This window comes from Acipenser ruthenus, chromosome 26 (genome assembly GCF_902713425.1).
Source record: "Acipenser ruthenus chromosome 26, fAciRut3.2 maternal haplotype, whole genome shotgun sequence".
Taxonomy (NCBI): domain Eukaryota; kingdom Metazoa; phylum Chordata; class Actinopteri; order Acipenseriformes; family Acipenseridae; genus Acipenser; species Acipenser ruthenus.
This window is the reverse complement of record NC_081214.1, coordinates 21,126,103-21,270,281: the sequence shown is the minus strand read 5'-3', so window position 1 is coordinate 21,270,281 and position 144,179 is coordinate 21,126,103. Positions and strand designations below refer to the sequence as shown.

At 37.7% G+C, this 144,179-nt stretch overlaps 1 protein-coding gene across 4 annotated transcripts; it reads right to left on the bottom strand.

Moving 5' to 3' along the window:
• Positions 1-39,753: 39,753 nt before the first annotated feature.
• Positions 39,754-87,399, bottom strand: LOC117963535 (protocadherin-19-like). 4 transcript variants are annotated; one of them, XM_059001052.1, is made up of 5 exons: positions 84,040-87,399; positions 80,156-80,288; positions 59,831-59,889; positions 58,098-58,270; positions 39,754-43,814 (listed from the first exon to the last, which is right to left on the bottom strand). In XM_059001052.1, exons 1-5 carry the CDS (start codon positions 86,169-86,171, stop codon positions 43,246-43,248), a joined length of 3,066 nt encoding a protein of 1,021 aa, XP_058857035.1. In that variant the 5' UTR covers positions 86,172-87,399; the 3' UTR covers positions 39,754-43,245. The 4 variants fall into 4 exon arrangements, with proteins under 4 accessions (XP_058857035.1, XP_058857036.1, XP_058857033.1 ...); XM_059001053.1 differs by having other exon boundaries at positions 80,156-80,270; positions 84,040-87,398; XM_059001050.1 differs by having other exon boundaries at positions 79,940-80,288; positions 84,040-87,396.
• Positions 87,400-144,179: the final 56,780 nt, after the last annotated feature.

Sequence of the window (144,179 nt, the reverse complement as noted above, 5' to 3'; positions counted from 1 at the left end):
TACATAAAAAAATAACATTGTGTGCAAGCCTAAAGCCCAAAGAAGTATGAGGGACCTGCTACTGGCAGGGAAGGAAGAGGGCACAGCAGGGAGCTGCATGTGAATTACTGGGTACATTTATAGCAGAGGTATACAGTCTAGTGGTGGCTGAATACCAATGAAGGATTTGATAAGTATTTAAGAGTCAAGTGTCTGTTTGCAGGTGGTCATCTAGAGCAGCCCTTTGGCCACTCATTATCATTTTCAAAGTTATACTGTCCACATGCCTGAGCCTACCTACTCCTATTCCAGTGGTTCTCAAACTTTCTGGACCGCTGTGGTACTTGGACAAAAGTTGTGATAAGGTGTCTTTTTTGAGTTTGGTTCCTTTACCAGGCAACAAAAAGTTCAGATAGCTATGCTATCTGTTTTAGTTTCTTCATTAATTTGATTGGTTGATTTATTTAGCTGTTGATCTTATTAAAATCCTCTGTCGTTCAAGCCTTTTGCAGAATGGTGGAATCGTTTGATAGAAGTTATATGATTAGAAAAATAGGGCATGGTAGCAGTGACAAACCTAATCATTACAAAATGCTGATCAAAAGCAATGGAATATATAAATACCAAAGATTACCCATTAGATTAATGATTAGCTGTACAAATATATATTTTGAACTCAAATACAAAATGTTAAAATGTATTATAGCAATGATTTTTGTAAATGCATAGTATAAGCATAGTCAACTGCATGGAAAACACAAATGCATTAGTTTTTTTTTATATTGTTGCTTATTTAAGCTTAATCTGTCATTCACACACAGACGCAAAACTGTTCTGGGATTTATTTTATGGTAGGAGAAGTTAACTTTTTTCTTTTTTAGCGATCTCTGAAAGCAGAAAGATTTTGAATTTACAATCAGCATTTACTTTTATTTTTTTTGCATAATGGCATATCAAGTGTGCCATTTTAATTTCAATAAGGTCTGCTGGAATATTCTGATTTTGCAATGCTAATATTCCATACAGCGAGAGAACGAAGGAGAATGATAAATATTTAGATTATATATTCAATATATTTCATGTACATTAGCTGTGCTGAATATTGCAGCGGATTATCTGTAGATATTTGGCTTACATATGTGGGATCATTTATATCATAATATTGAGCTCTTTCATCGAGCTCTAAGGAATTGTATGTGTATATAATATAATTGTTGGATTGGGAAAACTTGGATCAGACAGACACATCTGGACCGACAAATGATGACATACAAGCGCTACGGTACATGCAGACAATATTAATGTCAGCTGCAATTCAAGGCAAACACACACTAAAAAAAACAATCAAAATGGTTGTTGAAACAGGGAAACGATTAAAAATATAAAAGCGATGAATTTGGCAGAGGACCTAATTAAAGTTGGCGACCACATTCTAGAAATCTGGATCCTGAATTTAATTGGCAACCTGTCTGTGATAAAGCATGTCCTAGGGGCTGACGATAATGTGGGTTTAGAGACCTGAGAGAATACTTTATTTTTGCCCTCTAGAAAAATAAAATGGAATAGAAACACATGGCCTGTGAATAACCATGAGCGTTCGCAAATGCTGGTGAGTGTTTTTATAAAGTGAAATTGACCAATGGCAATTGTGCCTGTTGTGTGGAGATAACCACTGCAATTTTTTTATACTTGGCATGTTGAATAATAATGTCTAAGGTGCTGCAACTTATATGATATCCACATAGAAAAATCGGATACCTGTTTTGGAACATTTTTACGCTCATATTAAAAATGAATTACTTAGATCAAGCTCTGCAACTGCTTAGCAACGGGTGTCATTTTAAACACGGCAATCCACTCTCATTGGATTTGATTGAATACATACAGGATTCTAAAAACGAGAGCTGGTAAAAACAAATATATTTAAAGTTATATATATTTATCCAGCTTTGATATTTGTTTTAATACAAAAAAGTTTATCAACATTTTCTATTAAACTCTTGTTGGATATACATTCGGCATTTGTGGGTTAAAAATATTAACGGTTGTGTCTATGGTCATAAGAACTTTTTCTGTTTTTAATTCAATCTATCTGTGCACATTCTTGTTGATGAATATTCGCTTTTTGTTGTGAAAGTAATGCGAGTTCATTGGTTTTAGCTCCACAATATTGCTGGGCACGGTTTAATATTTTGACACGTGACATTTTAGCAATATGCTGCTCATTTATCTGGAGATGGCTTGTACTTGCATTGAAATCTTCATTTGTTTTTAACTTTACTAAATGACAAGAATATATGTTTAATAATGTTTTTTTTGCACACCAAGCTAACATAATTTAATTTCCCATGTTTCTTTCATATTTGATTCAGGGGAGCACTAAAACTTGATTTGATTAAGAAAGTAAATCTACTAAACACTGAATAAGCCAATATTGAACCCTCTGGTTGCAACTCCCCTGCTTTCTTCTCAGTGGATTTCTAACTCCCATTGCCAAAATACATTTTCAGCAGTAAAATTGCTTATTTTTAAGGGTAACAAATCTTGACAACAGTTTGCAGACAATAACATAAAACAATATTATAAAGGGATCATTTCCCCTGATTGATGCTTAACCACTTTAATCACAACTATTTCAGCTTTGTTTATACAGAATAAACACTGGGGTAAATATTTATTATTATTTATTTCTTAGCCGACGCCCTTATCCAGGGCGACTTACAATTTTTACAAGATATCACATTATTTTTACATACAATTACCCATTTATACAGCTGGGTTTTTACTGGAGCAATCTAGGTAAAGTACCTTGCTCAAGGGTACAGCAGCAGTGTCCCCCACCTGGGATTGAACCCATGACCCTCCAGTCAAGAGTCCAGAGCCCTGACTACTACGCCACACCGCTCCCCATTTACAGCGGAGTGGGCCAACGAGCAGACATGTACAAGGACCACAACGAGAAACAATATCAGGAATGTATAGTACACTAAGTTTCTTGCATTGAAAACAAACAACACATGCATGTATAACAACGTGTGTACTGTCTTACTGTCTTGACTGCTTTCTTGTGTTCACTGTTTTAAGATATTGTAATGGGCAGTGTTGTTTTATTAAACAAGGCAGAAAGGGTAGTTATCATTTTTCAGAGCACTCTAATTTAATGCACAGCTGTTGTAAGAATTAAATGGCGCAACAAAATAATAAAATGGCTAAAATGACCTTTATATCAAAGACTGTTGAACCTGTAAAAATACTGGAGAAATAAATAGGGGCTTCCCAAGCCATCAGAAATTATCCAAGATATTAATAACAGCCTTCCTTTCCAACACAGGAAACCTGGGGGTAGGAGAAGTAATACATAAAGCAATACAGCTTTCTAATAAAAGATGCATGAGTCTCTCAGCAGTATTGAGAAATTAAATTATTAAAAGCAAATATTGTACCAAATAGGTTCCAATCTGTCTCAATAAAACTTACAATTTCCTATCACTGTCACATTATCACCTCTTGGCTGTAAGTATTAGATAACCGAGAAAATGTGTGGAAGGCTGTACTATAACAAATCAAACCCAGCACACACACACAGACACAGACACACACACACGCTTCAACACACTGACATACAATCACAAACAAGCACTGTAGTTTACTTTGTGAATAATTTCAAATTGTTTTGGACTGATAGGTATTGCGAGTTAATATATTGTTGGATTGCGAGATTCTTTAGATACAGTAAATGTATGGGCCCCCTTGTGGGAGATAAATGCCTGCCATATTTCATATTGTCATTTTTTTTGCCACCAGTAAGAGTGTATTTGTGAACATGCCCACAGACAGAATACTAAAATAGTGCCTATGTTAGCTGTCACTTCAAGAACGAGACCACTGAAGTTAAATAACCCTCCCTGCCAATCAAAACGGGTAAGGTGCATTTTCTAGGTTGCTGGATAGGACCTAATGGTTGCTTAGCAACACAACTTAAGTATGAGGCCTTGTCATTTATTTAATTGTGAATCTCCTTTAGAGGCATGATTGTTTGAGTGGCCGTGGGTATATGTGTTTCATTATATCCACCTATCTATCTACAGGTACCTATATTATACTTGCATGAATCTGAATAAGTCAATTTAATTAAATTATTTTCATATTGAATTGCTCAATTCAAAATAATATCTACTCCCTCATCAATTCACCACCACCAGATACCAGTTTAAATGACTTTAAATTAAGTGTTTCTAACAACACTGTAATTACTTTGTAGTAAGACATGTATGACATGTATGATTGTGTAGTTTAAATGCAATGTGTTAAAGGAATGAAAAATGTGAATTTATAATTACACAATATTTTTAGAGCAACTTAAAGCAAGGTCCTGCCTTATATTATGCTGTCTCTGTGTCATTTAGCTTGGAGAAAGAACACGTTAATTATGAACCACATTATAGGTAAGTTGTTGTGTCTTCATACATTTTAGCAAGTTCAGTTTCTCAAAACACAACAATGAATTAAGACTTGTTAACTTGCAGGGCCAAGATAATAAAACCAAGCTGCAACAGAGGGAAAAAAATGACAGAGATATTTGTTTAATCACGTCACACCAATTAGTTCCTAAAGTGCAGTGCTCCTTCTCATGAAGGTATTTTTTTCTGTATATTCTGATTCATATATTAAATATGATATCAGTCCTATAGCCCACAGCTGCCTGGTTCAAAGGGAGTTTCTCATCACAACTGAAGCCCATGGCTGGCACAGTCAAAGCTGTGCCAATTCTGCCAGGGGCTGACCATTCTCAGGAAGGAATCTGATGCAGCTTCAGTTCAAGTGTGCCAAGCAGATGGGCATGTTTGTCATATGAAAGTGATTCATAGCATTACAATCTGTACTAATCACATTATTTACTACCTTTAAACCTGAGATTTGTCCTAGTCTCCATTTAGTTTACAGCATGTTTTTTTGTTTGTTTTTTTAAACTGCCAATTGTGCCAATCTGTGGTCCATATATGTAAATGGCTTTAGATTGCAAATGAGAGATTGCAAAGCTCAACCAGCAAGCTGTTTTGTTTTGAGAACTGTGTTTTGTAAGTCTGAAAAGTCAGCTCTGAACAATGAGTCATCTTCAATACCTCATGGCTGGCATTTCCAAGCAAATCTCACAAGAGGAGTCTCCAATAGAATGTAGGAATGTGCTGCCACTCAGCAGTTGGGGTGGGTTTAAAGTATTCAGAGCAGAACGATGATAGATACAAGTCAGGAAGGAGGGACATTGCCCAGCTGCACTTGAAAAGGCCGTTATTTATTTATTTATTTTTTGTAGTAGTTTTTTTTTTATGGGAAAGGTGTGGTCAATGTGAATTGAGTAACCATTTCCACTGTTTTTCTGGTGTTTTCCAGTGTTTATTGGCTGTACACCGATTTAATTTTTTTTCCCCAAAGCCCTAGTTTTAATGCTCACACTGAATTAGGTAGTACTGCATGAGGGGCATTGAGGAGCTAATTATGTGGCTGTGTAATCAAATAAGACTGGGGAACCATTGGTGCCTTAAGCAAGCACGTGATGGACAACTAAGTAAAAGCCTTATAATAACTTAATTAGATGTTCAGTAACTGGACCTGAGGACATCCCATCTTTCAGTAGCTTCTGACAGGGTTGGGACATAATTCCAAGAGAATCTGCCTTTGGACTGGATTGATTATCATTCTCGTTTTGTATTATAACACTTTTTTCATTCCAATAATGGGTGTTGCACCTGTTACAAAGCATTGTCTGTCTAAGAGCCATATTTAAAAACCCCTCCAACAACTGCAACCCTAAATAATGCAGATACAACAGTACAAAGATCGTTTTTTTTTTTATTTTGTCTTGACCATGACCTTTAAATACCATGAGAGAGAGAGAGAGCGCCATTGGCAATCTGAGAATTAAGAGTTAGTAAGTGTGTGTGTTTGTGTGTGTGTGTGTGTGTGTGTGTGTGTTTCTGTGTCTGTGTGTGTACACAATGAAGCGTTGAAGCCCTATATTAATGATTGAAATTCTCAAAGCAAATTCCACCTGATCACACACACACACAAGCGCGCGCACACACACACACACACACACACGCACACACACACACACAAGCACACAAGCACACACACACACACACACAAGCACACACACACACACACACACACACACACACACACACACACACACACACATGCACACACACACACACACACACACACAGTTTGACCTATCCTGCTACTACTTACAGAAGAGTAGCCCAAGTTAATTTTCACAAGTGGACGTGATTTGCAGCTGGAACGGCAGTTTTGTGCTTGGCTGTCGGCATTTATGGAAAGGGGATAAATATTCTATTGTATTTTACCTATTGTACCTTTTACCTTTAACATATTGTATTTTTGCTACAGCTTCTTGCTCTCTGGCTTACCTCTCATATCAAAATTGCACTTTAATTAGAATTTAGACAACACAAAGACAAAGGCTATTAAACGGGACACAGTAACCATTCTCTGTTCTAATACCTGTATATAGTGTACCTGGGGAAAAAAAGTTCCAGACAATGATAAACCACCTTCAGTATTGCCTTTATGATGTCTCTCTCTTTCTCTCATAATGGACTCCTACAGTCAGTGCAGTACATGGCCTGCATTGTATTGTGCAACATGTTTAAGGATGCAGTACTTCATTGTATTGTATACCCTGCATGTCTTAGTTTTGTACCTCTTTGTGTTACAGGTAGCTGATCTCTGACTATCTGCTTTTCCCAGAAACATACTACATTGGCTTGGAGGTCAGAGGCAGGTGAAATATTTATCTCATACATCATCTTTCTGACAGGTAGTGAAACAAATCATGACAAATGAAAAATAGCAGTATCCACCAGTTCAGGGGCAATGTTGATAATTTGCTGCCCATGCTCAGTCACTTGGGTCCGGCAGCTCAGTGGCTGTCAAGCCTTCAGTACACAAGTGTTCAGCTAGAGTTCCCCTTGGTACACTCACCACTAGCCTCAAAAATAAATAAATAAAAATGTGTGTTGAGAGAGACAATGGGAAGCCAATCAGCAATAACCAGCAATCAGCAATAACCTACTCTGGTGTGCCTTATTGCTAAAGTGGATTCTACATGTTCAAAAAACATAGTATTGTGATCAATATGTGTAAGTATATCCAGCTATAATACAATGATGTAATCCAAGCATGTGGAATGTCTTTGAATCCCTACTTAAGGTCAGTACTGACAGAAAGCCCCCTGATGGAGGGTTGATCTGATCTATTGTCAGTAGGATATCAGCTGTTATTGTGGAGCTACAATATTATTTATAAAACAAAAACAAAAATGCTGTAGAAATGCAAAATAACCGCTTACATGAATGTGGGCGGGAGATCCACAAAGAGAAACTGAACTCCTACAATATTAAACATCAAACATAAAGTGGTGGTGTTGTATTGTAAAATAATGCTATGTACACAGTACTCTTCAGGACTGATAATATCAATGTTTGTAATGTTTTAACTGAAGTGTTATTGTATTTGAGCCATCCCTGGAAATGTAAAATTAATCCAGTTTGTGTATCTAGATTCAATATACATTAGTGGATTTACTAATACATTTACAATCACAAAGAGGCCCCTTTTTTAAAATGACTGTTGGTTACTGTTGCCTGAAAAGAGGTCTGATTTGAAGAGCCTTTGGATACAGTCATATGGATGACTGCTATCATTACATTGTGTTACTAAGCATTAAAACTTAAATCGGGTCTCATATTGAGTTTGAAATGCTAATTGATGTTGTGTGCAACTATTCTGCAACAATCACAGGAAAGCAACAGGAAGTCAGTGACTTAACAATGGGGCATGATAGTGTCTGCAACTGTCTCATCCCAAAGTCTCCATTAAGATAATTTCTCATGTATTTCTGGAATTGCAGTGTTTGAACTCCAGTTGCAGATGGATCTTGACAGATTGGATTGTGATGGATTGTGACTAGAAACAGATTTGCTACAGTGGCCCAAATCACCTGCTGAGTTGTTGTTTTGGGGAGCATAATAAAGAAGTGAATACTGTACTATATAGCGTAAATTAAAATCCTTTCACTTTTATCTGATATCATGTGACATTTAACCATTTTACAACTGAAGTTACTTGTTGCCTAAAGACATTTAACAATAGTTTTTACTAGTTTCTTGGTACTTATTAAAACTGTAGTTAGAAACCTTTTTCCCCCCTTAGATTTAATTACAGTTTTATAAGTTATTTAGAACTAGTCATTTAATGCCCACTAGCTTAATGTATACTCAAATTAACATGTAATTAAAAAAGGACAGACAGGCACTCTCAGTTGCAGTTTAATTAAGTACCAGTAGTGGTCATAAATTAAAAGGGTTTTTTATTGCTTATAAGGCAGTCGATATGTAATAAAACATTAATGAAACACTTATATGTGACACTTCATTTGTGGTACCTAACTGTTTCTTGAGAAATAGGCAATATTCAAACAAGGTGTAACATTTTAAAGGATTGTTAAAAAATGCATAGTTATTTTTGTCAGTAAACTAATTCAGACTTTTGTTGTAATAAGATACTGGTTAACGGAGCTCTGTGGACCCAAAGCATTGTTCTACTGTAATTCATACATTAAACTATTGATGTGTTATCCTTTCTATTAGTTTATAAATGGCTACTGTATATTAACAACACATAATATGTTAGTAAGCTCTTTGCGAACAAAAAGGGGTTCTTTTAAGATACATAGTGAATACAGAAGATATGTCATTGGGTTTTCTCTTTGTAAAAATTATAATGCAGAAAGTGCTTGCAAGAGGTATGCAGGTTTTGCTGTGATGTAAGTTGTAAGCAATGTATTTTCTGTGAGGAACCAGTTTATTCTAATCACATTATCTCTGACAAGAGGTGTGAACATAACCTCTGCTCTCTCTCCTGAACTCTCACAAGGCCCATGGGGTATCATTGCACCCCATAGCCAAAATTAGATCCTATGGCCTTCTGATGTCCATTTATATTATTAGCAATAATAAATACTGTGGTTGCTATGTTGTTTCAAAGGCTACAAGGTACAAATTGGTAGTTACCTGCATTCATTTCTACAAAGCTTATCTTTTCTTTAGTTAGGTTTTATTTTTTGTCAGTAGTCATTCTGTTTGTTTGTATTTCGAGCACTTCAAGGTTGTAGAAATGTTAATCCTCATCTCATTGATATGACTTATAATTTTGTGTTGTTGTTTTAAGGTTGTTGTATTATGACATGGACGTTGGAACAGCACATTCTATGTCGCTTTGTTTTCCAAGGACAAAAGGCACTTAATTATCGAAAGCCAATCGAAAGGACATGACAGTGTAGAGAGAAGTTGAAAAACACTAAGTCTGGGGATCTCCTTAAAGCTAGCCTTGTTAGAAAGCTATGGAATAACTGAACTTGTTAATGTTCCATTGCTAGAATCTGTATATGACAACTAGATGCGCCCAAACTCGAAACCCCAAACCCACACCGGACTGGGATTATGAGAAAGAGACCTGCTTCTGCCCGGCAGGCGTACTAAATAATAATCCAAGAGAATCAACTTTTCCTTTTACCCTTAAAATTCCATAAAACCCCATGAAAAGGTTTTTTTTGTTATTATTCATGCAAACAGCAGCTCTCTGTATAGAGGAAAGGTGTGATAACATGTGTTCTGATAAACTGTGTTTGTACTTGTACTTGCAATTCTATGTATCCTGTTAATAAATGCTTCCTATTCTGTTTGAATTATTAAATCCCTCTTTAGTATTGTACTCATTTGTATCATATTGCTTGCATTGTTTTCATGTGCCTTGCCTACTACCAATTGGGACCCTATTAAAACGAGAAAGCTTTATATCAAGAGACTGTATGCTGAATACATAAAAACAATCTATGCAGTGCTTTCTGAATGTATCAATGAAAATTAATTGATAGCAACAAATCCACGTTTTCTCCAGCAGATTTTGTTGGGGATTTGTTTCTGTTTGTTATGCATTGCTATACATCTAACCTGTGGTAAATTCTTATTGTTGGTAGTATTTCCTGTAACTTGATGACTCTTACCCTGGGAACTTACTAGTAATACATTTTCCTCGTTATAAAGAAACAATTCCTCAATCTTGGAAAACGTATTTATAAAAGATGTTTACTTCACTCTTTCAAAATGAGGCTACTTGAAAGAAAAAAAGACATCAGTGTTAAAATGAAATGTTCTGTTACTTATTATTATTATTTGTTTATTTAGCAGACGCCTTTATCCAAGGCAACTTACAGAGACTAGGGTGTGTGAACTATGCATCAGCTGCAGAGTCACTTACAATTACGTCTCACCCGAAAGACGGAGCACAAGGAGGTTAAGTGACTTGCTCAGTGTCACACAGTGAGTCAGTGGTTGAGGTGGGATTTAAACCAGGGACCTCCTGGTTACAAGCCCTTTTCTTTAACCACGGGACCACACAGCCTCCTATACTGTCACCCTGTGACCTAAAGAATTACAATAACAGTATAAGCTGGTCCATTACCGACTGGGTACAAAGCAAGTGCTTTAGTTAGCATAAGCAGTGTCTTCTGTGACAGTGTTTTTCAACAATGAAATTCATAGTTTTTTCCTGCAGTGTTGTTCAGTTAGATTAAATAGGTGAAATTAAATTCAAAGTAATGTTTAGGAAACAGGTGTTATTTTTATATCACAGTTTGATTTAAAAAAAACAAAACAAAAAAACAAAGAAAAGAAATACGTTTCAGCTTTTTTATTGATTTTGGAGATTATATCTTCAAAGCAGCTGGAAGAACAGCTGAATAAGCAGCTGTCCCAATTAAACTAGAGGCATTTGAGAGGACTTTCAGTCACACTTATATTCATAATTTACGACAAGAGATAAGTATGTTTTTTTGTATTTCTAAATGAAAAGGAAAATAATACAATTACAGTTAGTACAGTGCAAGTAGTAAAATCTCTTTCTTTTAAATGTCACTAACTGACTTTGAACTTGCTTGGAGAATCCTTGTTGTTTTGGCAATTCTTCTGGGCTTTCTGATTCTAGAAAAAGTAATGGTTGGATTTCTCATTAGACTATGAATGTGCTTGGACAAGAATATAGCAGCATCTACAATATACAATATAGGTTCTGTATGTGGATAGGTGTTTCTTACTTCAAGCATGAAAACTGTCATTCGTAAGTAATCTTGCTGTATTTTATTTCAAAGGTAATTTGATGTTAATTAGTTCACATTTGCAGATCTACAGTTGGACTCTTGGAGGACAGAATAGGAATGTTGCACCTGGAAGCTGACTGTGCAACACCTGTGCAGCATTTAGATAGGCACCTTCTCCAGTTCATTGCTATTACAGATAGACTCTCCATGCAGATTGCAGGTGGTTTGCAGTTCAAATAGAGGCCTTCATAAATGGTAAGTTCCAGTTCTATTTCTCCTACACTCTCTCACTGTTCTTTTAGTTTACCAAGAGAATGAGGGGATAGCACGCAGTTTTGTGCTGTCCCTCAAATGACATGTCATGTAATGTGACTAACAGAGCCTGTAGAGAAGGCTGACAGTTGGCATTTAGTTTGCATATTCAAATGTGAAATATTCCACAAAGAGCTGTCTCAAAAATTGATTCTGTTCTGATGAACTTACTGCAGATTTCAACCCCCAACATTCCCACTTGTCACATATAACCATATCTGGTTATGGTTATATGGTTACCTGGGTGACAGACCCTATTGATAATGTTATGACAGCTGTTTCACTGTTTCATTGTGGTCATTGTAACACTATAGAGTTAACGCACACACACACACACACCCCTTCCACTGCACAAGCAGTCCCTGGTATGTTCAAAGGGGGCTGTAAGTAAGAACGACTCAAACTCTTGTTGATGAGTCAAGTGTAGGGGGCATAATAATAATAATAATAATAATAATAATAATAATAATAATAATAATAATAATAATAATAATAGGAAAGGAAAGACACTGTCTTAATCCTATGTATGAACCTCCCCAATCCACAAACCAAAAACAAAGAGGTGGATCTCAGTGTGGGGTGTCCCGTAGGAGAATCAGCATAAACAATAAACAACATTAACAATGCTTTCCGACGCTGAGATAAAAACTGAGGCAAGCTTTCCTCTCTAAGAGGAGAAAGTGTGATTAGCGTATTAAGTATGTATCAGAGCCCATCCAAGCTGCCCATACGAGCTTGCCTCAGATAAGATAAAGAGCTTTAATATCACACATTGTGATAGCATGGCAACAGTTGCTTTCCCCTCTGGGATGCTAAGACTGTTCCCAAATGCGCTCTGCGGGGCTGAGCAGACGGTGACGCCACTCTTTGGAAATTGTCTCTCTTCCCCTCCACTGACCCCCCGAGACCTCACAGACAATGGAGAGTGAGCCCAGCAAGAGGGCTTAGGGGATGCCTGTGAATAAAAGCAGGATAATGCTGCGTGTTTTTCCCTTCTGAATCTCCATGGGGTACCCCTGACCCCTGGGTCATATTTGAATATGATGAAGATGCTATTGACCAGCTTGGAGAAAATGCTGCCCTCAATGACCTCCCAGCCTCCCTTCGTTGTTTACACTAGTATAGGTTTTAGCCAAGATTTTTCTTCCAACAAAAATACACAAAAATTAGCATGTGTGAAGCTATCTGTATCTATTTTCTTTTTTAATCCTCCAACCTTCTGGACATGCAGTAATAAACATGCCACCTGCGGTTTTGTGGTGTCAGCCAGATTCCAAAGAAAACTGTTTGTTTTACCTCAATCTGTAATGCACTTTTATTGTGTGTGGGGTTTTGTGTGTGTGTGTGTGTGTGTGTTAATATTACAAAAAAAAGAAAATGTTTTTCGTAACAGTATAAAGTACTTTTTTCTCCAGACTGAAATTAGCTTTTTAAATTTAAATCTATCCTGAAATTGAACATTTTAAAAAGGCAAAGACAGATATTTCTGGTTGTGCTGATTCCTTTTAAAATCTTCAGGTATATCAGAGGTCTATTATCTGTCTACGTTTGAGTTGCATGATTTATATTAGTCTCCTATTTTTCTCGTTTGGTAATAATTAATAATAAGCAAACAAACAAAATTGCCTACACACCTATTCAGGGAAACCAGATATTAAACTAAATACTAAGACACAGTTAAAACACCGTTTGTAATGTGAGTGTATTCATGATAATGCTATCTTACTAAATACTAAATTCTGTCTCCATGCAGTTTGGCTCTGGATGATCAAATAAAGCGTGGTAACCTTAGGTATAATTTACAAGGGGGTGGGGGGAGTGGTCATGGTCCCCTCACTTTTTCTTTAAGGTGGGATTCTCATCACCCCCACTTACACACACACTTCTGAAATGAATTTTATGTCGATTATAGAGACCCAAGTCCCTTGCAGCCATCTCATTTGAAATCTGCTGGCATACTGCCCTCTCCTTTCTGTGTGCTCTACTGAAAATCCCAGGAACAACAGATGTGTTTGGTTTCTTCAACAGTTACCCAGTTAGTCTAAAAACCCAGCACCTGGACTTATATAAGAAATGATCAATTATTTTACTGTAAATGAAGCTCAGTTGTACTGTTTTTTTTTTCTTCTGACCAGCTCTTTGAAACATCATATTAAGCTGAACACTAACACAGTCTGCTCTGACTCTCTTAAAGCCAGTACTGACCATAGCTAGTGCATCTATCAGACTAGTAAGATGTGCTCAACCTTGTACCCGTTGTTTCTTTCAGCTTCAAAGATGAATGACTTTCAGATGTCCTCCTCTGTTGATATACTGTCACCAGTCTGGTACGTATTTTTATCCACAAGAAATTACACTTGGTTCCTGTAAAGTGAACAACCATTGGTCTCTGATTGCCACCATCTGAGACCATATCTGTGCCTCTGTTGAAATCATTTACACTAAGCCATGTCTTCTACAGCAGATAGGAATTTTATTTTCAAATCAATTTCACTCAATACATTGTAAGTGGAGCTGTAACATTAAAAAACAAGACACCACTATAACCCAGCATTCTGTGTTAAAAGCACAACCTGATGGGGGATCTAATTTAGGGCCTATACTGGCAGATTCAGAATCACTGAAGAGTGACAAAATCAATAGCATTGTAAAAAAGACATGCTATTTAACAGATTGTGTAACATATAGCAACTGTCACGTGGGTACTGTACAGTATATAAGACAATGGAGATTGCTGATACTTGCATGGCCAGCAATATTACTTATTTTAGTGTGTGTGGGTCATGTGTGACCTAGCACAGCCATTGCTTCTGTTTAAAGTGTTTTTTATTTGTTCAAATAAAAAAAAACATTTTAACCATAAAGCTCTACCCCCAATGCTGAAGTGTATTGTTTCACTCTCTGTACAAATTAAATACATTAAACTTAAAGTACAAAATACTAGCCAGCACCAAGTTGTTGTTTGTTTTGTTTCTAAAAACGCTTCTTAAAGGTCACTGCAAAGAAGCCCTGTTGCTCAAACTCAGGCACCATCAGAAGGAACATTTAACAGAAGCAATGATCAACATTTAAATTGCTGCTGGCAGAAGTAAGAACTAAAATTCAAACTAATGAGCTCTTTCTGGTGGGTAAAAAAAGTGAGAACATCAGTATATGTCAAGCCTGACCAAGCTCTGGTTGGTTAGTTACCACACTTAATGGAGTGCAGTTTGACACCATCGTCTTTAACAGGCAATAAAAAAAATAAAAGAACTATAATGCCAAAGGTCATCTGCAAATGGAATAAAAATCAAAGTTTTTATGTTATTAGTTTGATGCAAATGCTTCATTTTGGAAAATGGTATGCTTCGCTTCCTCTGCTCTCAATGACCAGGTAACACTTTATATTAAGGTGTTGCTTATTAATGTTTTATAAATATATCATGTATGTGTAATAACTATGTTATAGGGTGTTAGTAAAGCATTATAGATGGTTTATAACCATGCAATAGCCATAGATAGAATTACACTATTATAGAGGGGGCAATTTTTAGCCACCTATTGTACTTTAGGATGTTTAAACGTAATTCTTACAAAAGTTATAGCTCAGACCAGGTACTACAGGACATCATGTTGTTTCTGCTATTAAATTAGCCTGTGCCAAATTGCTGTAATTCCTATATTAATAATTTGTAGATACACCCTTACTCCTGCTAGCCAAGCTTGAAATTTGCTGATGCCCCCTTGCCAGGCAGACTCCCCCTGGCACACCCCTAGCAATGCCAATGGTTATAACAGATTTCATTTCAGTGCTTTGTTTTGATCATTGCTTTTAATGATTTGACATTTTGCATTGATCTACAGCAGATGATCTCCTTTGTAAATTAGCTTTAAGCTGAATTGGAGTTCTTTGTTGAGTTTAATTTATGTAGTTAGACATTTACAGTAGTTGACAGCTTAGATCAATAATTTCAGTTTCTGTACTGCTACTTTAAAATGTTAAATCTTATAAACGTATTGTACCACTGATCTTGAGCCCATAAAGTCTCACTGGGATCATATTCACAAAGCTTTAACTTACAAGTTTTTTCCTCAGTCTGTTTCGACTGGTTAATAAAGTTTTGCATTTGAGACAGTTCTGTTGTTAGTTTATTTAACAAAATACAAGTTTCATGCAGTAACAGCTTAAAGATATGTCATAAATAATCAATAAGGCATATTTGAATGTGTTATTACACATGTGTTTTAAAAAGTATTAGTTAATAACAGGATATAAGTGCAGTGTACGTAAATTATATATATATATATATATATATATATATATATATATATATATATATATATATAGATAGATAGATAGATAGATAGATAGATAGATAGACAGACAGATAGACAGACAGATAGATGAACTATAGTGTTATCAAAATATCAAAATAGCCTCTTTCTTTTTCATCTTTCTCTGAGACTCCTAGTTGGTTTACACATTCCATCACAAAACATTGAGTTTAAACTCCTTGTCCACTGCCTCTTCTAGGTGTATACCCAGAGGATTTTAAGACATGTCTTACTGTTTGAGGCCATTTTTGCAAAATAAGGCCCCTAACATCCTCAGGAATTAATTACGTAATTTGAAACAGCTGCAGAAGGCTAGTAATTAGAGGAAATTATCTTTAATAAAACCAGAATTCACACAGTGTCTAGTGTTGGCCTTACATAGCATTTTATTTACCATCTAACACATGTACAATACTGACACTTGGGCTCTTTTTTTGCACAATTGTCACAAAATCACTTTCTTTTAATGCCTCCTTAATTAGCCATTCCATAGCAACTGCAGTGTACCCTCATTTTACAAATTGTAGTCACAAAGCAATTACTAAGTAGCAACTATGGAATTACAGCTCAGCACATGCTCTTTGTACAATGGGAACGATAGTGATTAAACTGCACTGTGACCCCTGCTAATGGATGTGTCGATGTGTCTGATGCTGCACTCAGAAAGATTGTTGTCATTCATGTTGCTTTTTACCATATTTATTTCCAACCTGAGCCTGTGGTTATATTTACTTTAGTCTGAGAAAAGGCTTGCGCTAACAAAAGGTAACATGAAGATTAAGCTAATTAGTGACTTTAATGGCGACCTCAGAACAACACTGCAGCACCAGGGCATGGGTGCTGGCACATTAGTGTGGACCAGGAGGCTGTGTGTGTGGTTAAACATCCTTTATCTGGTATGTCTATATGATAAACTCTGAGCTTCAGTCTCCAGTGCGTTCTGTTATCTTTCATGGGCAATGAATTAATATAACATAATCAGATGCAGGGATTAAGTACTGATAATTGCAGTCTGGTCCATGCAGAAAAAGTCATAATACACTATTCTAAAAAGACAATCTCATAAGTCACTGTTGTCACAACAGTGATTTATCACTGTCAATCTTGTTTTCAACTTGGACAGATGAAAGTTTTATTGTTAGGGTTGCATAAATTGTTAACTTGTGAGTTTTAGATAGAGAAGCCCACGAGAGAATACACTGACACCGAGTGATGTGATGTTAATAAAATATATTTATTAGTGTAATGCAAATAGAATGCAAATGGAATGGAGTCACTCCATATCATCTCCTATAATGTTCCACAGAGTTCTGGGCTACTTCCCCTTTTATTCCCCAAAGTTCTTCACATTCTTCAGCAAGCAGTCTGAGAGCATCCACTATATGCAGTGTCCAATAACCAAATAACCTGGTTGGCCATTAGTCTTTAATTCGTGTATGTACAGTTATTTGGATGTAAGCACTTGTCCACTGAACTGAGACCCACTACAGTAAGCATTTTATGTAGGTACAAATTAATTATAATGAATTTCAATCACTACTGGGCAGGAGTTTATTATCAGGTCTGGAATAGCTGTATGAGAGTCTCTATCTGTATTAATGGATAAGAAGGGAAGCTTATCACAGACATGCTCCGAGACTGAGAATCGACTAATACGGTTGTCAAACATCCCAAACCCTGTCTTGGGTCCAGCAGGGAAAGCTCATTACTGGAGAGATTTCATCTCCAAGTGCTCAGTTAACACCTCGTCTCTCCAGTACTACAGCAGAGCTGTAGACTTTGCTACTGAGAATCATTTGTCTCCTTCAAGGCAATAGACTTTTACTCGCAAACTCTATCTCTTTGTAATATTTGAAATATACTCAAACTGTTTGGTTAACTCCTACTGGAGTACCTGGTTGTAGTTTCAGAACAAGTATTTACTGTACGTATTTCTAGGACAGCATCTTAATAATGCAACACTAGAATTAGATAAAAATAATTATTACAATTCCAACTGTTTATATTGATTAGGGTTAGGGATCCAAATTGAGGCTTGTGCTATTAAAATTTAAATCTTGTGCTGCCCATTTGCAAGCATTTCCTAACCAAATATCAATGAATGGATCAAATATGTTGTTAAAAAAGTCTGTTGGCTCCGTATTAAAAATAACATAATATATCACGTTCTCTCTTCTTTGTGCCTCTGGGGTTATACATTGGATTTAGGCCAAAACTGGGTTTGGGTAAAGTAATTATGAAATCAAATGAGGTCAAAGTTGGGGATGGACTGTGACAAGAGAAGTAGCTTTGATATGTGAATCGGGTTTCCTATAGCATGCTTCTATTGCATACCTACTAGATATAATTATGTAGTTTTGTTTTTTTTGTATTTGTTTTTTTTTGTGTGTACGGCTCCGGCAGGAAAGCCCTTTAGTTCTGTGAATGTATAATAATTTCAATAGGACTTCAACCCTGAGAGCTAAGAAAAAAGACTTTACCAGTTTTCAAACAAACAGTATGGTTCAATCAGGCCTTGGGTTTGTCACTTTGTTACTCTTGACCTCAGTCAAGAGTAACAAAGTAACGAAGTGCATTCATAAAATCTGTCAATAGCATTCTGAGTATAGTATTGCTGTTTATATCATTCTTTGCCCACAATAGCTTTTTGTATCATGTGAAATTATTTATGACATGGAATTGTGCTTCAGAAGGCAGTTAAGAACAAAGATCACTATGTTGAAATTGCTGTTGTTCAACGAAATGTTAGAAAATAGTTTTTCCTTTTTTTTTCTTGGTTGGTAATGTGCATCTGGTAAAGTACAGTCCAGTAGCCCATCCAATTGTTTTAAAATAAAAGGTACTCTGGACTTTGTAGTAGTTAAATAGTTGACTAGCGCACAATGTGTTCGAGGGACTGAACTCAGGATCATTGGGCTCCTGCTGTAGTCCTCAACTGTAAACAGTGGAACTTGAAAGACAAACAGACTGACAGACAAACTGGAAGATTAATGGATGGTTTGATAGATCAATAAAATGTTGATGAATAGATGGCCGATAAGAAGAACTACTGATGTTATTTGAGAAAAGTAACGATTAGTCAGCATGCAATTCTGGAGAACAGATTTTGCTGCAGATTGTTATCCCATCCTTCCGTGTGGGAAAACACTGAGTCAGTAATCACTTTGTTTATAGGGAATGGAAGCCAAGCTGGTGGGCGTGTCCCGGGCGGAGTGTCTCGCCATATATGGGAGACACTGACACACCCTGAGGCTGGTAAGCTAATGACAGACCGTCTATGCTACCTTGACAACCAGTCTTTCTTCTGCGAACAACAAAAGAAAACTAAACCTCTGACCTCCGTGTGCAGAACCGTGGTCAGGTTTTCATTCCAATGAGAAAACTAAAGGAAACCAAAACCTCATACCACCCTGTGTGGAACCGGGATTGGGGTTTGATTATTATTTGTAGAAAACAGGGATTAGTTTAGGGATTTTAAATCCCGCAGTGTCTGTGTCAGCATGACCTTCCTGGGTAGCTGGAGTAACGCTTTTGTTACTAGCTTGTTTTCAGAGTGTTTTGATTTGCTGTTTGTGTATATTCTGTTCTGTTTATGTTGTGTGTAAATAAGTCCTGGGTGCCTATGAGGCGTTTTAACATCAATTTCCTGTGTCTCTCCCCCTCTGTCAGTGGATTATCTTTTTACACTTTTTACATTAACAAATGCAATTACTCATTTCCTATGTCTGACTATTGAACAAATATGATTTTTTTTTTTATAACTTTTCAAATTAGACAAATGTTTTTAATGGGGTCTCACAACTCCCATAGTTCATGCTTCTTAATTACTCCCATACTTTGAGAATGTGATTCCACTTTGGTCAAAATGGAGCCCATAGCTGCTGCCTGGGCCCTGCCTCCATCCCTGATTTCATATTCAGTCTGCAGCTGCCTGACAATGGCACTCTGGCCTGCACTGAGAGAGATGAATGAAGTCCATGCACTGAGGGCTGCCTAATTCAGCCCTAGTTACTGGGCTCTTGAATAAAGTGCTGGCTTTGATGCAAGGCAGGTAGCCTTTCTTTCCACCCATTGTGAGGGCTAATTATATACGAAACTCATTAGGATATTGTCCTCATTATAGCGTGCACAATGAAAATGGACTGTCTTCTGAGCATGGAGTTATTACTAAGTATCCTGTTTGAACTCAGAGATGAGGGGTTTAAATGTCCAACTACGAATGCATGCCCCGGATCGGAAGTTTAACATCATGACCCGTGTGCCTACTCCCCCCAGAAACAAAGGGCTTGAGCTCTGCATGGGATTTCAAAGAGCAGAGTAGACCAGAGCTTTAGACACATTATTTATTTAGTTAGTTAGTTATTTAATAAGAAACACCAGGATTCTCTCAGGATTCTGGTTTGCAGTTTAATTTCCACCATCCAATTTGTTTAATTTTTTTCTAAACATTATTAAATGACCTCTATTTATCAAAGTGGTTTACTTCAGGGTACAATTTGTACATTTTCAGTGAAAGGAAAACACATCACTAATGTTACAATACCAATAATAACAACTGCGATGACTAGGAACCCATGCACTTTTTAATGCTATTCTACACATCCCTGTTAGCTGCTCAAAGCTTGAATTGGTGACTATAGTAAGAATGCATACAAGCTTTCTATACTGTATAGCCAGTCCCTTCAATTGTTCTTAATTGACAATGTGTTCTCTATTCAAGAAGCCACCATTTCTGGAACATAACACACAACCTTGTTCCATATATAGGTTTTGCTGCTAAATATGAGGCGGGTAGTGTACTCAGGTTAATGTATTCTATAAATCATAGTATGGTGTATTTACACAAGAACATTATACAAGAGATGTAACTTAAGACAGCTTAGTCATGCACATTATACGCAGCATGCAGTATATTCCTATCTAAAAGCAACAAGGCAATACAAAAGTTACACACCCTGTCACCATAGCTTTACAATCATGTTCTGGAGAATATATTTTAACGTGATAATAATTGTCACACGTTTTAATACTAATGATGAAAATTTGATGAAAAAGCATTTATCTCTTCCCTATTCTGCAACGATTCATAGTCATTCAGGGCATAAAGGTTAATACATTAATTAGTGTCTTCATTATAACATAAGTTTAAGGTTTTTTTCTGAACCTTTTCCAGGAACCAGTTTACATCTGTATGAATTTGATGGTGGTTTCAGGATCTAACCTAAAGTACTGCCCTTTGAGAGCTAAGTTGAGTCAACCAAACTCTTATTCAAGGCCTCCAATAGTGACAAACAAACCCAGTAAGCAACACCACATAGCTCTCCAAAGAACCTTATTTATCAAAGATATGTGGTCAGCAGTTACCAAATGGCATTGCCTTATATTTATTTGTGACTCAGGGTTAAATACTGTGCAATTGCAAAAGGGAGAGAGCCGAGCGAAGGAGAAGTAATAGAAATAGAAATAAATTGCTGTAGTCAAGGTAGAAATAATAAGGCTTCACTATACATGCATTCGAAAACAATCTGAATAAACGAGGCTTTGAAATGCTAGAAATAAATATTGCGGTTTGAAATGATATAAATATGTGGATGTTGTATGGATAATTCCAGGGCTTGTCACAGGCTGAAGGCATCTGTCCAGGAGTGGCTCTAAATTGGCTGCAGTGCTGTACAGCCTCATTAATTCAGGGCCCTAGGGAAGGAGACAATCAGTATCCCTTCTTGGATTTGGTTGCGACTCGATTGATGTTAAACGTTAAGCACTCCAGCCGCCCAGAGTCTGTTGCCTGTTTTGCAAAATAAAAAGTATCATATGGACGAAAGCTGTTTTGAAAAAGAGATGGGGATTTTATAACTGTTTTATTTATTATTCATGTTTACAGGATTGTCCTTGTCAACGGTTTGGCTGGAACAAGGAGCATTTCAGCTTAGTTTTTATTCATTATAATTGGTCCCTAAAAACGCATCAGATATCAGAAGGGATTTTTATAGTACCCTGCAGTTCTATTGAATTATCCTTTTAAACTGCAAAAAAAGCCTGAAGAATAAATAAGGATAATTGTATACCCTGGGGAGATCTGCATTGAAGAGCTGACATACTGTGCAGTAAGGGCAAGACTTCTGAGCAAAATATCAACTTTAATCAGGGTAGATTCAGCAAATTAGCTAAATTGTGTTGAAAGTGTCAATCAACATAGCATACAGATTTAGAGATGAATAAGCATGTTAACTGACATTTTCAGCTCAGCAGAGTCAAGTTTTCTATTTCTTTTCAAACACATTCATCTCTTTGGAAAAAGGATTATGCTATGAATGTATGAACAAGAAAGAGAATCTGGGAAACTTCCAGTGAAACTAAATAACCGGGTTGAATTTATTTTTTAAATAACTGGCATATCATGCAAAACCTCTATACATACAGGTGATTTATTGAATAGTATTGCTATCCAGATAAAGCGATTTTTAAAAAATCCATACTAAAGTAGCTGAAATGAGGAAGATTTAAATAAAAATTCACATAAAGTGAACAGTTGCATGCAAAATTAAGTAATGATATGAAATAAATGAACAGGAAGGTACTGGTACTGAAATCAAGGAAAATGATTCAAAGACGCAAGAAAATTGACCATAAATCAGTCAGTTCAGGTCATCCTGCATTGAATTAAGCAAACATATTCACACAGGCACCCACAGCCACCTACATTAACATCTTACATTTAGATTTTCCTTTTAACTTAATTATTTTAAAAAGATTGTGCTGCAGGTTTTCTTATTAAGCCTCCAAACAATTTAAGACTTGATGAAAATAGTTTTAGAATAACCTTTTAATATTAATAAGGCGTGCCTGATAATTAAGACTCATTAAGCAATAATTAAACAACCCAAACTTTTAATGAGGGTGTTTAGGGAGAAAGCTCAATAAAAGGGTGTCATTATCAATCCCATATTTACTGGAAGATCTTTATCAGTTATTAATTATTATGAATTATTAATTAAACATATTTAAGTGTACTCTGAGTTTGAATCACTGGAGGAATATGAAGGTCAAATAAAATGGGTTTCCACATGAAGTATATAATGATAAAAGAAAATGAAAATTAGCTATAATTGGTTTAAAATGTCTAAAAGTAAAGGGCCTTATGCCCTGCAGTTGAATTCACATTTATTTCAGTGTCTTTGAGTTGTTAAGTGAACAACTTCAAAATTAAACACCAGGGTTCCGCATTTTGTCGTATTTTTGTTATTAAGCACAGGTGTTTCCAACTCTTATCCAAGGTTTTTTTTTTTTTTTTTTCTATTAGCTTGACAAAAAATAATCAAGCTAGTGCTCCTGCCTGTTAAGTGCTGAAGCACAAACACATACATCCACTCTCCAAGAAAGCACACCAGGTGATGTGGAGGGTTTGGGAACAAGAATGCACATCAGGTGAACAAGAATGTTTAGAAAAGAAATGTTGGGGAAAATACCAGGGCTTTCTGCCCTTCAAGAACTGTCTTTTACTGGAGCACAATTTGCCCCAGGGCGATATCGGCCTTTTTCTTGAATGACATTTTCACTGCTAAAACCTCACTGTGTAAAAAACACACACACACACACACACACACACACACACACATGAGTTACTTTAGGAAGTTATGTTGAGGGAAATTAACCTATTTAGCCTAGAACAAAGAAGGATCAGGGGGACTTGATTGAAGTCTTAAAATCCTAAAAGATGTTGACAAAAGTAATCTTAACTAATTCTTTAAAATGGATATTAGGTGGAGATGGACTTTGGTGACACAGATTGGTGAGGGTATATAATGATGCTGAATCATGATAATAATCTTTATGTAGCACCTTTCATAGTGGACCACTATCACAAAGGGTGTGTGAACTATGCATCAGCTGCAGAGTCACTTACAACAACATTTCACCCAAAAGACAGAGCACAAAAAGGTTAAGTGACTTGTTCAGGGTCACACAATGAGTGAGCTGGGATTTGAACCTGGGACCTCCTGGTTACAAACCCATTTCTTTAACCACTGGACCACATTTTTAATCAACTGGGTGAGGATAATGTTATTGTGTTTTTTATGTACAGCATTACAGTATTCCCAGGTTTGGTGCAGTAACATTCACCAGATACCTCAAGTTACCCCACAAAATGTTTTTATAATCAAGATGTCAAAGTGCATTTCCATTGTAGTGTGGAGTGCCTACAGTAACTATAGTCTCATCACACCCTGCTGTTTACTACAGCTGTTATTCATAAAGGTTAAACCCTTCTCCTCGTTCTAATGGTGCTGCCCTAAAAGATGTTCTGGCTGAACGAGCACAAGGGCTGAATAGAATGCTAAAAGCATGGTGAAGTTTGTAAATTCACAGCATTTGTTGCAGGAAACTTTCAGAAGATGTGAAGATCTGGTCTAAATCATCAATCCACTTCATTGTATTTTTAGAAACACAACATTATTTATTAAAACAGAAATGTGCTTAACTCTCCATTATTATTAAATGCATTGCACACCACCCTCACCAACAAACTACAGTCCAATAAACCCATTTGAGGGAGGGGGCAGAACAATACAGTGCAGAATATTTCCAAAAGATTGGAACACCTACCACACAGCATGTTTTCCTGATTGGGTGTTTTCTTTTAATAGCATGCACTGTGTACAATACTGAGAGCACAGCAGTGCAAGGTAGCTTCAGCCACTATAGACAAGACAGCTGGCACCCACCAGCATATTATACATTCAAACTAAATACTAGAAAACTATCAGATGTTTCAACAGCAAGCTTTCTACTGTTCAACTCAGAAGAACTGATTAAGGAATGTTCTGAGGACTATTTTTTTAAGTCAATTTTGTTTAATAAAATACATTTTACAGTTCATGAAACACTGAGACTGTATTAGTTTATTCTCAAATTGCGAGAATGTTTTAAATAAAAAAAATATTTAAAAAAACATTCCTTAAAACAGTTCCTATCTTTCTTTCTTTCTTTCTTTCTTTCTTTCTTTCTTTCTTTCTTTCCTCTAAGTTGTCACAATTGTCTAGCACTGTATTCACCGGTGCTAGCTCAGTACCTATAGCTGATAGCCTGGTTGTTTTCAAATGAAATCTGAACCAATGTTTCTAACAAAAAGAACAACAAAAGGAATACTAAAGCGAGACAGTGTCCAGAGATACATTGTTCTCATGAAATAGTAATAAAACACATCTTTTAGTTTTCTATAGTTCCACAGAGGTGAGAAAATAAACCTGAGCTGGAATTATTTAAGGAACAGGGCATATGTTCTATCCAGATGTTTAAAGGAATCGAATATCTTACACAATTTTTATAGTGTGAAAAAAATCAATGACCTGTTGAAGTCAAAACCTACTGTCAGTGGAGGGTTTGAAGTGAAAGGATAAGGCAACTTATAGACAAAGGTGCATTGGGACATCTGGAGCCTAGAACAGTGCAAAGCTACCCCTCCTGTTACCTGTTAGCAAACCTCACAACTCCACCTCCACTTTAACTTTACCAGTGACAGACATTATGTTGTATTCATAACATAACCTTCATCAAGGCTACATAAAACTATAGAAGATAAACATATGAAATGAAACCAACAATTGAAGTAAATTAAGCTATCACTGCTACTGCCTTACACGGTTTACTCCATAAACATTGTCTCCTTCTTTTTCTCATTCATTTTAATAAAATATTTATTTCAGACTTTAATTATGAGAAGGTCTGTGAATGAATTATAACCCTAAGTGCAAGCACATGATAAGTCCTACTTTTTTTCTGAAACCAAGTACAACCAGACCTTTCTGACAGGCTGTGATGTTTATTTACATTCTTGCACTGCTCTTGTAAACTGTTATGCCTGCTGTCTTATCTGGGCCTCATTGCAGAGAATGTTATTTACAAATATGTTTGCGGTTCTTTTTTTTCCAGTTATTGTGAATTGTATTTACACATGTCAAGAAATGACATGAAAAACAATCCCTGCACTCCCGGGAATAGATTTTCACAGAAGCACCATGATTGGTTACCTGCCAGTGGAATATTAATTGAATTTCTGAGAATGGCTTTGATAGCATTTCATCACGGTGCATGAGATGGGTCACCTAGAGTGGACAGAATATTAAATAGCATCTTTTAGAAAAAAAAAATAAAACATTTAAACAATGGTTAAGATATGTATATTTCTAAGGTTCAATTCTGGATAAATGTAAGGCCAGTGTTTATTATAATTCATTATTCCTCATGTCTCTTAACTGACATTTAGTTTTTGATTTTACAGCTCACAAGAAAACAGCCTGATACCATAAGAGACAGGGTCAACTGTGCATATTAACCTTAATGACAACTAGCTGTGTCGGAACCAGGGCATTTCTAATAAACTGTGGAGCAACTGAGCAGGCCCTCAGTCTGATGATACCGCCACCTGGTTACCATGGTTACCGAGTCAGAGCTTAATCAGAGTGGACTAATGCAGGGGCTGCTGGAGAAGATGAGATTGATAAAAGTATTCCTTCACAATCAGGTCATTTTACTGTCCTAAAAAGTCTTGCTCTTTGCTGTTTCTTTCCTACATGTGCTCATGCTTGCTGATTTTAAAAGGATTACTGTATGGTGGTGCAGTCTATATCTCATGGAGAATTGACAAAAGTACTGTAGCATGTGTCCCAAGAAAAAAGCTAGCGTAAGACACATGCAAAATGAATGTGTAGGATATTCTTAAACCCTCTTCAGCTACTGTGTCTCTTTTACTACCATATAGGTATCAGTGGTATCTCTCACACACACACACACACAAATTAAACATGCAAAATTTACCCAGGACTTCCAGCAAGTATTGTGGTTGTGATGAGACTGGTGTGTGTGCTGTATGTGCGCCAGTGTAAATTCACAACTTGCCTCATTACTTGCTTGAGTTTTCCCCATAATTAGTCTTTTATTTCAATAGTAGAACTCACTATTATTTATAATTATTTATTTCTTAGCAGACGCCCTTACCCAGAGCGACTTACAGTTGTATACAAAAAATACATATCAAGAATTACAGTACAATTAAGAGCAAGATACAAAATACAATGACTTCAGTCCTAACAAGAGCAAATACAAAACACAGTATGATTTGATATCAGGGCAGTTCAAGAGCAGATAACAGTGCTGATAGTTACATCAGGGTTAGATACGAGTGCAGGTGAAATACAAAATACTCCAGATTGAGTTAAGTGCAGGATTAAATACAGTAAAATAGTTAGCAGATAAGTTAAAGTGCATTAAAGGCAGAGTGCTATATAGTCCAGAAGGGAAGAGTTGAGTTTTACAGGTGTTGTCTGAAGAGGTGTGTCTTGAGGTGGCGCCGGAAGGTGGTCAGGGACTGGGCATGCATGAGAGCATGCCCCTATTTTACTGCATTTAATCCTGTACTTCAGAATACTGTAATCTGCCAAGTTTTTAACCTGTAGTACTTTGTATTTAATCACATCCTGATGTAACTATCACTATTTAATCATATCCTGATGTAACTATCACTATTACCTGCTGTATTATTGAATTGTGGTTTGTCAAACTTGTACTTTACTTGAACAAAAGTTATTGTATTTCTTGCTCTTATTGTATTACTTGTATTGTAACGCTTGAAATGTTTTTGCCTACGATTGTAAGTCGCCCTGGATAAGGGCGTCTGCTAAGAAATAAATAATAATAATAATAATAATTTAACCCAACTCTTTTAGAAAAGGTTATAGAAAAATATAACTGTGGTACCATATGGCTCAGTGACACTGTTGAACTGCAATTAATTACCATTGTTTAATAATGTATACCATTGGTAGTGGAATGTCAAAATTTGCTACTAGTGCTTTTAGTGCAGTACGGGACCATTGATTTGCTATTGTAGTGCCATGGAAGATCATTTGGTAAGGGATAGTCTTTAATGTGAAATGGCATTCTTCAGTAAATTCTTCACTAAAATTTGGATAACTGTTTTTTATTTAAATATGGTATACTGCGTAAATATTTAAACTTAGGCTAACAGTAATTTTGTTTTTTGTGGAAATGGCTATACATTTACTGTTGGGTTGCTTGTTGTCTGATAACTCATCTCTTTACTGAAGGTCATTAGATATTCCACTTATACCAAAGAACAATAGGGGAGCCTAAATATCAGTTGAATTTTTAAACATTCTCTGTGTGTATTTGTTTTTCTCTCACGAAAGAGTGCTGCTCCCTTATCTTAGAGAAATAAAACTGGAAGTTATTGTAGTGTTGTCATTAATAAATAAAACATACAAGCCTTGAACAAAAGTATTGGCACCAGCAAAACAACAACAACAACAACAACAAAACCAATCAGGGAAATGTCAGAGCGGCACAGCTGCTTCCTATAGTGTTCAGGGCTTGTTTTACTATCCTCTACTGGTAATACTTTTCAAAGCTTGCAATACATTTCATTAGATCGTGAATCTGGGGACATATCCATAGCCTCGAACAAGGTTTCTTTCGATTAAGAAATGACAATTTAGTATCACTTACAAATCCCTCCACAGACTGTTAAGGTAAAGCTGTGAGTAGGCAGCGTGGCCCAGTGGTTAAATATAAGGAAGAGGAGCTGGGATATGTGGATTCTGGATGCAATCACATGCATGGATGTTTGATCTTTAGCACATTGAGTCTATTTCATTTTAAAAATAAGAAGAAAGACACCTAGCCATCTTATCATTTTTTTTTTTAATTACATGGTTGTCAGGTGTAGGATTTTGTTTAACATTGCATGTGATTGCTTTTGCCAAGTTCTAATGAAACATTAAAATGAACACGATACAGGTCTGGCATTTGATTTAACATGGTTGTTCGACACTGAAGCTTTTCGTGGTGGGTAGAGACAATGTCATGAATAAGCCCATGATTCAACTCCTTTTCCTCAAGGAATTCACTCAGACACGGAAACATTTTACAGTTTCCGTTCTCAAACTGGTCTTTCCACAGCACACGTTTTTTACGAAATGCAAACGCTTTGTCACTCAGCAGCAGAATATTGCTATTCCGTCCTTGAAGTGAGATTGTTGAGTTTGTCAAAGATGTCAGCCAGGTAGCACAGTACGAGAAGCCATTCTTCATTCAGAGAGTGTGCTGCAAGTGTGGGGTCCAACAGAAAAAAGCGAAGTTCATCTACAGCTGCACAATGCGCTTCATTATTCTAATTATATGCAAGTACACGTGTATTTACTAAGTGACTTCTATGTAAATACACAGTAATTGTTACCAATGAAATATGAAATTGTCTTCTGAAATGTATTGAAAATGCAACAGTGCAAAAGTATAAACTTCTGTACAGTTGTGGAAATTAAAGACGTGTTAGAATTATTTTTTTTGGTATAAATTCCATTTTTAATAATTTCTGGCAATGAATTATTCATCAACGTTTCATTTGTAATACACAGTCTCCATCAAATGGGACAATGCATGCAAGAACAATTTGAAAATATGAAACTTACACTTCAAAAATAACCTTTAGTTTTATCCTATTAATCGTTCATTTGCACAGCAGTATTAATGTTTTTGGAGACACAGCAGTCTAATATACGTATGACTGCCCTTATAAAAATGTACCATGTTGAAAGCATATGTAGTAAATCATAGTGAAAGAATAGTAAAGCAGATGCAAGCATTCTATTGCTTATAATGGTGATAAACCATTGTAAGCAATATAATGCAAAATTGCTGGTACCATACAAATTCACCTTGGTAAAAATTTTATACAGATGTATATGATTTGTGTTAACATGTAAAGAAAACTATTTAGTTTGGTTATCTTCCTAATAAGGGTATAATATTTATCAGATGTATTAAAACTAAATAAAAAAAACTGTAATGAAAAAAATCACTGCTACTAAATACCCCTTTTCTGCTAAACATAAAATGATTACTCCATTGTCCCTCTTCCTCCTCCGTTCTGTGAAAGATGTTATCGGATCAATCAGTTTGTGTTCTTTTTTAAGACCTACTTTCATTAAGGTTCATTTGGGATGCAAATGCGTCACCTGCTTCCAGTGTTAAAAACCATTTACTGCAGGTTTCACAGGCCTTGATTAGCACTAATTTTGGGCTGCCTTTCATACAGTGACATTAGATAGTCCTAGATTAGAGCTAATTGGAGTCTGTAAATTAAGCCGATAAATGAACAAGTAAACAAAGCCAACCTTAATGTTCGGCCTACAAAGACACTGAGTGTAAGCCAACATTTTTCAAAAAGTACGCCTGAGCCACAATATGAAATTCAGTTCAAAACACAATTTTTTTTCCCAAATTTTTCTATCTACAGTATATTGTGTTATTTTTTATTAAATATCAAGATTATGAAATATGAAGAATTGTTACGCATGAAAGAATGACACCCTCTGACCAGCTTGTAAAATGACATTGTTCACAGCACAACTAGCGCACGTGCTACAGTAAAAAGAAAAAGGAAAACGGTTGTCATGACAACCGAGATAATTGCGACCCACCCTCTTGCTTTATTCTTTGGTGGCAGATGAAAGACGGGGAACTGATTCCCCACACAGTCAGGCTAATAAATATGGGCATCACTTGAGTTAAATTGGGAGCTTTTTTTCTTTTTTTTTTGATGACTGAAATCATTGGAGAGTTGATTGTGGATTTTCTTACTTTGTGGGCAAAGCTGCAATTAGTAATCCTGGGTCCTGCATGTGAGCATGTCAGGTTCTAGTAGATAAAATTAGGCTGTCATGTTCATAATCACTACACAACCAAGTGGTTAAAAGGTTCTTTGAAAATGAAAAAGAATAATAATTTGATAAAAGAAAAACACCAGACCTCCGCCTCTCCAAGGAGAAGTAGCAGGGAGGTCTCTATGACTTTGAGTTTAAATTAATGCAGTGAGGGTGGGCTGAGTTTAACTTAGCATTGTGTTGGGCTGGGCAGCATGTGACTTAAAAGAGACATACCTTTTCATTTTTCTTATTCAAATTGATTTGTTTTTATACACTGTAGTAAATGTTGTTATGAAACTGTTCTTGCTGGTTGGTTACGTTTAAACCCGTGTTGTGAGTATAAAAAATAGAGCATTTTATTCATAAAACTTTAAATAAAAACATTCTTTAAATATTTAAATATATAGGGCCTACTGACTGACTCATCAATTCAAATAAACAAAAGCTTTTTTTAACCAAAAAATATATAGTGTACAACGAACACATACAAACAGCACATTACAATAAATACAATAAGATTAATAAATTACTTCATATAAACCAAAATCCCATACATTTTTTTTACTGTGTTATTATTATAAATATAGCAGATACCAAATACCAACACTATTGTTACCATAATAAATAGAACTAAAATTAATTCACTTAATAAATACCCACCACCCCTTATAATATATTAAAATCGTTATCTTATGGATATTAAAACTAATAATTTTCATTACAATGCATAATGTATTACAAAGCTATAAACATTACCATTGTATTAACAATAAAAATTACATAGCTGCAGTTCATGACTCAGACTTGTCTTTGTTTTAACCAAATTTTTAATTTAGTTGTCAATCTGTTATAGTCATAAGAACCTTTTATATCATCTGATATTAAATTACAAAACATGGTACCCTTAATTGAGAGGACTGTCTCGGCAAACTTAGTATGTCGTCTTGGAACTATGCAATCACCTCTTATAGTTGCTCTAGTAATTCTAGCGTTATTACCTGAGCAGAGTTTTATAAACTCTTTTAATGGTGGGGGAGCTAAATCCTTCAAAGACTTAAGAAAGCATCTCATTCAATGGGCCGCAGTTTCAAAGCCCCAGCCTTTAAATAACTACTGTTTTTTTAATTTTTTTTTAACAAATACATTATTGTGTTATGTTACAAGTAACAAGTAACAAATCAAACAGAAACTGTTTAGAGACCTTGGCTTATATAACATAGTTGGTTCTAGTTTTGTAAAATGAACCGGCGTTAAGGCTGGAGTAAACATTTCGAGGATGTGCCTTCATATGTCACTGCTTGGTTTACATTTCGAGGATGTGCCTTCATATGTCACTGCTTGGTTTACATTTCGAGGATGTGCCTTCATATATCACTGCTTGGTTTACATTTCGAGGATGTGCCTTCATATGTCACTGCTTGGTTTACATTTCGAGGATGTGCCTTCATATGTCACTGCTTGGTTTACATTTCGAGGATGTGCCTTCATATGTCACTGCTTGGTTTACATTTCGAGGATGTGCCTTCATATGTCACTGCTTGGTTTACATTTCGAGGATGTGCCTTCATATGTCACTGCTTGGTTTACATTTCGAGGATGTGCCTTCATATATCACTGCTTGGTTTACATTTCGAGGATGTGCCTTCATATGTCACTGCTTGGTTTACATTTCGAGGATGTGCCTTCATATGTCACTGCTTGGTTTACATTTCGAGGATGTGCCTTCATATGTCACTGCTTGGTTTACATTTCGAGGATGTGCCTTCATATGTCACTGCTTGGTTTACATTTCGAGGATGTGCCTTCATATGTCACTGCTTGGTTTACATTTCGAGGATGTGCCTTCATATATCACTGCTTGGTTTACATTTCGAGGATGTGCCTTCATATATCACTGCTTGGTTTACATTTCGAGGATGTGCCTTCATATGTCACTGCTTGGTTTACATTTCGAGGATGTGCCTTCATATGTCACTGCTTGGTTTACATTTCGAGGATGTGCCTTCATATGTCACTGCTTGGTTTACATTTCGAGGATGTGCCTTCATATATCACTGCTTGGTTTACATTTCGAGGATGTGCCTTCATATATCACTGCTTGGTTTACATTTCGAGGATGTGCCTTCATATGTCACTGCTTGGTTTACATTTCGAGGATGTGCCTTCATATGTCACTGCTTGGTTTACATTTCGAGGATGTGCCTTCATATGTCACTGCTTGGTTTACATTTCGAGGATGTGCCTTCATATGTCACTGCTTGGTTTACATTGCGGTTGTATGCAGTTGTTCGAGTGTCTGTTGCTGTGGTTTATTGGGTTACCAGGACATGCATTCAAAAAATATGTGAGCCCCCACACCCCCACTCTCTGGTTTGATCATTTAAATATGAATAACTATATATATATATATATATATATATATATATATATATATATATATATATATATGTATCAAGCTATCAAATGCATGTCTTGAGGTTTCTTTGGTCTGTGAAAGTATGTTAATCACCAGCCTGGGATCAACCTAGTAAAACCATTTAAACCGCAGAAGCAGTTTGATGGCCTGCTGTTTAGGTAAATTAAAAATAACCCCCATCATGTAACAGGTAACAATATCTAAAAATATCTTTGTGCCTGTGTCCTGTCTCCATTATTTTGAACTGCCATTCAGGACTGCAACTATATGCATGTTCACAAAAGGCAAAGTTCGAGAAAAGTACCAAAGTACAGTGTGAAGGGGGACGGGGGGAGCGAGGGTTGCATCTTCTTCCCTATTGCTTCGCACTGTCCCATTGTTATCTGCATTTCTGGTGTTCTGTTCACAGAGTGAATTTGCAGCATTATTTTATGAAATCCCTCAAGGACAGCTCTCCTAATAACAGCATACCGTTCCATTAAAAAGCAGGTTGGCTTTTGAATTGATATTGAGATTCATTAGCGGTATTCTTGTTGAATTCAGATTTCTGTTTCCCGAGGGGACAGGCTCGCCGTTCCTGGCTCCAGTCTCGTCACGTTCATTCTGGAAATGAAAAAGCAGTACCTTCCTCTGTGTCACGGTCTGCCTCAGAGGGATATTTTATCAGCATTTTCTATTAACCTTTTGTAGTGTTTGTGTTCTGGGAATGTCTTCTCAAGTGGAAAACCAATGTAGCATGTATGTCCTGTATGTTGTCTTTTATTAACTATAGGAAACTGTCCCCTTTTTTATAAAGGTTGGACAAAATCACCTGTTATAAATAACATATATGTTTTTGTGTACATGAGCTGTATACTCTAAAATAATGCAAATAACACTGACATATATTCCACTTACTAAAAAGAAACATAATGTTAAATTAGACCAGCGTTTCAACGTGGAGTCTTAGAATGATATTGATAAATCTTATATTGATTTTGGATGTTAGCCCAACACCATATTGACAGTGTTTCTATATATACTTTGTGTCACTAAATGGAAAACAAAAGGTTCATGGAAACATTCATCTTCAACTTCAATTGACCATATTCCATAAAAGGCAAAACAAAAAGAAAAACAATATCTATTATCCATAACGTTTTAAAAAAAATAAATTGACAGATGTTACAAGTTTAAAACAAATCAACGCAGATAATTTTAGTTCACTATCAATTTGATTAATCCTAAAAATGATTAACTGTTATTGTTATTTATTTATTTTTTACCTTCTAGAAAGCCCCTGAGATGTGAATTACACAGCCATTACTTTTTAAATACATAATTAATCCTTTTAAAAAAAGCAGCTTTTCTCGATTGGACAGATGTTTAGAGCACAATAAGTGGGTCAGGATGAAAACATCAGCTTTTAATCTCGTAAACTGTTAATGCCAAGGGCAAATGGTGCTATAATTTAAAATGTTCCGTCAACAAAAAGACCTGAAGGAGCAATCAGAGTCTGACAAATTTAGAAGCAGGGTGTTGCCGACCACTTCAAAGCAAGAGGAGACAGGTGACTGATGAATAGCTTATTCAACCTTTTACATTCCAGCCATATTCTCACATAGCTGAGAATTTTGCCAAACCGGGATTTAAACCATTCAAATCCTACCAACAATCGCCATCTCACATGCATTGGCACACACAATACAATATGTACATAATATGCAGGGATGTATTTTTTTTAATTTATTTTTGGTTTGTTTTAGTAAAGTTAACTGTTTAGGGCATGCTTATCTTGGTAAAGGGAGTTTTGAGAAAATCTGCTTTGGTTTTAGATTAAACTTCAGTTTTATGCTCTTTAAATATTGTTAAGTTCTTGTCGGTTAAGATATGTCATTTAAGTAGACATGCACAAATGTCTTGGTCTTTCTTTAGTTTCAGCGCTTTATCAGCAGAGATGTACTCAGCAATTGGTAATTGATTGATTGGGACATTTTTTAAAGAATACCCATTCTGTATCAGTACACAAACCAGACAGACAATAATAACCCAGGGTATCCTCCATCCATTTCTTCCAGTGCAGCGAATGCCTGGCCCTTCACCCTGCAAGGAATTGAACTGCAGCCCACTTTCCACACCTTTGTGTTATTTGTAGAATCCCAAGTAAATAAATCTCTCAGCGTCACAAAATCAGAATTTCGTGTAAATAACAAGTTACATCTGATGAAGGATAGTGTGATTTCATTAGCATAGCTGCTTGGAAGCGTTGTCTTCAGCAATCATTCACAAAATGGGCTGAAGAAAAATCCAATTTACTACACCTGCTTCATAAAAAATCGGAAAGCACTCAGCCTCAAATCTCATGGTAAAGACGATTGTTCAAAAATGTAATCAACATCTGAAAAACTTTGCTAAAAACTGTTATTTACTAAAAAAGCACCAAAGTGGAGTTAGGATGCTAAACATCATTGTAGAAAGTCTTTCAAAAGTGCTTGTCTTGGTTATTAAACACATGTTAATTTACACACTTCTACATTACAACAGTGTAGTATATAAAACAGCTGTTTGACTGCAGTAAAAAAGCATACATTTATTCAAAGTTTAGTTCGATTGTAATTTCATTTCCTGTTACACTGTAATCTATTACTGTGCTAGTTACAGTGCAACAATGTTAACTATGCTACACAGTTTTAAAACTATATCAGCTATGGAAAAAAGAGACCTGAAGGAAACGTCATTCACAATGGTTGTGATCAACAGGACCACTCTGCAGAATCTTTGGTAGAGCTTGTCTTTGTTATATGTCTACGGTGGGTGACTCGCCATGGGAATTGTTCTGCTGGGAAATCAGCATATACAGCAATTAAACAGAATTTGCCATCAATAGAAGACTTGCAAAAATGGTTATCCATTCAAATGCATTTTTCCCTAGAGACAGTTTAAATGCCAAGTTCCCAAGCCAATCTGTGAGCATGATGCTACAGACCAGAGATAAGCACTGAAGGATTTTTAAGCTCGTCTGGTTGCATTCCATGGATTTGGGGCTTTTCAGGAATTGCTCTTCCCGAAGAGTGGATGAGCCAGCTGTCAGTTTCCATTTAAACGTATTTTCCTAGAAATTTCAAATTCAGTTCCCAAAGGTAACATTTCTCTGTACACCGGTAGGAGAAGCAATGTGCATAATAGGCCACTTTCTCAAGACACCACTCCTGAGTCGAGGTTTTCAATGCAAACTAACACATTCTGTCTCCAACATGCAATTCATGACAGTGAGTAGAAATAGCTGTGTAGTTTGTACATTGCATGCCTTTTGTCATGCTTTGAACTGATTGGATGTTGTGATTGTCTGAATGTGTGCCAGGTATAGTGTTGGATTGGGCTTTGATTAGGGAGCAGATCTACCTATCCTCAGTGCTACAAATAATGTGTTTGCGAGAGGAGTTATGGGGGGGGGAATCCTCAGCTTTTCAAACTGCATTGTACATCTTAATTAAATATAACAATATATGCCTAAACATACAATCCTCAGGCGAATATACAGGAATACAGGTTTAGGAATAATCTTTTTTATTTTACTGAAGAGCAGACTGTAGGTCAGTAGATAGATTTTTTTGTTTGTTTTAAGAACCCATCTTTATTTGATCAAGCACTGATGATCAAATCATTTTTACATTTTTAGTTTTATACATTTACACACACACACACACACACACACATATATTTGTTTTGTTTCTCTTTCTGTGCTGCAGCTGCAGCAATTATGTATGTTTCCTTGTGTCAGACTAACATGTTCCCATTAGTAATTAGGCTGTTTTTGCTGTTATTTTTTCATCCTATTAATCAGCAGCTGTACAAACACTTTATTTCTATTTTGAAGCAATTTGCTACTATACAAGAAACAAAAGACTTGCTGTAGCTGGTTAAAAGCTAAGCTGCTGCAATAGAGGACATCAACGGCAAATTAATTAGGACAGTGTATTAAACCTTTATTCAAGGGCTACTGTGTTTCATGTTTACACTTTTTGCAGCTGTTGTACTGTCTGACAGTGAGTGACAGTAGTTCATATTAGTCAATGCACCCTTGCTGATAGTGAGTTGCAGCCGGGATACATGAAAAGTGTACTTTACCTGGCACAAATACCAAAATATGACTTCAGGTAATAAATAGGTGACCCCACTACACCCCTGGTCCTATGGCTTTCCCCATGTTTGGTGGCAAACAATGTATTGCTCTTTTGCATATTTTAAGCAACAGCAGTAAATAAGTGGTGCTTTATATATAAAAAAAGATATATGTAACAATTATGAGGTAGTTCACGTTTACTGCTGTGAATCTATCTTTGGGATCTGATGGTAATACCAAACAAAAGTGCTTCACTGTTATTTTTTTTCTCCATCAGATCTCCTTGAAATTATAAAATTATATTCCACCACCGGTCATCTATTACTCTGTATGTAGAAGGATTCATTGGTCCAGCAAGGATGTTTCACGTCTCAAAACTAAACAGGAATATTAGAAGCATGAATACTGGAAATGAGGTTTAACACACCAGCAGATAATGGACTTGTAAAGTATTCATTGCAAGAATAAGCACATCTCCAATAGCATCTCCTCACATGCACGGACTCACATAAGATGTACATATTCTGCTAGCAGCTATATAAACTGAAATTTGAAGTGACATGCTCCTGTAATTTTAGCTATTCTTTGCACCTTTTTTTTTTTTGTATCACAGAGCGGACCAGAATCTATCTCTTTGAATTACAGAAATTCAACAACAAGTGCTGCTGAGCATTCTTCTAGACATCAGCCTAAGATATGTGAAAAAGAAAAAAAAAGTTATGTGGATATCCATAAGGCAACAACAAAACACACATGCCACATCTCCAGACATTTTCTTAAAATAATCTCAACTAAATTACATATTAAGAATAGCGTTTATTTTTTAGTACTTTTGTTTTTTATTTTTTAGTACTTCAGTGCTGAGGTATGGGACACGTGCAGCGCAAACGCACAAAGTTCTCTCGGCTTATTGTTCAGAAACTCGGTATGGTTTTGCAACAAGAAGCAACCCTCCCAGTACTTGGGGAATGTGAAAGAAATGCTAGCTGGATACTGAGTTTAGGTCAACCAATCAACCTTCAATAATGTACGTCTGTCGGTTGAGCAAGAAAGATTCATTGCTTGTGTGTGCAGATAATAATAGAGGCACAGAAGGGCACACTTCAATTTCTTGAGCTGGTATCATTGGTTCTATTCCGAGTAGAGCGGGGCCGGTGGTGGCTGTTGTTTTCCAGTTCCAAATGGGAGGCACTAAGCAATTAGGACCCTGAAAGCTTTCAGAGAGCAAACTAGTAGAAATCCTCCATCGCAACACTGCAGTGGATGGATACCAAAGTTGACCTAAATAACCATTCATTCCGATTTATGTTTTTCTCCAGGGGTTATTTACTATATTTGCAAAATATAATAAAAATATAGAGTTACCATATTCGGAATCTTGATTCCAGTGGATTACCCTGAAGAAACCCTCGCAGAACCATCAACGGAGCACAGCGCTACAGCGCAAGGATTTTGGAACAAATATTTTACAGCGACCATGGTACAGTTGTACACTGAAACTAATATGTGTATCTGGTACATCAGAAACAAAAATGTTACCTTTGTGGTATCATTCTACCAATGGGCCCTAAAACTGTAGCTTTCCTCTTTATATAGAACCATTGTCATTGTAATGCCACTGGTTTGATATTGATACACTAGAACCAAGATTCAAACCTGAGCCATGCATAGTGAGTTACTGTCAGCGTGTTCATTCCACTGTTCCTCCAGTCTCTGTTTGACTCTTGGTTTGTCTTGTTCTGAATATAAAATGTATGCAGATCTGTGTGAACTGCCTTCAAGTAACACACCTTCAGTTCATGTGTTTTGCAATTAGCTGGAAAAATGAAAACAAACCAAAACTAATACATATGTCTGTGTAGGTGTGTACATAAAACACAGAGCAGTGTTTGTGTGGCTATCTGACTAATGCAAGTTCCAGGTTTTATTTATTATTTTTCTATTGAAGGTACATTTTCATTAACTTTTCTTTTCAATTCACAGGCCTTCAGAGTGTAATGAGAAAAGCAGTGGTGTGAAATGTCCAGCATAATCTAAAGCATTGTTTCATACTATTGTATGTCAGTAAGTGGAACCTGTGGAATTATAATAGCCATGCACCAATCTCACTATTGGCTTCCCCTAGGGCTTTGTCAGTCAATCTGAGTAATTTCAGTTAACCTTACTTGCTAACCAAATCTCATGGCCATCTCATCTTTTGATATTCATGAAACTGCTCTTAACTGCTGCTGGCTTCTTTAACAGCAGTGTATGTGTGCATGTACTGTATATACTGTATATACATTGTAGGCGAGTGTGCAAATATTTGAACTCATTTTTCATCTTTTCACTACCTGAGGGCAGGCACTGTTGTAGTAAATTAATATAAAAAGCTTGGCTTTCTCTTTTATCAGTTTCTGCTTTTATTGTAGTGATTGGTATGTACCCTCTGGGATCCCTGTAATGCGAATGCTGATTTTTGGCTTTGATTTCTTCAATTGTATGTATGTATTCTGAAGGGATGAGTTACTTTGCAATTTTCTAGAATCAGAAGCTTGACTGCTGTGTCTTTTCCGAAGGGATGCTAGCTCTCTTTCTGAGGGGCCAGGTATTTGGGATGTTACAAAAAAAATAAAATGAGCCAATGAGCTTCAAATTATTTGTCCATTCATGTGTAACTTAGAAAAAAATAACACCCACCCATGCCCTGCATTTAGAATGCATGACAAATAAAGAAGAATGAAACAACTACTGGTTTATTATTTTATTATGTTATACCAAGCCTTTTAAATAAACAAAATAGACTTTTTAACAAAAAATCAATACTAACAAATTGAACTGCATCAAAGTGCTGACATGAATGATCAGGGTAACCTGTCTACTGTGTTAGCTCCTCTCCCATTGTGCTTGACAGTAGCAATGTATGGTATAAATTGAAGTGTTTACATAAGAGATTGCCTCTCAATCATTTTAGATAGTCATTTATAAATGCAGCCGGGAATATCAGAAAGTTCTTATATTCTAATCGCAGTCACTTCATGATAAATGACTAACGGCATTCATGTTCCTTTTTCACCCACAATGCATTGCAAACTTATCTAAGGCAGAGCTGTAATGAGTGAATTTCCATGTGGTTTTCGCTAACTCTGTATTTAAAGTGCCATTACTTATTATAACTGAACTTCAGCTGCAAGTGTGCTCTATATTGTTAAGGTATCTACAGTCTAGCTATACTACCACATGTGAAGTTACATTGTAACTTCAATATAAATATTTTTAATAAATACAGGTTAATCTATGTTACCTAGCATACAGTACATAACCCATTTATAAAATTATATTTGAATATATGTTCCATAACACCAGATACACCACCACAGGTTGGCTGTGGAAATTGAACAGGTACCGCTGTACAATAACATTTTTAATACAAGGACATGTCTTATACTGTACAATAAGAGACACCCTACACAGAAAATATTGGGGTCTATTTTAATTATATAAAACACTGGTAGATTGTTATACTTATTTTCACAAACCTAGTCATGTTAACCCCAGCTGGATTAGTATAAAGTTCAAGGTATCCGATCCTCCACTGTTTAGATCATTAAACTGGACATTATTGACTTGTAATGAGTCACACAATTGAAGATGGCATTCCTTTATTCAACATATAGATTTGTTAAACTTAAGAATTGTGCTGAAGTATCCTTTACACAGGATGACACCTATACACAGTACTGGGATTTTGACAAATGCAAGCCTTTCTCAGATGTAATGCTATATAATGCTCCATGTCTACTTGGGAGGTGGAAAGGAACTTGTGAAGAGTAATAATTAGTTAAGGGGATATGCAGAAACATACAGAGCATATACAAATCACAGCATGTTCCTCTGAAAACCAGCAGAACCACCTCCGAGCAACTTAAAGCCTGTGCCCCTCAATGCAGAAATTTTCATTTATTTCGTTGTTTGTTTTGTTTTCTTATTGTTTTTGTTTTGTTTTTCCATGAATTTGTGGATTGTCCTCATTGTCGTGTTGAATGGTGTATTGTTGAAAATTAAAATTAAAATTCATCACAAAAAAAAAAGTTGCATACTTACATATGCACTAATTCCCATCACACACACACACACACACACACACACACACACACAACCACCCTAAAGCAAAAACTGGTGTAGGTGACATACAAAATGAGCAACCCACACTTAAAAAAAGGAAAAGACAAGGATACAATATGGAGAACATTTAATAGTTTAATAATAAGCGGCTGTATACATTCAGTGATTATTTTATTCTGATGTTCCTGTTGCCACAAGCTGTTGGTGAGACCTGTAAACAGTCAGGTTTGAGCACTGTTTCATTTCAATTCTAATGTTGCTGCGTTTATTTCAATGTGTTTTAAATTGCAAAGCAACTGAAAACCCACTGATTGGTACCATTTTTTTTTTTAAATCAGTTTCCTAATTCAAATAATCCAGTACATATAGCCTCAATATTTGTGTATGTTTTTTTTCTCTCTTTGCTTCAGCATTTTTGTTTTTCATAGTCCACAGAAACAACACCTTTGTCTGGTAAACCACATTAGAGATGGGAAGAGAGCAGCTGCTGGTATACAGCTCACTCTTCAGTTCAGCTACATCTACAGTACTAGCTGTGGGATATTTCATTTCCAATTTGGTTTCCCACAGCCTCCCAACCTCTCCTTGCAAGACAACAAACTCACCATACTAGATCAAAAAGACTATGCATTCTCAACACAGATATAAGCATTGGCTTACATACACAGAGTAGCAGAAATGTATAGACTGTCTTCCCAGCTCACAAAGCTAGTTTTCAACTTTTTAAATTTTTTTTACTTAAATATTAAGATTAATTACTCTCCCCTCATTTTTCCATTTTTGGTTTGTCTTCCATCTTTATTCAAGCTAATTTAATTGACGTACCAGGCATTGAACTTTGTACTGTATTTACCCACACAGCTCACAAACTTGATGGACCAGTAAGAAACTTTTTTTTACAACAAGGTAGACTGCAAATCAACAGTTGCCAGGGGTAGCATTTCAAACTCGAGTCCATGTTCTTTTTGCAAATAAAAAAAACAACAACAAACAAAATAAAAAGCCTGTTAATTCAAGTATAACTTACTAATAAAATAACTATACAGCATTACATTTCTCATAATAGATTTTTTAAATTATTTATAAAATATATTTTGGCATATACTTTTTACTTTTCTTTTTTTTTTTCTCTGTGTGTTTGTGTAACAAAACGCTAATTTTGCTTCAGTTGAACACCCCTGCTGTTTATTTTTTAAACTTGAAAACATTAAAGGGATTGTCACAAAACAACTGGTTATTTTAAAAAAAAATCTATACAGAGCTTTACATACAGCAAGACGTGTGAGTGATGATCATTTCTATACCAAGTCCCATAGGCAGTTTAAATGAAATTAGGTCCCAAGTATTAACAAACTGTGCCCCAATACATCTCCCTTTCCCACCCCAAGCCCCTAACAGAGACAGGAGACTCCAAGAATTGAGTCATTTCTTTTTCTTCAAGGTGGTAAACAGATAAATTTCCTAGGCTACAGATGTCCACAACTGACTGTTAAGTTCAGCTCCATCAGTGTGAAAAATAAAGACCATCCACCACAGCTTCTTGACTGTGAGGAAGGAGGGAGTATCATCTTGAGGGAAACATCAAGGGAGAAGTTCTGTTATCATACAAAGGGAAACTTCGGGTAAAATGAGAACACACTGAGGATAGGTTTATTTTTTTTGATAATATAAAAGCACTGTACCCACCGTTGACTCCTTAAAAAAAACACACAAATATTTATTTCCTCACAGCACAGGACTGCAGATAATGAAAGTACAATGTTATGGTGCCAGCAGTAAAAAAAAAAAGAAAAAAGGCATGATTCTATTTGTGTCCATTTTTAAAGGAGTAAACTCTTTAGGTGGTTTGCTCCCTCTCCGGTGAATCAAAGGGGAAGGATTTGGCAAGTTACACGGTAAACAGCAACCCTACACTTCCCTCTGCTAGGACGGTGAACGAAAAAACAGCTAGAACACAAATCCACAACGGACCTCAGTCCAAGACACCCCTGCTTTCCAGCCAAGCTTATCTCCTATCGAGTAAGCGACTCAATCCTTTCAGGAAATAAGCATATACCCTTATGTGCGCTGTAAATTATGTTTAATTTGTTTTGAACCTTTTTACTTCCTCCACTTCTTAGAGAACAATATCTTTGAGCCGTTTCCCGCCTGGTGAGTCTTTGTCTCTGCCGTCGTGAAGGAGTTGGTTGATTTCCCTGACCGATGGCTCGCTATCCTTCCCCTCGGGCTGTCGCAGCAGGCTGTGGTTGGCGATCCTCTCAGCGTCGCGGCGGTGCAGGGTGCTGTAAGAGGCTGGGGGCTTGGAGCAGAGGGGGCTCTTTAAGTGCACAGGGGATGTGAGGGGGCTCACGTCCTCTCGCCCGTTCCCTGCCTCACGGATCGCCCCGTTGGCCTTGGGGCTGCAGATGGGTACGTCAACTGTCCTTTTCATTTTCACCTCGCCCCTTTCCAGATCCTGGCCATGCTCAGAGCCGTCCTTGCCGAAGGTGGCAAAAGTCCTTTTGGTGCCACAGTCCTCATAGGGCTGGACGTCCACCGTGGTGGCCTCTATGGACAGGGCAATGATGTTGCGTCCATGCTCCGGAGATTTGGCTCGGGCTGGTACTCCGACTCGTGGCATCCAGCAGCGGTCTGAGTGCCCGAGAATCCGGCATTCCTCCCGGCAGTGAAAGGTCTCATTTGGATCTGCGTAGGAAGGAAAAAAGGAAACATATTTGAAGTAAAATAAACATTATCATAATTTTTGTTTTGTTTTGTTTTGTTTTGTGGAGGCTGCCGTGGTTATAAATATATAATTAAGGTGTATAACAGGAACAAAATGCACTGTATACAGTCAGTCTTTTGTTGTATCACAAAGACGTGGCGGATTTCGCTTCATTATACAGTATGAAGCAACAATCTACATTCAAGATGAAGAGCTGTCTACTTTTTCTTTCCCATTATTTAACAAAACTGCTTTTAATAATTTACTCACGTTAACATAGTACCAGCTCTGCTGTTTCAAACGCTTTGGTTCATTCCATAAATATTTCATATCAGGCCATCTGGACAGATAACCTTCCCTTCACAGGGACATCTAAGTTGATAATACTTACCTACACACACACACACACACACACACACATACTATACATACATACTGAGAGAACAGGCGCACACATACAGACACACACACAAACAAAGATTAGGCCTCCAACTGTGCAAATACGTGCATATATGCTGGCAGAGTTACAAATCTATAGCATTCTTGGTACTGTTACTGCCAAAAATGTAACAGCCCCCCTAATTAAACATATGAAAATATGATTATCTTTACAAGCAGTGATACATTCAGCTTCCAGAATGCAACAGGTAACATATGAATCGGCTGCTCAGACACTCACTCACGCACACTTAGACAGCATACATACATACATGCATGCATAACAACTTATCATTTTATTTTAGTTTTATCTGTTTTAGAACAATGAAAACTGGAGAAAAAAAAACTACAAACTGAGAAACAGTCAGTTTCCTGCTCAGAATCTGGGTCCCTCTCTATATTGCAGGAAATGTATAGTTTTGGAACCCAGATACTGTTCAGATACACAAGCAAGCTCGGCATACTCACACGAGCATAAAGTATGCATGCATGCACACTAACACGAATAACCACATACTGTACAGAAAGATACTAATCTACACTAGCAGACACTATTACATTCTGTCTCAGTGCACAACTGCTAATGTCTGCTTTGTGACAAAGTCCAATAGGAAACAAACTTAAGAATAACATTCACCAAGATGTCTTGGGGTCAAGCTCCACAGCTTGTGAAGTTCCTCTCAGGGATCTGAGAGGCAAAGACAGATAGCAAGGACGTGTGGGAAAGTGTCATTGAACCAAGTGTGCGCTTCTATCTTGTGCTTCTGACAAGACATATGTCCCAATTAAAGTCACCAATTATGCTGATTTCTCTTTTTCGGCTCTTGGGCCTGGATCAATCTTTAAAGGTTGAATGCCAGGCTATGCTCCATGGCATTAAAGGGGGCAAAAACTGCCAGTGCAATTTGAGCAGGTTGATAAACAGACTTCTGGTTCAGGAAACAAGGCCATTCTTACACTCAGGTGTCACATATCATTAAAGGAGGTGGCTAGGCAAGGAAAAGGAAGGAAAATTCCAGGAAACAGCAGAACTGCTTAGACCAGGGTTCTTACATCCACGGATCATCATTAATGTTTTATGAAAGGCTGTGCTGTGGATTTCTCTCACTAGCCTTTGGGGTAAACATTTCACCTTAAATATCAGTCAGGGTTTAACCTTCTAGGGACCAGTATAGTGGCCATCACAACAGACGCATCCATACTCGAACCATATATGAGTGTTAAATGGCTTTACAACTTTCCACTTGCAGAAAAAGTTAGTGTGTGGTCTATACAAAAGAAAAAGAACACTATTCCACCACAATAAGTGGCTCAACCTACTCTGTAATTACCAGACTCACACACACAGGCCCACATTTTGAAAGGCCTTTTCATCACCAGTTGTCAATTGCGTTGCCACGGCAACAACGGCCAGTCTCAAAGACACACACACACACACACACACGCACCTGTCAATAGAAATCTTAATACAGACCTATTCAGGTATTCCTATAAGAGTAAAGTTCTCACTGCAAGGGGTTTATCTACACACAGGCATTCCCCAGCTCTTCAATAATAACAGCCTGGCTTTTAAAGGATTCCTATTGAACTTAGATCTCGATCTCAGTGGAAGCGCTTAACCAATGCAAAAGCACATTTTCACACAAAATTATGCATGCAGGTCTTCTTAATAATAAATAACTTCATTATAACTAAAATCTGGACCATTTAAGAGCAGCTGGGAGTCCGCTGAAGGGCAATTTAACATACTACCATGTTGTTTCGAAGTGAAAAACAACGCTCAGAGAGTATATTATGATTAAACTAGCTATCACCCTGGGTTTCAGTGAGTCACACAAAAGTCAGGCATTTCAAAAAATAATTCATATCTGAACATATCTCTATACAATATGCATCTAATAAACTAAGCAATTAAACACTTAGCAATATGAATTGGGCAAGCAAGATAAAAAAAACAGGCCCCACCAGCTGCAACTTCCTTTTGAGAATCCATTGGCTAAAGGTTGCCAAGCATTACAAATAGCAGAGAAACAGGAAATACATAGAATTTCATGTTTATCAGTTATAATATAACATTTAAAATCTTATGAGAGATTTAAATTGGGATACAGATGTTGTGTAGATAAAGCAAAAGGAATATATTAGCAAAAGACTAGAGGGTTGAAATCCTTAAACGTGACAGGGATAACTGCTTATTTGAAGAAAAAATGTCCCAAAACTTGATCTCTGTCAAACATTCATTCTGGTTAGCAGCAGTTGGGTTTGTCAGGTTGGGAAACTAAAAGTGATGAATACAAATGGCACTGTAATTGTAAAGAAGAAAACTTGACTACGGTTTCAAACCCTAATGCTTAGACAGATACTTATTCGGAAACGTTACAGTCACGGTCAATACTGAACTGAGGAACGAGAATGGATAATAAGGACTGTCTCAAGTTTCTATTGTAGGAGCTTTGTGGTACTGTTGTGTTTCTATTGTTGGTTCAACAATTTTATGATGATTGTTATTCACAAATAGGAGGGTGCTGAGAAATGAGCAATAACCAAAAAAAAATGAAATAATAAAATAAAAAAAATACACTGCTGTTTTCCTGTTGAAATCATTGAAACAGAGGACGCTGGAACAATATAAAGTAATCAAATAACAGGTTAATCCTTAAAGTCAAATGATTGCCATAAAACAAGAAGCACTAGTCTCTCATATCTGAAAGTCATCCTGGGTCCAGCTATTCTCATTGCATACAGACGGCATCTTGTGTTATGCAGTATAATAGCGAACAAGATACCTCCTCCTCCCACACGCTCTTGGGCTGGCAGCCACAACACAAATAGCCAAGCCATCTTCTCTTATATTGTCACATAGAGAGGAGTACAGAGACACCTCTGGCAGCTTGTATTTTGTCTGCTTGTTTGTCACTAACAAAGGGTATCTGTCTGCATCTGACCAGCTCTGCACTTTTAAACAACGCCCAAAACTGCTTACATTGAGCAAAAATCTGGAGTTAATAGGATCCCTAGACCACCAGCCAGCTATCCAACAGGACAAAGTATCTGTGCTCCTGTGATGAGCCAAAATATTTAAAATGCTGATGGTCTTATTTTTGTATGAAGCAAGGACTTCAAAACTACAGTAATAGATCTATATTTTTATGGAAAAAAGAAGAGTCAGGGACTCTGCAAGGTTAACAGAAAACCACTATAAATCTGCAGTACTTATGAAATTATGCATATTCCCTCTGCTGCTTATTGAATTTAGAGCTCCTGACTGGTGATGGATTGACAGCAAAGGTGGCGGAGGATCTGGATTTATCCGCAAATATGGTACAGCTCATCTGGTAATAATGTCACACGATGTTTACTCCAGGCATCTGATTTAAAACGTCCTGCTTTTTTAAATGGATGTACGATGAGAAGATAGGCTGTTAATTTTCATGAGGAATTTTACTGCACTTCAAAAACAGACGGATTGATGGCACTGGTGCAGAAGCCAAGAGATTTCACTTTTCGGGCCACTTTTTTTTTTTGCTTCCCACATCACTCACTATTGCGTGGAGTGATTAAAAAGGAATGCATTGGAAGAATGAGTGGAGTTGTGTATCGTCAATGGCATCCTGTATGAAATATCCTGGTTAAAGAACTTCATACCAGGTCAATAATCCAAACTAGGTTAATAGTAATCAAAATGTGTTCTTTCTTGCTAGGCACTTATGAGAAATTAATTAGTTTGGTCCCAGCCCATTGTTATGCACCAAACTCCTATGGCAGAAATGGACACTTGTGTATGTAGCCTTATCCATGGGCTGCCCTTAAGAATTGCCCTTACTTCCTCCCCCAGTGTACACAAAGGCTGCTCTTGATTTAGTGGGTCACAGGTTGAAATCCAACACGGGTATAACACAAAACAAACACCCCTCTGCTTGCAGGTTCAAGGTGTATTGAACTCTGTGACCTAACCAATGTTCCCCTCCTCGACATAGGGACAGAACAGCAGCCCTTTCGTTCATCTTATAAGCACTACCAGAAACAATAAAGGGCTCTAATAAGACAAGACCAGTAGGTTCCTCCCCAGTACAAGGGTCAGGCTCTGTGCCCTCTCCCTGTTGTTAAATTGGAGTGCAGTGACATTAGGAAAATGTTCTGCTGTACAGCTCCTGTTAAAACTCACCTGGGACAATCCCAAATGGCTGCTGTCATCCTGAGTTTGCAATCCAGTTTTCCTCCTATAAATCACCCAGGAGAAGACTCCTTGGGGACTGTAAGATGGAGTGTTATGATCTTGTTTTAACAAATAGTGGAAGGGTACCCTTACAGAACTGGGTAACTAATCAATCTCCAGTACAAGGTAGTTACAGAGTCTCACTTTCCAGTTATTTCCATCTCCCTATCCTTCAGTTCCTATTCAGAGTGTATTTCTGTGGTTCCCCAGCCAGCTAGTCAGCCTGCCTTTCACAAGATATTAAGTATTAATGAAATTACAGCAATCCAGCGGTTCTGTGAAGGATGTCTTACAGATGGTAAATCAAGTGTTTTTTGACTACTTACATTTCATAGCATTAGTACCAGTCAATTTATCAGGAACTAATTCTGCGGTAGTAATGAGTACATCTGACAGCGAGTTTCTGCAATGAAATTGCACTGCTATCATTTTGCAAACAATACAAACAGACAGGGTTAGTTATATCTTCAGTGACCAATATAAAATCACACAAAAATAATCATGTAAATATATATGATGTGTTAATCAGATATAATTTAAAAGCAGATAATAAGGAATGGATAAGATGTAATGCACATTACATACATGGGTTTCTGTTTTACCGTATCCACCATAAGATGTCATATCTTAATTAAGCTTTCCCTGGTGAAATACACTGTATAACCAAACAACTTAATGAATAAATAAGCAATTAGCTTCACAACTTGAAATAATGAGAGCAAGCCTTCCTCAGATTGGACCTCTCAACAAGTAGAAGAATTGCAATACATCAACGGCATGCAAGCAACATAAAGTCATGCAGGAAAGAAAGGGTCCCTGGGGGAGAAGATGGGAGGGATAATGGTGACTGATGCTGCACTTAAAGGCAGAGACCATATTGAAAGGCTGCCTAATTTACAATGGGATACAAACCAATGTTTTGGGGGTCACACAAGGCTTGTGGGCCATGTAATGAAGGCCAAGGCCACATGATTTATTTGCAAAGTACTGTTATTTGAAGTCCCTGATGTTTCTTATTAAATCTGAAACAACACAGAGGTTTTACACATTGCGTCCTAAGGGAGCTCTCAGAAATGCCCTAATTTAGTGTACAGGTGAGTGCATTTTAGGAATATACATTTTAACAAACGTGTGTCTTGTGTTTGAGCTTGACTGAACTATCTGGCTAATTTACAGCCAGGTCCTGTAGTGCGTGAAGTGCAACAGTGATGAAGCAGAGACTGCAAATCATTTCTTAGTAGGAAACCACTTGCATTGGGGGGTGGGGGGGGGCATTTTCATTCGCAGTTCAGCTTTCTAAAAGAGTAAATTAATCTCTGTGAACCACATTGTTCAAATCATTAAACGTGCTACTAATCCCTGCCTTTGTCTAAAACACACTGCTTCATTCCCTTTACATGTTCGCTTTTTTAATGTCTAAATGTAGTAAATACACATACACACACACACACACACATATGAAAACATATGAAAATAATAAAAGGTGATTTATTTTTCACATCAGTAGTCATTGCAATCTTCTGGCTGACTCAAGGGGCAATCTCAGGAATCAAGGGTAGTCTCAGGAGAAGTATAGGGACCCTTGATAACAAACAGAGGCTAAGCTTTCTCTTCTCTGCTTTCTCCTTCAATTCCGATCTCGCCTCCTGCATGTGCATTGCAGGATTCAGCAGGATTAAGGAGAGGTAGAGAGGTCACGCTGCCTAATATTTAAACCTACAGGCTGGCCTCAAGATTAAATGCCACCTACCAAATGATACTGAGGGTAATCTTAATGGAATTAAATGTGGATGTCATAAAGGAGGACAGAATTAAACATGGATGTCTAAAAGAAGGGTTTTTGTCATGCTATTCTGAAGGGTCGAAGGGGTGACTTAATAAACACCTTGGCTCTGACGTGACAGAAAGCAGCTAATATTATTACTGTCCTGGGTGTCCTAATCCAGAGATACGGCAATCAGTTTAACTACAGCATGTGACAAAGGACCCCATTCATTAATGCAAATCAAGCGGAAAAAAATGCAACCACAGACCCATTTGTTTTAAATGCGCCAACATTCACCTCTAATTCAGAGCCAATCACCCTGCAGAGTGGCCTGCTCAAAAGCAGAAGATTGTGAGGTGATGTGCTCTAGTGGTTAGAGCTATGGGTTGAGGGGCAGTGTAGCTCAGTGGTTTGACCTGAAGACTGTGAGCTGAAAATTTTAGTCATTAAATACTCTACACCCTGTTTTAAAGGGTTCAAGCAGAATGTACCTGCTTACAAATAAGACAGTGATATCCCAGGGGATTAAATTCCATTACCCCCATTCTGCCCATGACAGATATAAACCCACATGGACATCTCAGCCAAGCGCTGCTCAACAAATCAATTCAGCCTTGCTTACGACAGCTGGGAACTCTGCACATGGCTGTACGCTCAGCTGGAATACAGAGATCTCTAAGACTTGATTTCCCAACAAGATGTTGCCTGCTTGAAAATAACTGTTACATAATTAATGTAATGTGAATTGTCATTCAGGCATGTGCATTTGGATCTTTGTGGACTATATAGTTTTATATTCTATTTTATCCTTGTGGTGTCTGGGCAGAAGAATGAGTTCCTTCTTTTTTTCTTTCTTTCATGACTTAAAAGAGCCTATGGACGTAGGACAATATAAGATTGTACAATGAAGCCAGCTACCCATGCATACAAAGGTGTTTTTCAGATGTATCCCCCTCGAGATAGAAAGACTGAAGTGCCCAATGTCAATTCTAGGACTCTGTTTGATCTCTGTCAGTTCTCAGCTTCAAATATTTTGCCAGTTTCTGAAACAATTATATAATTGACACCATGAAACATGAAATGTTTTTGACTGCTGGAGGAATTAAAGTCTGCGAGAGGAAAACAAAGTGACAATGTGGCGAGATCTGGAATACCCCCTAAACAGCTCAGCTGCAATAGTGCTTGACTGGGAGTCACTCTGAATAGGGCAGATAAGGGTCTTCCCAAGGGCTACCTCCTTCGATTGAGGCAGGGAATATTCAAGAGGGCAAGGGGCAAAAGAGACTGGAGGCTGTAATAGTGGAGTTTCACCCTTTGAGGAGAGAAGCCACTGAGCGTTTTAGCTGGAATCTGAAGCTACCGTCGCTGCTTGTCTTTAGTAGTTATATGGCTGGTGCCCCTCCTAGGTACTGTGAGCTGTCAGCACTGTCATTAAAAAACTCATTTCAGAGCATTCCTATAAGCTGTACAATTTTATAGCTACTTGATTCTTTTTTTTTTTTAGGAAGAGGTGTGTGTGGGGGGGGGGGGGGGTAGGCTAAGCAGTCTGTCGAATTATAAAGGTTAATTGATTGCCTTAAGGGCGAATGATTTGAATTCTACCTGATTCATCTGGATGGCCACATTTCTACCTTAAAAAAGATTGGGTGGTGTTAAGGGGTTTGTAAATACATCCAAACAAAAACGATAGCATGTCCCCCAAAACCTTCTGGCTTCATCTGCTGGAGTTTAAAAACAATCCGTTAAGCTCTCCCGTTTACTTATACAATCTCCTGCTGATAATGCATAATCCAGCCAAGATACAGCTTGCTCTAATGCTGTGAGTTTTAATCCTATCATGGGGAGCTCATGGCAATAATTTATATTATACCAGAATCCTATGTGATCGGTTTGTGTGTGTGTAAAGGGCAAAACATTAAAGTGAAAAGTAAGAAGCTGGCTGAGCTGGAAAAAAGGACATCAGCTCACAGACCTTAATGTTTATCTAATATCTGTTTATAAGTAAATACATACATTTAATAAAATCCCCTCTCTATCAAATTAACTATGATGGGATACGGACCAAAGGTCCAGGGTAATAACCTTTTTTTCCTCTGCTACTGAACTCCTGTAATTATACCACAGCAGAGAGACCTATTAATAGAGAGTGGCTTCATTATATTGAATTTCAATAACATGTTAATATAATGGAATTAAAACTGACAGAGATAAACTGAAAAGCCCTATTGGATTGCCAGAATGAAAAAGAAAACAACAAGTGGAGTCCCTCTTTTCTTTGGAAGCATAATTACAAACATAGACTCTTAGAAAACAGGTCTATAGAATCTGATAAGAAACAACCACTTCAGCATTTTCATTTTTACCTGGAAAAATTGTAAGTATGAACACGAGCGATCTGCAGAAAAAGGAGGGTGTGGGAAAAGCGTATTCTGTTTTTTTCTTCAAGTCGAACTGTTGAGAAAGATGGATTATGTATTCTGGACAGAAACTCGACAGCTTCCTTTTTATTCTGTCAGGAGATAGTTGGCTATCAAACAATAGATATTGTTTTCCCACTGCAAACGACAAGGCTTTCATCTTGCCACTAGACCATTATTTTCCAGGAAAGAAAACATCTTATTTAAACTACAGACTCCATCTTTTTTTTAGATAGAAAAAAGAAAAACATAATGATCATATCCCTCCACCCCCGTAAGGCTTTAAGTGATCATTTGCTCTAAAATGAGTGAGTCTGCTGTAGTTAATGGAATGCTGTTGAAGATTCCTATGGGACGGATGCCAGAGTCTGTAGCAGACAACCTCGGCCCCAGAAGGACTAGACTCTCTGGTGTCAGTTGTGCTGAGCTCTGAGTAAAAAGAACTCACCAGGCAGGACTCTGTTTGGCTAAAGAGAGTCATGGCAAAGAACCAGATAGCCACAGGTTGTCATCAGCACTGTGTCAGAACTAAAGTCAGATTCAGACCTCTCATTCTTGGAACCACATTGGTTTAAAGCTCTGGTTTGTAAAAATTCAAAAGGAAGGTTAGGAAAGGGTAAGAATAATAACCGAATTTCAATTTTGAAACCACAAACTGCAGTTACTTGGTCTCACAGTTAATGGATCTAGCCAGTCTGCCCTCAGTCCATCCCTCTAAAAACTAAGCAGCACAGTATCTTTAACAGACCGCTAGTCCAAACTGCCTCCCTGTTCTCAACTCCAACCGCTAGATTGATCTACCAGCCAGTCGTCAGATCAGTTCATAAAACCATCTGTTATCACCCTGCCTCAGTCCTAGCCTGCAATATCTAGACCTATCGGTTTAACCTGCCATTGTTTTTCTATATGGAGGTCCTGTGTTTTTCCCTACCCCTGATGGCCCCAAGGGGTCAGACCACCCCTGTTTGGGACCAGCAGTACGGAAGGGCATGTCGGTGCACAGCACAGCCTTCTGCTGGCCCAGCAATAGAACAGCTCCTGATGTCAGACTCAGATCAATGTGCATAGCTAATGAGCCCGATGTGCATAGCTAATGAGCCTGATAACTCATCACCTGGGACCACCACCAGGAAGCTCAGATTACGGGCAGCATGGCCGTCTGTCTCATTAACTTTTAAACAAGTTCCGCTTATTAACTCAGCAAACTCAGATTCCTCACATGCAGCTGAAGGGTAGAGATCCAGGTGAGGAACTTGCCCCAAAAAACCCATGTGATCATCGGCTGGGCAGGGGGAGTTCAAGGTAGAAGGTGAGGGCAAAAAGACAGGCTGACCTGCTTTTAGAATGAAAGACTTCATGGGGTCTTCTAGGGTCTCAGTTTTTACCCCAACCCAGTCACTTTTAATTTTTCACATATTTGTTTTTCATATTCAATTTGTCACTCTGTTCTTTCAGTACTCTGGCCCTTTAAAATAATAAAATATGTATTAGTCTTCCAAAAAGGGTTATGCTAACCCGAACATCCAGTTTTAATGATATAAAATAATAAACCAGGAAAAAAAAAGTAAAGGACCGAACAGACAATAACTCTTTCCCTGACAGCAGATGTCAATATCAGTAATATAAATTTGGTCTTACAAAGGTTTTTAAATAAAAATGAAGTCTGTCATTCTCACTCTGATCTCAGCTCTAAGCTGTGCAATCAAACCCATAAACTCAGTGCTTTAAGGAAGAAAAAACAGGGCAATTCTCCAGCACAACAAAATGAAACCCACAGAACTCAGGCACAGCATCAGCAACAAATCCATCCAGTGGCTGTATTAGTAACAATGACAACAACAATAATGTATTAACTTATGCATTTCTTTGCACACATCTTACCTATCAAAATATATATCTCACCATCTAACCTAACCAACCACTAGTATTTTTTATACAGTTGTCATTTGTCAATGCCCAAACATTGAAAGCATGTTCTCCTTTCTTTTTTTTCTCTTTTACTATTAACACAATGAAAAAACCTTTAGACTCAATATTAAGTGCCAGTGTTATTGCTATTTGCAAGCTCCGGGCCGTCAGCACAGCTATTACAAACCTCCTGGTCCACCGATCAGACAGGGGAAAAACTTCCAGAAAATGGAAGGATGATTATTACAAAGCCCACAGTACAGAGAATAAAAGGCCTTGATGAACTGCAAATGAGGAGCGCCAGCACGCGCTTGATTCTAATGCAGCTCTTGAGTTTGTCTTGCCAGCCTCATAGTTTTAGCAAAAGAGAAAACATTTGAGTTGCAAAATGGAATACTCACTGACGCCTCCAACACCCCTCAGAGCTGTATTTCAATCTCCTTCCAAAACATTACAAATATAAATATTCACTTCTGTTAGACCGTTAACCTGTTAATTTTTAAGTTCTGGGTGTGAGGCTAGTGGGCACCACCAACCAGTCACGATGGCTCTCAGTCGGTTTTACATTGTGTTTAATGCTATAGCTGTTAAGAGACAATAACTCAAAATCAGATATACTTGGTTTGCACTTCAAATCTCCACCTAATCCCAGCTGCTACTAGTAAAAGCACTGTAGCAATTCCAAGTAAATTATAATAGTAATTATTAATAGTATATTACTATCACAGGTTTTGCTTAGGAAACAGCAGCGCTATGGGAAATAACCATGACATTGTTTACAAATGTAAAAAAATCTATATTATTTAGTCGGAAGATGTGTGTATATTTGAGGGTTATGTCACGGTACTGTGGATTAATGAACTTCCTGTTACTGTTGTTGCAATAAATATTTTTAAAGAACAGCTGTTTACTGATAACGTGGGTAAGCAGTCTATGGGTTTGTATGGCTTGCCTAGAGGTTCATAAAATGAATGGCTTGAAGGCATAAGACACTCTTTACTTGAAATAAGTGACCCAAGGACCCACCCTACCCCTTTGGGTATGCGGTAGCCCCTTTTAGCTTGCTAAAGCACTCACCTGATTGATTACATTGGGGAAGAGTGCTGCACCGCAACCCTCGGCACCCTCCAGGCAGAAGCATCACAAAAGAGATATAAACAGTATCTCTCTTTGAGGCTCCAAGACGTCACGATTACAATAGTACTAAATAGGGTGTAGGCGGTCTCAGGGTCACAAGATCATAGATTAAAACACTGCCTTGGGACTCAGAGCATGTATCTTCAAGCAACATCCCAGCATGATGTGTGGGAAGCTGAGCTGTAAGAAGCAGGGTCTGTCAAAATGAGGGTTTAGTCTGCTTTTTTGGATGTGAAAAACTCCACAGCAGTTATAAAAGAGTTCTGAACAAAATTCTGTCTAAAGGAACTATAAAGTCTCTTGAACATTCCAATCATGTAGGTATCAGGAAGGCTAAAAGGGACTGCCCTATAAATACTATATCTTCTCATCCCACATATTAATATGAGGACGGGGTTTCTGAAAACAAGGAAGACAAGCCTCCCCTGTGCAAATATCAGCAGCAACTGTGAGAATAATAAACATTTACACTGCAAAGTGAACCAGAGAAAAGGGAATGGGTTTTATAACACCCTCCTTCCTTCCCCTGCTTGTATTTGTTTGAAAGAAAAAAGGAAGACTTTGTAAAGAAACCCCCCTTTTTCCTTTGGCAATTACTCTGTTTGAAATCTGCCGTAATCCCCACAGATACTCCAGCTCTGAAGAATTCCCATTACAGATCTTTAAAGGTTGCATGTGTGTCTTGTTTTATACTTGTTTTTCATGTATTTTTACATTAATGAGTGCCTCTAATGACTAATGTCGATTGACTTAATATTAATTAACATTGATTAATGTTTTCCTTCCATTTTCTTTTAACAAAACCAACTGCAATAACTACATACAAAAAAAATAAATAAATAAACAAAGACAGACAGGGGTTTCAGATGAAAGCAAATAAAGCAAATACATATTGACGACTGTTCATAAATTGTTACCATGTCCCTGTTGCCCTAAATGGCCAATGTGACTATTGTCAGCCTGAGAATCTCCATAACTTGATGTTCCTTTACAGTCAGCTCCACTGGAATCCCTAACCCTTCTTCTCTGTCATCCGTGTTGCTCTAACTCACACCCAGTCTTTTCTTGCATGGCCTCTTTCATCTTTTCTTCACTCCTGCTTGTGAGCTACTGAGCAAACACTTACCCAGCACCTTCAGTTTCTCCCCATGCTGCAAACGCTACAATTACACATACAAACTCATGAATTCTGCTGTGAAATGGAAATCCACCTTCCTTCGAAAGAATTCCTTCACTGCACCAGTCTCCATTTACACCTCCCAATAAATCAACCGTATCAGTTATTTGTAGGACGAGGGAGAGTTCCCATGTTAATATATCTAATCTGCTATTAGAAATGCAATAGGTTCAGTGCTAGGAGGTGTCCTTGTCTCTTGGGGTCTTCTTTCTCAATTTAATGATTTCAGATATGCATTGTAGGGCTGTTATGTTTAGTTTCACATCTTACTAAATTCCCTTAAGAATGTGTTAAGGTGTATAAATGAGTTTTGCAGACAGTTCTGAGAACATTCATTGATTCAATCGGAATGCCTATCAATTCTTCTGTGATAATACCTTTTATTTTAACTCTATTACTGTAGAGGTTTCCAATAGAGTGTTTGAAAACAGATCACAAGATTTTTTTTTGTCTATTTGAGCTGTAATCTAGAAAGATAGCCTTGCCATGTCTAAATCACAGTCTGAACACAGAACATCACACCCCTAAGGGTCTGAAAATACAAGCTTTTGTATCTCTCTCACAGGTGGTATGCACTTCCCTTCGAAAGCTCCCCTAACATATCAGTGTGACTGACAGTGGCGAATGCCCATATGACCTCCTACGCTCAACAGCATCTGATGTCTTTACAGTAAAAAAAAACAACATTAATTTCCACTAAGGGATGTAGCTGAATAATGCATGAGTTTAAGAGAGAAAACAGAATGCATATTTTAACCTTCCACCTTCATTAGACTAATTGCTGCCATTCATATTGATCTGTTTTGGGATATTCATAACAAAAACAAAAAAAATCAGAGTTATCAAACTTCATGAATGTCATTAAAAAACATATCTGTTTATCAGTATGGCTCTCTTCTGTCTGTCTGCCTGCCAGCCTGTCTTCCAAGCTAAATCTTTTTTGATAGCCCCAAAACAACAGGCTCAATAACCTTGCATTTTCACTGAAGAACAGTCAAAGTATGTGAGGTGTCAGGTAACTGGTTATCGTTATGGAGCCGACTGTTAAACAGCAGAGCTCCTGAAAGACAAAAAAAGGTTTCGACCATCAGAAACCAGTTCATGTGTCCTGTTGAAAGCTATCAGAACAGCAGGTCAAGTCTCCAGATAGTTAACAAGCCAGTTAGTTTTCCCTATGGCGCACACGCTCAGAAAAGGTGAGCTTACCTTGGTCGGGGAGCTGAGAGCCAGCGGAGGGCACACTCATATTTAGTACATCATTGACGGCCGTGTCAGCGTACAGCCCTCTCTGGACATCATGTTCACTGTCAGTTTGGTCACTCTCTTCGTGACCACTGTCCTTGAGACTGTTCCCTTCCAAGTCCTTGAACGTTGAAGTGCTGGAATGTAGAGCAAAAAAAAAAAAAAAACAACAGCGTTGATTTACTGTCACGTCAAGTCCGATCAGATAACGTGTCTCTCCCTCTCTCTCTCTAACTCTTGCCCGAAGCACGTCTGCTCTCTGCAGCCGAGGTGTCCAGATGGATCAGATTAATAACCGGACAACAAGCAATCTCAAGCTCATCTTTGCAGGCCTGACTAAATATAGCCCGTCATTCCTGGCAGTGTGGTAGGCAGCTGAACTTGTAGGGTGTTGGTGGCTCAGAAACCTAACCTCTCTACAGGTTGTTGGTTCAGTTGGAGATGTGCTGTTTGGGTGTAGGGATAAGCCTGTATATAGTCCATATACCAGCATAGTGCATTGGGGAGGTGTGGGGGTGTTTCTATTGAAGGATAACCTGGATCTACAGTTATCTTCTATCATTGTCTGGTAACTGGGTCTGCATTTTGGCAGGTTATGAATAACCAGGATTTCTTCCAGTAACTGAGCTGGGGATAACGTGTTCTGTCTGTCTACCCTCAGGTAACAAAAAGGCTATTTTATCTTTATCTCTGACCACAAGAATACCCTATTTCCCAGTCCACTAAACCATTTTCATGTTGGAGAGCCCACTTGTAAATTGAACAGCCAACAGTTTTCCTAATGTATTTCATAAACTGGTTTCGGGGTTGCAGTAACAGCAGTATAGGCAGCTGATGCTATCAGTGTAATTTCACCTATCCCCCGGTACAGTCTAGACCTCGAAGGGGAATTCCTTTGTATCAAGTGGCAGCGGCTTCACTTAAATGCTGTTTGTTTACTTAAATACAAGGCAGTTTTTAGAGACTGGGCTTAATGGATTAAAAACCTCAAGCCCCCCCACACACATAGACAAAGAAAGAATGCTCTATTCATGCAGGTGAAGTAAGAATCATAACAGTAATCACCCTGGACCCTCCACAAAGTCTCTGTGTTCTATGTCTTCATAGTCCTTTGTCGCCAGACTCCAGGTGCATGTTATAATTATATCATGTTTACACTTATAATATATATTATGGGGACATTTTCTAAACAGTTTCTGGTCTCTACAAACCTCTATTTCAAACTGTTTTTTTTTTCATTTTTTTAACAGCTGGATCAAAAATGGACCACGTTTTAATTTCAGAAATATATTTGTAAAAAAAACAAATCAATAAATAAAACAAGAACAAATTATATTAATATCAAATAGTATTCACATTTTTAAAACAGCCTTATGCATTTTGTTGAGGCAGTGAGATGGAATGGAGACACCAATATCTAAATGACTGACATCCAGACCCACTGTATGCATGAAAATGGTGTGCTGATAAACAGATACACGCCTGCTATAAAAATAATATTTCTGGTACACGTCATTTAGTATCACTATAAATATTGCTTGGATTACTTTGGGCATAGTGAATATTAGCACACAAACAAGCACTTTGCGTATTCTTTGCAGCCATTGCCTGAAATGCTATTATTTTTACATAACACAGTACATGGGTGTATCTGTTGTTAAAAAAGAAACATGCATAATATGTCAAAGAAGATATACCTTTTAATGAGGTGAGCCCTGCTGTTCACATAACTGGAATCAATGGAATAGTTTTCAGTCTGAAAGGCAAAAGAAGAGAGACAAATGTAATTACATGGGCACTAAAACAAAGAACATTTCCTTCCAATGTTATATGAGAAAAAGGTTAGCTGTTTCATCTTCCAATTCACTTTTTTTATTCAGTGAAATATTTTAACAAATATACAAAACAAAACACAGTATGGTAGCTGACCTCCAACAGACTCACAATAGATAAGATACATAGTTAGATTCAAATACTGGCAAGGACAGTTTAATTTTTACTGATTACAATAAAAGATACACCTCTCGTTAATGTGTTATGAAACAAAACACATGAATACACACTTAAAATACCTTGCAAATATTTTTTTTCTTCTTGATTTTTTTAAAAATGTAAAGCTACATATTTTTAAACCAGTTACATCTGCAAAAAGTTCTGACGTATCAGTTTCTTCCAGCAACTTTTTGAAATAGTAATTCGGATCCAAGAGAACACACAGAACATCAAAACAACCCTGTACTCATGGGGGAAAGTCTATATCCCAAATAACTGGTAGCAATAACAGGTTAATGCATGCGGCAAAGAAAAGTAACTGGTTTTCAGAAGAATCCCCTGTAACCTTCAGGCATGCAAGAGGGCTGCTCTGAACCCTGTTTGAAAGCACGTAATCCAGCTGCCTAGGGCTCAGTGTTAATTTCCAGTGACTTAACAATTTTCACATCCTGAGTCACTGCTGATCTCTTTTCATACCAGGATACCAAAGTGTATTAGTCACCATGGAAACTCGGCCTGTCTTTCAGTGCAGCCTGACCTAAAACAGTACTGTTCATTCTGAATTTAAAATCATATAGCTCCCGACAAAATGTGTTCACCATGGGGATTTTTGACAGAACATTCCATAATTGTAATTTAAAACCCAGTGTGTGAGCCAGCATCTCAAGAACCACCCATGTTTAACCGAATACTACTTTTCTTGACAACTTAAAACGAATGCTTCCCATTGCTATAACTTCCTCGGGTAATTGTTCAGTTTGTGTCATGTATATATTTCTACATCTTCTTAAGACTTCAAGTGGTTCAGTTACACCAGAGCATTTAGTTAAAAAAGGGAAAGCACTCTAAAAAATCTTAGCAAAGTACTCCAGGTGGCTGAACACTGTAGGTGTGCTTAAAATGAAATAAACAAGTAAGGTCATGTGTATTGTTTAGGTGCGTCAGTCTTTAATCACGACACAGGCAAGATAATCTTTTAATTACTTAGCCATAACAGGATGGTGATTGAGATTTGTGGCGGTGATGCGATTTGGAGGCAGTGAAGGTGAACATGAAGCTCTGCTACTGACTAATTAAACCTTAACTCATTGTTATCGGCAAGGTAATTTTTAAAAGTGCTTTAATTAACATTTTATTAGTAGCACTTAATTGGGCAGGCTACTGTTTACTCTCACAGTTGCTGGCAATGGTGATGGAGGTTGTGGTGTCTGCCTCTACAGTGGAGCATCCAATGTGACACCATTAACACTGAGGTAATTGGTGTTGCCAATTATGTACACACTTGCGGGGTGTATATTTTTCTGAAGTGCCACCTGTGTTCCAATTTGGTCCCGGTGAGGCCTCATTATAGTTCTGCACAGGTACCCAGGGTTAATTAATGAATGAAAGTGACAGAAAGAAACCAGGGTAAACTTAATTAAAGAGACAGTGTACAAATTTACAATGAAACCCAACCCAGATTCAGGTTCTAATTGGTTCAGATGGAAAAAACAGTTTGCTAATACTGTCTCTTGAGAGACTAAGTTCAGTCAAACTGTGGATCGCCCTACATTTGTAGCGAAACATACCTCCTTTACAATCCCATGCCCTTGGGTAGTGTTAATAATCCATTTGTATCCCTTGTCTATCAATGAGATCTCAACTGTGAGTCTGGTTGCACTGGTTATTCACCATGCTATCTTTTTTTCCCTAGTGTTGTGATTTGTTCCATAGTTTTGACTCTAGTTTACTTCTCGCACATGTAATAACCATCTCAGCAGGACGAGCGTGAGATTTGAGAATATACTTCAACAAGTGGTTCAAAATAAACGCATTGTATATGTTTGCTTTTGTATTTCTGTATTTATTTTTTTGCTTTCACTTGCCCCTGTACCTTCCTCTAAATGAGATGTGTAGCCTCTGGGAGTAACTATCCTGGAACTTAATTGAATAAAGAATGAAAAGAAAAAGTGCAATGTTTTATACAAGTAAAGATTTTGTTTTACTTAAATGAGCAGCAATTAAGTGCTATTAACCTCACATTAACCCATATTTGTATAAATTAATTTATAGGCAGGTGATTAGTATTCTTGTTTATGACATTCTAATAGCATGTAATTAATAGGCAATCATCAGAACAAATATATATATATATATATATATATATATATATATATATATATATATATATATATATATATATATATATTTGTTATAGGTATATATATATATATGTCTATAATAAATGTGCCTAATTTGTTTTTCAATTAATCAGGTAGGTGTAGTTTTCCATAAGGTGTAATTACCCTGGAAACATACAGTACATTACATACAGGTGTAATTACCTTATGCAAGATACCTTGCCTTGTGGAAGTAACTAAGGCGATGAGCCAGCTTGCCTCTATACATCACAGATTTCTACCATATTTCCAAAGAGAATTAAGCATCAACAGATTGTTGCTTCAAAGCAACATTGTGCAATAAGGGATTAACAGCAAACACAGAAATTGGAAATGGATGGTTTTGACATGCATGCTAACTCTTTGTGGATATGGAGTCTTTTGCTCAACAAATAGGAATGGAGGTGTAGGAGTGGTGTTGGAGTGGAGGTGTACAAGTGGGGGAGTAGGAGTAATGTATGAGTGGAGGTGTAGGAGTGGTGTTGGAGTAGAGGTGTACAAGTGGGGGAGTAGGAGTAATGTATGAGTGGAGGTGTAGGAGTGGGGGAGTAGGAGTGGAGGTGTAGAAGTAGAGGTGTAGGAGTGGGGGTGTAGGAGTGGTGTAGGAGTGGGGGTGTAGCAAACAATTCATTAATACCTGATTGAGCTGGTTGTTGGTGAAACATGTTAAAAATAACAAAAGGACAGATGTTCAGAAAAACATATAAATAAACCAGTAAGTGCCATCAAGCTGTGTGACAGCTTTAATGTGTCTATGTTTTCATACAGCAATAATAAATTGGAACATTGTGTGCCTAAAGTGGCCTCTTCCAAAAAAATAAAAAATCCAATTTAGCAGGGAGCAGCCTCGCACAGCCAAGCACGTTATCCACTACTGCAGGGGGAGTCGATCATAAGTGAGCTTGTTTATACCTTGTCTCACACAGTAATTACTATTGGGGAACCACACTGTAGATTTGCTGCAAAAATGTTGTGGCCCCCTGAATTGTATTCTCTCTCTATCTCCCTCCCTCGCTCTTTCTCTCGCCATTGTGTGAGGTTAACCCGTTCCATGCTAGCCTGCTATCCCAACCAGAGAAGAAACACAGATCCTTGTACCACATTGTCTTTGAGCTACACTGTATTGTCCCACAACCAGGTACACTACCTCCCATGGTGTATGTTTACTACCCCTTCAGTAGTCTTCTGTGTTCCCTGATTTCCTGTTTTTAATGCACATGAAACTTGGGCGCCACTATATTGCTCTGTGAGACAAATAATGCAGCACCAGGATGTTATATAGATAACAAACATATGGACATACATTGCAAACATATTGGGTGCTATAGCTTTAAATGTTTAGACTTGAACTATAATGCCCTAAACTGGCTAATACAGTCCCTTTGTCTCTCCAATAATTCTCCACAAGATTGCATTTTCTATTTCTTCCCATAAGGTAAAGCATGATGAATAAAATGTCTTGTAAACCTTTCTATAAAGCCCAGGTTCTAACGCAATTTATGAGTAATCAATCACTGCAGCAATAAAAGTGTAATGTCATACCATATTCTCTGTATTATGATGCTATATCACCTGTCAATTCATACCACACTCAATGTAGACAATTGAGAATCAATCTTGTGGATACAATACAATTTAACAAAGAACAATGCCTTATGAGGGCTGCAATTCAATAAAGCAGACATTTATTTGACATGTCAAATATATAAATTTGTCATCAACTATTATTGCTACCCTTTTTTATTGTTCTACTTAATACTGGAGCAATTAAAATACATAGATGTTCCTGTCACAAATAGAGACAGTCAAAACTCTCGTTGCATGCTTGTGGTGTTGAACTAATAGCATGACATCAAATAGTTATACTTATGGGTGGTTACCTTTGAAAGACAGTCAGTAATAAAAAATAGAGTTTGTCTGACATGCTACTTCCCCATAACTAGAACATACATAGTTGTATAGATTTTCTATGTAAGCCAGCCTCTTGTAAAAATGTGATAAATTATGCATACATTAATAGAGGTTGCATTAATAAGTCATCCAGTCAGTGCCTGACAGACAACCCCATCACTTCCAGACAAAGATAAAAAAAAATATTCTCATTTTGAATTTTTCAGCTGGGGTCATCTGTTTTTAATCTAGTGGATTCATGGTCAAAGCTTTGCAATGTTATGTAACTGTGTTTGATTAAAATGTTCACGCTAACTAACTGTGAATTTGCAATTATTTATGTGCGCTTATTAATAAATGTGCCCACTGTCTGCATTCATTAGACATTCATCCACGTAGTCTGACATTGCTAGGCGAAGTGGAATGCATTTTACTTTAGCAATAGAAGTAAACAGACTAGCCTGGCATAGTCATGCTGGACGGATGAACTCTCCTGCTTCTTTAAAAGAGCCCTCAGAACCCAATCAAATCTAAACCCACTCACATGCAATCCTGAGGGACTCCAGTTTAAATCTGGTGTCAAGAGGAATATTCTCCCTCCTTCAACCAAAATCCAAAAATTTCAGTTTCAGTTTCAAATCACCTGAGAGATGTGGATTTCAATCCCCATGATGTACCTGAAATCTATCCTCCACACAAAAGTGTGGAATTTTATCTGCTTAGACAGATTGCTTTTAGGCCTGCTGATTCTTACAAAAATAAGCATGACAGCAGTTTAAAAGTGTGAATCTAAGTATTTTATGGGTGTAGGGAAGCCAAAAGGGAACAATGTCAAAATCAACCTTCAGTGCAAGTACCGATTCAAATCAGAACGGTCCTGAGTCTAAGCACTGATTTTCTGTGTAAGAAATTTTGGATAAGCTATGAATTCAAGCAATGGCACCAGTCCCAACTGTGCATGAGCTTCTGACTATACCTCCCCAGACATCTTGAGAACCAGGTCCTGGAACTGAAGTATTGTGAGCCTGTAGTTGGCTCTGGAAACAGTGTGAACTTCACAGTTCTTAAGAAAACCCATCTGCCTATCACAGCCTAATGAAATATCTTTTCAAATGATTTTACTTTAATGAAAATTTGCTACATTTTATTACAGACTCCACTGAGAATAGAGACAGATGCACACGGACCGGAGACTGAATGAGGATAATCTCATTTGGAGTTGGATTGAAAAAATGTCATTATTGACATTCCTTAATCTGACATTATACATAAAATGAGTCGTTGTTTTATGACCCATTAAAGCCACACTGGCAAAAAGAGATCTACAGAAGGGATAGAGAAAGAGGCACTTCATCATTGCTTATTAATACCAGCATCCTGGTGATTTGTTCAAACAAATTATGTTTACACAGTATGCTGCTGGAAAGGGCAGACTAGGTCAGATTAAGCATGGGCCAAAATATTCTCTTGCTGTGCTGGGATCGAGATAAGTACGGGTGTCTCAGCACCACTCATTCAACAAATTATGAACCAAATTATTCCACCAACACCTACTGCACCAACACTCCCCAATCTGCAAACTGCCCAAGGATTAATATTCCAATGCTAGCCCACTGAACCCAAACCACCCTCCCACTGGCAAAAACTGCAAGTGCAGGTTTAATAAGATAACCATTCTGGTGGTGCTAGGAGTCCCCTTTAGCCCTACCCCAGTAGGGGATCCTGGGAGCTGCATAGCTACCTTCTGCTCAACGCTACTTAGCAAAGGAGAGGCAGCTTGAGCACATAAGTGGACTGCTGGGGCCAGATGCACTGGGCTTGACCTCAAGAGTTCAGCAGGGATTCCACCAGCTCAACAATACACAGGGATTAGCCGCAATGTGTTCAATTAATTTAATTTGCATTAGGCTTTTTTGCCAATTGGGTTTGAAAACAGAAAGCAGAGATCATCCATTCAGACAAAGGCAGAAATAGGGCAAGCCTGGGCAAGACCAAGGCTGGAGCCAAATTAAGCAGTTTGGTAAACCCAGTGAACGTTGCTTCCTGTGTTTGTTCTAAACAGTTTTTTTTTTCTTATTGAATCAATGTTGTTGTCACCAGGTTAAGTTTAAGATATATCTAATTTCCCTAGTACAACAAACCCCTCCCTTCTTTAGGCAACACTGCAGACCAATAATGGTTCTCCTAGCTCCTAAAACAGATCATACCCCAATGGCCTTTTAATGGCTTTGCAAAGCTACTGTCCTCGTCCTTTTTCAAGCAGCTTCACATCCCATGGTTTATCAAATAGTGCTTTAAGTTTTTAAGTGAAACTGCTATGATATCTCACAAATCCCAGAATGCACTATAGGGTCATTACACAGGTCCCTATCTGTATCTCAGATTCATCCCACACCTGTTACAGAGTCAATCTTGCCATGCTTGCATGCATTGCATAAATATTTAAACTAAACGATAATGTGCTTGTATCAGCTACTAAACCCTGTTTTTCAATGCAAGTTATGACAGAGGAATAAACAGTCACCTGGTTTTAACAGCCCCAGACTAAAAGACTAAATACAAGACTAAATAAAATACAAGCCTATGTGTCTGGCAGCTACGGTGTTAACCTGCTTTTTTTCACTCCCACCAGACAACGCAAAGCTAGAATCTATGTGGAGGCTAATGTACCATGCACCCAGGAAAGTAGTCTTATTATAAGTAGATAAAAATAAAAATGTTCTGAAAGCTGTAATTGCCTTGTCCTGTTTCAGTTTTGTAAGGAACACCAAAGCAGTTCAAGTCCATTAAGCTCTGCAGTTTATAGCCAGTATCAAGACATCTTCATTGAACAACAACAACAAAAAAAAAGAAGTTAAAAGCACTTTAAAAAAAAATAATAATAATAATTAGATTTCCCCTAAAATATAATAATCTATGGGATTCCCTAGTAATTTATTCTAAATCCCCTGGCAAAGATGGATAAGCATGAATTTGCTTCATTTCTCTTACTAGTGAGAGCATACAGGGGTTGTACAAAAAATTATAAACACCTGCCATAAGACTGTTGCATAATGAATGAATAAGTCAGTGGGAGTATAGACTTGGACTTGACTTCCATTGTTCATCCTTGGCCTGTATGAAAATATAATTGTGCAGTAATGTTTAAGATGAATAGTTTTAATTGCATCAGTGATTTTCATCAACATACACTGTAAATTACCAATCAGTGAAGATTCTATACCATATACTTTCTGCTATTTATAAAACAGAGCTCAAAACCTAATAAATGGGTGTAAGCGTGCAGAATGTGAGTTTCAAGTGCCACTTTGCCCTTAATCACCCAATCAGTGCAGGAACAGAGAGGGGTCAAATTGATGCCACTGTCTGAATAATGGAAGGCTGACGATCGATGCTGCAGCTGTGCTTAAAGACATTGCTTTCAGCTTGCAGGGGTTCAGACCAGCACCCCTGCACATCACTTTCCTGCAGAAATGCATTAATTACTCTAATTAACCTGCCCCAGAGTTGCAAATTCAGATAGCAGCACCGATGGCTGCTTTGATCAACCTGCCTGGAATAGCATAACTGTCCCTTCCAATAAATCTGAGATAATTACCAGTCTAGTTTACAGAGCTTGTGTGATGGTAATAATTAGTCCTACTGTACGAAAGGTTACGTTAAACAATTTGGTGAGGATGCTGCCTGCATGCCGATTGAGGTAGGGGGCAGGGTTGGAAGCGTCAACATGTTTTCTATTCAGAGCAGCGAATCAGACTTTAACAAACATTTTTCTTGTTTTCTTTTTTTTATTTATTTATTTATTTATTTATTCATTCCTTTGCACAAGGCTCCAGAACAAAGAAAATGATCATAAATATAGAATGAGCTACAAAGTGGACCCAATTAAATTTGAATTACTGACAAGTATGTGGGAACTGAAAAGGGAATGTCAGGCTCACAGAGTAATACAATCCATACCCTGTTACACTTTTGTATTTTATGTATCTGTCTAACAGTATATAATAGGTTGATCCACCTACCTTAACTAATTTTTTCCACCTGTAAAATTGGCATTTTTTCTTTTAACTTGAATGCTATGGGAAATCAGCAGTGAACCTTATTGAACTAGTTAACAAATAAGTAGACAACCAGACAGATAGATATGATTACACCCCTGTAAAAAGGTGTACTGCTTTGATCCCTGCAGTATGCAGGAGTGATTATTAACAAGGATGGCGTTCATTAGCACTATATAACATAAACATGCGCCAATATATCTATTTCTGTCTGCTCCCCCTGGTACTCCAGGCCAGAGATTTTGCTCAGGCTGAACACTTTTAATCTATTCCCACAAGAGGGACCAGTGGTTTCTCCCCTCCCTACCAATGAAACCAAACACTGTCTCCTGGTTCACACTATTTCAAACAACAAACCAAAATTAGAAATCCAGAGATAATCCATGTAGTCTCACAATGGGCTGATAACAAAATCAGATAAAAAATAATGACAGAAACCAGCAAATTCCACTGTAGAAATGTACGTTCACGAATCAGTGTCATCAAACTCCTGAACCATCGCCTCTAAAATCCTTCATACCATCTTAAAACCAATGCTGCTTAAAGCTGGATTTTGAACCCAGATTCCAGTTAGCATTCATGGCTCAACAGTTTGTTGGGGGGCCTGCTTTAACTCCAGACAAAGAATAAATCACTTTAGCTCTCTAACCAGATAATCAAAAAGAAATACGTTTTGTTTGAAGATTTTACACATTTGATGCTCGCAACCTATCTTCTTCCATTTTTGGAGTCACTAAGAAGTGTTGAGGGAAGGCACTGATAAGCACCCCTGAGCCTTTTAAAGATGCACCCATAATCCCACAGAAGGGAAGCTGCAGCTTTAAGAGACTTAGCCTGGATTAGTCCTCCAAATTAAACCAAAAGTCATCTTTTCGCAGTTGCTCATGCAAGCTGCAGCTTGGCTGGGCTACAAACTAAACCCACCGCTGCTCAAGGGCTATAATTAGAATTGCTTTCTCTAACCCAATAACCAGGGCACAGGTAAACAGGCAGCCAAACCCAATTCAGCCTCATAGGCACCCCAGCTGGCCTCATCCAGCTTCAAGCCTTTTGTCCTGTTTGCCGTGCACCTGGCATCGATTGCCATTCATCTTAATTCAAGCCTTGCTGTTGTATCAGCCTCCTGTGTGACATGGCCAAATTGGAGCTTAGATTTACAAATAAATCCAAAAAAAAAAAAAACTGCCCCAAAGCAATTGGTTTTTTAAGCAACAGCTATTGCCAAATGTTTTTACCCTATAGAATTAACTAATTTTGCTTCATAAAGTCAGTCATAGCTGTAAACCAAAACACACTAGTACCAGGAAAGCAAGTACATGCTGAGTCAGAATTTCAAACAGGGAAAACCTTGTAAAATCTACCTGTTAACACCTCAGCATGATGTGTTTGTGTGTGGCTGTGCTAAAGTCTATTCTGCTGTGCTGAGATTAATGATCCCTCAACACTTGTTAAACAATGGCAGAGGAATAGACTCAACCATACCCCAGTATAAATATCCCTTAAGAGGCATCAAATCCCTGCACTTTCTCTGGAAAATAAGAGTGCCCATTAAGAAAAATGTATGCACAGAACAGCCATACAAACACATCCTGGTGTCCTGTAAACAGGATACTGAGTGTGAGTCAAGAACTGGATAAAATGACTAATCTGTTTTACTCTTCTACCATATCTGTTCACAAAAGGACTGTGAAATATTTCCAAAAAACAAATCTAGCTCCCTACATATTAGATAAACACAATAAACACAATATGCAAAAATATATTAATCACACAAGGAAATGTTCCCTGTCAGTTCTTTGGCTCTTCTCACACTTTTTTGCATATTAATCTCCAAGAACTTGTTTATACTCTGCACCCGATATGAATGAGAAAAGTTTCTCGGTACTTTCCATGAGACGAGTGAAATTCTTAAAAACAGTTCAGGTCTGGATTTGTCAGTCTGACACTGAGGGAAGTCATGCTGCGAGGTCTGTACCCAGTCATAGCCCATTAAGTACGACGTGTGAGGATGCTACAGCTCATTACAAGCTCTGCCTCCTGTTATCAAGATGAAGACTGCATAATTACTGTGTCCTGCTGTTTCATAGGAACCATGCCACTGCCTGGATCCTCTGTATTGCCTCGCTTACGTGGTAAAACTACCCAAAAAAAGCCAAGTTGACGCTTGGCCAAAAAGTGAATTTTCAACTACGGCATTAAAAAGGACAATTCGTTGAAAAGTCTGTATTCTTTGAGTAGTTACAGCTATAAATAGGCATTCTCTTTTGGAAATTTGCATATTTCCGGGCTGCACAGATTTACATTGTTCCACATTGCTAGATATGCCAATGTTGCCCTGCTCGGATGGCTGTATATTTTAAACTGCATTATTTATAAAGAAATAATTCAGCACTGGTAAAGCTTGCATTTGTGGTTTTGCAGAGCATTGGGTTAAAAAAAAAAGTTTTTTGTTTATTTTAATTTATTTGAGCCAAATCTCAGTCACACAATTCTTGCTTGTGTTCCTACACAAAACCTCAAACAACTGCTGTAACGGCTGTGGAGGTGTTTGATATTTAATTTGATACAATAAATATTACTTTTGTACTTACAGAACCATTACCTAAGAAATCGTGACACTAATGATATGGAATAAATATTTCACTCTGATGCAGTAACAAATTGGTACTGCTATTATTATTATTTATTTCTTAGCAGACGCCCTTATCCAAGGCGACTTACAATTGTTACAAGATATCACATTATACATTATTTCACATTATTTTTACATACAATTACCCATTTATACAGTTGGGTTTTTACTGGAGCAATCTAGGTAAAGTACCTTGCTCAAGGGTACAACAGCAGTGTCCTCTACTGGGGATTGAACCCACAACCCTCCAGTCAAGAGTCCAGAGCCCTAACCACTACTCCACACTGTTGCCTATGATACCATGGTTCTGTATTTTACTGGTGTGCATTGGTTAATTCTATTGTGATGTCATAGGTTCCACCGTGGTACCATTCTACCAATAGTTATAACATTGCAGCTTCACCTTACATAACCATTACCATTGTAGTGCCACTACTTTACCATTGAATCATTTTACAGTGTGGTAATGCTTGAATGTTTCAATAGATATAATACATTTTAGATTGTTGCAGTCTTTTTATCTATATTGCATAGTGCTACATAACTAAGGTCAAACTGCACATTGTCAGCACTGCAAAGTGTTCATTAGGTTCAGGTATGATCCTTTAATTACTGGGACACGAGTGGAATAAATCCAGAAACGAAACAAGGACTCAGCCCATTTTTGTTCTCTTAGTATCTTTATTCATGGATTTTAATTAATATCTTTTTCCAGTCTTGCATTTGTGCAAAATTAAATGTTGCTCACCCATAGGATGGTTAGTCTTCAGTTTAGATGCCCCCATGTGATAAAAAGGGACAATGGTTTAAATTTCCTTAAAGACCATCATGTCTCCATGCATATATACACACATATGTACATATGACACACATACATGCTTTCCAGTCACTCAGTTATAGTACCATTATGTTACACTAAAATGTCACAGGAAGTTCTTGTTACTAAACTTTCTTTGTTGCTTGCATTGGCACAAGCCCTGGAATTTCTTAAATATGTATGAAGGGAAAGGTTTTATGCAACAGAGTGCCAAGGAACCTTATCGCTCTGAGACAACTGGGCTAACTTGTGTCACAGAATGCAGGCCGACCTTTCACTTCCTGTTAATTTAACTGCAGGCGATTTGAAAGCTGGCACTGAAATGTATGCTAATGAGAGATGGGAACAAAAAAAGAGAGAGATTTTAATGTTATAGTTATTTTCTCTCCTGCAGTCCACATTGTCAGTGATTTCTCGAGACCAACACAATTGCAGAAATGCTGCTCTTTTAATTGTTTAATTTATTTTCATTTATTTAAACCTTTATTTAACCAGGTAGGTTGTTTGTTTTCTGGTGCTTGAAGAATGCATGATGGAAGATGCACTGGAATGTTTCCACCTTTGCTTTGTGATCTATTTGTCTCAAGGGAAAAACAGACAAACCGTGGAGCGATTTGTTTAATCCACCGAGCAGGTAAGGCACCAGCAGCCGAAGTATCATATCCCTGACTTTGCCCTCACAATGTACCCCCACCGAGCCACAGAACGTGAACCTTTTAGGCAGATGGTGAACGAGTAAGTAGTTAAGTCACTTCGCATTTCCTATTTCATTCTTGGAACATTCTTGCTACCCCTATTGCTCTTGTGTACTCATCATTTGAATACACTTCTATTTTGATGGAATTTTTTTTTTATTCTTAATAACACATCTTAGAAATATCATATCTATAAGTGCTCTTTTCTGCTTAATCATGAAAAATGTTTCTGGAATCTGTTAAAACTATTTACATTTGAATGTGGGCAATAACATAGGAGGAACAAAAATAAAATAAAATAAAACCAAGCAGTTATAAAAAGATATACAGTTTGCTATATTATATGTAATTATGTTAGTTCTGCTGATTGCAATGGCTTCATAAGTAGAGTATGTTTTACAACATAATATTCATGACAATCATATTTACTATTCTATAGATCCTTTAAAAGTACAATATAAACCAATGCACATGCATGTGCAGACTCCTCATAATCTTGGACTATATTAATGTATGGGATAAAACAGCTTTAGGGGCTCCCGAGTGGCGCATCCAGTAAAAGCACTTGCGTAAAGTGCAGGATGCGCCCTATAGTCTGGAGTTCGAGTATAGTCGCGAGTTCGAGTCCAGGCTATTCCATTGCCGACCGAGGACTACAGCTTCCAGGGGGCGGCGCTCAATTGGCCGAGCGCCGCCCCGGGGGAGGGAGGGTTAGGTCGGCCAGGGTGTCCTCGGCTCAACGCGCACCAGCGACCCCTGTAGTCTGGCCGGGCGCCTGTGGGCTTGCCTGTAAGCTGCCCGAGAGCTGCATTGTCCTCCGACGCTGTAGCTCTTGGGTGGCTACATGGTGAGTCCGCAATGTGAAAAAAAGCGGTCGGCTGACGACACACGCTTCGGAGGACAGTGTGTGTTCGTCTTCGCCCTCCCGAGTCAGCGCAGGGGTGGTAGCGGTGAGCTGATCATAATAAAATAATTGGCCATTCCAAATTGGGAGAAAATAATAAAAAATAATTGGCAACGACAATTATATAAAAAAAATAAATTAATAAAAAACAGCTTATCAGATAACACCAATATGTAATCTGAAAGGACTGTAGGAGGCTAGGAAGATAAATGTTTGAAGAAAAAAAAGAGAAAACAGACAAACGATAGGACACATTTTAAATGAGGAGTCTCAGGCACCTGGATCTGAACTCATAATCTGCTTTAGGCTGGAGACCGGGATGCCTTGCCCTGTCTCTGTTCTTCTTGTCATTATTCTTAACCCTGCTCCACATGAAGCTGTTCCGACCCAGTGCACAAAGTGAGCTAACATCACATCTTGTTACAGGCAGGAAGTAGTGACATGCTTATGTCATCCTGTGTCAGGCCTCTCTGTTTTTGACACTTTTGCTTCGGAATGCACGCATTGATCCAGACTAAGGTTGGGGGCCTGCGGGATGCAACGTTTCAATGTTGGGTTTGAAAACTTCTTTATGCTTCCCATTAGAAAAAAAAGAAAAAGAAGAAAAAAAAATGCATTTTTGCAAACTTGCATAGGCTGTGACATTTCTGCAACATAAATTTAAATTTCTATGACATTTCTGGAGTGCTTCTCAAAGGTAAAAAAATATATTTTCTTCATACAGCTGCCCAATTCTACCCATTTATTTCTTAGTCAGATTGGAAAAAAGTGCTGAATACCTGCCTGCTAGGACCTAGGATCAGATCTAACACTGTGTTGCTAATGTACTACAATGCATTCAAGCAATTCACTAATTGCAAAGCACTAATTACAATGCAGTGGGCTGAGATTCATCTCCAATAAGAACATGAAAGTGTACAACACTTGAACTCAAGCAAAGTTGTTATCTATCAGGAAAACATTTCATTCCCAACCCTGAGGATGTGAGATACTTTATTGAAACTGTTCAAATCTTTTCATCTAATCAGTGCGTCTGAACTCGATAAAGTCTTTGCATATAAAGCCTCTCAAAGCAGACACTGTACTGTGACCTTTACTTTATCTTGTATGGGATTTTAGGCAGATTAATTGGATTAGTTTGATGAAATTTAGGCGAGTGCAAAATCCTGCATGTTTAATTAATGAAAACGGCTTCGTAAAGAACAAATAAAACACAGATGATATTCCACACCACAGTGCCCACATATGTATAGTCTGTAGCAGAGCTTAAAACTGTTTATTAGAGCTACTGTAAAACACCTGTGAGAAAAGAAAGCTCAAATCCTAATCACATACGGTATGATTCAGAAAGCCTACATCAAACTTATTGCTTAGAAATTCAAGACTTCTAAAAAATGTTTTAAGCAGCGAGGTCAAGAAAAACGATCTGGCAAACTACAGAAGAGTAGAATTAAGCCTCGACTAAGGGAAAGTGCACATTGGATTAGCCGATTACAAAGCTTGCACCTGAGACAAGCTCCAAACACATTACACAGAGGAGACACCTGCAACAGTCACACATATCCCAAAATTATGCAATAATAACAGCTAGTATTGGTTAGTACAATATGCTATATGATATATAATGCTACTTCTCTTTTTCTTGTAAAATGATTAGCTTACTGCAATAAGGTGAGGTAAGAAGGTAATTGTGCCAACATATTGGCAACAGACAATAACATTTTTTTCTGGTAATTTAAGGAAGGTGCCATTAAACTTATTAAATGTCTTTTCTATCCCAGTAGTAGAAATGTGTTATGTACTGCACCACAGAGCCAGGTTTCAAACAAACCCCATGGCTTGCTCCTCATACAGTAAATCAAACTTTGAGTCCACCACAACTGAGTCCTCAAAACCTCAGAACAAGTGCTGTAATTTGGAATCTCTACCGTTACATATGACTCTTGTTTGCTCACGTTCCAATTACCTCTTGCTGTCCAACCACTCTCTGCTTCCTGTCCAACCACTCTCTGCTTGACCCTCTCCAATCTGGCTTCCGCTCTGCTCACTCTACTGAAACCGCCCTCCTGTCTGTCACCAACTCACTTAAATGTGCCCGAGCTGCCTCTCTCTCCTCTGTCCTAATTCTCCTCGACCTCTCTGCTGCCTTTGACACTGTTGATCACTCTATTCTACTATCATCTCTTGCTGACCTGGGGATCTCTGGCACTGCTCTGGCCTGGTTCTCCTCCTACCTCTCCAACCGCACTTACCAGGTAACCTGGCGTGGAGCAACCTCCACACCTCACCCTCTCTTAACTGGAGTCCCCCAAGGGTCAGTCTTGGGTCCTCTCCTGTTCTCTCTCTACACCCGCTCCCTGGGCCCCCTCATCGCATCCTATGGTTTCTCATACCATTTCTATGCTGATGATGCTCAGATTTTCCTCTCCTTCCCCACCTCTGACTCCACCATCTCCTCCCGTATCTCTACCTGTCTGTCTGCTATTTCCTCCTGGATGCACTCGCATCACCTCAAACTCAACCTCTCTAAATCTGACCTCCTTTTCTTTCCCTCCTCCTCCCCCTCCTCTGATCTCTCCATCTCTGTTCCTCTGGAATCTACCACACTCTCTCCCTCTTCCTCAGCTAAGAACCTTGGAGTCACCCTGGACCCCTGCCTCTCTTATTCCCAGCACATCTCCACTCTGGCACGCACTTGCCGATTCTTCCTGAGCAACATCCGAAGAATCCGACCCTTCCTCACCAACTATGCTACCCAGCTCCTGGTCCAGGCCCTGGTACTCTCCCGCCTAGACTACTGCAACTCCCTCCTGGCTGGCCTCCCTGCGTCCGCCACCCGTCCGCTCCAGCTCATCCAGAACTCTGCTGCCCGCCTAGTGTTCTCTCTGCCTCGCTTCGCCCACGCTACTCCACTACTCCGCTCGCTCCACTGGCTCCCGATCACCGCTCGCATCCAGTTCAAGACTCTTGTACTAGCCTACAGATGCCTTGACCAGTCTGCACCCAGCTACCTCCAGACCCTCATCTCTCCCTACACCCCCACTCGACCTCTCCGCTCCGCCTGCACTAGAAGACTAGCTCTACCACCGCTACGCTCCCCTGCCTCCAAAGCCCGCTCCTTCTCCACCCTTGCTCCGCAGTGGTGGAATGACCTTCCTACAGATGTCAGGACTGCCCAGTCCCTGACCACATTCCGGCGCCTCCTTAAGACTCACCTCTTCAAAGAGCACCTGTAGAACTCCTCTGTTTGTATCCTGGGACACTATCACCCTTCATGTAAATGTGCTTTATTTTGCTCTTATCAGCCCCTATTTTACTGCATTTAATCCTGTACTTCAGAATACTGTAATCTGCCAAGTTTTTAACCTGTAGTACTTTGTATTTAATCACATCCTGATGTAACTATCACTATTTAATCATATCCTGATGTAACTATCACTATTACCTGCTGTATTATTGAATTGTGGTTTGTCAAACTTGTACTTTACTTGTTTTATTGTATTTCTTGCTCTTATTGTATTACTTGTATTGTAACGCTTGAAATGATTTTGCTTACGATTGTAAGTCGCCCTGGATAAGGGCGTCTGCTAAGAAATAAATAATAATAATAATAATAAGTGGTTCAAACTACAAATTAAGCTATATCGAAGTACCATATGCTTACATTACACTTTATGCAGAATCCTGTAGGTGAAGGAGAATGTAAGCATCTGGAAGAAGAGCATTTGCAGTGTATTATAAAAATAAAATACAATAGGTTTTAGACTTTGCTCTAAAACAAACAAAACAAATACAGTAAAGAAAATATACAGTAATTCAATCAATTCCTTAAATTGATGCTAATGTTCCCATTAACATGTACTAAAACATTTCAACCATAAATAGTTATAACAATGGCTAATGCTTTTCCTTCCAAATTAATGTGCATTTCCAACTCCTTGAATATTTATTTGTGGTTCAAAGTAATAAACTACATCTGTGGTTCAAAGCAAATAAACTACATCTGTTCATTTCCTGTTTGATCCAAATCCATGACGCTACCTGTTAAAAAGTGCCAGGTTTTCTCACACAGTAACTCTTTAAACAAAAAATCCAAAACCTGTACCCCATTCCCCAAATCCTTAGCCTGAATAGTTTAGATGTGATTGTGAAAGCCCATTTAAATATATTATGCAAATGGTGTTGTTTTCAAAAGATTTTCCACAAAGCAGTTTCAGTTCTCCCACTTGTCCCTGTTTTCCCACCGTGTGCCTTCATGTTTGTAAAGCAGCAGCTGACTAGCCCTGCAGATAGACTGTGTGGCTGGTGTAACAGAGCCAAGGGGAGTCTCTGAATCTAATGGAATTCTACATACCTGACTTAGAAGCTGTCAGTACAGCCAGTCAGTACCAGAATGTTAAAAAGCTGCCCCTCGGCATACACCTGTCACTGCCAAACGAATGGTGTAATTCAACAAGCTTCAGACCCCCCCGCGAAAATAATTTAGGATTTTAGTTCCTAATCTCTAGTGGCCAATATCAGAGCATTAGGCAAGAGGACTGTGAGCACTCAGAAAATTAACTGTGGTGACATTTTGCTCGCACACGCCAGCTCAAAGTCTTTATGATCTCCATTGGGCTTATTACAGCGTGAAATTCCCTGACTAGTTTTTTCTTTACTGTTATCCCTTAATCTTTAAATTAGTTTGTTTTGATTAAAAAAGGATGGGAGGCCAGTATATAGGTTTAATGGAGGGGGGGGGGGGGGGGGTAGAAGGGGGGGGGGGGAATCTGAGACACATGGGGGAACAGTACCCCAGAACAGATCACAAGGTGGGGCTTCCACAGTAAGGATGCTAATTTCCATTAGAAGCAGACGTTGCATTTTCAACTCTCCCAGCAGACCATGCCACCGGGTTTGCTTGAAGGATTGTTTGATTGATTGAGTGTTTAAAAAATAATAATAATACACCAGCAATGGGGGAAATACATTTTCACAGAAACTAATGCATTAACAACAACTGCCATAGAAAAGCCAACATTTTATAAGGACATTATTCTGCAGGATTACTGTATGGTTTATACAAATAGTAGGTTACCAATTCCCATATATTCAAGTCTCTATAGCTTCTGGCATCATAAATAATGTATTATTATTATTATTATTATTATTATTATTATTATTATTATTATTATTATTAAATGGTTAGATCAAGTAGAATATTGAAAATATTGTTAAAGAGTTTCATGTGGAGAAGAGAAGGGTCACAACAGTGCTCAGAAATGAGAAACCATGATGGCTCCAGCCACCTGGTATCATGGCATACTCTGGTGGTATCTGGTGGTATCAAACATATCTGGTGGACTTTGCATAAGATAAGAAACTAAATCAGTCTGCAGATTTTTTTTTCATTTGCAGCAGAGACACCACACATCTAGATATATATGTTTTTCTTCCTTACTACTGGGCCTTCTAGCTCCCAAAGGGAGCTACCAAACTTGCAGAGGTCTATTTATCGACAAAAAGCTTTAATTGGCAATCCTCTACACACACGCATACTGTCACTCTGCAAGCTGAGGACACGTGCTAAATCACAAGGTAAATCTCCTCTATTCCATTGATCCATATTGACCGACAGACCATGTTGTTTATACCTGCAGGAGGCTGGCTGTGAGTGGCGCAATGTGCCGATAATGACAGCGATAGTTTTTCTGTCATGCGATTCAGGCTGATTTCACTCGGAGGGTCTCCCTTTTAATGCACAACAGAGAGCTTGGAGGCCTGGGCCGATTGATTTGACTCACCCTGCTTGCAAGCACTGCAATCCATAAACTAAGGATCAGCTGGCCTACACAGAGGCAACGTCAGCCTAGCAAGACTCGGCATTAAGGCCTTTGGCTCGAGTACAGCCATCTGATGCTGCAAAGCACAAGTTTGCTCTTAATAAACTCTTGGGGAGTTTGGTTCACCAAACTGCAAATTCAGAAAGATGCAGGGGGTAAGCACCCATGAATGTATACATTACATTTTTTTAGACTAACATTGTGCAGTATGTAGTACATTTTGAATGTATATTTGTATTGTATCTGGATTGCACGGTTTACAAACTCAGTGTACTATTTATGCACTCTTTTCAACTAAAGTGACCACTGTCTGATTTGGATTAGTAGTGAAACCAAGTTCCATTTTCTGAAAATTAAATCCCACCCTGCCCATTCAAACTGAGCTCAGTGAAGAGTGATTTACTTACCAGGCTTCAAAAAATGCTAACTTGGCATCCATGAACACTAAATGTCAATAATAACTAATGAGGGAGGTCATGTTAAATTGGAGTTTCTTGTTTTTGTTTTCTTTTTTTTTGTGATGATTTCCTTTTTTTATGTATTTATATTTTCAATAAAAAATCATAACAATAATATCATATGCGTATTATTATTATTTATAAATAATAAGTTTTATTAACAATAAAATAACATAGCATCTGATCCCAACCCCGAGGAGTTAATTTGCTCTAATAATTGTTTCTGCTTTGACTTTGCTCCATTCTAGCAGGACCCTTTCAAATAAAACCTGTTGGGTGTTTGGATCACGGTAAGCCACCAGAGTGTGCAAAGGAGAGGCCTGAAGGGGCCTTCCTCCCCAGGCAATAGCAGCACAGCTTAGGATTTAATGCGGCTCACCTCTGGCAGTGGCATGCCGTTGATGATGAGGTCAGGCTGCTGCTGTGGGCCCTGGCCGGTGAAGGTTTGATGATAGCCGTGGTTGGGGGCAGCGTTGCGAGAATTCTGGTTCTCCACGTTGAGGAAGGTGCTTTCCGTGCGCCGGCACCCCAGCGGCAGGGTCTGCTGGTGGTAGTCGAAGTAGTTGAGCGAGGAGGTCAGCGAGGAGCAACTCACCACGTTCATCTTGTCCGTCTCCTCCACGTCGCGCGGGACCAGACGGATGTCGTTCTTGCTGATCTTCTTCTTCTTGTTGGATTTCTTCTGGCTGCCGTACGAGTACTCCGCCACCCTGCGCAGAAAGACACAACTAAGTGGGATCAATGCACTTGCAAGCTCCACTCTTCATACTTGAAATAGTCTGAGGTAAAGCTGTAAGGACGTAAAGTAGACAATATGTTCGAAAAAGACATTTCATTACCTACAGAAGTGCTTTCAACCATAACTGTAAAACACTCAATATTGGTCAATTTAGAAATGCTAACAGAACCCCAATGACAAACATAACAACTAAAAGTATTTCTCAATGTCTTCAATGTCCCCACATAAGTGCTTGTATATTTAGTGTTTCTTTATGTATATGTGCATGTAGTACTGGTAATGTTAACAGGCTTTTAATGGCTGCTAATAATCTGTTTATTTTGATTTACATAAAGGATGTGTGTTACACACACACACGCACGCACACACACACACATAAACATGCAAATGTCAAATATATTTAGCCATGGTAGAAACAATTTTATATACATGTACATGATTTGCATTTAACCTTCTACAGTATCTTTGCAAATGTGTAACATTTCACCAGAGCTTGATTACTTAAGGGTGACTATAAATACTCCCATATTTGCAGATACTGCAATTTTTTTTTTTTTTAAACATTCAAATAGACCCAAGCACCTTTTTACCCAGGCCTTTACACTAAGTGCCATGCCTTTTATATGACCTTGATAAGAATTTTCGTAATACAAGCAGAAAATGCACGTACCACACATGAAGCTAAAAAAACACCCCTAACCCCTGGAGGTTCAATTCTCTGTTCGATTCTGCTGTTCTGCAGCAGGCTTTTCCCCACGTTTGTTATGTAAAAACAACAATAAAATAGCGAAGAACAGACTTAGGAGATGTTTCAATCACACCTACAGTTTCGGCTTGTGTCTGGTTTTAAAACCCCATTACACATACTCTAGTCTGTTCTGTCGTTTCTCCTGGCTTGCTCAGGTGTTAAGAGATCTGACCTGCTGCACCACCTTGCTGAGTATATACGGGGTTTGAGTAGCTCACATCAAAAAGATGCGGATGAAAGGGATGCAAGTGGTTAGATTGTTTAACTACACTATCTGAATAATCGTAACAATAACAACAACAGGTATGGTCCCATTCTTGAGTGTTACTCTAGGTTGACCAAGCTGACTGAATAGAAAGGAAAGGCATCTAAACCGATAGGGGCACACTCCCAAAACAGCCAGGGTGAGAATGAGGACGAAGAACACATCCCCTTTGAATACACCTCTCCACCACAAGCCTCAAGTTTACAACCTGGCAGCTATAAGAATAATAGTATCTTTGCAGTATCTTGGAGTGCCCCAAGGCAGCTCACAGCAAAGAGGCACTGGAATAAGTAAACCTACAGTACATGGTCAGTTACACAGGTCCTGCATTATTAAGACAGGCTCATGCAAGTATACCCGTGAATATCTAGCATCCTTCATTGTACACTGGGTTATATTCAAATGTATTTCCTCATAACAATCTTAATTAAAGCATAAAATAATCCACAAATATAAATCCTAATCATAAATAAATCAATAAATAAAAAGAGACAAACATGTGTAAAATCTGGATAAACCTGGGTGATCAATAAAAACAAAGCAGACAAGGTTGTTGCTATAAATAGCATATAGCTCTGCAACTACTGTACAAAGCTCAATTTAAAGCAGCCTGTATATTGATGCATTCAGGGACTGCGTCTCTCGCAGACCATATAGATTTTTGCCAGGAGGAGGGGTGTCCAGGCCGATAGAAGATGAGAATGTAACTGTTCTGTTTGCCTTTAAATATTTGAGTTAGGTTGGGAAACATCCAATTATAAAGCTGCAGCATTTGTTTAGCTGTCTATTATTATTATTGACTAGCTATTTAATGAATTCATGGATCTTTTACTGGTAAACACCTAAGGAGATCAACAATCTTTGCCTCTACCTGCAGTAGTAGCTGCACTCAACTCGTTTGGTTTGCTGTAGGGGATCCCATGCTCTGTGCTGTAAAGGGGCTGCAGGAAATCTGTGCGCTACACTGTAAACTGTCTCATAACACAAAAAAATATATTCATTACGGTCAGTCGCTAAGCAAGGAGGTATTAATATCAATTTCTGCTACATGTCTCTGTCTGCCACTCTGTCTTTTGAGAGTAGGTCGTGCTGGTGCTGGTAATGCATGCTGCCTCGCTCGCTCTCTCTTAGTTTGATTTGAACAATAAAAGTCAGTGTTCTTGAACCTCAGGACCTCTCTTGAAAGAGCATTCTAACCTGGCATTGATGTTATATGTGCGTGTATACGCGCCTACGCAAAGATTTCATGACATTAGAATGAAACTGCTGCTGCATTTAACCTTTTTTGAATAATACATTGCACGCCTCTTCCATTCCAACTAACTTCGAATTTATAATATGCCGATGTTTCAGTATGTCTGTCATGAAATAATTTTGCTTCATAAACTCGAATGAAACCCGCTGAACAATGTTACGTTAAGATATTTTATTACATAAAAATATTGAAAAAAATTGACATTTGCAAATCTAACATGAAATACCTAGGCTTCCAGGCGACTTGTGCCATATACTTTTCTAGTTTCTTTGATTACTTGATGTTAAATACAATATCTAAATTATGTTTATATATATATATATATATATATATATATATATATATATATATATATGTGTGTGTGTGTCTCAATCCGAACATTGTAAGTGATGCAAAACTTTTGGCCACAGCTGTAGGCTGCTGCATGAAAAATAATTACAGGGGGATACAGCAATTGAATACATTAAACGCGATCCTGAGGCAAGTTTATTTTAAATAGATCTCACAATATTAAATATTAATATCTGCCTCGCACATATATGAATAAAGTATTGCGGATAAATAGGCTATGCATTTCAATAATTATAGCCTATATTAACCATTATTTAGAATGCTTTTTTTTGTTTGTTTTGCAAATGCGGGTGTTTTATTGTTCACAGTTTTTACATTAACATTATTATTGTCTCAGGTTAATGAACTCCACATCCCAACAATTAATTACTGTCCAAATTAGTTTTTTAATCCTCAAAATGACACAGGAAAACGAAAAAGTGAAAAGCGAAAAAGATTGCAGCCCACATAGAGCGTCAGTTCTTGTGCTGGAAAAACACAGTCCTGGGAAAACCGCAAGATTATTAAATATCTCATTTCTTTAGTCAATTTTATTGATTTGATGCACGCCACATTGTTGCGTGCATACACGCTCAGAACGAGATGTACGTCACAGTAAACATAATGCACCCAATGAAAATTCTTCAAAGCTTTGCATTTATTGAGTGGAGCTGTTTTGCCTATTTAATCTGAGCAGGACAGGCGCGGTGTACTGAGCATCAGAACCTGCAGCCTATACGCGTAGCTGTATCAATCTGAAGCGACTCAGCCAACAGTTGAAGGATTACAGCAATAAAACAGAACGATAGAGTGCTGTGAGATTAATTAAAAATCTGGTAAATTGCTGAGGAAATGATGCCTTAATTATTTGTATTATGTGTTTAACACTAGCTGCATTGTAATAAGGGTTACAGGTAATTTCAATACAAGGGGAGGTTTTCACATAAACGACACGCGCACACACACGCACACACAGGCACGCACAGTCTTAAACTCACACAAATATCAATTGTTATATGAGGAAAATCAACTAACGTTTATCTGTAAATGATTATATAAAATAATCATAGATTACAATAAATACACACTTGGAATACAGTAAACGTAAGCCTGTTTTGACAATTTAAAAAGTGCTTATTTACCTGCAGTTGTATGTCCTGATTTCCTTGTTGTCCCTTTTGCACTTGACTGCCACGAAGATCATAGTGACAAATAGAATAGCAGCAATGGAGCCCAGAGCAATGATGAATATCAGCGACAAATTTACTGGTCCTATAGACTCCTGTGCATCCAGCGCCGGTGAGAGATAGATCAGAATCAGGGCAGAGGCACTCAGAGACGTCTTGCCGTGGTCGTGGGCAACCACAATCAACTCATATGTAGTCTTTGCGTTCTCTCCAAAGGTCCTAGTGGTCCGGACCTCTCCATTGACCTGGTCAATCTCAAAGAAACTCCTGTCCCCTTCGGAAATAGAATATGTTATTCGTCCATTTTCGCCCTCGTCATAGTCATCGGCTTTTACTACGGTCACCAGGTAGCCCACACCTGCATTTCTCGGGATGTACACCTCAGCGGTTCCATTTACCAAAGGTGGTGCGGTTATGACTGGTGTGTTATCATTGACATCTAATACTATAACGCGCACAGTGGCGTTGCTGGTGAGGGATGGGTTACCCCCATCTTTGGCCAAAACCTTGAATTCAAAGGACCTGGTCTGTTCATGGTTGAAAGATCTCAGAGCATAGATATCACCCGTTGGGTTTATAGACACATAGGTGAAAACTGCCATGTCTCTGACTTGAGATTGCAGGATCTGGTAAGAAACACTGCCGTTCGATCCCAGGTCTGGGTCCCTGGCTGAAACCGACAACAGGTAAGCGCCTGGCGTGTTGTTTTCTTGGACAATCACTTGATAATATGGCTTGGAAAAGTGGGGGTGGTTATCGTTCTCGTCGGTGACTTTCACAATAAATGATTTGGTGTTTTGTAGAGAAGGGATGCCATTGTCTTTGGCTAAGATGGTCAAGTTGTAAGTATCCTTCTGCTCTCTGTCTAGCCTCCCATCCACTAAAATGGTGGAAAAACTTTCATATTCCTGCAGCCTGAAAGGAACGTTGCCCAGCAGTCTGCATTGCACTCGTCCATTGGACCCTGAGTCTCTATCAGAGACCCTAACCAAGGCTATAACATACCCCAGAGGAGCATTCTCACTTACTTCCACCATTTCACTGTTCACAGACAGTAAATTAATTACTGGAACATTATCGTTTGCATCCTGAACCTTGACAGTCACTTTGCAATGCGCAGGGATGGAGTTTGGACCCAGATCTTTGGCTTGAACATCAATCTCATAAACTTGGGTGTCCTCGAAGTCCAACATCCCACTGACCGTGATCACTCCAGTTCTGGGGTCAATCTTGAAAACGTCTCTGGTTTTCTCAGACACATAACTGTTAAATGAGTACACCACCTCCCCATTTGTTCCTTCGTCTGGATCTGTTGCATTCAAGTCGATCACTATAGTGTTAATGGGAGAGTTTTCCAGCACGTCTACAGTGAAGACAGGCTCGTCGAAAACGGGGTTATTGTCATTAGAGTCTATCACTTTGATATTCAGCTCAACTGTGCCAAAATTAGGGGGGTCACCCCCGTCCAATGCGGTGATCATGTAGCTGTAATGGGACTGCATTTCTCTGTCTAAGCTTTTCTCTACAACTAGCTCTGCAAACCTGGACCCGTCTCCCCTGGTCTTGATCGCCAGTCCAAACAGATCATTCGGGGTGATTTCATAGGTCTGCACCCCAAAGCTCCCGGAATCGGGGTCGTTAGCGCCTTCTAGGGGGATCCTAGTGCCCGGGGTTGCCGTTTCTGAAATCTCAAGGTCTATGTGGTCTGTGGGGAAACTTGGTGCATTGTCATTTAGGTCCTTTATCTCAACTTTAATCACACATATTTCCATAGAGTTAGACATCACTTCCAATGAGACAACGCATTTGGGGGCCTGCCTGCAAAATATATCCCGGTCAATTTTTTGCTTGGTGACCAGCAGACCCGCGGGATTGATGTCCAGCAAATGCGGTGCGGAATTAGAGATGACCCGAAAGGCAGGCTGCCTGAGATCGACCACAAATCCAGCATCTTTAGCATCCTTTGCAATATTAGCAATCACAGTGCCGGCTCTGTGCTCCTCGTCCACAGAATATTTCAGATTGATCACAGCTCCTGCTTGAGTCCAGCACAGTAGAAAAATCGGTAGAATGTGTAATACATCCATCTCCTTGACACAGACTATACTTGTTGATTGTGATTTTGCTGTTATTACTATTGCAATAAATAATAACTTAAATTAATCATTTCTGATCATCTGAGCGCCCCGTCTTTATCAAAGTGTATATATATATATATTCAAAATGCACTTAATTTAAAAGTTATTATCAATAAAGGCAGTGAATGCCAACATGACAATTGTAGGCATCAAAAACAAATTCACGGTGATACGGATATCAGCAACACGCTTCTGGATCTGATTTACTTACTGTGTAACAGATCTTCATTTCATTCACTTCATTGTATCAACGGTTGAGTCATGTTATGCAGTCTGATATATTCAAGTAATATATATTCAGACTAATTTACTCACATACGGTGTATTTTGTAATAACTGCAAAACAGAAAATAAGCTTCACCATTACAAATGCTGTTTCAGTTTCGTTATTTAGTAAAAAAAAAAAAAAAAAAGATATCCTTAATTTTTTTTAAAAAAAATACTTAAATCCACACTGAAAAAATCCATTAAAAAGAAAATATGTTACTGTGTAATATGTTGCATTACAGTATTTTGTCAGCAAATACAATGGCATCCAGAGGTATTTCTATTAAGAAATCGGCCGTTCTGGTTCTTTTTTTAACCAGTTAAACAAAAAAAAAAAAAAATGGAAAAAGGTTCAGTTTTTTAATCTTTTCTTTTCAGAGTAAAATGATTTGCAATTGTGCTGCTGTTCGGGTACAAAACAGAGAGCTTTCCGATTGAAATCTTGGTGAAAGAATCCACATTTAAATAGTGCTGTATCCAGTCGTGCAATTACAACATGATATCCGGCAGAACAAGCAAGATGCTGCTGTTGAAGGCACAAGTCTTTACACTTCCAGTCCAGTCCAGTCCAGAATTATCCAATTTTCCTTAAGACAGAAGGTTGCTTCTCCAGAGCTAAGACAGTTTTAGTCCCCTCTACAACAGTAACACCACAGAAGTGTATTTGCTGTGTATTTCAATACACTTTATAGGAAATCCAGTATTGGTTAATAATAATAAGTAAATAAAATCAGGATGCTGGGGAATGATGACAGGAGGCAGAGGTCGTGCTCAGATGTACTGTGAAAACAGGTTCATAAAATTCCAGCTTGAGGATGGGATACAAAAGCAACTCAGTACAGCCGACCCTTGTCTGCTCTCAGCTTGCATCTCTAGTGCAAACTGCTGGCTGCACAGCCCGGCGTCTGTCGCTCAGTCTTAAGACCCGCACACCGCTCAGCCAATCAGAGGCCACACCCGAGGGATCGATTGGCTGGTGGGAGGAGCCAAGTGCAGCTGCGGCTGAAGTCGGCAAAGTTCCCTGCATTTAGTTTTCAGAGCACTGAGAGAAAGGCATGTATTGTAATGGCCATGCTAGTTGAATTCAGCGCCAGCCTGGTCTGTTCCACAGATAACCAGTGACTCTGTAGCATGTAACTGTTTCCAATGTAAACATCCACATTACGTTTGTATTAATTAACATTTTTGAAGTCTGCATATTTAATATAATTCGTCGTTGTCTTGCAGTCTTTAAGAAACAGGCGCGGTGTCCGTCGTTAAGCTTTCTTCTCTGGTAAAGAATGGAGGAATGTCACATCCGTTTTTTTCTTTCGCTACTCCACGTTACTCCACGTGCTCAATCATAGCACTCGTTTTCTTACAACACACATCCTCGTTCTTTTCATTCGGAGATGACGGCACAGAACAAGTATTCAAAAAGCGCAAAAAACGACATTGTTTTAAATAATCTATGTTTTATTTATTTTTGTAAACACTAGCAGATCTGTTATTGCCACTGAACCAAATTGGAGCTAGAGAGATGGCATTTTGCGTTTCACGAAACTTGCACTGTAATAGGAGCAGGACCACGGATAGCTACAGCGGCACTTTCAACTGCTTCACTCGCCGTGTCATTTGTGTAAGATAAATATCAGGGTGAAACGAGTGGCCTTTTTATTTTCTTGTTTTTCAGGACTTCCAGACTTGCTACAGCTTGCTACACCTTTCTTTTAACAGTGTGTTGTGTTTTTTCCTTAACCTTCAAACAGAGAGTCCTTTAATTGGCAGATAAAATTGCTATGATCTCTGTCGCCCGTTTAGTAAACGTCATTCCTTAGCCATGCCTGTGCGGGGGCAGTGGTTTATATTATCATTATCAGTTACTAGAGAAATGTTCCCTCTTTTTTGTTTCTTCAAATTGAACATTTTACATCAGTGCCAGCAAACTTCAATAGGAAAATAAAATATACATTAGGCTATAACATGATCTCTTTACACATGACACGCTGCATATCATTTATGCAGTACAATACAGCGTCTAAATACGAGTGTAATTATAGCAGAAAAATGCAGACGGCACATTCTAGGTCCTACATTAAAGTTCCCCAAGATCAGAACAACAAGGGAGCTGATTGTCCTTGTTTTCAAATGGAATTACATCTGTCTCACTGAAAGTACTAGTAACGGGATATTTAAGTCTACAGCTCGTGTCTTTTGTTTTCCTAGTGCACATTCGCTTAATTATACTTGATAGCACAATGCAGAATAAAGCCTCTTCTGCTGAAAAGTTCCACACATTCATCACTCCTCTACTGTTCACCCAGCAATCCTGATAAGAATATAAATGAATGTCTAAGGATTATTTGATCCCTTTATCAGCATCAAATGGACTCAAATATAGAAGTCGTATTTGATCATATTCTGTTTATTGCATCCGATGCGCACGAGCTTTGGCATTCTATAGGCCTACAGGGTTTTTTTTTAATTGCAAAACCACAGTAGGCTATTGATTTGACAGATAAAGAAACGTGTGTGATTATTACAGCAACATTGGCTGCTTTTGAAGCATTGTAAGAATTTTTTTAGCTCCATGTATATATTGTTGTTTTGAAGAAGCACTGTGAAGGACAGCACGCATTTATAACGGCACCGTTTTCTTTCCACGACATGGCGCAGCCGCGACAAAAAAAAAGAGAGAAAAGGAACACAATATAAACTTCCAGTGTGTTTATTAAATGTATAGTCTTGGGTATTTCCTCTGGTTGGCGGTGTAAGCAAACTGGATGCTGAAACCTGATTATTGTATCTTATTGAAATTCTAATAACTAGGCCTATATTTGTACTGTTTTATGTATCCCTAGTGGATAAGCAGACAGTCGTTTTGAATCTGGTGCCATGGTTCTTCACAAGGCCACTAAACATTATAATCGCGACTGCAATCCGAAGAGTAATTATTCATTTGTCCTATGCTTCCTGTGCACCGGGTCCAGTCAGTTCTTGAAATAAGATTGTTATTGGTATTTGCTTCAAATCCTTATTTCGCTGTGATTGTTTGCATCCGTTTATTCGTGTATGTACCCGTATATAAAAACAGTCTTAACATGAACATTGTGAACACTGCAACAATATAGAGGAATTTTCACTTTCCAACTTTTTTTTTTTTAACCAAATGGATATTCAAACCCCCCAGTTATTAGATAGTAAAAGAGATTAAGTAAAAAAAAAAAGCTTTTAATAGATCCCAGTGCAGTTATTGATTTCTAAAGATGTGCTGCACTTCCAATACCACCTATGAGCCAGACCTGCTCCTATTCTGCATATATATATATATATATATATATATATATATATATATATATATATATATATATATATATATATAAAATTGGTCTTGGATAAATGCCCTTTTAGCATGCTATTTAAACAAGATAGAACTGCTGATATTCCAGATCTTGTCTCTAAGGATGCTCAGCCTTTTTTTTCAGCCAGGCTAGGTCTTTATTTAGTTATTTTCTTGTTTTTACCTGTACTTCAATACAAAGTCTACATTCCCATGCAAAGGATATCAACATCATTGTGCCCCCAAACACCCAAGCAGAGTCTCTTCCCAAATGGAAAGGGGCTCCTGAGCAGAGTAGTTGTTCTCTGTCATTAGAGCCCTGTAACAATGGCAGGATTGTTGCTCGTTTTAGTTCCTAATTTTAACATTCCTTAGAGAGGTTTGTAAACTTCTATTTCAGATGTTTGTACTTGCAAAAGCATTACGTAAACAGTTCTACTGAAGGCCTAGAAATAAGACAGGCTTGGCATGCTGACATCTATTTAACTGTGTCAAATCCCAAACAGAAACCAAGGATTTGATGATCTTGTTTTCTCCCTGAATTCAGATTGAGATGTGGAATTGCAACACTGGTAAACAATCATTTTTGTTAACCTTTCAGAAAGTTTTTTTTAGTTTGTAAGAACTACTGTTTTCTCAATACCATAAGACTATAAGGCTAAAATTCCTAGGACTACAATGCGCAATGGCTGTTACAGCTGAACTGAGGGAATGCACAGTGGAATAATTTGAGTGTTAATTATATTATCTCCAAATGCAGTAAGTGAAAGGGGTATTTGATTATTAGAAACATGTTCATATCAAAAACAAAAAAAGGACTTACGTGATGATGTGTAGGTATGACATTGGTTATTTTAATATTAAATCTGATTTGTTGCACAGTAATTGAAATAAACAATAAACCGGAAATATTCACATCATGATTAACAGATTAACAAAATTGGTTAACTACTGGGTGTAAACTTAATTAAAAAAAAAAACAAAAGAAAACAAAAAAACACCACCTACATTGATTGTTGTATACGTGTTATTTCGACTTGTTACAGTAGGTCTGTGGGGGTGTCGAACAGACTGACAGAACTGCTAAATTCCTATAAACGAGCCAGATGTACAGGGATTAGATTGCACTGCTGCTATGATGAAAGCATCCACCGCATTTAAAATGAAGCATGGTAAATGGACGGTCCAACGAATATAAAAACCAACCTGTATCACATCGAGTTTACTTTGCCTTTAACTGAACTGCATTTTCTTTCCAAACACTGGCCCATTCAAATATATGTTTTTAATTTGTTCAAAACATCACGGGCTGATTCAGGAAGACTGTATGATCAATCTGTCTCTCTACATTCTAATAATAGGCTGGGAATGTTTCCTTGTGGTGAAGTCCGTCAGGAACTTAAATGATCAATATGACTGATCTGGCGCCTCGAAGATTTGATTGAGTAGGAGAAAGTCTGCGAATGATTCTTTGCCATTAACAATCCCCCTGGTAACCGGAAACGGAAGAATTACTCAGGTAAAAATAAATATCAACTTTGTAATTGCAGTCTAAAATGAGATGCACATAACAGGACCTGCTCGAAGCTAGTACGGCAAGAGCTAAGCAGGGCAACAATTTAATCCACGTCATTAATTTCGTAATGGCAATTAAATCGACGGGACAGGCTAAAAAAAAAAAAAAAAAAAAAAGGCGACCACGGTACCAAGACCATTTTGTATACTGTGGTTCGACTGTACATATTTGTTGAACATGGCTAAGTAAACACGGCTTTTATTGTGGGCGCTTATTTTACAAATGGGTCACGTAGACAGAGGGTCCTATATCCAGAATTAGTTGCTGGCTACAGGATTTGACGAAGTATTAAAGACAAAAGGTATATTTTGTGCAACAGCTATTGTAGCTCTAGCTTCTCGATAGGCGTGCTTGTTTGAAACACGCCCGACCTGCCTATGCCTATCTGTCTGTCTATAGCTTTATGGGTTAAATATAACAGATGACAAAACAGTTTTTCGAACCTCCTTCACAGTGATGCATGTATTAAGAAGTGTATGTCTTGCTGCAAAATCCATAAAGCTTAATACAGTATATAATTAAATCAGAGAGAATAGAAACTTGTAAACGACTATTCAAAATACTAAATGCCCCCATATTTAAAAACAATAAAACAAATAGTTAAATCAAACTACTAGAAAGCGACACATTCAGCTCCAGTTTAGTCCCGCCTCCCTCTCCCTCTGCCTCTCCCTCTCCCTCCCATTCTGTGATTTTTCATAATGAACATTCCAATTTGGTGTAAACCCGTCGAAACAAGTTACAAGGCTGACACCTAGTGTCGATAGTTGGAATCACTGGTACAACACATTTATTTTTTTCTTCCAAATTGCGTTTAATAGAAAACAATACGTTCATTTTTAATATGCATTTTTTACAAAGGGGAAAAAAACAGCTGTTCTGTTTGAAGATTCTGTTCTAAATGTGTGTGTTCCTTAAACAATAAATATGATGGGCAGATTGTATGTTTATATGCACCGATTAATAATAGTACATTTTTTATAGCTGAATTATTATTATTATTATTATTATTATTATTATTATTATTATTATTATTATTATCAATTGTGCAATATAGGTGTCAGATTTAAGCCTATAGGTTGCTTCTTCTGTGTAAACTGACCCAAGGATACTAGTAAATGCCATGCCATAAGACCACATCAAACTACTGTTTGCAATCTCATCAGCCCCTTCTGAGTGGAGGATGTGATAAAGCACCATGATAAAGGTCCTAATAATATAGGGACTGTTGATTAATGAAATAAATGCCTTTACTTCTTGACTCTCTCGCTTTCTCTTTTTCTCTCTGGAAGATTTTCAGAAGTCCTCGACCTTGAAAAAATGAATGGGACTTAACTACCAAGGAATGTTCATGTTCCCTAACAGTGATCTGCCATTGAGATAGAATACTGAGCGCATATATATATATATATATATATATATATATATATATATATATATATATATATATAGATATAGATATAGATATAGATATAGATATATAGATATATATATATATATATATATAGATGTAGATGTAGATGTAGATATAGATAATTAATGGATTTGAAAAATATCTGTTGCTATATTGTGGTTTTCTCTGCTCTACATTTACATGCATGTGATGTGTGTGTGTGTATATATATATATATATATATATATATATATATATATATATATATATATATATATATAATTAATGACATCATTAAACAGTGAAAAAGCTTAGGCAAGGCACCTTGAAACTCTGACACATCTATCTGCTGATCACTGGATGACAAACATTCACCCATGTACAGTCGTTTATCATTAGACTTTATCATGTACATATTACAATAGAGAAATTCAATAGACAAACACATTACATACTGATACAATAGTAAATCCTGTCTGAAATGACTTACGGTAAGGAGCTACGACAAGAACAAGATGTATGTATACATACACATACAGTTACAGAAGGTATGTTACCATTAGATATTCTCTGGAAACATTCAAAGAACTTGCTTGTTGTTCTAGCAATTTCTTAAAAAAAAAATTCAAGTTGCGTTTTGATTGAAACTGTTTCTAAATGTTTTTAGTCAATTGCGTCACGACTGAGATTCACATTAAGAATACCCTAGATGTTCCCCCAAAAAAACATAGCTTCCTCAACTGTATTATTTTAAGAAGCATCTCATCTGATGATGTGAAACTTGCATTACACACATGAAGATTTTTTCCAAAATGTGCATCTGCCTGTATGTAGTACAACTGATTGTGGATGCATTGTTTGCATCATTGTCCTGTAGTATAAGAATTAATCATTTGCATAAAATATTGTTTACTATATACAGAAAAGTTTAAAATAGTTTTCTAACAGGATTTTTTTTTAACACATTGCATGTTGCTATGCAACTAGCCCTACTAAATTGTGTCACCTTTGAAAAAAGTGTGCAGTACACTTAATAGCTGATCTATTACAGTAAATTGAACAATCTAGAAATGCTCAGTGACAAGGGAAGTATGAAATTGTGTTCATTTCTGTTGCTGAAACAGAGCGGTGCTTTGCTTTTAAACACACCCATTATCTTCCTTTAAAGCATGTATTCAGGAGGCAAGTATTGCCATGCTTTAATTTTTCAGAGATACTTCACTGCAATAAGCACGGCTACAGATAATCAAGGTGAAAGATTTTGTACATTATACCAATGAATCTTGCTACATGAATTGTACTTATTTTGTATTCATTGTTTTTAATTTGAATGTGGATAGATGTTTTGCGGGAGACATAGATGCAGCAGTGTGGAGTAGTGGTTAGGGCTTTGGACTCCTGACCGGAGGGATGTGGGTTCAATCCCCAGTGGGGGACACTGCTGTTGTACCCTTGAGCAAGGTACTTTACCTAGATTGCTCCAGTAAAAACCCAGCTGTATAAATGGGTAATTGTATGTAAAATAATGTGATATCTGTATAATGTATGTAAAATAATGTGAATCTGTATAATGTGAAATAATGTGATATCTTGTAACAATTGTAAGTCGCCCTGGATAAGGGCGTCTGCTAAGAAATAAATAATAATAATAAATACACCAGCCATTTCTTTTCTCATTGATATTAAGGTTGAATTCCATCAAGGGGTTCTGGCATTATTATAAACCACAAGCGCAGATAATACTTTATCACTGCACAATTCTGGTGTATTTCTGGTGCGATAATATATGGTAACTCAATATCCAGACACATTTTGGTTCTTTACTGAGGGAATTAAATTTGATAGCAGAGTATCAAGTTGTTCTGACTGAATTACAGGAACTGTACAACTTCTCTGGGGTACATTTTTTTTATGAAGCTAATGATGCTTCCAAATTAATTTCTCTGTCTTCCTCAGAGACAATTCGAATTATTATATTTTCAAAAGCTGGTGTCAAGGTAGTTGCATTGCAGTTTTAATCGTGGTTATAGTGAAGCTAGGATTCAGCTTGTACATTTTGTACCCTAAGCCTTTTTCAGTGTGCTTGCAGGAGGGAAGGTGAAACTCATAATCCCAGGCTGAGCTCTGAAGTGTTTTTAACAAGGCCTTCCTCCTGCAGCACAGGGCAGCTGAGCACTTGTTCTGACAGAATTCCTTATCAAACTCACTGAGACAGGCCTCACTTCCTTCCAGGGTCATCCTGCTACTTTATTATTTTTACTATCATTCTCAGAGCATCTTTTATATCCTGCCACTTGCACAGGGACTTGCACGGTATGTGTGCAGTGGAAAATAATAGCGCAGCAGAAACAGAAGTGTGCCCAATTAAACCCTTTTTATTATCCCATGAGGGTGAATATCTCAAGCTTGGGGGCTATAATAAAGGCGTCTGTAAGTCTGCATATCACTCCTAACTTTTTACTTGTATCTTGAGATCTGCTCATCTCTTTGACATTGTTCTCTATAAATTCTGGTTTTAGATTGGTTTAATGGAGATCACTGTATAACTAACCCCTCACCTGAATTTGAGTAATCTAGCGTAGCAAAAAAGACAAATAGTCTGCATAAGGTTATATCATTTAAGGCTATACCTTGAGAACCATTTTTTGTTTTAAACTCTGCATGGACTTTAGTGATGAGATTCCATTCTGCAGGATGTTAAATCTTGAACTGGTCTATATTTTCATGGTCCTGACATCTATAATGTGACATATATTTCCATGGCTGGGGATATGTACTGTAATTTGCTCACGTAGCTTTTTTAGGTACTATTTTTTTATCCAAATCTCAGCTAGCACTCTGTTTGTATTTCAGCTGTGAACCAGCCCTTAAACAAGTGAACACCTACAATCCCGAAGCTTAAAGCCCCTAAATCTTCACAGTGTGTTGAGAATCATTTTGAGCAGCAATGGCTCTGAACTCATGATGACAATGCTCACTGAGATGTATTCCAGCTACTAAGGTTTCCCATTTCAGCATGGCAGAGCTTTTCAGTGAATTTCGGGATACTGACAACTAGCCGGTTTGCCAATCCATTACTCAGCACGGGTTCGATTGATTGGAATCTCTGCTTTTCTAAAATGTACAACTGTCTCCTTGCTATGTTAATATTCAACAGGGTTTACAGCTGGAGCCAGGAAGCACCTGAGTGGTTTGGTAAACTGGGGGTATGGTTTTGACAATTTCAGGCAAGCTGCATGGCAGTATTCATTTGTAATGTACTTGGCATTTCAACCTATCCCTTCCATTCTTAATGGTATTGAGACATTGTGTCTGTTCATTTTAAAGGAACTATTTGAAGTCTCTGTTCACTGAATCAGTGGCAACTAGTTCACATGAAAGTTACAAAAAGACCATGGGGATACCATTATAATACCCGAAGGAATCCTAGAAGAACCATTAGTGGACTCACACTGCTAATGGAAACACAACTCTTGCTGATACAGCAGAAAACTGCAATGAATTACCAGCATGTATTGGTTCACACCATTGTTATATAATTTGTTTAACAAAAAATACAAAGGTATACACATTTCTACCAATAGTACATTGAAGCAAATAAAGGATGCAATTTTCATTGTAGTTATATATTTAGTTATGTATTTAAAACTTCTTTATCCAGGCTATAAATGTTTAGGATGCACCAGAAAGTCCTGGTGGACAGCAGCCACACACAATCCAGTTACATCTCTCATACCAAATATTACAAATACATGTTCAAGAGATACAACACATCCACAACTGCTGGTTAAACTCCCACTATAATTCCAATATAATCCATTCATTATTTCATATACCTTATAAACATTCACTGCAGTACACCTTGGTAAATGCAGTGCATAGTGCAGTAGTGCATAGTGAAGAATAGTGTAAACATGGTAAAGCATAGCCACACCTGGAAAATCAGATACAAGTACGCTAAAGCATAGTAAAAAAAAAAAAAAAAAAAAAACATGGTTAACCATTGATAGCTTTCATAAGGGATTACCAGACGTGCCATCTAAAGCCTGCAAATAGTGAAATTGTTGTTCCTAATTTATACATCACAGCTAAATAGTAAATAGTAACTCAATAAAACTGCAGATAGGGCGTGAAACAACATTTAAGTCATTTGACGGCAATTAACATCTGTCCACTATTCTTAATTCCTCAGTAACTTCTCTTAAAAACACTGCCGTTTTTACATTTCGCATTGCATTCATGCCGATTTCTGTATAATTAAGCTAGAATTTATGAATAAGGATTTTCAGTTACCATGTAATTATCTGCTACTCGCATGCACTGAGATAAATGTTGTATTCACACCATTACTACCAGTTCATTCCATATTAGTTACAGTTGGGTTACCAAGATGCTGTGCATTATTTAATGTGTAAGACATACCCTGTAACTAAAAGCATTTGTATTTATAAAAACAGACGTAGCCAGTGATCATCTACTCTGTTGCCTAAGGACAACTTATGCATTTCTCAATGTAGGGTGAGAACTTGCTGTTTAGCATATTGGGGAGAGTCCATTAAAAAATATAACATCTGCATTATTTCCATGCCCCCTCCCTTACAAACATGCATAGCCACCCACACACAACCTGCAGACTCACGTTGCTGTAAGTTTTTAATTGGTGCCTCACTACTTGGATGCACAGTTCAACATTTTTTTGATTGTTACACCAGGAAAGTACCAGTTGATAAACAGTTTTGGTAAGTACAAGAAATCACTACCAACAGGATATACTATGCTATTAGCTATTTTTCTACTTGTCCATTTCCAGTGCCTGTACACTATAGTAACACCCTATTAAAAAGGAATGCACAATCATCACATTTTAAAAATGTCGACATGAATGGCAGTCACATGGTTTAAATTTCTTTTGACAGTGCATTATTTAAGGGTGTGAAAAGCCACTTTGCCATTGCACTATTGCAGTGGAATACCCATTTTTACAATCAAATTGATGGAGGTTGCCCATTAGATTTGACATGTCGTTGTGAAATTGTTACTTTTCTGATGCTGTCTCTCTGATGAAAGCTCTCCTTGAGATGTATGGTGGCCATGTTGAATCGCTAATGCAGTACATTTTAATGACTGGCTCCAGCACACTCTGCAATCTATTGTGTCAATTCTAGAATCTTGTTGTTCATTGACTAGTACTTCCATTCCACTGCATTGGGACATGTCAAAATGTCTATCAATTCGCTTCTAAAAGTTTACCCCATTAAATTTCAATGTCAATTTCACAGTTTTCCCATGCTTTTCCAATGTTTATGCCATGCATTTAGCATATTTTACCATGGTTTGCCATGTTTATTTTAATATGCTTTATCATATCATATCTTTTTACAATGCTTGCTTTTGATTTACTATGCTTTTTTATGCTTTATTACATTTTGCTATGCCTTTACTATGGTAGACTTTTATATGGGTAGCCACCTAATAAAAGGAACTGCCTGTTTAAAACAGATTGAGCAGACTCTCGATTAAATAAATGTTCTTTGAAGCACCTGAAATATTTAACTGGGATGGTGCAAACAAGCAGCTTTCATTTGAGAATACCTGTCTCTACAGCTATGGCCAAAAGTTTAGCATCACCTGGAATTTTAGGATTGAGAAATCATTAAAAATATATATATATATATGAGAATATAATTTAGATATTTTATTTAACACCATGTAATCAAAGAAACTGCAAAAGGATATCGCAAGAGTCTACCGGAAGCCATAATAGTAGTACAGTATTTCATGGTAAATTTCGAAATGGAAAACTACAAAGCGGTATGTAATTCAATATGTTAACCTAACATTATTCAGCATGTTTCATTTGACTTTATGAAGCAAAATTAGTTAATTCGTAGGGTGATGCTAAACTTTTGGCCATAGCTCTACACCCCCCTCCCCACCCACAGCTATGTTTAAAACTGTTTAATGTTTTACATTATAATGACTTGGCTAGAAGCTTAACCAGTTTTAGCTCATGTCTGCCTTTGAAGTTCCTTGTGTTGTTTTTCCTTTATGTTTAAAATGACATGTGGTCTGTGTCATGTTTTTTTTTCTGATACAGACTAAATGCAAGAGGGGAATAAAACACTGTAATAGCACAACAAAAAAAGGGTTAATAAATACATATACAGCCGCACAATTAATTGTGTCTGTGAGTTAATATGTATTTAGGGAAGAGACTTAAGGCAGAGAAACATATTGCTTCCATTTTTTAAATCTGTCTATCTAATCTAATATCTAAATATTTTTATCTGCTGTTTTGGAAGCTTTATCCTCTGTAATTCCCTAAGTCTGCATCAGCAGGGCTCAGTGTGTTATTGTGTGCAGTGAATCCTGCAGGGAGAGGAGAGCACTGGTGAGACTCTCTCTGTCAGAGCCTGTCAGCTCCCCATTCAGTCTTTGTAATGAACTTCACACCTCCTTCTTAAAACGTTTAAACTATGCTTTTACTCTAGTAGCATTTCTATGCTTAGCCACAACATTATAGGCCTGCTTCCCCTATTTCTCCATGCAACATGTATCACATGAGAGCGAGAGATGGACCATGGTGGAGAGTTTTGAATAGTCATGGAACTACTTCTTAATTAAGGTATGTGCTAACTAATTACATGGAAACTCCATGGTACATGCTATTTCTATTCAATTACACAGGTACGTTATTCTACCAACAGTTAACATTGGTATTTCCGAAGTTATTACCATGGTTTTACATGGTTATATACAGCTCTGGCCAAAAGTTTTGCATCGCCTTATAAAATTAACTAATTTTGCTTCAGTCAAATTAAACCTTCTGAATAATGTTACGTTAACATATTGAATTACATACCATTGTGTAGTTTTCCATATACTTAACGAGAAACTGACAAAAATTGAAAAATGTGACATTTCGAAATTTACCATGAAATACTGTACTACTATTATGGCTTCCGGTAGACTCTTGCAATATCCTTTAGCAGTTTCTTTGATTACATGATGTTGAATAAAATATCTAAATTATGTTCATATAGTTTTTTTTTTAATTATGTCTCAATCCTAAAAGTCTAGGTGATGCAAAACTTTTATTGCAGCATAAAACAAATTCTAGAAATAGCTCACAGAGTAAATCATCAGCTTATCAGAGAAACCTAAATCTGCCCCCTTTAACGTCTGCCAGTTTGTGCTCACAGTAGAGTATGACATCTTTCTTTGTAGACTTCACAGGAGGTGCAACAGAGATATAAACAGCAATTTCTTTTGTTGGATCATTTTCTTCTCCCAAGAAAGAAAATATTGCAGAGATTTGAAAGGTGTTACATGCTGTTCAGAGGGCACTAATTGCACATCCATTCAGTTTAAAAAAAAAATGAGGAGCATGTTTAGATTATATCTACTCTGGGCTCTGATCTGTGGAAAGCAATAAAGCTGATCTTAAAAAAGGGTTTAAAAAAATGGTGTTACAAGTCCCCATGTGTTGCTACAACTGTTTAAATAGCATACCTGTCATTTTTCTTTTCATTGTTAACATCTGACAACTTTTTACACTTAAAACTTGAAAGTCTGTTTCACAGCTCTTTTCAAAATGGCCACTCTAGTGCACTGATAATGTCAGGATTATTGCCCAAATTGTCAAACAGGAAATACACAACAATAACGATCCATGATGGGTACAGAACAGAAATGCCAGAGCACTTGTTGTTATGTTTATTTTTTTGAATCGCTTCCTGCAGTGATTTAGAGGGCAAATCTCAAACCCCAGTGCACTAAAGCGACCTGTAACAGGGCGAGGTGCCCTGTACATTCATTTGTTTATTTATTTTAGAACGGGATTTCCCCCTCCGCCCCTGTGTTATTTTGTATTATTATTATTATGATTTATTATTATATTTATGTCGACGAGCGCCGTATGTTTTACTGTTTTGTATTTTGACGGCGTAGCCAGTTTGTTTTGTTTAGCGTGGATGGGTAGCCCCATCCACAACATAATTAAAACTCGTGCAGGTGATTTAATTTGTTACTAATCGAGAGATGGTCACCTGTTAAAAAAGCCTGCAGCTCTCTAGCTTGTGGTGGGTGTTAGTGAGGAGCGAGAGTGGAGAGAAACGAAACGAAACGAAACGAAACGTGATTTAAAAAGATTCCAGGAACAGTGACAACAACTGCCCAGCCTGACCTGGGATCGTATTATTTATTTTGTGTCAGAGATTTGTTTTTGTTTACCCTTTTATTTTGCTCTGTGAGCAAGTGTTTTTTTGTTTAAATATTTTATTTATTTTTGGTTCTCTTTAAATAAAACGGCGCCCGCGCCACTGCACCGTACCTTTTGTTTTTGTTATCCCTTCTTCTGGTCTGACGTCACCACTCGTCATCCCTGTCTCACGACCATTTTAAAATTAGCTTTGAAACTGAATTTAAAGTTATAAGTGTAAAAAGTTGTTAGGATGTTGACAATGAAAAATTAAAGCTATGTTATTTAAACAGGAGAATGTCATACCTAATTCAAAAATCTTCACTGGACATAAAAATGTGTATATGTTTTTCTAGCAGATTTTAAAAAAGTAACTTTTTCAGAATAGTGCCCTGAAAATGTAATTCTGTGGAATATCTGCAGCTGTTGAATAAACTACCCGGAGGTGGAAATATATCCTTTATATATATATATATATATATATATATATATATATATATATATTTGTAACCTGGCAAACCTTCACTGTGTTTGCCCTGTCGTATTTTGAAATGCATTTCCCCTTGCCGTTAGGTAGGAATCCAATATGATACACACTCAAAGCTCGCAACTAATCTGATATTTCAACCCGCAGAGATAGAAAAAGATATAGAAACGTATTAAAGGTGGGGAGTAAGAGGATTAGTTTATGGAAACGGATGTGTGTTCAGTTTAATCTAGTCGCATTTAACCCTTTCAAGCTGCCTAAACCACTATAATAAAATCAAGATTTCGTTTTTCTCTAACGCAAGCAAAGCTGGTCCCAAAGTTAAAACATCCTGGTGACTTTTTAATACCTTTTAAGCAGTTTAAGGACTCCTACAGCCTCAATGACTCAAACATAAAATTAGCAATACTTTTACGAATGGATTGAAAATGTAATTTAGAAATGTTTTATATAACAATACAAGCACTGTTAATTGGTTTCTAATAGCAATAAAACCCTGATTATCGAGCACTGCTATGGTAGTTAACCACATCTGTATGGAAGCTCCGAACACAGTTCTATTGCTTAAGTTCCAAAACGTTCTCTTTTTAGGGAATGCTCTACGGTGTAAAGACGTGACAGTCTAGAGTGTGTCAAGCATGTATATGTGACATTGTAAGGAATTGGCATCTCAGCCCATTGAATTGAATGGAAAGGCAACCACACTTTTCAAAGACAAACGTCTTACCATTCAACTAAAGAGCAAGGTCAGTAGTCGAGAGGTAAGTCTTCTTATGCTGATGTTAGTATTATTAACTGATCCGCCTCTTGGAGATTCATTACATTGTTTGCTCCACATCAGAGGCTTATAGGGGTCTGTAAAGTTAGCTCTACTCCCCTACAGGGCTTGGTTTGGGTAGATTGGCCAGGCAGAGCGAGTACATGGGTGGGATGGGAGATACAGTGTGCTGGGTACTATGGTTGCCACAGTTCTGTGGGTAAATTGCAGGCATCCATCTCAATTACTGTCTGGCACCTTTCATAAACTAAATTAATCCCCAGTTACCAAGAAAAAATGAAGTCTAAGGTGTATAGATTGTCAAGACACTCATTAATCTCTTTATTCAATAATTTACAGTGTGGACTACTCTTCGATACGATTATCCCTCTTAAAATCAAACCCAAAAAATGTAACCGTATCCAACTGTGGGCAACGTGACGAAGTAAATGAGACTATCATTTGTAACATGTGCACAGATCTGTACACTACTCAGAGCTACTATTAAAATGGTTTGAGAGCAAGACCCAAACCTACAACTAATGGAACAACCATAAAAGGCAGTTCAATACATTCAATGCATCAACACTATGATGTGCTATTTAGGTTTTATAATGACTATTAGATGCTGTAATACAAGTTATTTTTATAATGACTATTAGATGCTGTAATACAAGTTCTTCTGAATCAGTGTCCCTGAGCTGAACTCTAACAATCTTGTTCAAATTTCAGTTTATTCAACTATAATTCCAGCTCCAGCTACGATATATTAGGACACTGGATGACATGAGAGAAAGAGAAATACCCAGATTAACAGAACAATATAAAAATATGCTACACAATTTGCTGTCCTAGCTACGCAAATCTCATCTGAGAGAGCCATCGCCCTCTAATCCCAGCCCGGCCACACAGCCTAAGAATCCCTGAAACTACAAGATTAAAATATAAACCCACACAGACTGCCCCTCAGTATCACCAGCTGTACAAAATAACTGTATAAATATGAAGGGATTTCAAACCTTAATCGCCAGCACTAATATTCAGACAAAGCCAACTCTAAAGCAGTTTTGTGTCTATGTGTTTGAATGTGTGCTCATGTGTGAGCGCGTGTCTAAATGGCAACCCCTTTAACAGGCCATTCACTTTATGTATTGCCCTTATTGTTGATATTATTGCTTTGGGCTTTTTCTTCAGTTTGTTTTGAATAATCACTGTGCTAATTTCTATTCAGAATATATATCAGATGTTAAAAGAGTAACAAGTATATTGTTTGTTTGTTTGTTTTCAGATGTAATCATTTTTCTCTATAAGTGTTTCAGGCTCTACATAGTTTTACAAGTGCTTGAGGAATCATTGTTGTTTAGCCAGAATGATTACAAAACAAACAAACACCCCCTCCACGACCACCACCACCAACTAAAACAGCATATTCAGCTTTATACCCTTTTAAACCAATCTTAAGGCCGTTGACATATAATTAACAATAGGCAGGAGCAGGGTTTTAAGAATCAATACAATTACTTAACACGTTTAGGAAGACAGAATAGATTGATACAGACCATAACATTTCCATTTGTTATGGGTAGTTCTTTAAAAATGAAGGCTTCTTTGAGATCAATTAATAAACTGTTTAATAAAAATAAATGGAGGGAGAGCTTATTAAATCATACGGGAATGCACTGGCTCTTTTCAGGGTTAAACACAACCTAAAATCATCCCTATTTCTGCTTATGTTGTGCAATCAGTGTTAGGGAACAAAACTAAGAGGTTTTCAACAAGGCTGACTAAAATAATAAGAGGTCCTCCTGAAAAGTAATTTCAGATGACATGTGCTAGGAACAGGCACTGTGTCTAGATGTGCCAGCCCATATGGGACAAGGCTGCAGGGACCGGCAATCTACAGCCTGCTCCCTCTCTTCTCTGCACTAGCCAGACCTTAACATTCAGATGCTGAGCAGGGAGGCTAAGAGTGACATTCTGTCACATGCAAATGCAAAACACGGCCTGTGTGAAACTCAGGGGATCTCCCCCAGCATTCATAAAGCATGATAACTGTGTTCTTTTTTTTTTTTTTTTAAACGCCATTTGCTTGACATGCCCCATAAACAAACTAACCCCCTCTCTGCATTGTGACATTCCTGTGTCGCAGCTCTTTGCGATCAATCCCTTTTAACTCTTCATTACTTGAGTGGATGGTCTTCAGGGAGGAGCTGCCCTGCCAGCCATGCATGATTGAGACAGCTAAAATCGAGATAAAGTTGTGCAAGATCATTCCTTGACACAGAATGTGAATCAGATAGCAGCTGTCATTATGCAGTGTGATTTAACTGGCCTCGTTCCTCCCCTTTACTAAGGCATGGGGGATACATAGCAAAACTAGATCAATGGACTGTCTTCAGATGCTGCTTGCCTGGGTTCTGTGGTGCGATACACTGCTTGACTGATATGCATGTATATCATTACCACCCTGAAGCCCAGATCGAAAATAACCTCTAGTGCAAGTGCAAGATGACCACAATTCCTACATCTTCCTGTGATAGAAACACTTGAGTCAGGGGGCAAAGTTTGAGTCCCTACAGATAAAACTATAAGAGAATGTTAACCGAGGTGTTGTCTGCTTTCTGATAAAGGGAAATTACATAAAATGTTTCTACTATGGAAAAATGTAGTCTAATGAATTATATTTTAGTGGATAATTGAACATAGTGTGGGACACTGCAGCTCTATTAACTTATCCATTCATTTTAAAACTGGCATCTAAGAATGTCACCATAGAAGTAAAGGAAAAGAAGGTTCAGTTTGGTTGTATCTACTTATTAGCTGTGAAATCTTTACAGGAATATACAACATTGGAACCATTAAGGCTACATGCAATGGCAACATAATAAATATCAATTACAGTGAGAAATTACATTTAATATTGCAGTTTCTCAAATGCAATTTAATAAGCCAGAATTAAGAGAAACCAGACATTTAATCTCACTAAATTTAAATAGAGACTATTGCTAATTTAGGAGGGTTGCATATTCATTTTTATCACTGTGCTGGGTGCAGTACAGGCAATTAGACTGGAATGTAATGTGATTATAATTGAATATACAGAAGATGCTTATTTGAGCTGTTCTTTTATTTGATTTGTTTGTTTGTTTGTTTGTTTGTTTGTTTATGTATAAGGGCACCAGGCGAGTTCATATAATGCATTATGAAGCCTGTATCTCAAATGGTTTCTGATAATGTGGTGCCAGTTCAATAAGACTTGCAATGATGCTTTAGTATAATGAACTGGGTTTTAAGCCACTGTTGGTGTTGTAATTGTTTTATGTGAGTAGGTTATACACATTGAAAAACATTTTAAAGACTTAGAAATCCTGGTAAACCTGCTTATTTTGTTTTTATCGGTCAGTTTTATAAACACTCATTTTATTTTCTGCTCTTTTTTCAAATTAAACACATTAAGATTAAGATTTCTCAGTGGGGCTGAAAGGGTGAAAGCCTTTATTTTGACATTTCATCCAACAAGTATTGGGACGTGTTGTTGTTTTTCTTTTTTATTATTATTCATATTACTGCAGGATTATGTATGCAAACGACTGTGTCCCATATGACTTCCAGTAAGCTATCTCAAAGATTACTGAGGTAGAAGCTACACTGGCTTCATTTGGAAAAGTACAGGGGGTTTAAACTCAATGCTTGCTGGATCTTATCTTCACTTCTGTCATCACAGCAACCGAGCTTACAAGCCCAAAGGAATCAAATTAGTCTCAATGAGAAGCTTCAAACGCCTGGAGGGAGGGTTCAAGCCTAAACAACATACTATTTCTGCTCAAGTCCTACCCTTCCAGAAACTGCAAGGCCCCACTGGTCCCTGCCTTCACTTCCCCACTGTCTCCACTGAGTTAATTGCCTTGTGAATAGCTTTATAATTGCCTCTCTGTAATATACCTGCAGCCAAAAAAAAAAAAAACACAACCTCCCCCTTGTTCCCTAGGATAGAAAACACTTCAAAATGCCACCTCGAAAGCTGCATCGAACGATGTTGTTTTCTTTCGAAACAGAGCAATATTCCAGTCAGCATACTTCCTGCCTAATCGTTCTTCAAGGTTTTTGCCTGTCTGCTTCCTAGTCAGTTTTTGATACACCTGTTACCATTAGATGCCACCCTTAAAAAAAAAGTACTAATCCTTTTGTGTTTGTCAAAGGCACCTGACTTTGCAAGAACACTGTCTCTGACGGTTATTGTGACTGAAATGGAAGTACAAGGTCACTCTTTATTATGAAAAAGGGGCTTGGTTTTCAGTGAGCGCTTGTGCATCTTGTTGTCGAAGAGCACTAGGGCAGACATTTAGTTGGGGGGAGGGGGGTAATGCATCAAAAAGTCAGAATTATGAGGAAATCACAAGGAACTGCTCAACCTGCCCTGAATTAGTGCCTCTTCAACAGTCCTGGATTTAATTGTGATGTCTAATTGCAATGCCTGAACCCTTCCGATCGCAAAGGTAACCAGATGTGATTACTACAGTTCTGTACTCCATTTTAATGCAATGGCTATGGACATTGTACACTGAACAGTGGATTCATAGAGGACCTATTTCCTGTTTACCTGCATCGTCAGTATCAGTAAACTATGAACAAGTACAACAATGTATTACAGAAAACAGAAGGGTTATCTTGGAATTGAGCGAGATTTGTCTACAAACAGTAACCGATCAATCACAACATCATACCGTGGCACTCTCTTGCACACACCGACAGCCAAGAGTGAGCTCTTAAAATTTCATTCCAGATTAAAACAGCAAATTGTGTTTATGTGTTAAAACAAGCCCATGAAATGGGTTTTTACATACATTGGTAGTTCTGTAATCTTTTCTCCCAGGTGCTCTGCAGTGATCCAAGCTGTGGGCTTTGGCCTGGCTCTCTTCTATCCTGCTTGGTTGCGCCCGGATTGGTCTGAATGCGGGCCTGCTTGGAGTGCTGCAATGCCAGGAGATTTGGCTTTGAACTGACCCTGGTCAGGAAGCACGACTTGTCCTCATCACTGTCAGCGTCTGTGTTTACTGCTTGATCCGCCAGCAAGCCGCAGTCCGACAGAATGCTGCTGGGCTTGAACAGCTTTTTGAGGCAGCTTAATCTTGTCAGCACTGACAATGAGGTCTGATCTCCTCAGTTCTTTCAGCACAGAAATCAGTTTTGAGCTCAGGCTATTCAAATAGCCTGGATTCTGCGTCAATCCATAATGATTCCTATTAAGAATTTTAATGTATCAAACATTTTGATGGGTAGGCACTGATCTGCATTCATCTGAACATAAGCCAACCGAACAGAATACAAAATGTTCCATTTTATTCCAACTGCCTGAATTTAACAGACTAAGATATGCACAAAGGATAAAGGGGGGGGAAAAAGAAAAATAAAGAAAGTAATTTCTTTTTGAAAGAGACTGCAGACAAAACGTTTTTCTGTGCATTCTGAGAATGCTGAGTTGGGTAAGTGACAAAAAAGCATGGCTTGTTACACACCAAAGGGGACTTCAGTTCTTTATCAGCGGGCATCAATGAGAGCTTTTGTACAGGGGAGCACTTTGAAGATGCTTTTACATTGCAAAGAGGCTCCTTCCCCACACTGGGGCTAGGATATCTGTACAAGGTAAAGCATCTCTGCCCCCACTAACAGTTGGGCAAATAAGTGGGCTCTACAGGATACATAAGGCAAACATTTCCTATATGAAAACAGTGCAATAAATCCATGCCATACACAAAACAGTGCTGCTGAAATGCAGTTTAAACTAAGGTGAGGTTCACTACAGCTGTATTGTAACTGCAATTTCTTTCAGTTGAGTACAGTATAGTTATGATGGAGTTTCAACTGTCTCTGACTTTCTTACCAACACCTTGCCCACCTACTTGGTGTCTCTAAATAGATTACATTGAGGCAGTTTCAATCAATATTATATAAAAAAAAAAAAAAACACTAAACACATTTTGTTGGCTGGTTATTCATATATGTTTAGATTTTCTTTTTGTTTTATTGTTATACTTGTATTACATAAAGCCAAATACATTTTCTTTTGTTGTAAGAACACTGATCTTTGCAGCCTGACATGTATAACATTAACACAACAGAATGGATATTTGTACGGTGCTGTAATGCTGAAGCTTGGCTTGTTTCCTTTGATAATTTTATTTTATAATGGGTAATAAAAACATATAATCACACTCTTTGTAATGACACCTGTTTCATATGTTCCTTTCCTCCCTCAACTACATTGAATTTATTGCTGTGTGTCCCTTAAACTGAGATATTTAAGTTATTAATGGAAAGTATAACTTCCAGCCCAGTGTAGCCTACCTTTAAATAAGCCTATTAAACAACCAGCTCACCATCCCTAAATATGACCCGTATTATTCCCAGGAGCTGCAACACAACCCAGTTAGTTTCCATGTGCAGGCTTGAAAGGCAGAGTGCTGGGCAGGCACTGCAGTTATGTCCTGGAAGCTGAGCTTCACATGCTCAGAGAAGCAGTCCCACTGAGAGCCAGGTCTGCTTTATTGAAAACCAGCAGAAAGTTCAAACAGAATTCCTGAGAACCCTTAGCAGAGCCTCGTGCCTGCACCCTTAGTGATGACTTTATCTTACATCTTTATCTTCTACTCGGAGGAGCTGTTCTGCAGTAGGTATCAAGCCCCCTTGTTTCTGTTAATCTTTCAAAACAGATTTGAATTAATTTGCTATTTATCCTTAACTATTCACAAGTGGAATAATTAAAGAGTTGTCCTCATTTTGCACATGCTTAAAATACTCAATAGCATTTCTTCCTTTTCCTTACAGTTTAAAAGAAAAAAAAAAGACTTTTAAGATAAATGTTTTGGAATGAAGAAGTAACATACTGTACCAGGCCTTCATCTTTATGGTAACTGGAATATATTTAAGTAGGATTAAGCTCCACTGTGTTAAGCATCTAGTTCTCAATGATGTTCTGCTCACATTTACAGTCAAATGGAAGACTTTTTTGAGAAGGAGGAACTTTGGATCAGTAGATTTAGGACAGGCATTAAGAAGCCTGCCTTGAAAGTATATTCTGCAGCACTGCTTACTAAGTTCTGACCCAGAATACCCCCAACTATGCCACCAACACCTCATCCTGGAATACCTGCTCTTCCTTAAAGGTCATACGTGTTAGCCAAGAAGCTGTATGCCAGCCCTGTATATATTTATACTTAATAAAATAATTGTAGCACTATTCTGTCATATGGTGTTTCAGAGAAAGTACATGCTGCATACAACACAGAATAGAACAATTATCATAATACAGTCTGTTCTGTATTCAAATCAAGAAATACATTTAAAAAAAAATATTTACAGCTTGAACCGATTGTATTACACATACTACATATGCAGTACACTCATTTGTATGCAATGTTTATAATTAGGAGTACCTACAATTTGATTAGTAAGTACCTGCTAATCAGTTACTTTTCATCTCTCGTTCCATTTATGCACTGTTGATACACACTGGAATTTTTCTTGCTGTGCTTAATGTTTTTGCGTAGGACCACAACAAACACATGTCAATTTATCACATTCAGTGAAAATCTGTTTGCACATATTCATATAGAAATGACGTCGCCTTTTTTCTTTTTGGAAAACCTATTTGATCTTTTTTTGTTTTGTTTTGCTTGTCCGCCTTAAATCTTTTCCACTGCATGTATTTAATTAAAAGTGTTGTAGTGCAAAGCTAGTTAACAACATATTCCAGACTAGCACCTTACCGCAGCTGCAGAGAAATGTCAGGACTCACAAACACCCATCTGGAATTAAATGTTTCAAGTTGACAGAGACAGATGTTATGTAGAAATATTGTCACAATGAATAATTTTATATTGCGGAAAGTGCTAAGAGTGAGTTTGGAGTCCATGGAAGTGAAAAGACCTTCAGAGCCTCTCTAGAAAATCAACACTTTTTTTATAACAAGCTTATTGTTGCTGCATCTATCACAAAGTGCATTGTGATTTTCCTCCAGTGATGACTTGTTTATTTTTATTGATTTTATTTCTTTATTTTTGATACCATTTTTAATTATTGGACCCTATTTGGTGTTTTTAAATATTCTCTGCGCAGTGCTTTGAAAAATGAAAATTAACTAATAAACCCCTTCTAAAAAAGGTGAAACACAATTTAAAATCTTTAGCACAAGACTCCTTTAAACAATCCTTAAAGTTGTATTAATATAGAGCCCATTATTTTCAAAATGCTACAACTCAAGTAAGGTATGTAAGTAACATATGCATGCCTGCTTACATAAACACACTATAGTTGTCAGCACCAATGAAAAGTAGGCCAATAACTTCAACTGATGTCCCATGCACAGGGTCGTCAAAATTGAACAAGCTCTTTAAGATATAGGATTATTTCTCAAGCTGTTTACTTCAAATATCCAAATATTCATATGCACAATTTTTACAGAAAGGTAAATAATAATAATAACATTAACAAATTAGATATAACCACTCAGACATTTAATTTAAGGTCTTGTAATCTTGTAAGCAGCTGGGTTTTTCTTTTAGAATTGCAACTGGTGTTTTTCCTTACAGAAAAAAATAAATAAAATCTAATGACAATAGCTTTTCAAATCTAGCACAGTGTTCAGTAAATTAGTGGAGGTCAGCTTTACCTTAGTACATTCACAGTAAGCAGAATAAAATGTGGGTGAATTAAAAAAATTTTGGCCTAACCAATTGGAGTGCACACTGGATCCTAATTACTGTTTTAATATCTGTTTTTTTTTCTTAGAACATTTACGTTGTGTGCTTGCTGTAAACCGTGGCCAAGATTTACCGTACTTTACCCCTTTTGAAAAAACAGGCTGTGAATGTGACCAATCCTTTCGTCAGAATATAGAAACCCCAGATGGGATAAAACAACAAACACAATTAGAACAAAAGTGTGCCCCACCGCATAGAACTTTCCCACTGTTGTCGGTCAAGCCCAGATGACCATATTCATGATGTTTCTTGAAATCTTTATTCAAATATTCTTGGTCATGAACCAACTGGTGCTTTGCTCTGACCACCAAGTTTATTCCATTGTGGTGCACTTTTGTCTAAATTAAAATAGGTTGTTGTCTGTCTGTCTCCACAAAAGCAGTGGTTGGATAGCGCAGTATGCAGCACCAGGAAGTACTGAAGTTACAGTATTTGTAAATGCTTGAGTGTTTTATTATAGTGACCTTGAAAGAATCACGACAGACAGTGAGCTTTGACCCGTAGAGCCTCGGACACCCAGCAGGTGCTTCTGGTTAATAACCCGCTAACTCAAAGGCTAATACAGTTCAAATTTGGTTGGAGTGACAAAAATCTGATTTGAACTGATCAATGCTGTAGCAACCCTCAGAAATCCATGGTGGCCACCAATAACACTCAATTTTCACAGTGTACGTGTCAATAGATTTCTGCATCGTTCTATCTTCCCACACTGACAGATTTGTGCTCAATTGCTCTTGTTGTTTCTAGTCAAGCATCTCCCAGCCATGGTTTCTTTTTATATAAGAGCAAATATGGCAAGTATGACAGGTGATGGATTCCTTCCATTTCATAGAGAAATCCCTTTGGGAAGCTAGTGTATTACCCTGAGGAAATCCAAGCAGAACATCTAGCAGACCACAGCTTTACCGGCAATGGCAACACAATCCATTTGGAACACATTTTGCACACTGGTACTGCTATGTCAAAATATCATTCTACCAATGGCATGTATCACTGCAGCTGCACATTGCCTCTTACTATAGAAGCATTGCAGGGCCACACTTCATACGATCATTTGGTAATAAAGAAGAATCCGGTGGCTACTTTTGGTTGCCATGAGACCTGACAGAGCAAGCCTGTAGCACCTTGATGGGAAGCTAAGAGCTGCTATGTGTGGGCTATATCAGATGAGAGGTGGGTGAACGTGGAATACTGTGTAATCCAGAATCAGTGACAAACAGGACTGAGCTTGTGCTGACAAAGGTGAAGGAAAATATAATTGAATAGTAGTTATAATGCTAAATTAAAACTTTAGGGTTACTAGGGAAAACACTGTGTGTATTTGTTCCAATACCATCTCCTGAGCAATGTATTATATGTTGTACGGTATGCTTGTACCATATCTAGATAATTTTGTACTCAGTTGTTAATGTCAACACAACTACTCGTAGCAAAACAGTAAACATCGCCCACATGTATGAGAAAAATGACAAACAATGAGATACCGTAGGCACACACATAAACTAAAGCAAAAATCATCTCCGACACAGAAACAAACAAACCAACCAACCAGAATACTGAGAGAAAGAAAGTGAGGGTGCGAGAGAGGAGAACTTTGGATTGTTGACGATAGAGATCTATATTTAGCTGGGCAGAAGTTTGAAGCGCTTTGTTGTTCAGAAACACAGATGTCCAAAAATTGAAAAACAAGTTCCTAGACAAGATTGTAATGTGAAAGTTTATTGTCCCTTTAAAACAAATCCATTGAAATTCATTCTAAATTAGGCCATAGAAGAGGGAGCAGCAGCTCTGCATCTCCGAAGCAAAGCCTTTATCTTGACAGGCCCAGTCATGGATGAGGTGCTTCTGTTCTGGGTCTATTAGAGACCTGCTTATTAATTCTGCAGTGAATTACTGCAGCTCCTGTTTTGCAGACCTCAATCTAGGCTTCATAAGTGGTACATATGGCGCAAGTTCAGTTCATTACCACACTGTAGCCATTTCTTCCTCGCAGTCATTTAATCCCAATAAAACAGCAGGTGAACTGTGACTGAAGTGATATTGCAATCCGTAAAACGTGCCTGGCCCAGGTATAGCTGTCTAATATGATATACACAACAGATAAATTATTCTGCGACTGATACAGCTTGTTTACTGTTCCTGTACCAAAAATGTGTTAAATGTATTTATAAGGAAACTTGTTTTCAGAGTCGCCTGTCAAAATTCTGTATGTGTGTGTGTGTGTGTGTGTTGAAAGAGAATTTAGTATGTGTTGTCTTGTGTTTCCTCTTAGTTCCTGCATGCTACATTTACATAAGAAAAAACTGCTTACCATACTTTTACCTACACAAGCCAATGACAGTCAAAGCAGGTTCTTTGTTCATGTCTAATGTATTCCAAAAAACAGTTTTCAAAGGGGATTGTAGTCTCGTATCAAAGTACTTGGCTGATAGACTGTACCTTGTTTCCAGATACAAAACACCTGCAGCGCTACTGTCAGATGCTAGTGGTATTTACCTTGAAAAAGCATAATCCATAGACCTATGATAACTTCAGCAGTTAAAAGGCTAGAAAGAAAAAAAAGAAAAGTTGTCAAGCTATTGCTGCCAATGTCCAAATGAGTGATGCCTGACAAGGGACCAAAATGAGGACACAGCTAATATATACATGCAAGGCCGGAAAATATGTTCTTGTATAAATATAGGTTACCCTATCTTATTTATGCAGTAACTTGTCTGATTGATGGTAATAATGTAGATTTTGACACAAGACTTTGAAGAGTCGAAGAGACGTATCTAAAGCTAAACGAGGGTTGCCCGAGGTGGGGGCTTAGGTCGGCCAGGCTGTCCTCGGCTCACCGCGCACCAGCGACCCCTGTAGTCTGCCCAGAGCTGCGTTTTTCTCTGACGCTGTAACTCTGAGGTGGCTACATGATGGGTCTGCAGTGTGAAAAGAAGCAGTCGGCTTCATATATCACATGTGTTGGTGGCTATAAAAAATTGACCTGTTTCGTTACATTTTATAGAAGAATACCACAGCACCTTAATGGCGAGTAGAAGATTGAAATTAATGGTACACCCTGTGAATGTGATTGCTCAGAGTGATTTTCAAATGGGGCAAAATAAGAACTAGGTTGAGGATTGTACACTTCATTTAGATCATTAAATGGGTCAAAAGTGGTAAGCAGCAACATTTCAATGTGTCTATTTTGAATATTCCACAGCGAGTGGTCTAAATCAAGTTTTCAGGCTTAACATTTTTTTTAAATATATTTTTTCTTGTCACTTTTCCTCTTTTGAAAACCACGCTGCCAGTTATGTTGAAATGGGACTGGTTAAACTACAGCAGGTACATTCCCAGGCCTTTTGTCACAGCTGGAGATCCAATACACAAATAAGTAAATAAAAAATAATAATTAAAAAAAAAAAACAACAAGGTAGGTTTACTAAAACACAACCGCTTATTATTTGTACCAGGAAACCCTCACAACCACAGTTGTTTTTGCAGGGGTCAAACACAGCCATACATTGAAATACAGTGTAGTGTCTCTGCTTCATCAGTATCTGTTCATAGTGTGTGTCTGTTCCTGGGAAGTGTGTAATTATGGACAAGAACATCCATCAATCATCCTTGCCATCAATAATGGGAATGTCTGATTGAGTTTGAATGATGAATTTATTTGAGTGGAATAAAACATCTCTGATCACGTTCAGTATGTAGGTCAGAAGGACAGATTGAACTGCAGTGAAAGGGCATTTTACTGTGCTATACATAATCTACACCTGTACAGGGTGATTATAAAGAAGACCTCATTCCTCGGTTTGGAATGATCTGGGGGTGGTGAAAGAACTTACTGTGAAATCTTTCATAGGTATTCATAACAGGATGGAGTTTTAAAGGTTAGCTGAGAGGTTTTATTAGAAGATCGTTTCATAGCCTTGAGGCCAATTAGTCATCCTTATATCCATTTTCTGTGTTGCTGCTAAAGAAACTAATAAAGTGTGAGATTTTTTACAGGCTCTGAGGTGGTGTTGGACTCCTTAATCAGACCAGGGACGAACACATTGCATTTATCGTTGATGGAATCACAGATTAGCTCATATGTTTTTATTAAGGCTTCTGTTTCTGGAGAATTGTATACATGTTTTTATTTTATTTTTCTTTCAGACGGTTATGTTTCTTGCGAGATTTGTACTTAGATAGGCCTTCGTATCATTGATTTTGTAAAGGTGGCTGGATTACTGAATTTCTTCCATGTAGAATTGTAATATTATTAAGTGGATTTGGGATAAGTCAGTTGCCCTTTAGACATTATTAAGACATTTACATTAAAGAATGAGACTTGCACTACAATCACAGGGACAGGGCAAAAGCTCAACCCACATGCACCAGGGTGTACATTTCCAAATACTCACACCTTAGTTAACCCATAACTGGATAGACCTACAGAAGTTGAGAGTCTTTAATTATTCTAGAAATTACTGTAGGAAAGTAAAGCTTTGCTTCTGAGCCATGCACACAGACTCTTTATTAAAAAAGTACAGACTCAAAATCCTCACGTTTGAATGTGAGCTTTGCATGTAATCGAAATGGAATAGCTTCATGAAAGCTTGTGCTCATTCAAAGGACAGAAAAGCGAACGGTTGTGTATTTTTGCTGGGTCAAGGTCAAGCTGAGTACTGCATACATTGCCTTCTTCAGCACCACTAGAGATCTGTCATCTTTAGAGGTGATTAAACAGGTAAAACAGGCGTGATCTCTTTGATCATTCGGTCCACACCCTTACACGCTTTCAAAATTTTGAATCAGGCTGCTGGAACCCTTGTTCAAATTCATCAACATCTCTTCTGCCTGAGAATTGACTAGGGTTATAGGGAAGGGACCATCAACACTGCACTCCTATTTTGATCAGTGATCTTGTGATCTCAACTTTAACATTTCTCAGCTTGTCTTACTGTCAGTCTTCATTTCTTTGTTTTGTTCGCTAGCAATACAGCGCCTTTGGATTATTTTTAGTGCAAGGTGCTATCTCAAACATAATGAGGTTTCCACTGTCAATGGGGAGACGTTCTGCTTTTTTAGCCTTCTCCTTTACATTTTGGGCAGTGATATCCTAGGGCAAAGACCATGGTGGGGCACAGTTGTATACATACACAATGTAGTAGCAATATCATCACACACAAAGAATATAAAGGACTGAAATTCGGTTTGATTTCAATGACTACAGGAAAGTATGTGTATATTATTTTGTTCACACATTGTTTTAGTTGCTGTTGTGGTTACATTAACAGTTTTTACTGTACAACCTTTAACTAGTTTTTGCTGGATTCCTGTAAGCAAGGTGGCTGCTCAAACCTTGCTCAAGCCACTCCAAGGTCAAAAATGATGCTCAAGTATGCTGATAAAAGGACCCCTGTTCATATTCCGATCAATAACACTCATCTGGAGCACTAAAAGAAAGAAAGAAAGAAAGTTCAAGCAGAGAGCAGGCTAGCAGAGAAAAAAGGCAGCACTTCAATGGCATTGCCGGTTTATCTTAAGCCTTGTTCTCACTGTTCACTTAAATTAGATGGAGCCGACTGATCATGCACATGTCTGATCAGAGCTGATTCGTGTTTAAACGTAAACATTTAAAGCGTGGATTAGAGCTGTCAGAGAACATGTGGGTCTCACCCTTCAGCTCGCTAGGGGGACACATTCAGACAGCTGCTCAGTCAGTCCTGGTAGAGGTTTAGAGGCCAAACAACATAAAGATGTTGAGGGAACACCTGATCCTTTTATTTTCAACTGTTAGCATTCTGGGGGAGGACGGGGGGGGGGGGGGGGGGGGGACGGGACACATACTACTGCAGTAGGGGTGATTCAGTCACAGTGGATTTTGTGATTTGCTGGTCATTTTTTTAAGGATTTATTCACTTCAATAATTACATGCCACGTTCACTTCTGAGGCCAAGGATTATGAACTCCAACCCCAGTAAAGTCCCAATGTGGTTTCATATACTATAGTTATGTTAATTTATAGTCATACATATTCCATATTTTTACCTTTGTAACATAAATGTTTTGTATATCACTATAGAAGCTGTTAAGCTGACCAAATATGTTGCTTTTTTGAATAACAGTAGATAGGTGATTGTGCCATGGGACAGACTCGGGTTCTAAAATGTACGTCTAGATTCTGTTTTGGGATTTGCTGGTGTTAGATACAGGTAATACAGATTTTAAAACCTGATTGAGTTGTTAAGAGGTGTGTCACCTTTTCTTAAGTAGGGGCAGTTCAGCCAGCTGTAGTATCAACATATCAGAATGGAAGTAGCTAGGTGGTAGTCTCGTTTAAGAGAGTTTATTCATTGCAACTTTTGCAAACTGTATCTGGATTGTTGACAGATGCTCTGATTGTCCAAGAGCTGCAAACATCATTCCAGTTTCAAGAGCTCATTAGCAGCAAACAATGTATGGCTGAAAAGCAATGAGACAACTGCATCGGGGTTGGTTTGTTAAAATAAATCAATTTCAAACGCTTATTTACTCTACAGCCAGGAAGAAATCACCCTGTTGATAGTCTGAGATTTGCATTGTGGTACCTGCTGCAGCAACTTGGACTGCTTTACTGAAGGAGGTTAAAAAGCATTAATCTTGTTCTACCAAATGTTCCTGAGGTAGTGTAGTGCTAATCTGTGAAATCAGAACTTGATGCTAAAAAAAAAAAAAAAAAAAAAAAACAGGATTGTTTGATTGCTTATTTGCAGGCCTGTATTTTTCTCAAGTAAAAAAGGCTTATTTCAAAAACAGAATATTTATTAAAGCAGAAAAATAGCACTGCCACATTAAAAATAGATAATTTTATGTAGTTATTATACAACAAATGTTCATAAATATTTAAATACTCACCGGAAACACAGTAAATGCTAAATTGTAGACTTTCATTGAAAGACATTCTGTTTTGACCCTCAGTGACTTATCAAACAAAAACATAAATAAAAGTAAAAAAAGTATTTGAGAGCTGGTGTCTTTTTCGATGAAGACATTTTTAACGATCGTACAGCTGTCTGCAGTATGTTCAATCACTTACCGGAAGCAAACTAAACTGGCTGCCAGGTTCCTGAATGCAGTGTAACAGGCAGTGTGTCAATAAGGTAAACATTTGCTGTATTTATTTTTAAGTCATAAAATATATGTATATTTACATATTACACGGCAATGGTATATTTCACATAAATCTTCATAATTTATACAATAGTAAAATAATATACACCAGTGGTTCCCAAACCGGTCCTGGGGACCCCCTGTGTCTGCTAGTTTTCATTCCAACTGAGCTCTCAATTACTTAACTAGACCCTTAATTGAACTGCTAATTTGTTTAATAAGACCTTTTTAATTGTCTTCAGCTCTTAACAGTTGCATATTTCAAGTTATCTATGATATTTTATAAGTAACTTGAACTCTGCAACTGTTTAAGAGCTGAAAACAATTACAAATGTCTAATTAAGTAAATTATCAGTTCAATTAAGGGTCTATTTAAGTAACTGAGAGCTCAACTGGAATTGAAACCAGAAGACACAGGGGGTCCTCAGATTGGGAACCACTTATATACACCATTCAATGGCGATTTTATTGAACAAAAGACTGTAGTTATATTTTTTTTAATCACCTTTTAATGACAATCTTCATACAAAAAAGCCCACAAAGTAATTAAATTAAATTAAGCATTTTTCTTTCCTTTGCAGTATAAAATTATTGAAAACACCTTATTTTTTCATGATCATTTACCTTTCTCGTTAATTAAAGTATCTCAAAGCTGCGTTTCACCTTTCATTTAACAAGCCCAGATATTTATCTGACACATTTTAATTTTAACGAGATTATGACTCACAAAAAAGTATTTAGTATACTTCACGCAGGCAGGAATGCGTCAAAACTCAAACATGGAATAGAGATTGGGGCTTGCTTGAACTGAGCCTTGAGTGTGTTCAGATTTACTTTAAATTAGGCTACTGCTCGCCTTGTGTGGCAAACTTTTAGGTGTCCTCGACTCACCTCGCACCAGTGACAGCTGTAGACTGGCTGGGCGCTTGCGGGCCTGCCTGTAAGTTGCCCAGAGCTGAGTAGACACTGTAGCTCTAGGCGATTGCATGGCGGACCTGCAGAGTGAAAAGAAGCAGACGGCTGACGGCACACGTTTCGGAGGACGCGTGTGTCCGTCTTTGTCCCTCCCAAGTCAGAGTGGGGGTGGCAGAGGTGGGCCAGGCACCTATGGACACATTTAAACTTGTTAACATTAAAATGACTAGTTTCAAAATGTGAAGTGCAGTAAGCAAGTGCACATTTGAGGAAAAGTGATCTCTGCGACCAGATTTATTGTAAGAAATAAATATACAGACACTATTAAACATTGCCTCTTGTTCATTTGAAACACCCTTGTGTTTGTCTGAGAAATAACCATCCAAAGACCTCTTTGGCTGTTGAGCCTTTGTTTAAGGTGCTGTGTGACAGGCTTTCACACATACAAATACAGCTTAACACTGTGAATTCAACCGCTCTCGTTTAATTGTGGCAATATTCAACAAGCACACAATAGATGCCGTTTACCCATCCTGTAGTGATGGACGGCTCTGTGTGCCATACCATTGAATAGGAGGCTTAAGGTTTTTTTTTGTGATAATGGATTTAGTAAAATAAATAATTTCACTTTTAAAATGCACGGACAAAGATATTATTTACAAAAGTAAAGAAACTAACTAAGAATTCAAACCAAGCGTCATCTGGGTGTTGAGAGGATTATGGTAGTGGTAACAGAAAAGGCTCTATAATAAAATTGAATTATAAAAGAATAGTAATTTGTTCAATAAATTAAACTCTGAGCACCCCCCACTATTTCAAAAAAGATGTTTTGCAAAGCTGCAGAGCCCCCTAGTTTTATCTTTATGATTTGATAATCCACTATAAAAAAAAAAAATTCCAATTAGCAGCTATTCATTCAATCTGAGACTTTAAAATGTGTTTTAAAACAGATAGAATTTGTATTCCAGTGTCCAAATCCTGTAGCCGCAAGCTTCCTTTTAGTTTCCTTTTAGTTTTCTTAACAGTTATAATTCTTTATTATTAAGATGTAAACAGTTGTAATTCTTTATGATTAAGATTTGTGCAATATAATTGACAGAAAATGTAACTCAAAAGTTGAGGCAAAAAAAGTACTTGTTTCACTTTTGTTTTCTGATGGATAAGTTCCCTGACAGAAATACACAATTCAATAGAATATGCTGCGCTATGCAGTATATAGAGAATAATGCATTGGGTAGTGTGTGATATGAGAATTTAATACCCACCCAAGGGGTGGGATGCTACATGCTTATCGAAGCATCCTACCCCGAGGGTGGGCATTACATTTTCATTTATCACACACTACCCCGTGCAGTATTTTTTATCATCTCTGGAGAGCAATTTTTCCCCACTGAGAAATGAGGGAGAGAAGACAGCAGCTATGTGAGGTATGGTTGAAATTCCTTTAGGTTTGACACCTCGCGCTAGGGTCTCGCTCTGTTGCTGGTGTTAATGAGCGTGTGTTTATGGGAAATATCAACTGGATGAGCACATTGAAAAAAAATGTTCACCAGTTATTATTAATTTATAATAATGTATTACTACTTTTCATCTTCTGCCTCCATCAGGTAGTAAGAACGATTGATGTTATTTTTAAAAGCTGGAACTATTTGAAAAAATGCACAGTGTGTGAGCTAGCAATAAGTTATCACAAACCCTGGTGACAGACCTGTGATGTAATTGTCTTTACATGTTTATTCATTAAAAGTTTTGCTTATCAAGATAAGCCCCTTGAGATTACACATCTCCTTTGGAAAGACTTCCCTGGAGACAGTAGGCTTGTTACATGTCACATTAAAACATGCACTTACATCAACCATCCATTATTAGGACATAAACAGAAGTATCCGTCTTAGCGTACCTTTCAAAAAAAACATACGAACAGTTGCATCATTTGCATAACACTCCATCCTGGTTTTAATCCATTTTGAGTTTATTCAATTACATCAACAGCCAATGAATGTAAACAGTAAAATACTCCCAATTCAATTAGGTTTTAGCTGGAATAACGCGTCTGTAAATTTATAAAGTTATGCAACAAATGGCACAAATGCAGAGCAATATTTGTATTTTCATTTAACCGATTTATTTCTCAATCCAAATAGATATTGCTCCTCTTTCTCTGTTATTGCATTAACTTATTCTTTGTTTATTCCAAGTTCACTTCAATTTAAATAAAGTGACACACTTGCTGTGGGAAAATAAACACAGTTAAGTGCAGTAAGTAAGTCTTTTTCACTCCTAATGTCGTCCTCAGTATAACGTCTATTGATAGAGCAAACTGGATTTATTTCACATCAATGCTGTGATAATTGTATGTTAATAAACCTTAAAATACATTTTAAAAATAGGTTTGCCAACATTAGAACGTGTTGCAGCTTACAAACTCATTCATAAATGGTACACTTCCATTTGCTTCAAAGATCTCCAAAGAAACATGTAATAGCCAACATGTTAAAGAAAGGGCATTAAGGGCAGTATATAATGTGTTATCAATATGTGGTTTTGAGGTTGTTTTTTTTTTAGTAGGATCCTCTGTATTGCAGAAGAGAACACTTCACCAAATCACTTCCCCTACCAATCTTGTATACCCTGTATAAGGCATTTCATGCAGACCCTTCATTTAGAATGCCATCGAAATTATAGATGATAGAAGCAGGTCACGTTTTCCTGGAAGTGGCAGATCAAAATTAATGCCCTTTGCTTAAGAACTGCTCTTTATTTTACAGAATGGACGTGATTCTGAAACGCATTTCCATCCAGTAATTGGGAGGCATGTTTCCAGGACAACACTTGCTGAAAACGAACAGATTTTGGTGTCTACTTTCTTCTTCTTCTCTCTCAAGTAATTGGCTTTTCAGTCTTCTCTGTGTTATGTTTGTGGACACGCGTCAGTCAAATTCCTAATGAACCTTCCGAAAGGGTACAGTTGAATTTGCTTAAAAACGAACACGAAGGAAAAAACTCCTTTTCTCTGCAATGCAATCATTTGTCCGCTTCCTGCAGTACTCCCACTAAGGGCTCTTATTTTGTTTTGCAAATGCAAAGACTCAAGAGGAATGAAACAAGAGTTTTGTTGCATAATGCTACACTCATTTTAGTCCCCTTTACAGTTAAAATAAACTTCTAGGGAGAATGCATTCATGCGTGATGTCTTTGTGGACAAACATGAAACAAGCTGGGTGCTGTCTTGATTTTCAGAGACACACAGTGGTGTATGTGTTTTTAGAAGAGTGACCTTGTAAAAACACATTGGATCCATGCTTCTAAAACACTAGCTCACTATTGGTGCTAAGCTTTTCAGTTAATAGATTTTCCTGGACAACACACTAGTAACATAATGATATGGTATATTGATGATTATTTTTCAGATAATTAGAAGGTTGCTACTAATTTAAACAAGAAGATGTTTAATAGTACCGTGCACACACTAACCGTGCACTACACACAACTTTCCTTCTTCTTAACACTTCTAATAAGGGAGAGCATTTGTGAAAGTTAGAAAGCGTAGAAATGATAGCATATAGCTCTCGCTGCTGGCCCAACAGGCACTCACTACAAGGCTTTGTAGAGTTCAGTATTGAAACAAGTATTTAACACCAATGCATTCACATTAGTAGCCATGGATTGAATGGCCAGGTTACCTTTTTTCCCATAGAAGGTCATTCATGACTTCATGTATATTGACTGGGATTGTGGAAACGGTGATGCTTCTGCCTGTGCCATGCAGTAAGTCTCACTGCAATGGTTCGAGTGCGCCAGTCTGAAACTAAGGTATTTCCAGAATAAAAAAAAAATAATAATAATAAAACAGAATACTTGGATAGCAATTATTCCATATGTTTGAACTCTGATCACACAAATCGTTTCTGTGACATTAAATATGACCAGTACAGTATTCCTTATAATGTGGCTTTACAATATTTAGTACATGATTAATCTATCTTCACAAGATGTACTTCAAAAAGGATGTTTTAAATCTCTTAAAATTTGACAGATGCTTGGGTGAGCTTAATGCAGTTAGCCTGGAAATATGAATATTGTGCAGAAAATATGATTATCCTTCTGTCGCCTAAATGGAATCTCCTGAGCCAAACCATATATATTAGTAGTCTATATGAGGACTTGCAGCCCCTGACTAAACAGAGTAATGAACATGAACCATGAATATAAATTGTTGTATAACATATGGCTTATTGGATTTGCAGATTGAAAAGTGTTACCACAGAAGGATTTGTCTTATGAGACACAACTTCCACTGTCTGTAACTGAATTTTGGTGATCTCAATACTGCTTTAAATCTTGTAAAATGACACTCATCCTTTTTGAAAAAAAAAAAAAAAGATCTGGTGGTAAGATACAAGATGTGTTCAAAACATCTCCCATGAACCAAATCACCGAAAATGAAAATGTTGAATGTGTTGGATCTATAGGCATTTTTTAATTGCATTACAATGCCCTTGCATCACTTCCACAGCCTGGATCCAGAGTAGGGATAAACTGAGGGCGTTTGAGGTTTGGTCTGGATTAGTTCTTGTATTTCGAGATTGGATTCAGGAAATTCAATGTTGGAATAAAATCAGCAGAATTAACTGGAGTTTGCTGGATAAGGCAGCTTTGACTCTTAAACAAATGAAGGCAACGTAGAATTTAGGATGATTTATGAAATATTGTGCATGGTGTTCGATCTCAGTGAGGTGGTATGATCTTACTGTTCTGGAGGGTGCTGTAGCTACATAATAACCTTTTTAGCCAATACATATGTGTCTGGATTACCAAAGAAAATTAGCTTTTAAGTCCTGACAGAAATGAAGCATGGGATTGTCTCACTTCGCACAGCTGTTGTTGGCACAACCTTCGGCTTGGATTCTGAAGTCATCAGGCCTCAGAGGCTAAGCAGTTGGATGTGCATGTACTGTATTTGGATTGGAGATCCCCAGCTCATAGCAACAGCTGAGTGGTTCGGCAGGGGGCACTCTCCACCATGGACTAGAACTAAATCAAAGCCCCAACATGGTCATGGAAGACACATACATGCATTTGTAGTTTAGGCAATATGCTTACCAGCATGTTACACAAAACTTGGTTCCCCAAATACTGTATTTGCTAAATCCCTGCATACTGATTGTCATGGACCCTGCATCCTGACAGGTCACTCTCCAGTTCCAGTCTGAACACTGAGAGGAGGGTAAAGCTTATACTTCAGGTACAGTGCAACTAAGGTTAGATTTTTCTCCTTTCCTCTCAAAATCTTTGGGACCAAATTTGAACAAAAGAAACAACTTGGGTAAAGTAGCAGTTTTATAACCTTTTCATTGTTTTGTGTGTGTGTGATTTTAATTTATTAATTTATTTTTGTATTTTAAAGAAATATAATTTAAATATTAACTAGAACGCTTTCTGCTTTCTCGCTGTATCACACTTATAAAAAATGAACCCTTTCAGAGAGGTAGTATAACGCTGGGATTCCTCTTGTTGCCGCACCACAGCATGAACAACTGTATCAGTATTATTAAAATGTATGAACCTGATTTTTATTAAATGTATGTAGGTCATTTAAATAAAATAAAATCAGTCTTAGAGGGGAATAAAGAGTTAAAGAGTGACTGTACAGTCTTTCGATCCACTACAGAGACTGAAAAATAATAAGTGTATCCCTTTATGAAATAGACAACCCTCTCACCAGCATGAAAAGTACCACTTTCCAGTGCAGGGTGTATCTTCCAGACTAAACATAAAACCTTAACTTCTCCAAAAGTGTTCTGCAGTCATACTTTAAGCATTGTGTATTGAGTTCCCGGTTTAATAGCCCTTGTCTTATTTAAACAGGGACTGCTACTTAAATATGAATTGCAGATGGGCTGAGTGAGAGGCCAAAAGAGATCTAATGAGCCTTTCAGATGTGACTGTTAAACCTACCGTAACACATCCAGCACATAAGAGACTGCAATCCCCCTAATGGGAATTTGCCCGATTAAAACTCTAGCTTAACAGAGGACATCATAAAAATTGCATTTATGCGGATTGATTCATAAATAAATAAGGGATTAGCAATTTGTGTTGAGAAAGAGTATGTCGCGATTCTGATCTTAGGTTGAAAGAGGCGTGCTGAGTGTATACCATTTGCATTTAATTCACTGTGTTCACTTGGTACGTTAGACATTCTTACTCTGTAGTAAGCCACTCTGTTCCAGCTTGCATCTATCTCTGGCATGATTCATTTGTTTCAGACTGGAACAATCACACCATTTGCCATAATGACTGTACATATTCGTATAGCTTTTGGACGCCAGTTTGAATACACTGTGCCATATTTATCTTAATTGCCCCTCAATTTTTGAATGCATTTTTTTTTTTAACAGTTTGATTTCCGACAAATAAGGCCTCTTGTGCTTGGTTGTCCCAGTAGGTCACTAGAGATATGGGAAAAATTAAAATTAAATATAGTCCTCCCCATTGAAGAGTAATTGATTATCATTGCAATGGGCAGTTCATTTTCAAATTGAAAGCACAAAACAGAAAACAAGGCTCCCCCTTCTTAAACACAAAGAAGGTATGAGAAGCCCAATAAGATTTGATCATAGTGAATTTGCAAGTTTACCCTGCTTTTCTCATGATCATACATGCTGTAGATGCTGTAGATACATGCTGTAGATTTACCCTAAGCGTTTGTTTTACAAAATACAGAATAGCTTTTGTTCAACAAAAAAGTCACTTGGAATAATCTCTGATTACATTATTACTGTACTGTACCTTTAGTTCTTTTACAGCCACCTACCAAACAGCAGACTCTGTAGGTTATCTCTCAGTAACATGGATAACTTTGAGGATGCTGCTCTGCCTAATATTTTTTGTTCTCCAGGATGAACACATCGCATAGATTTATTATTTGATTGTTTGTTTTCAGCAGGTGGCACTGGGATGCTATGAAGGATGAGACTGTGCTCCAACTGTTTTTACTCTACTTATTTTTCTTCAACCATTGTTTGGTTCAATGTTTTGGGAAATCTGTAAGATGCTGTATTATAATAAAGGCGGTTATTTAACGCAAGATTTGTCCTGACTGAAAATCAGTCGTTTCTTCAGATTCTGTTTGATATCTTTTAACTTTCACAGTCTTGCCTGTGGAATTTCAGAAGCAATGATAATGGCTTTTTTTTAAATATATAACCACATACAGTGTTTTATGGAGTCCCTTTCATGTATAATTGTTTAATTTGTCTTCAGCGAGTCATGGAAATATTTACTTGATGAGGAATTCAACCAATCCAGAAAGGACTGGTAGGAAGCGGGGTGGGCTGGGAAACTGTATTCTGTTGGAGGATCTATGGTCCCCATTTTTGCTAACACTTTAAATTCAAATTGCATCCAATAATACTGACACTGTGCCTACTGCTCTAAACCAAGCACCTTCTTTTCAATAGCTTGTGATGCCTACTATTGAATTTCATCATACTGTGCTATCTATGGCCCAGCTGGGCTCAGTTCCATCTTCTTTGTGTGCTATTATTATCTGGACACCCCTCTGTGGGGCTTACTTTAGCCTGTGTCTGAGTGCTTTTCTCACAGACTCCTGTCTGTGCGACCTGGACTTAATGCACCTGTGTGTGCATCTCTAATAATGGACACCATTATGCAATCAGATTATGTATCGGTATTGTATGCAAAGCCTAGGGCTTATTGTATTGCAGTATCAGTTTTTAGTGGATTTCAGGTTAAGTGGTATTATTGCAAGTGCCTCAATAATAAACATGTGTGATTGCTTTTCATGTACTTCACCTTGCTTTGGGTTATCCAAATGTATGCTGGCAAGCTGTTGAACCTGTATTTCTGGTTCTGCTTCTTCTATTAATATGCAAACCAACTGTTCTTTTTCAGAGCTAATGATAATGTAATAATTGTACTCTTGTGTATTAGACCTCCCTTCGGTAATAGAATTATAACTCTTGTAATCTTTCAAAAGTAATCTTTAAATTTGGCACTGCCTGAGTTTTAAATATACCAGTACGACTGATTATTAGCCCTAAAATAAAAAAAAGGTTTATGAATTTATTTTATTAATAATCCTTGCACGTTCTTAAGTGAAAGGAAAAAAGGGAACAAGTTGAGACAGCAATCTAGTGAGATTGCACATGTTTCAAATTGGAAGTTGTTTTGCATAGAGTTGCATTCTCATCACCCAGGCCACATATTTGCATTTCCGTGCAAACCTTGAAAGTATTAGAAGATTTGACTTGGCCATCTTGGTGAAAGACATTAGCTGACATAGACGCACAGTGGTGCATCTTAAGGACTCATTATAGGGCTGTCTTAGGATATCTAATTACAACAAAGTAATTGATCTGCTGCTTGCTGATTTTCTTGTTTTCCTCTCTTTACGATGGGCTAAGGTCAATTTAAAATTCATCAAAAATGTATTATGCCAAACTCCCTCAAGTCTGCTTATAACATTCGATGTGCGAGGAGCTTGTTAAGCCTCTCACAGTGCCTGCTTACATATTAAAACGAAAGCACAGCAGTGCCATGCCCCTGTCTGCACCATAAGAACAACTCCTTAGTTTCTTTGCTATTGTTTTTTCAACTGTATGAAATGACAGCATGAAAATGCTGCTTTTCTTTTAAATATGCACAACATCTTATCTATACAGTATGTCATATCTTTCTATGCTTGTCTGTCTAGCATGCCTCTTCATTTGCTATTAATAAGAAAAACACACCAATCAGCAGAACTGCATGACACCATTTTGCATTGCACACTGTGTTGTGTTTAGACCTATTTTATACCCCCTGTTGAAGTAGACTAATTTTAAAGCCCTTTGGAACCAAGTGGTAGAGACACACTCATGGATTAACCGGTCAAGTTCATTAACTTGCCATAGCTACACACTTTGATACAACACATCCCTATTTTGTGTGTTTCACTCATAAATTGGAGATAATCTATGCTTTTCAGTGCAGTTATTGGTGGAAATAATGCTCAGGTTTTCAGCGGCACAATATGCAATTATGCACGATTATCTTTCAATTACATTCATCCTGTTTTATTAGATTTGTCTCAAACAATGTAAAGCAATACTTGAGACATTTCTGCTGATTCCATTATGAATCCAGACACGAATATGTGTTGCCTCATTATTACATCCTTGTGGGATGAAGAGACTGCTGTTTTACAAACCGTATTTCAATTCGGTCGCCATGGCCAAATATCTATTTGTTTTTGTTAAATTGCTTTTAAAATATGCAAAGATGGAAAATATAGTTGACATCCAAGGTCATCCCTTTTGTATTTTTTATCTTGTCCGTGTTAACTCTTGCTTGATCTATGGCATGACATTACAAAATCTACGCATTACCAAGAGAAAGCTGAGCGGTCACCCTGGTTGTATCTTTGGGCCATGTTATTTACCGCCAGTGCTTGTTCATGTATGACAAGGGTTTGAAGATGAATTGGTCCAATAATGAACATGGTCATCATGGAGCATTTACTATCCATGGACTAACCTTTAATTATGGTGGTCATGATGGGGACAATTTACAACCTGGCTGTTATAGCAATTCCTTTTTTTGCCACATTATTTCTGGTCCTCTTTATTTTTTCACCAGTCCATTCAAAACATTGATGATTTAATAAATCACACACTATAATGGTTAAAAATCCAAATCATGAATCATCCTGATAGGATTTAACTTGGTTAAATTGTTGTTTGGTCATCCAGAATGTTTTACTATCATTTTCAATAATTATTCATGATTAAGGGTTATAATTTTAATGAAAACAATTATGTAACATCAAGTGATGACTGAAATGACTCAGTAATGGTATTTGTTTTTTCTGATCCATTTTTTACCAGTGAAGATTATTTGAATGATGTTGTAAATTGTGATCAATTACCAAAACAAAATTTAGTGGTTTGCTTTTATGTTTGTCTGGTAAGTTGGGAGAAAGAACAAAGGTTCCAAGAGTAAAATCTATCCAGGGGCCAAACACAGTTCAATCAATCAATCTTTATTTTTATATAACGCCTTTCATGACGAGGATGAAATCAGACAAATGTATATTATTTTGATGTTTCTGAGATCCCAGAAGACAAGAATGTTTTATCTGAGTTTAAAATTAAAAAGTTTTAACACATCCAATTTCTGATGTCAGGTGTTCAAAATATCTGCCGCAGAGGTGTCACCCTGTTTGAGAGGTAGATATAATTGGGTATCATCAGTGTAACAAATAATGTTGCCCAAAGGTAGAATATACAAAGAAAACAGAACTGGGCCAAGAACTGAGCCCTGTGGGACCCCACATGTAACCTTTGACAAAAAAGAAGTCTCCTCCTCAATTTTAAAAATGTAAGCCTGTTTGTGAGAACGTTAGGATTTTTAATATTTGGAAAACATCTCCTGTATTATCTGTTTTTTTATACACTGATTAATGTATACTATTTAATAACCGGCATACCCAAATGGATCTGCAGTGAAAGCAACGTTTTTGCTTTAGAAGATGTACCAAGGGAATTCCACTGTCATCAAAGACTCATTAATGAGCTTTAATACAGTTTGAAAGCTTAAGTTCTCTCCTGTAAATAAAGCAATGACAGGTATTCCATGATCTGAATCGAACGATGAAGTGCTGCCGTTTTTCCGCATCATTTTCTGTGAAACTGCAAATGACCCTGTGCTCAGTTCCTTCAGATTCATTTTATCTCTGATGGCATAGGCTCTGCTTTCATCATCGGCTCTGGATAATGAAGTGGGTCTTGCTAGAGGTTTTCAGAGGCAGAAAGAGTCCTGGTTCCTTTTCCAAACCTTTAAATCAAAGTGGCAAGCAAAAAAAATGATGATGAGCTATGTTAAATCTTTCTTTTGTGATGCTGTTTTTATGTAAAACAACAGTTTCAAATTATTACTTATTTTGACAGGTTTGCGGTTTCCGCGTTTCCTACCCTAGCAACGCTAGTAATAATGTGAATTCATTCTTCTGATTTTACATAATGGTCTGCAACACAAACTTTTTTCCTGCTGGATTTCTTTGCATTCATTAATTCACATGTGCAATGCAGTCCTGTTTCATTTCTGGCAACATGAATGATGAGCTACATTTCTGGTTAGGGAAGAGGATATTTTATCTGTTTTCCTATGTTTTTGCAACTTGACAGCCTGCCACTCCTGAGCATCCTATCATGCATTTCTAGCTGCTGCTAAGTTATTGCCATGCATTTGCTCATATTTATAGGCTGTGTTTGAAATCCATAAGGAAGAATCTAAGTGAAATCTTGAAAAAATATCTAGTTCGACAGCTGGTGGAGATCTTAACCTTACAAGAATGATTAGGTATGTAGGTGGGTGGTTGATTTAAGACAAGAGAAAAAAAAAAAGTAAGATTTTTCTTCTCACTAATAACAAAGCTGTAGAGTGGTGACAAACAATAGGCAATGCATTGGCAGAAGAGTCACTCGATCTAAAATTAGACTACTACCTTGAACATAGAGAACAAAGCTTAAACAGAAGTGTTACTCAGGAAGAGCTGCTATATCAGATTCATAGTTAGAATGAGATTCTCACCTCCAAATTGGGTAAGATGAACCAGATTTACTTTGGAACCTTTCACTTCCATCTGCTCCGACACCTGTATGGAATCTGTGATTTTCAAGTGCAAATACATCTTTATAAAACTAATGCAATATCAAACTCTAATGAACCCACACACTGTTTTTTTTATATTAATCATATCAGAATGACAACAAGGCCTTCGACATTCAGTGTATCTTTACTTCAGTTATCGTGATTATTTAGGGCAAATATTCCCAACCTGGGAGTACCTGATAGCACCTAATGAATTCCCCAAATTGTGCAACTGCATCTAACCATTTCCCAAATACACACAAACAAACCATGAACATGCTACAGGCAGCACAACATCTCAACTAACCAGCTCCATACAGCCACTAGATATTAGTAAATGGGAACCACAGTGTAATTACACTCTGTTAATCTACTTACATTTTTAAATGTATTCTAAATTGTTAACTTCCTGTGAAGATTGTGAAGAAAGTGAAGATTTTTTCTTGCCAGGCAGTTCGTAGTAATATTGAAAAACTAGAATGATGCCTGTTAATTATACAGCTGTGTTCAGCAGACCCGTTGCCACTGATGACAGGTTTTCTCTATCTGGGCAATCAGAGCCTTCGGAAGACAAACATGCTTTAATTACAGGTTTTAATTAAATTACAGTTCAGAGTCTCAGCTGAGGAGAAACATACCTAGAAAATAATTGAAAGGACTCCTTAATCATGACAGATGGACCACCCACAGCTATTGTATATAAACTTTCCTTTAAAGGTAAATTCCTAGTTGCCCAAGTTTAAAATGTTAAATATTGTAAACCTGCTCCTGTTCCCCTCATTCCTAACCTAAGATACAATTTTATAGACAACAACTGAAAACCCGTCTCCCAGAAAGGAAACCCAGAGCACTGACAAAACACAATAAACGTCATCCTCCACCAGACTCTTTTTCAATAAACCTCTTGTTTTAGGTGATAAAGTGTTGACAGTTTCGTTCTGCAGCCTTGTCATCAAACATGTCTCTTTCACAGTTTGGTGCCATTCTAATTTTCAAAACCATCCTGTCAGAAATCGACATTTAATTTCACACTTTAAAAAAAAAAAAAATCTGTCAGTAGGCTATTTGTACTATTTGCCAACATTAACAGCAGTGGCATGTGGCAGAGACAATGAGACTTAGCCACCTCACGCTAACCTGTAATCATCTTTTTTCCATGAGTGTTAGTTGCTCAGCAAGCAGCTAACTCACTTTGAAGCCAAAAGATTACAGGGTTTCAATCCCACAGTAGTGTTCTCTGTACGCCATATCAGCAGTGGATATGAAGCCTTCTACCTCATTAGCTATAGACAAAAGAATGTAAATATCTTTAAATGCCTTTGTTGAACTGCGTTTTAATTGCTTTTGTCAATGCACGAAAGTGTGCGTTGGCCATGCTGCACTGTCTCGAACTTACCTGTTGGTACTAATGCCCTAACACTTCATCACTGTGTAAACCCTTCCAGCGCTTCACGTTGGAGGTTTTTTAGATCTTGGATGAAGGTTGAATTTGGTTCAATAAAACAATTTAGATCACCTGAAATGGAAAGACCAACTTTGCCCACCCTTACCTGTACTAACCTTAGGTGTAAAAATCCCTGTTGAGCCTTGTGGCTTAAATGTCAGAGTTAAAATGCTGTAAATTGGACTGTGTAAGAACATTGCACTGGGAAACTGTCTTTCAAAATTGCAGAGCAAGGAAGTTTGAGAGTGTATGACACCTAAAAACAATAGCTTAAACCCAGTGACGTTTTGTGGAGAACATTGTGAAAGCCCCGATAAACTGTAGATAAGGTAAATGGCTTTTAAAAGCTTTGTCGCTTTTAATTTTCAAATGAGATATCTGTCTGCAGCCTGGAGCATTCAAGGTCACGTCAGGCTCTTTAAATGTTAATCAGTACATGCTGATTGCCTTGCAAATAAGAGGAGAAAAAGTACTATTGTAATATTGTAGTCAATTTCCTTGATTCCCCCCATGATTGTTGTATGCTTACAGCCTGTGTTCTATCACTGCCACCCTGTTTTTAGCTGTAACCACTAGCCCGACCTGTCTCCCTATGATTAATCTGAATACTAGGCCATATTGTCTCTCTGTCCTGTGCTACCACAGGACCAGATGGCCTCCCGGTTGTTAGCTTTAACCACTAGGTGCACCTGCCTTCTGGTCATCACGTCTTACCATCAGACCACACTGTGCTTCAGTCTTTGCTCTAATCATGTGACTACTAGGCCAACATTGTTTAATTAGCATGAGGGCCAGTATCTGAACTCCAGATTATACCTGATTACATGCAGCCTTCCCCCTCTCCGCAGATCTGTTTACCCTAGTATTTCAGTTGCCTTTTTTTGCAGCCACATAGGAGGCACTTCTTTGTTGAGCATCCATCAGAAGACTAAAAAAAGCATTCAACATACGGCTTCAAGAGGAGCTTGGCTTGATCTCTCAAGAAAATCTGCCAGTTGGCCCCGGATCAAGAGGTACCTGGCCCGATCAGTCACAAAATGCTGCCATTTGGCCCAAGAACACAGCAGCCAGTGGGGACGTAGCTGGAAGCATGCTGCGTATGAAACGCTCATGCAGTCTGGTAGATTGGAGCTCGCGCTGACCTTGCTGTGAAAGGACTACCTCAGACCCTACTCTTTAGCATGAGAGATGCTGCCACCTGGCCAGTTTTTGACCGCAGTGACCGATAGTCTAAAAACTCTTCCGGTTGTCCTGTTTTGTTAATGTCCAGTTTGATACTTTTTTAAAAAAACAGAATTTCTAGTGCCTACCGCTTTGGAAATGTCAACCGCCGTATACTGAAAACAAAATACAATATTTAGTGAACCTATATGGATTTGGTGCCATTTGTTTTTTGTCTATAGTTCTCATCGTTGCATACAAAAATGCACTCATGTGGTCACTCTGTTTGTAACGTATAATAACTCACCTGTCCCTTTATCAGTGATATGTTTTAATTATGATTATGTTAAGGTTAAGACTGAGGTGGATTTATGTTAATAAAACAAAACAATACAAAATTACTTGGCAGTTATTTATTTTTTTTTACATTTATCTAACATTATCTTTAAAAAAAAAAAAAAAATCAGCTTGTATCAACGGAGAAAGAATAGCATATTTTAGCAAAAATGTGTACGTTTGACCACTTTGGGTAGCCATACACTCCATAACTGTAATGGTATGTATGTAATATTTTACCATTAAAATGTAATTTTTACCGAAGGCTCTAAGGCCCCTTGCCTTATATAGGTTTAAATTCTGCACCTACTGTACCTTAACACTAAGACTAAATAACCACCTTGTATTTTAACTGTATTAAGACTGTGTGGGACAACTACATATTTAAAGCAGCTATTGCACACTTATGACTAAAAAGACACACACAAGCAGTGAATCCGTATTTTCAATCAGGACAAAAAATGGAAGCACTATTATCTTATACCACATAACTGCAGTATAACTTAATATTGTTTGTTTTTTTAATTTTCCAATGAATACAACTGCTGTCTGGTTGTACATGTAGACGGACCTCCTATGAGCAGTGGAATGCTACGAGTGCATGCTGTAATAACTGGCTCAGCAGAAATCAAAGAGCAGAGAATAAAGCATTTCCCCCTGGAACACAAAATGCTTTGACTCAGTCGACCAGAGCCGGGGGCTGGGGTTACATCATAATTACTGTTTCCCTCCCTCCCTCCCTCCCAATCTGCACATGAATGCTTTCATTTATCATCACAAAATAAATTGACCAACATGCTAGATTATTGAAGCTTTCTTAGTAGGTGGCATCTCTTTATGGCAGTGTTATTATTAACAGAATTTCATTAAAAGGTGGTCTCTGTCCTTGACTTATGTATGAGAAACATGAATTATATATATATATATATATATATATATATATATATATATATATATATACTGTATATGAAAAGAAAAAGTCAGAAATGTAGCTTTTAAAATCCTCCAGTCTGCTTTTGAAAGATTGATTGCTTTTCTGTTGTGTGCAATGTTTAATTAATATAATTTCATAGCTTTAGAATTACATTTTTCAATGATTGCACAAGTTGATAAATGCTGTTGTTAAAACCAAAAGGGAAAATGTGTATAACATATTGACAATAAATAAACAAATAAATAAATAACATTATATGGCCACATATGGCTTAAAATCATTCAGATATGAGCATAAATAAATCATATTTGGTAAATTAGTTAACTAATGAAGTACCTAGCTACCTAATTTCAATATTTAACACATCACATAAATACCAATCCTTTCTGAGGACTGTTGAAGCCTATACACCATATACAGTACATACTTTTAGAGCACTTTGACACTAATAAATAAAGTGATATTGAAAAACAAACTTCCTATGGTTGCCCTACACCTTCCTGGCAGTTATTTATTCCAGTGATTCATATTCAATACATGGATTAAGGGTTAACAGTTAGTGAACAAACCTGCACTCCCAGTGCAGATGGATTGTGGTTGAAAGGGACTGAGAGCTAGAAGGTTTGGTTTCCAGCTGAGGTTAACTCATTTGTTATGTAAGAAAGCCAAGCAGTGCCTAAGCAGGTAACTCCTTTTAAGCCACAGGCCCCAGTAGCTCATGCTGAAGATAGGAGGGAGGCACACTGCTGGCAGTACAGACCCAATGGAACTGAGAGATATGCAGTGCTGCATGGCATAGGAATAGACACAATTTGCATTTATTCGCAGATGTGTTAATAATAGCTCCCTGCTTGTGTGTTTCCCGTTGAAGCTGCACATACTAATTGGTTTGAGTTTCCTGGAGCGAAAACAGTTGCCGGTACAACATACAATGCTATACTTTATACACTCAACACAGTCACAGTGTAGGCATCCCCAGGGGCTTTAGAGAATGCTTGAAGGCTCACCTTACATCAAATGAGAATTGTGTTGTGGGTGTTGCATGCTTGCTGCTGCCAGATGATAGCCATGCTCTTTCACAGCTTTTAAAGTAGCATTAGGTTATTATTGAACAGTTTTATCTGATCTTTCTATTTTTAAACTAGGTTACTATGCTACCCATAAACAAAACAATTAACAATATTTGTTAAAGCTAGTTAATACAGTTAATAAAACTGCCCTATAAAATAAGAAAAAATCGAGTTGACATTTTAAGGTATGATTAATTTTATAAACCACCAGAAAGTCTCGGTATGTCCTGGTATATCGTATAAATTATATTTACCCATAAAATGTAATAAAAAAAAGTATACACAATAAGGTGCTGAATGCCAGCAGTGCCCACCACTTGAGAACAGAGCTGCTAAAAAAAAAAATCCCATTAGAGTGTACATACAATGGCACAACCTTCAGAACTGTCCTTGGAGCACACGGCTCGTCACAGGTGGTGAAGAACCCCCCCCCCCCCCTGTAATCTAAACCTTGTGATAACCAACACACAAAAAGAACAGTGGACAGCTGAGAAACAAAAAACACTACATAAGGAAGGGATTCCAGCTAGTGGTCAAACACTTAGGGCTGGGTGAAATGCCACCCTGCATTACTCCATCTCCCAGCGTCCTTCCTAAGCCACTGAGTCATTGGGTAGGAGACAACACCCAGGAACATTCGGAGCTGAGCAGAGCGCTCATGACAGTGCACCTAAAGACCCTACTCAAGCTCCATGCATTGCCATGAACTGAGATTCAGAAATCTGAAAATAAAAAAGAATGACTAAGTCATCCTAGTGCGATTCAGCACAGAGGTCTATACAGCTCGATTTCTACCTGCATTCAGTGCTTGCGTTATTGTGCGTATTGATTGGCGCCTTTCCTCAATATACAGGAACACAAGCACTATTATTCTGAGAACGTTCATTTATTCTTATGTTTGTCTAATTGAACCAATGTTTAAAAACTGGAAGGCTCAAACTGCTGTAGTGTCTTATCTCCATTCCAGCCCATCTATATTTGCATAACAGATATGTTGGAATCCCTGGGATAGAAAGGGTTACCCAAAGTGCAGACATTAAGAAGACATTGATCTTTCTGTTCAGGGAGTCCATAGGCCTGCTACTCATCGATCTCTCCCATTCCTTCAGAGAAAGAGAGAGAGACATAGCAACGAACTGAGCTAGCAACGCTGTCCTGTGAGTTTGCAGGGAGAAAATGAAAAACAGCTGTAGAAAGCTGTATTCTTCTACTGCTCTCAGTTATAACTATTTTTTGATCTTGTACTTGATTTTACTCTTAAAGGTAACTGTATTCATGTTTTTTGCAATTGCTCTTATTTGAAATCGTTCTTAGCCATTTATTGTACTTACTGCTTGCTCTTAATGGAATTTACTCTTATAAGCAACTATTTTTACTATAAATGTAACTGCGCTTAGTCGGAATTGCTCTCAAACGTAATTATTTACTATATTTTTTCTTATTATTTGAATTTGAAGGTTCAAATCCAGGTTGTGCTGGGTTGCAGATCTTGGCTTGGGAACCATAGAGGGCACTGCATTGTTTTGTTGTAGACCCACATGAAATGGTTACAGGGAACAATATATACAAATGTATTCTCTTGTCGCTGACATGCAATTCACACCGCCAGATGCAGTGCATTTGTTAACAGATTCTCACCTAAAGCTACAGAAATCTGTATAGTGCTAACATTAACAATAAATAGCTCGCAGATTTAGTGCTCAGTAGGTGTTTTAAACAATATCCAGCCTTCTCAATTGAAATTGTTAAAACGTAAAGTACTAGGAAATTAACAAATGATTCAATAGTAGTACATTTTGGTTTTTAAAAATGTAAAATACCTATTTGGAAAAAAATCTAATTTAAAATTCAGTTTTATATTGTTTTCAGCTATATGTACATGTAATGGGATAAGGCATAGTTTTTAATATCGTCTGTGGTCAAATACTCACATGGTTTCTTTGGCTTGAACTGGATGTGAGCACACCTTAATGACCAAATATTACAATTCCTTTAGAAATACTAAGACTGCTTTTAAGACTGTTGCAAGTGAAAAGTCTAAACAATTGGGGTATATGTTGCTGGTCCTATATGATGGTCCTATATTAAACATTTATAATTTATTTTTACACTCGCACTTCAACTTAATATATCACAATACAATAGTTTAGGCTGCCAATGGCAACAAGGTGGCCTATTTGGTGTCCACAAAGCAGGTAGGAAGTTGGCTTCATTGCCTTGTCCAAAGGACAGCTTTCCAGCTGGGGTCCTGGTGGCAGATGTGTATCTTTGTTTTAGCTTGTGGACAGTTCTTCATTTCAGCTGGTATTCCCTGGTGCAGAGCCCTGCTGGCACTGTTGCTGAGGCAGATGTTTTAAAATGCTGGCTGCTTATCATTAGCCCCCATTCAACACTTCCTGCAGCTGAGACCAGACCCACAAGGGGGTTTCATTACGTTATCAAGCAAAGCCTTTGATTTCATAGAAATTAAAATGAAATGCGAACACATACTTACAATACATTTTATTTTTAAGATATTTGATTTTTTTTTTTTAATGTGAAAGGCATTCACAAGCAAAAAAAATAAATAATAATAATCCATTATCTAACTACTGGGATTAAACAGTGCCTCAAATTTAATAGTAGCGATACACTCTTAAAAAACAAATACGGTGGAATAAAAGCTCAGACACTTATGTTATATGCATGTGTGCCTCTATAACGGAATCACATTGCTAATATGAATAAAACACACTATTAAGCACATTCCAGCTGTCTCCTTTACTTTATTAGTATCTCCACTGCCGGTTGATGCCAATCATCTGACACGACTTTGTTGCATTTTATAGGCTGTACCAGTAGCTCTTTGGCAGAGATCTGCTATTATAGATATACTGGTACCTAAGACCCAGCTGTTACAAAGTTTTAAGATCAACCAGCAACTAGTAAATGGGCGAGCATTGCTGGTGCCAGATAACTTAATGAAATGTTTTTCTGTTTTTATGTACTTGTATGGCAAGTTAGCTAATTGAACGATGAACCCCGAACCATAACCCACAATAGACCCACATTTATATCTAACACTTTACATGAACAGCATGATTTTCTGAATCAATCTCTCTCTCTCTCTCTCTCTCTCTCTCTCTCTCTCTCTCTCTCTCTCTCTCTCTCTCTCTCTCTCTCTCTCTCTCTCTCTCCTCCCTCTCTCTCTCTCCCTCCCTCCCTCCCTGTAGGCTGACATTCACATGTGTTATAGACTCCAGTCCAAGCTTAGTGCTGTTACACATAAAACAATCTGTGTAGGCTGTAATAGACTGAGCTAAATGAAGTCCCAGGGAATGAGAATGTGTAGAAACAGATTTGTGTCACAACTACTGAGGGAATGTGCAGAACTACAGAGCACAGGATCGAAGCAGTCTTCTTAACCCTCTCTTTGCTTTGAAAAAAAAAAACTGCTGCTACAAAACTGCGTGCGACTTTGAAATAACAAAAGCTTGAAAAAGCCAAAGGACATCCAAGTACTCCAAATTACTGCACTGCATTGCAGAACCACCAGAATGTATAGAATGTGGTTAACTGATGTTTTCACAAGCCCAGCATATTTCTATTACCATATCAATATCCAGATCTCATTCTATTTGGACTGCTGCATACCATGGTAAAAGCTTAATCAAGTATAATAAAGCATGGTAAAGCCCAGTAAAAGCATGGTGAAGCAAAGGCAACCATGGGAAATCACAGATAAGCATGGCAGAAAATTGTAAAACCCAGTTAGACATGGCAGAGCCCCTTTTATATCTTTCAGAATACATTTCAGTGATTCCATCTGCATAGCAAATGAAGCAGTCCAAGTGTGTGTTATATATAAAGCAGGTGTATTTCAAGTTGTTGGCTGGTATTGGTACAGGACAGTATATATAGAAAACAAAGACAGCAAACTGTAGGGAGAGTAGAGCAGTTTGAATTTCTACAGATTTTCAAAAGAAAAAAAAAAGCAATGTGTTCTTTTTTTGATTGTGAGCTACCGTTTGATGCAGGGCATTGTCTGACTGCTTGAAATAGATGGGTTTTGCCAAAGCAAAGCAAATGTTAACACAGAAAACCCATCAAAGGACTTGTGTTGAATGTCTTGTTTTAAATGAAACAGTGTCAAAGTTATCCCCTGTTCCTGTAAGCAATACCTTTCACCTTGGTTTTAAGATTCAGGGCCACGGTATATCATTATTTCAACAGGGAGCATATATAATACCTGAATTGACAGGATTGTCTCTTTCAGAAGTCTGACCTGGACTTGTCACTTCTTGCTTGCCTGCCCCTGGGATCGCTGCTGGTAAGGTAATGGCTGTGGCTGCCAGATGTAGCAGTCACTTTTAATCAAGTGTGGGGCTGTCACTCCGACAGTATTGATCTTGATTAATTCCCAGGGTATGCTGCTATCTGACCAGTTTTTGCCCACAACAACTTTTCACTTGTCTTTCAAACAACTCTCTGTGTCCCACCATCTCAGAGAAATTAATAATACATCTGTAAAAGCAACCTGTCTAATGGAACTAGACACACAAAGCCAGGCAGGTCTATCTATCTGTTGTACGTTATGATAAGAAGATTTTGGAAGATATAATCTGTGAACTATGGCCCATATAGTGTGCTTATATTTTACAGGTGTGATAGTCCCAAGGATGAAGATTAATGTTAATATTTAGGATTCTAATTCTGCTTATTTAAATAGGGTTCATTTATTTAAAGCTACTTGACTAAAACACACACTTCACTCTTGCTCCAAGACGTTCATCAAAATGTAGTCTGTGCACCTGTGCTGGTAATTCTCTTGTGAATGGCTTCAGTCATCTGGCTAAATGTCTTCCAGACTTAGCTTTAATTGCAGTGTTCAAAACCACAAAAAACAAATGAACAATGATGTCTGTAAACTCACAGATAAACTCTTTATACAGTGTATTGTCCTGTCCTGATTTTAACAGCTAAAGACAGATAGTTATAAAGTCAATGAAGGGACACTCATGAACTACTGGTATGTGAAATTGAGGGTGCTCAGCCAAGCAACCCATGTGCTATGGAGCGAAGTGTAACATTACAAAGGTACTCTACTGTATCAACAGTGTACTATATTGGAACTACACGGGCTGGGATTGTGAGAATACTGGCACAATATTCTCTTTTGAACTGGCAAATGCAATACAACACAAGTATGTTTTTGCAGCACCTTTCACAAGAAGACATTAAAACCTGCAAGTTACTGAAAGACCGTTGCAGCTATGACTCCAATGAAATGTTGAAATGTTTCTGTGAGTCAGTTAAAAACTGTGTCATACAGGTAAGTTCAACAGAGGATCCAGTATCAGTCAAGGCATCCCCTTCCAGTCCAGAAACTGTTCTTTACAGACTGTTCTTTACAGACTGTTCTTTAAAGTTTTTGATGTTAAATACAGTTTGATATTCACAAAACCGTCCTAGATTGTTTTTGGCTTCTTTAACAGTAGTATAGAAACATTTCATGGATACTAAATGTTAATAATCTATTCAACAGACTGTATTATATCAATAACTTGTGAGTGAAAGCATTGTGAATAGGGCTCTATTCAAACCTATCTCCCTGCCCTCCCTTCCAGCCTGGGTCCATCAGACTTTCCAGCAATTTATCAAACCTCCCAAGGGTGAATGATTGAGTGTGTCTACACCTCCCTCACCACTCTTTGTATGGGCCTAATTTATCACTATCACCTACATTCAGGATAATCATGACAACTAAATCTGTTTTTGACGGATATGCTAAACAAATGCTAAAAAGCAATCTATACAGTATATCTATCAATCAGCCATTTGCATTTTGTTTTTTACACAAACTTGCAAATTTGAAACATATTGTTTTGCAGCAACGTTAGGTCAGATATCTTACAGTTAAATTGTTTAGTTACATATCTTACAAGGACAAAATGTCCCTTGCAAATTGAGTACAGTGCTTCTACTTCTTTTCACTGGGAACTGTGTGTTCTTGCATATTTCAGCCTTTGATTTCAAAGAAAGTTGCAGAAAGGGGATGCAGAAGATTAAAGAAACAGAGAAGTTTATATCAGAACAGCACAGGACCCAGCAAGACCCAGAACACACAAAAAAAATGAAACAACAACAAAAAAGCTCACCAAGCTAATGTTCAACAAGGTACAGGCTAAAACTCATTTATTTATATTTCTCCAAGGAACACCAGCTGTGCAGAAGAAAACACAGTATTGTTGAGTCAGCAGGGGAGTGTGCCATTTTTGGACAAATGTCCTATTCATTATTTCAAATGGTGACCTGGCTAAATTTAAATATAGGTCAACTACATGAATCCCCCCCTCCGCCTCCCCCACTCCCCCCCCCACGCACACAAACACCTTACCGTTCCTCCTTCCCTGGCTTCTTTCAATCGAGGAGAGACCTATTGCTAATGCTATTGGTCCTTTGTTCTTTATGGATGATAGTATGTGTCCTCACCACCCTTTGACGACCATGCATTTTACAAAAAACAAGAACATCCAAAATTTGCTAGGAAGAAATGGGGAGAAGAAAGAGATGGCAGGTCATTGTTATTTAAGTTTCATTTTATTTCATTCCTATTATTTCAATATAAACCTGTTCCAAACAGTAAAAACACAATGCTAGTAAGGTTTAAAGTGAACATCACCTTACAAAGAGAGGAGGATTCAAGGCTAGAAAAAAGCAAATAGAGCTTGTGTTTATGGACTGAAAATGCATGTCACCTTCAGATTCGCGCAAAGCCTAGGTTTGGTAACAAAAGACCATTAAGGATTCATGGGAACGCTACCTGAATTAATTCCTGAAAACGGCAACCGCGCTTCTTTTTTGTATGAAAAACACATTGATGACTATTAATCCGAACACGACGAACACTCACTTAAAATCTGTCAGCTTTGTCACTTCCAAATGACGTGCCTATTATAAGCTAATGGAAACAGCAGCCCTGAGTGAGTCTAAGAGACATCCAAGATTTTGATTTACAGAGCAGAAACATCTCATTCCCGGCATGCAAAGGAATATTTCTATAGTTTGTATAAGCTTTGTATACAAAGATGCTAAAATTAGGCTATTATCTAATGAAACTGTAACTCCAGCAGAAACACTCAAAAACAAAACAATGTTTTTTTTTTACTTAGCTTGTTATAGTTTTACCACTGAATTTACGCCCTCTAGTCCCGCGGGCGGAACACGGAACTGCACGTAAACATTATATTTCATAACTCATTTGTAATATTATTACAAAAGCAAAAGAGAAAAAAGCTGATGAAAATCGTTGTTTTCCTACCGTCAAACCGCGAAGGAATTTTTCGAATCCGTCATTTCACCGCTGAGGTATCCCGTTCGCAATGTGTCTAGTACCCCCATGCTTCCAAAACAAATGCGATCAACTAGCTTGCGTTTTGCTGCTCTGGTCTTACAACCTTGATGACGGTAAAGTCTCCCTGATCACGTTGTAGGGGAGGTCACAAGCTTTCCATTCATACCTTTACTTTGTTTGTAGCCCAATCCATTACAGAGTAATCGATGTGCAAACAAACACGCCCACCTCTTGAATGAGATAAGGGAAAAAAAAAAAAAAAAGCCTTACAAAGGCTAATGCATGTGGCAATGGATAGCATGTGAGGTGCCAGAAGTTAACATCCCTTTTAGAACTTAGTGTATCAATGGACATAAAGATTTACACAATGTTTATTTTTGGAGAGGTTTGGGGACCCTTGGGCTTAGCTTTGTAAAAACTCCTGTAGAATTTGATCCCTTTGTTCAAACAGTTCCAAATTTTTACCCAGTATAGTAGACATGTTGGTGAAGCACTGGAAAAAAATCTGGCTCTTTTCATATGCTACAAGTTGAAAAAATGACTATAGAACATAAAAAAATGAAAAGCGTTTGTTGTTTTTTTATGTATTTTTTCTGGATATCTCCTTCCAGTGTGGTACTGAGTAAGACTTTTATCACACCTGAGGTTTTAGTCTTGATGCCCAAGGGGTTACCTTGAATTCAAGCCCTGAACCATGCCTGTGCTGTCTATACTTTGGAAGATATTGTGATTTATTTAAGGGCACAGCCCCCCAGGCGGAAATTGCCTGTGAGGGGCTGGGGTTTTGACAGGTTAAAGCTTGAAGGATGAAAAAAAAGACCAACATCTAAGTGGCTTGGGCTGTCTCAGGTGTCGTCTTTGATACAGTCTGCTTAGCAAATGGATATTCCAATGGAACCTGAGCAGGGCCAGGGTTTCTTCTCTTTCTGTTTAGACCACAACACTCCCTGATTAGTCAACATGAAAGCAGACTGACCGGCTACCTCACAGTCCCACGATGAGTGCCTCAAACAATGTACAAAAGGTTCAGTCAATAGTACCTGTATCCCATCTATATCCCTTCAACTTGTCTTACCTGCAGGGGTTGGGTTGGGGTTATCCATACTAGAAGTGTATCACCTGACATGGAACCACAGTCTTGGTGGTCCAGTGGTTAAAGAACAGGGCTTGATACCAGAAGGTTTCTGGTTTAAATCCTGGCTCAGCCACTAACTCACTGTGTGTTA

Excerpts from the sequence above, each read along its gene's own strand:
- LOC117963535 (XM_059001050.1), bottom strand. The coding sequence starts at position 86,171 with ATGGATGTATTACACATTCTACCGATTTTTCTACTGTGCTGGACTCAA. Across the intron at positions 58,271-59,830 it reads AGGGCTCACCTCATTAAAAG|CACTTCAACGTTCAAGGACT; the intron begins GTATATCTTCTT and ends TCTACATTCCAG. Across the intron at positions 43,815-58,097 it reads CTCTCAGCTCCCCGACCAAG|ATCCAAATGAGACCTTTCAC; the intron begins GTAAGCTCACCT and ends CTTCCTACGCAG.